The sequence below is a fragment of the Numida meleagris genome, chromosome Z (genome assembly GCF_002078875.1).
Source record: "Numida meleagris isolate 19003 breed g44 Domestic line chromosome Z, NumMel1.0, whole genome shotgun sequence".
Lineage (NCBI taxonomy): Eukaryota > Metazoa > Chordata > Aves > Galliformes > Numididae > Numida > Numida meleagris.
Window position 1 is genome coordinate 16,280,628 of NC_034438.1, and position 144,179 is coordinate 16,424,806.

The 144,179-nt window shown below is 38.8% G+C and overlaps 2 protein-coding genes and 3 long non-coding RNA genes across 7 annotated transcripts in view; 3 read left to right on the forward strand and 2 right to left on the reverse strand.

The window, feature by feature from the left end:
- The window catches only part of LOC110389934, a 10,412-nt gene extending 9,386 nt beyond the window's left edge, over positions 1-1,026 (forward strand). For both annotated transcript variants that reach the window (XR_002433465.1, XR_002433466.1), the window contains exon 3: positions 1-1,026. This exon is cut by the window's left edge and continues 1,483 nt beyond it. This is a non-coding gene — a long non-coding RNA (uncharacterized LOC110389934).
- FST (follistatin) lies at positions 29,814-36,496 on the forward strand. Of its 2 annotated transcripts, none has more exons than XM_021380735.1 (6): positions 29,814-30,099; positions 31,966-32,157; positions 32,510-32,728; positions 33,067-33,291; positions 34,426-34,656; positions 35,136-36,496. In XM_021380735.1, coding segments are annotated over exons 1-6 (951 nt in total). In that variant the 5' UTR covers positions 29,814-30,017; the 3' UTR covers positions 35,138-36,496. The 2 variants fall into 2 exon arrangements, with proteins under 2 accessions (XP_021236410.1, XP_021236409.1); XM_021380734.1 differs by having other exon boundaries at positions 29,816-30,099; positions 35,379-36,496.
- Positions 36,611-50,661, reverse strand: LOC110389797. The gene is made up of 3 exons (XR_002433386.1): positions 48,576-50,661; positions 46,497-46,554; positions 36,611-38,406 (listed from the first exon to the last, which is right to left on the reverse strand). It is a non-coding gene; the product is annotated as an uncharacterized LOC110389797 (long non-coding RNA).
- Positions 59,226-59,686, reverse strand: LOC110389798. Its single transcript, XR_002433387.1, has 2 exons — positions 59,553-59,686; positions 59,226-59,293 (listed from the first exon to the last, which is right to left on the reverse strand). It is a non-coding gene; the product is annotated as an uncharacterized LOC110389798 (long non-coding RNA).
- NDUFS4 (NADH:ubiquinone oxidoreductase subunit S4) lies at positions 59,616-106,310 on the forward strand. Its single transcript, XM_021380736.1, has 5 exons — positions 59,616-60,097; positions 80,650-80,728; positions 99,245-99,417; positions 103,458-103,531; positions 106,098-106,310. The coding sequence occupies exons 1-5, from the start codon at positions 59,631-59,633 to the stop codon at positions 106,199-106,201; spliced, it is 897 nt and encodes a 298-aa protein (XP_021236411.1). The 5' UTR covers positions 59,616-59,630; the 3' UTR covers positions 106,202-106,310.

Below are 144,179 nucleotides of genomic sequence, written 5' to 3' on the forward strand. Positions count from 1 at the left end.
ACATTGTTAGTAGAATTTCCAAAATAGTACCAGATCTGAGTGTTTAAAAGCATATTACTCAGAAATCCAAGGAGGGTTCTTTTTTTTTTTGTTACTTGAAGAAGAGATAAGGCATCTATAAAATTCCCCAAGCCCAAATCTGAATCTGATGGAACAGTGGATAGGCTCAACAGCTGGCTACCCTTTTAAAACATCAGCAGTGGGACAAGTCCCAGCACATACCATCCTTTGGTCGTTTGTTAGCACCACATTCCATCACAGCACAAAACATGCCCTAACCCTCCCAGATCTTTGGTATAAGCTAAGGAACAGCTGAAGTGGTAACTGCTGGAGAGGAAACATGGCATTTGGACCACTTGCATTGTACTGACATTTGCAATCGCCAATTTTGAAAAGTTTACAGCATTTGCTAAATAAAAAGTAGAGACAGACTAATGAAAAAGAAGAGAGCAAGACATAATGTTGCGTACAGGAGCTTTAAAACCAGGCTACCTGGTCTGTTTCCTGAGGGGGAAGGGAGCGGGGGACGTGGAGTGTTATACAGCTTTAGGTTCTAAGCATTACGTTTGTGTAATCCTGCCCAGCGGAGCACTAACAAGCAGATAGCCAGACCCCTCTGGTCTTTCAGGTATTTCATATCCAGACAGTATAAGTGCTTAGAGGTCCATAAGCAAAATGGGTGCCAGGTTGATGGGGAGTTAACTGGTGGCTGACCAGGCAGCTGGCACTGTTCTAGACCTCAAACCACATCTTAACAATTCAGTCCCAGTACAGAACACATTACCCCCAGAACTATCTGAGAAAGGAGCAGGAAGGTAATAACTCACCAGGACTACATTCTAAAACCAGACATGAATACAAAACACCAACTTCAGCATTCTATATTTGCAGTCTCAGGGTAGGCATATCCATTCTCAAAAATAAGTAAACAAAAGAGAGTACTGAAGAAACTAGTATTTTGTAGAACGACTGGTAATCACTGGAAACAAATAGCGCTATTCTTTTGATGCTTATCCCTGTAAAAGTCTTAAACTGTGTTCACATGGAGGTAAGATATGTATGAATGCAACAAGGACATTAAGTCCAGAATGCGCAACATCCATGTAACTTTCAGTGCAGGAGCTCCTTAACTTCTATAAATGGTTGAAAAAAAAAAACCATGGTAAATGAAAAATAAACTCTCAGTGAAGCAGTATTTCATTTTTCAGGAGATAAGGTTGTTTTTTTTAGGGCAAAGTTCTTTCTAGGTCACAGTATTTCTTAATAATTAATTCCCGGATTGCTCCAGTGTTGTCCTTTTTATGTTCCTATTTTGGAACTGCCCACAAGGACAATTTGCTGAAAGGGTCATTGTTTGGATCCAGTTTTGGTAACACACTGTTCATGAAAATTGGGTAGAAGCATGGAACTACAGTTGCCATGATCTGCCCTTGTAACACAGTATTTGAAACCCCCCCTTAGAAAGATAAAATATAGGATAAATCAGTTATGGATCACCCTAAATATTTATCTACTTCATAAAATACTGTATTAAGTACAACAGCTCAGCAACAGTAAAGGATGCATGAAGCCGAAACCTCAGAACCATATACTTCCTATGATATGTGTTTATTCTGGCTTACCAGAACAACGCATGTAAACCACTGCAAAAAGAAAGGGAGAAAGGAAGAATTCATTTGAGAAGAGAAAGAAATCAAAACAGATTTGTATGTCATAGAAACACAGAATAATAGAATGGCTTGGCTTGGAAGGGTAAAAAATGCTAGTGAGGTTATTAATTAAAGGGTTATTTTTTTTAAGCATTTAAAAATTCAAACAAGAGCATAATGAGATTTTCAAAAGCATTGAGGTCTGTAAGCCCAACACATATTTAGATCTTGGTGCCACATAATTTTTGGATATTTAGAACAGAATAGAATAGAATATATTGTCATCATGTTTTGTACTTACATCTAGTATTAACCACAATTTATACTGGCCCAACATTATATCAAAACAACTAGGTGTGGACTGTATGGTTCTAAAGATAAATATTTTAAGTGCAAGAAATAACAAAATTCTAATTTTGTGAGCAGAAATAGTATGTATTAAAACATGAATGAGGTCCTGGATCAGCATGAGCTCCTGCTGACTATTAATCAGGGCTGCAGTCAGGATTGTGGTCTTTATTAAACAGAGGAATTTTTTCCTATCTCACATGATCTGCTTTTATTGGTTAAAAAAAACCACACTTAATTCCTTATGTCTGCCTCCTCATAATGGAAGTTACATGGCAGCACAAATAAGAATGATGGCCAGGTTTCTAGATGAGCTGTGTTCACAATCCTTTCAAGTTAGACAGTTTGCAAAGTCTAGACTTCCTGCACCTTTGAAATCAAGGACTAAAGGCCAAGGTAAACAAAGAAGCTGTCTTTTTCTTCTTCACTCCTTGATGAGCTGGATACACCCTTTTGAATGCAGCAAACCAGTCAATCCACTGCCTGGTATTCTCTCCACCTCCTGTCTTCTTCCACTACATAATCCAAATACGTAGTTAGCAAAAGGTATCAGATGTTCCCTAGATAGTTTGTAAACAAAGTTGTCCAATATTTATTAAATAATTTATTAAAATTCCAAGCTACTTGCCTGAAGAAATAGCAAGCACAACAACCATGGTAAATGTTTTCAAATATCCAAAGGATGTAAACAACAAATATGCAGTAATTAGGTTGAATTATGTCCTGATATTGTGACATATTAGGTTTTGGAATAGTTCCCCTGGGGAAGTGGTTAGACTCCATGGAGAGTTTCAGAGCTGGAATGGACTAACTCTACTAAACTCTACTTGTTTTAAAGTAAGAAGCAATCTGACAAAGGCAGGAAGTTAAGTAGTTTAAGGTAAAAATAGGCTTCTCTCATACCTAAATTGTACCGTTTTGTTAAAATACATTTTTAGATGTGTTATTTGTATGTCAAAGTGTTGTACTGAAGTGAGTGGAAAAAAAATTGCAGGTGATATGACAATAGTATTTCAATCAGCAAACAAGTGGGTCACTAAAAAATTCAGTTACAGAGTTCATGGGTTTTGAAAAGGAAGCCTGCCTAGTTTTTGAAAAAAAAATCTCCTTTCTACACATTGACTTTTAAAATATGGGCTACATCTGCATTAATGAGTGACAAGGAATTTGAGAAATCTGGTGCACATGTGGCTTGGCAGGTGCTTTATATTGAAAGGCACATGAGGTTTTGTCAAATTGTGTAGAGCTGCTCTAATCATAACCTCTGAGCATCAGTCATTGTTTACCTTAATTCTATCATAAGCACATCTGGGTAACTCCTTAAAATAATGGTAAAGGTAATTAGTAATGAATTGAGTTGGAAATCTGATAAAGTACTTATGACATCCATATTGGTACCAAATGAATTCATCATGCTTAACATTGTTACAAAAACATCAGAGGAATTAATAATAATTTGTGCCAGCATTTTAGTGTGTTGCTAACATGAGATCGAGTATAATGAATGCTTTAAAAAAAAAAAAAAAGTATTTCAATAGCCCTGAAAAATTTTACGTCTGCATTTTGTTATTGCTAAAACACATAACTCTTTTTCATATATTACCATCCTTGGTAGAAAGGACAGGCACGTTAATTTTATGCATCTTGTCCAGTAAGTTTTCAGGATAACATTTTGTTGCTGCATTAGAAGAACAGACCACTGTCTGAACACATGCATTTCTCACTGTAAGAGCTTCTTGTTGGAGGCAGCGTACACAGAGTCTCAACACAGAAATTCATAAATGAATAGTTAAAGTAGAGATGACTCTTTACTGTTACGACTTGGTGCAGATGTAGTTGAAACTGGTGAACCAGTAAGTAGCTCATAGAATCACAGAATCATCTAGACTGGAAAAAACCTTCAACATCATTAAGTCCAACCATCATCTTGACCTACTGAATCCCACCACTAAACTATGTCCCTCAGTGCCATATCCACATGTCTCTTAAAAACTTCCAGGGATAGTGACTCTACCACTTACCTGACTGCCAATTCCAATGGTGTAAAAAAAATTCTTCCTAATATCCAGTCTGAACCTCCACTTCACAGGAGCTAGAAAGCTAGCCACATGGTGCTGTGGCAGTACCACTGTCACATGAAGTTTGTAAAAGCTCAGCACTGTAAAGTGGAATGTATGCTCTGAAACAAGACAAAGGCTTTAAGCAGTTTATTAACACTAAATGGAGAAAGCTTTCTATGTTGCTTGACTAAAAAGCATTAGCCAAACCTTCAGTACATTTATGACACTTATTCTCCTTACACCTGCATGAAAAATTTCCCATTCTCTGTCTCTACCTGACTTCTCAATGTAGGGAAAAACTGATACAATTTCCTATTGTTTTTCCCTCATGTTCTTACAGCATTTGTCCTTTTCTCATTTCTGCCACTAAAAGCCTTCCTTATACCTTAGTCACTCCTCATACCAACCTCCACAATCTTTATCTCTTATCCTCTTTGTTCTCATTTGTCCAGACTCATTTCCTGTTCTCACTATTCAAGAACTCAGCACTTGCCCTTTTGAATTCCTCACTAGCTTTTCTTTGCCAGGATGCAGGCAGCCCTTCAAATTCTGCGCAACAGAGACATGGTTCACCTCTGCCCGAGTATCCACCAGCTCTCCCTTTGTGTGTTTCTCTGCCCAGACTCCTCTGACTGCTCACCACCGTCTCTGACTCTCTGCAAATGCAATCCATGCTCTATTTCCTTGCTCACGCTGATGGAGTAACTTCAACTTTGAATATAATTCACCCTCCTTCCTCTTAGCTCTTCTTGCTTCTGAACTGCATCTCTAACCAGTGGCTCTCTAAACTTTCTCATGTTTTTTATTATTTTACCAGCCCCTTCCTGCAACCCGACTGTAACAACAGTCATTCTCGTAACTGCTTCATGTCTATATTCCTGCCAGGCATTCTGCAAGACTCCGCTGTAATGCATCTGTCTACATCAGCTTGTGAGCTCCATGAAGTTAAAAAATGCCTCATTCCATGTCTGTATAGCATCAGGCTGGTGCTCAGCACTTAAAAAGAGTGATTTATTTCTCCTGCTCATATTTTCTTAACTTCAAGACGTGTTTTCTCACTGGGAAAGTATTTTATCCTCTGATTTGAAGCTGTCATGTAATCACAACAGTGTGTTTGTAATAGCATAGTAAATTCCATGGCAACAAACTGTGATGTCATAAATGCGGGATTTATATCTTTTTCTGCAAAATCAAGTAGAAGAAGCAGATGGACAAGAAAAAAAAGAAAACTCATTAAAATACCAACAGTTTTTAAAAATTGCAGTAAAAATATCAATGTGAACCCAGACAAATGTTTTTTAATAGATTTCTTTTTATATATGCTTCCTGATTTTTAAAAGCCTGCTTGCCTGAATAAGGCCCTTTTTTGGGGGTGGAAATATATTTTAAAATAACTGCAAAAAATAAGTGTTTGGAATCAAGGCTCTAAAATTCAAAACAATTGCCTCAGACAAGTTAAATAGAACGGAAATAAAAGGTCCACAATGATGAGAAAATACTTATAAAAATTTCTGGGCTACATTTCTCACAGCTAAACTGCCAATTATTCATTAGCGTGCATATGACGTATTAAGAATGTACTTGCGTGGATTATTTACAAGAACTAAGAAGTGATTAATAAGAGGATGGACTTGAAAACATCCTCTGTGATGTTCTTGCTAACAAGTGGGCCCAGCTTGGTAATCAGACGTCGTCAGAGAAAGCAGCACATCCCAAGATAGTATGATTCATTTCTGACTTCCTGCCCTCCCTTATTGGAAACATGGAAGATATATAGCAGTTAAAGAAATCTGTTCAACAAAATCATATCTTCTACTTGAAACTGCGAGACAAAAAGTATTTCTAAACTTACGTTCTACACACCTGAGATATTTCCAGTACAGTAATAATGTAACAACATGCCTTCCACTTCAAATGATTTGGAATAGTATTATTTATTTTTTTCTAAAGATCTCAAAGGATGTTGTAAATGTAAGTTAAATAGTAGAAAAAATTGTTTCCTGTAGAGGTCTGTAAGTTTTGCCTCCAAACTGATTTTAACAACATTGTGGAGTGAAATGTAAACTATGTCCTTCCAGCTTGTGAGTTCTTTCAACCCACACTCAAATTTATTATATAAATGAAGAAGTTGCCCTTTCCCCATGTTTAACTACGTATAAGGTTATTTAACATATGCCATTAGATGCATTTAGGTTTAGGGGGAAAAAAGCTTAGAAGGGAGAAGGTACAAATATCTGGACAAAGCAAGATCTGAGGCATATTTAGCATCACTAAAAAGCATTTGTCACAGTCCTTGACCTCGTTTGGATGGCCCTCCTGCTCTCAGTGTGTGCAACCTGCATAATCAACAGCAGTCCTCCTGGGCTGACATACACTTGTTGGAGAGCCTTTCTGCCAGTGATCACCATCAGAGACTCTGAAGTCAGTCAAGGCTGCAGTTAGAAGGTTCTTTCTATAGTGTTCATTAAGCAGTTCACATGTACTCTTGCCTTACCTGGTTTAGCTTCTCCTATCTAATTACATGGGTTGTTTTTTTGTTGGTGGTTTTTTTTTGTTTGTTTGTTTGTTTTGGTCATCTGGAGTTCCTCATCTGCTGTGATATCTTGCAAGGTGAAGAATCATTGACTCAGAACAGTGGCTGGGGTTTAGACAATAAATTTTTATGATCTTAATCTTAGTATTCATTGTAGGCATGTAAGGATAATCAAGACAATCCAAACTGACAAGATTGTAGGGCCATATTTTGGGAGAGCACTGTTGAGCCTTGTATATGTTCAGGGAATGGATGACAAGTAGAATATAGCTGTATTTCTAAATAAATAAATAAATAAAAACTATTCTAGCTATTCATTTGGCAGATTCATCAAGTCTGACCTCTTCCAGAAAGTCAGATACATGAGTTAATATACAAAAATGAAGTTTGAACTCAGAAGGAAGTCTTCTTTTTGAAACATTGCTCAGGATGCCAAGCACAGGTTTTAGTGTGAATTCACATGCAAGCCTGTGATACAATCGTGTCAACCACAGGAGACAATTCAAAGGCCATATAAAATGCTGTGTAGGTGGTGACACAGTTCTCTCCAACCAGCTCTACAACACTTGTATTTGCCCTATAAATAGTGCCATGCCATTCAGTGGAACTACTTTAAGACAATGTTCAGTGGGATGAATTAATTAAATTAATTTTCAAAACAATTTTTCCCTGTGACTTGAGAGATTTCAAAGACATTTTGGAGTTGTACAAAATTTTTGCCTAGTACATTTTTACCTTTTTGATGTTCCCTTCAACACAAATCTTTATTTGCTTACCAGTTACTCCCTCTCACAATCTTCCTCTGGATTAACAATGGATGCTATGTAATCAGCTAAAGGCCAAACCTCAGAAAAGGTTGCCTATTCTTGTGACAACACAATAAACGATCGCAGCAAGCTGATGACAAGCAGTCCAGATGTGATCCAACTGGTCTGATGACAAAGTAGTCCTTGATGGCTTTCAAAAGATGGCCGTTTGTAACTCTCCAATGACTCTACAAAGAAATCAACACCACAGTCAGTCAGACTGAGGTATAATGTGCCTAACATATTGCTGGCATGCAACCCATTCAGTAATGTAAAAAATGGCCATACCATACATCTTTATGTTACAAACATTTCCTACCTACATTTATACAGATATAAAACTGTTAGTAAAATGGAAGCTATTTGAAGCTTGTAAAAGAAAGCAGAGCATATTATCTGGATTATTTCCATTTTGTACATATTTTTTTACTTAGCCCAGTATGAATGGTTTACATTAAAACATTTAAATATTGAAAGAGGTTTTGGGTTACAGACTGATAGTAGTTCCATAAAAACAAATTATTTTTCCATTTCTACAAAATCTAATTAAACATGTGAAAACAAATGTGTTGTGTAATATTAGGGATATTCTTCCTTGCCTTCAATAATAATGCAGGATCCTGGTAATTCATTATGGACAGATTTTTTTCTGAGGTGATTATGTGGCTGATGGTTGGTTTCTTAGCACTCTGTGAAAGATTCATCCATATTTTCTTTCCATTTCCTCCCCACTCCTTTTCTGCTGATTTCAATATAAAATAATTTCCAGCCTTTATGGACTTAGGAAGTGACATATTGTCTTTGGGTCATTTCTAAATAATTATAAATGGAAAATCTGTGACAGTAAAGCACATAACTAACTCAGTTATTATAGTGAAACTACACTACAAGATGCAGTTAAACATCCAGATCTCACTTAAATAAAGTGTGACAAGCAGATCCCACATCTTGTCCATAAATGGAACCATGCCCTTTCCATGCAGTACTGAGTCTTTGGATCTATTCCATTTCCATTGCCATTAATGGTAATCTCTTGTGTAATTTGACTGAAAAAAAGACGAAACATGAAGTGATAGGAACGCTGACTTACGAGCCTCAGTTTGGCATTGTCACAAATACTTCCTACTGATGTTTAGGCAGAATGAATCTGGATCTCAAAGTGTAATTCAAGACTCAAATGCTTGGAATCAAGGTGAATACATGCATGGAAGGAAATCTGCAGCCTCACAGATAGTATACCTACTCAGGCCCCAGGCTGTATTATAAATCTTTACGTCAATTTATGGGCAAACCATCAAATTCATTCCTTCTTCAACCCTGTTTTAGAAGTATTGTCTTCAGCCATGCTTTTGACCTTCTGAGTTTTCCCCCACTTTTGTTCTTTGTTGGCTCCATAAAATATTTGTAAAATAAGTTACTTGCCCTCCAATCACTTATCTTTAAAAAGGATGAAGATATCATCTTCAACTCCTCTTTCTCCAGCCTTCTCAAGTCAACAATTACTGTTTGAATGTCTTGATATTTTGTCAGTAATGCACTTGAAAACAAATAATTCTTTCCTTACTCTAAAATGCCACTGATAGCAGAATCACCTCAGTTTTGTCTTTCTTCATTTTATCCTGTTTTAAAAAAAAAAAAAAAACACCTGCCAACAACTCCCACCACTGCTGTAATTGCTAGGACTCCAAATATCCAGGATCTGCTCCATGTATGACTCAGAGTTCACAACTTATTTTGAATATCTTGCACACAACATCAAGATTTTTTATCCCTTCCATTCCCCATAGCTGTAGCTCCTCTTCTCCCTTCTCTCCCACTTCAGTGTCAATGCTGACAACATTTCTTCCTAATTGTCTTCTCTCTATTCTCTTTTCAGTTTTGCCTGCAGCCTTCCTTCCATGAAACACTTGACATCTGAGCTTTGCCTGCTTCTCTGTCTTTCTATCAAAGCGTTTGTAGCATGCTTATCATCTCAGAGGTCAGGTTTCTGCTCTGGCTTTATTATCGTTCACTTCATTGATTCTTCTAGGATATTTCTTATATGTCAGATCACACAGAAGGAGACAGGAAGGTCAGCCACATTTATATCTCTTTTAAATGTCCACGGGCAAATATCTTTGTGTTATTGTAACTGTTAAGCAGATTATGATCTTACAACATAGATTTCTGTATTGTCACAAACTCACTTACAGAGCAGTTAGCTTTGCTTTCACTGAATGATAAGATATTAAGTCCCAGTTCCAAAACTTTTTCTTCAGAAAAAGATCATTATAGGCATAGTGAGACATAACCTCACTGGACTAAATAAAAGGTTAATTTATGTACCATATTTTTCTGCATGTAAAGCATCTCGGGATATTTTTATTATGGAGTGCCCTAAGAATATTTGATGTTAAATCACAACTTTGAATGAATATAAGTAATCCAATAAGTATAGAAGATAGATATAGAAGATGAGAAAAACTGAAATAGAGAAATAAGTTGGTTTTTTCAGGACTGATTTGACTTTAGCGTAATGCCCTGAAGACAGATGTAGAACAACAGTACAATACAGCTAAATGAACAGATGTGTGCACCAACCATACGATCATAAAATAAGAGGTAGCCTTTTTATATGCATGTCTGCTAAAGGAATAAAAATAGAAAATAACATATTTCCAGACCAGGAAAGGGTAGAATTTTCAACCCATACAGAACGGCTGGTCTTTAACTCTCCTTCTTTATTAATGTAGAGGTAGAAATGGAAAAGTTCAATTTATCATCAGCAGTAAGATTACCAGTCTGCTGTGGTTTTTACAGGCTTAATAAGTGATATGCTATTATTAGTAACTTTTGTTGCTAGTGTAAGTAAAAGCAAGTTACAGTTTTATTTGATTATTCATATGACCCTTTAAGACAAAACATGGGAGATTTTATAGAAGAAATGTCCATTAGATAAACATAATACCATTCTATCCCATTTAAATAAATAGGACACACTACCGTTTTAGAAAAAGGAGAAATGCATATCTGTCGACCTGTAACCACACTGAAACAGCAAATACAAATGTTATGAATCATGAGACAAACGGAAGATGGATGTTATCTTCTGTGTGTGATGATAAGATATTATCTTCTATAAGAAGATCGATGGAGCAATCTAATGAGAAACATTGTTTAAAGGAGAGACAATACCCTGACAAAAACCAGTTTCTCAAAGTTTCCCCACTTCAGAACTGTTCTCTGTGAAAAATAATAAATGGTCATTCATATCCATAATGTGATAGAAGCCTAGAAGCCTTCGGATAACAGGAAGACCTTGTAAAGGGTGATCACTCAATTTACCAGCTATACACATGAGAACTATAACTTCAGCAACATGAATAGGAATTCTTCCTTCATCAGCATTTTGCAAATCTTTGAAAAGGAATAAAATGTCCAAGCACATGCTAGCAGTTAGATTCTTCCAAAATAGTAAGAAGTTTCAAGCTACATTAAGTGTGGTAATCTCTGGATAAGCCCTTTTCAACATAGACCGCATGTATCTGCAGAGGCTCTAGGTAATATTTGCCTTCCCTCACCTTAGCAATCCAAGTACAATATATCAAGTAGTAATCTAGGCTATCTATCAAGGTACCTCCAAAAGGCAATTTCTTCCATTCCAAAATCATCACAAAAATGCCTACCCACTTACTCTTTCTCTTTCTCGGGAGAATAGCCAACTAACCTATACGAAGCATCTAATTTTTTTCCAGAAGAGGTGTTATTAATTCCACCCATTGTATAAAGTCTGTCAAGTGTCTCTTGAAATATAATAAACAAGTTGAGTGAGTACTAGAGGCATCAGGAAGTCAAAAATCTTCAGTTGCTTGGTGTCTGGCATGAATTGGCATCGCTCCACTGAAGTTCCTGCAAAAGGCTTGGCCTCCAAAATGATGATAGATTTTATATTAAAACTGTCCAAATATGTACCCTTCCTGTATGCCTCACTGCTGATTGTAACAGCAGAATGCCTTACCAAAAGACATTCTGCTCATTCCACTGTGTCTGATTCACCGTTCACTTACACCAGTGTGAATAAGACAATGAATGACACCAAAATTTTTATATCAAGATTCATGAAAAAATGTATCAAGATTCATGGAAAAAAAAGAACCAGAAGGATCAGAAGAATCAGATCTAACTGAAGCTTCGATTTCTTGTTTACACCACAGAATTTGCCCCATTAGTTTCACCATATTACTCATTCTTTTTACCTTTTGATCCTCTTTTTCCAGCAAAATTAAGCTTATTAGCCTAATTACAGTGTCCTGTGTGTGTGTGTGCATCCGTATATGCATTTGTGTGTCTCTTTCACTGACTGGCCATCCGTCAAAGTTGCCTAAGCCATTACCCAATCTCATTAGCCAATGTGATGGAGTGGAGTCACTCTCAGAGATGCTAAGTTTCAAGCTTCACAAAAGCAGATAGCTGGAATGAGAAAATAGCCCCTATCAATATGTCTGATCAGGCTGTGGTGTGACTCAGTCTTATTAGACAGTAGGGAATCTAACCACAAAATAGCTCTGTATAAGAGAGTATACTTCAGTAGCTTTGCTGTTTTGGAGACCTAGTAGGAATAAGCTGCACCACACACTTTTACATTTCTCTTGAACAACTATGAAAATGCCTAATGGCTACAGATGCAGGATTTCTTGCTAGGATTATTCCAGTGCAGAATAGCATCACTATCACCCAGAGAAGCCATCCAAGTGGAGGATAAGTCAAGTTTTCCTGAGCCAGCAGCCATCGCAGTAGCAGCAGGCTGCAAGCTCTAAGGATAGACCGCATAGATGCCTTTTCCAGCACAAACTGGACTTTCCGGTGGGCAATAACCATAGACACATTTTCTGTATGAAGTAAACCTGCTGACATATAGAGAAATGTGAGATAGTAGCAGCAATGATAATGCTGGTGGCAGTTTTGAAATGAATTTGGATCACCAGATGCATGCAGTACAGCCCTGCTAGATTTGAACTAGTTCTGTGCAATACAATCACCTTGGAGTTCAAGACCCATTTTCCTTTAAAAGCACTGAAGCAAGCATCAAATCAAGAGAGCAAAAGAATTGCCTATACTACCATACCTCTGTATGAGGGGAAAAAAACCCAAAATATCCCATTCCTAAGCCTCTTCCTCTGCATTTGTGCTTCAAGTTTCCTATCACAGGGAAACCAAGTGGCTTGTGAAGATGAACAGCTGGGACAACCAGAGGTCATGGGAGATATCTGGCCATCCCCCAGCCCAGCCACCTTGTAATGACACAGCTTTTGCCAGTGACATTTCTGTGAGAGGGGATAAGAAATACAACAACAACAACAACAAAGGAAGAGCACCACCTTGATCTAATATTCACTTTCCTAGTTGTTTTATATTACACAACCAAGCATGCTAACACTAAAACACCACATCGTCCGTGCAGGAGTTAGAACAGCTGTAGCCACAGCATAAGTGCCGTTGAACATGCTGAATTTTTCCAGTGTATCACAATTACAGAAACACCTGTGCCAAACAGCTTTCTTCTGATCCTCTATAAAAATTCACAAAGCCCTCAAACATTCTCATTTCGTACAGGTCTGCACTGCCTTGCAGCCAGCTCCATACGTCTCACTATGGGATTCCAAAGAATTTTTTTTCATGCCTCAAAACATAAAATAAAGGGTATGTGCAGGTGCACCCGTGCTATATTACTTGGGAAACTGTATTCTAGATCTCTGCAGATACAGCTATTCCACAAGTGTATGTCAGCTAGTGTTTTGTTATACGCTGTTTTTGGTGGGCAGGAGGGGCTTTTGAATCATATGTGTGTGTGTCACAGCAAAAACCACAGGACTGAATGCATTTGGCTGGGTTGTTATTCTACAGACAAAACACTATGGTTGCACTAGCCTTAGGAACTGCTGGCTGAAGCCTATTGTATTATTTACATGGAAAGCTACCCAAAGTGCCTTTATAGAAAGGGTTGGAAGAAAGTCACCCTTAGCAGTCAGCACAGAAAGTGTGACTGACTGTCCTTCAGGCAGAGCTCCAGAAAAGGGGATGGGAAGAAGCCAGCTACCAAGCCTGTGTGTCTGACACATGCAGGATCACAGCCTAGAAATAAACCTGCCTTAAGAAAGACTAAAAGTGTAGTCATTACACAGCTGCCCATGTCCTGGCTCTCTGCAGCCATTCCTCATGATTGGAAACTTCTCCACATCCAAAAATCCAGCAAAGAATAGTTTTATAAATCTATTTGTCAAAAAGGCACAATTTCTGTAATGTTACTGAGGACAAAGCTTTCCGCCATTCCTGTTTACATAGACCCCTGTGAAAAAACATGTCTTTCTGCAGAGCATAAGCAGATAATAAATAATATTACTACACTCATTCAAGAAGCAATCTACTATGGAAAGCACAATTTGAACCATTTCTGTACTGCTTATGTACTGATGAAAAACGTCTAGATGTCATTGTGTACAGCTCAGGGAAAACATTGGTTTCAACTGCTTTGGTCAGCAATAATAAGGAATAATAATGAAAATATCTGAATGCTGTCAGTGGTATGCCCTCATGCTGAATATTGTGCTCTGTTCTGATTACTCCACCTAAGCAAGGATTTAACAGAAATAGAAAGTGACTGGAGACAGCTGATAGGCGTGTTGCAGCCATGAGAAGGATTCCATAGTCTTAAAATGTTAATTAAATAATAAATAATATATTTATTAATTAAATAATAAATAATAAATAATTAAAATGACTATTTATCTTAGAAATAAATAAGAAAGAGGCGGCCACAGTGAAGCCTACATCATGAAATAAAATGGTATGAAGGACGTAAATTGAACACTCTTATTTTCTTGCATTTTCTGCCACTTTTCCTACCCTTCATCAGTCTGGTCTATTTCAACGTTAAGACATTAGAATTGGGGCTGCCCTACTACTCTAAATTTGAGTACAAATTTGGCTACCACAGTGAGGCCTGGAAGATGATCTCTAGGCAATCCGACAACAATAATAATCTTATTTACCTTTTGTCTTCTTAAAACAATGAGACAATTAAACTTGAAAGGCAACACTTTTTAAATGTTACAAAAGATGCCCGTCCATAGCCCAAGTGAGGAATTGCAAAAGCTTATGCAGCCCTGGGAAGCATCCTCTGCTCACCCAGGAGTGCAACAGACCCAGGAGTGAGGTGCTGGGAAGGAGGATAACACATGTGTTGAATGACCTTTTTCACATGCTATGTCAACCTCCCCAGCTACTGTGCTATGTGCCACCATTGGGACACAACAGCAGTACTGAAGGAAGGAGCTCGAACTTGCACACCAAGACTTTTGTGCTGAATCTCACATATTTCCTCATGCTTCTTTCTGGAAAATTCACTACTGGAAATGACTGGAGATAAGAATCTAGACAGCTGCAAACTGGAGTGATATACTTCTATTTCTTATTGCCATCAGAACAGGAGTTACGTTTAGCGGTGATGAAAAGACCTGCTCTACTTATGTGCTAAGCTCACTGCAACACAATAAAACCCAAGGCAAAGAATTTAGTAGGATTCAAAAGACCTAAGCACTGTGACAGGTCAAAACTCCTGCTGTTACATAAGACAGACAGGCCCCTTCTCTGTAGCAGCGAGCATTCAGATGCACATTTCAGATGCAAACTAACTGAATACTGCAATGAAGAATCTTCCCTCTGGTCATGTTATTCCGTATTTGTCCATTGTAGGGTTTCTTGGACCTCCCCAGAGGTTTCTGGTGGAGATGATCTCTTTCAGAGATATTTTACTGCATGAACTGGCACAAACCAACCCGCTATAGTCATTCTGTGTCCCAGATAAAGCACCAAAATTGCTATCTTCCCTTTTATCCTGTGTGTGTGTGTGTGTGTGTGTGTGTGCGCGCGTGTGTGTGTGACAGAAAGAGGAACAAATAGAAGAGAAAAAAGAAAATCACTTTCATGTTTTTACATTTTGAAACAGAACTATTACAAGCAAAACATTTGAGATGGGAATCTTAATGGTGGCAGAGATCAAAAGCAATCTTCCAGCTGTAGTATTTATGATTCCAGTTCTAGTTTCAGTAGGTGGGAAATTTGTTCCAGTATCACAAGCTTACTTCCATTTGCTGTCTATTGCAAGCACTGGCACATACTTTTAGAATGGATATTGTGGATACAGTCTGTGAATACATGTTGGCACTAGTTCCCTTACAGCCACGGAAACACCTGCCTCCAAGCTAATTTATAATCTGCACCTATGGCCATGGGCCACTTACAAGTTTATTGAATAAGGTCTTGACAAACCATATAGGAAAGACTCTGTTCTTTCTCTTCCTGTTCCACATGACATAAGTTTGGCATTAACAAGTCACATTTTTATGTCCAGCTTTATAGATTGTTAATAATATGTAAAGATATTTGATATGTAAGATCATGGGTCAAATATTTCTCACTTTACTCATGTGAGTAGTCCCACAAATTTTATTTATACAACTAGTCTGAGGAAGACAGTCACAGTTTACCTTCTCTGTAAAATTACTCTGCAGCGTTTCGAAGCGGCCTTTACCATACCTCACAGCAATCTTATTAAGTCTGAAGCACAATGCATGTCCTACTCTCAAATAAATCCCGTAAGAGGAAGAACAATTATCCACGTGAAAAAAGAAATCTGATAATGCAATAGGATGCCCTACTTCTTCTTACATATGTTTCATTATATAAAATATCACATCCCCTGTACATTTTCTGGTTTAATGTAGCCGTTTTTGTTCTACACAGAATGGATTATGAAAATCCATTCAACCACTATTTCCTTGACAATGTTTTTTTCTTTTGTTTATAAATGTAGAGAACAGGTCTGTAAATGAGTCATTGCTTTTGATTCTAGTGTATTCAGCTGGCATACTGTATCTTGGCCGTGTACTAGACATAGGTGGTTTGTTTTTGTATAATTATCATGTAAGTAATCAGGAAGTGGAATCTCCTAGAATGTTTATAAATATCATGAAGAGTCATTATTAAAAGTACCAGGAACAACCCTGTAGAAGATACGTCACATGGTCTGGAAAGCGCAGAGGAGAAGTTCAGGTTGTAGTAGTTTTTCTCCACTAACTTGCATAGGAAATAAAAGCATTCCATAAACTACAGAGCAAGATAAACAGTTCACTACGATTCAAGTCTGGATCCAAGCTGGAAGCACCTTGGGTTCAGCGTTTAGCACGGAGCCCATTTCATCATAGAACAAACAGCATAAAGTTTCCACAGTATTTGCAGTTTTATTGGAAATCAGCAGATGGTGCTTCTACAAGGCTCTTTACAAGTTCTGCTTAATGAAATATATAGGTGACCAGGTCCTGGTGAAATGTTAATTTTAACTGTCATGCATTGCTGCGAATTGCACCTGTAAATTCTGTTCATTGATGAAGTGTCTTGCATTTTTTTATTTGCTGACCTACTAATAAAAAGGGGTGGATTGTGTCAGAAAATTCACTGTTAAGCCTCAGTGTACAGTTGACAGAGTAGGTCCTGGGAATCTGTCATTCTACATCCCCTGCAGCTTGAAGAACAAGCTGCATGGCTACTTTGCAAGGTGTTGAGGAAACCTAAAAACATGGACTTAAGGTAGGTTGAGAGATGAGGCTCTCAAACTTAGAATAGGACTGAAGAGTAAAAGAGTGCAGCATTGAACAGCAGGCTGGAGACAGACAGCAACTGGGCTAGAGCAATAACCCATTTGGGATTAGAAGTATCAATAGTGCAGCCACAGTCTATCTAGATTTCAGGGCCAGGAAGTTATTCCTTTTCTCCACTTGTTTTGGTGGTAGCCTCACCTGCACAGGTATCCCAGCCTCTTCACATATCCGCTCTGCTCTGTGCTTGGCAAGTAATGGAGGGAAACAGACAGGAGGCCTTTTGTGTTCTGTTCCAGCATGTGCTAGCAAACTTGCAAGGATGTGCCGAAGAGGTCGTCACTGCTGTGGGAAACACATTCCTCCCTCCCCAGAGGCAGGCTGCCCTCCCACCTCCTGTGCAGAGCATGAGTGTCCCTCACTCAGGTTATCAGGCAGGCAATATAAGCTCTGGAAACCACAGCTACCTTGTGTGCACTCTGCTTTTGACAGCAGAGCTTCATAATAGCCCAGGACCGTGTATTTCATTCATAATTACAGTCAGATTACAACATGCAGTTTGATTATCATTGCCCTAAGTTTACAGTGACCTAGGGAAAAAAAAACTGATTTCTCAGAATGACACAAGAAAGACCATTTACGATTCTCCAATCACTGTATTCTATTTTGACCCCCAATTTATCTTTTTCCTTTCCAGATTAACCTTACCAGTGCACTTGTCAGTCCATTTATATCCAATACCTTTTTCCTTAGCAGTGAATTCCTGAAGGTATTCTTGTGAAATGCTTAACAGTCTAAACTCTAGGAGATGTAAAAACCATTTCTTTGGTTCACAACTATTTCTGATGGGATGAATAAACCCTTTAAATTTGGCAGCAGCTACCATACCCAGTTGGGGGTAACAATTATTTCTTGAAAGAAACTGATGTCTGTGCCTCAAATTTCATTTTTCCTTAGTGCAGATATTTGGGAAAGGGAAGCCACTCCAGGAAGAAAATAAGATATCATCAGAATTTGAAAAAGTCCTCTGGTGAAATACACTGGTGAGGGAAATCATGAAAGTAGCTAGTGACAATCTCACTTTAAAAGGAATTCATCCGCCTGCAGATGTCCCTCCACCCATCTCCCTAACACATAAATAAATAAATAAATAAAAATTCCATTTTCCTTTCCTCTTCAGATCTCTGCAGCTGATTTTTATTTGCTTTCTTCACAAGGAATCCATATTAATAGAAGTTTGTTATTTTCTATTTTCTCCACAAAAGTGGAATGGCCAGTAAAGCTCAGAAACCAGCAGCAGAAAAGGTGAGGCTGCAGGGGGGAAGCTAGAGCAGCCACACATAATCCTCAATGTGGTGTGAATGAACAGCACAGAGGCATGACACTGGGAGTGGAGCACACCTCACTGACTTCAGACTCTGGGGTTCCCATGGACGTAGTGGGAATACTCCTTGAGGAACACAGAAGAAATGTTCTCCTGGGTGGGCGCGTGCTAAACATCTGTCTTTCTTTATGGCCTTTCAGAGCAGCAAAGTTCAGGGGCAGTCAGAGGGGTCTGAAGGGAAGCATCCCTCGGGACATGCCGTGTGAAGACACTGAAGACGTTTCCCAAATGCGACTGAAATCCCACCCTGTTCCACTAGAGGGTTGTGGCTGCAGGACAAGCCTGAGCAGCAGCACTAACTGACAAAAAACATTAAGATAAAAAAGACATTAAATGTCATCTCTTTTCTCTTCCACCATGCAGAATAACTACTTTTTTTTTAATAATAAAGAAAATTCATACCATAGAAAAGGAATTATTGCAGAATACTTTGGCTAAAATAACAGGCTGTTCCTTGTAATGGAGAGAAAGATGGGTCTTGGTCTGGTAGTAGACATCACCTGTGCTTGTACATCTTGTCTGAATAGGAATGCTCAGAAAAAGAGATCAGATAATATTAATTCTGCCCCTAAAAAAAGGATATTGCTGAAACTGAATCACAAACACCTTGCTTCTTTAAACAATTAAAATATTTAAAAATATAAGAATGACAAAACAAACACAATTATCTACCATCCCTTTCAACAAGCAGACATGCTTTTATCTGTGAGCATTAATCTTTGTGTCGAGTTGTTTCTTTTTTTAACTTGGGGTTGGATCCTGCCCCAGGATTTGACCTCCCTTTTCCATGAAAAGAATATGATTTTATTTCTGAGAAGTACCAAGTACATTTTGGAATTTTTCTCTCTCTTTTTTTTTCTTTTCACTGGAATGAATAGAATCAACACCCTCATATGTATTCTTCATTGAATATCATGACAAGAATTACCTGCCTCTGTCCTGTTGTAGGATGAAGATAACATATATACAAATGAAGCCTTTAGGAGGCCTTAAGAAAATATTAAAAATTATGTACATCTTTCAACAAGACAACAGTAAACAAGGGTAAAAATACTACTTTCCTTTCATTTCAGATTAGTTCCAGATATTGCAAGTCATATTTCTTATACGCTATTTTTCTCAGAACTCTTACTTCACCTGCGATATTGAAGCTGGGAATATGGTGGTTTGAGCTAAGCAGCACACAAAGCCTGATGCTTAAATACCTCTCTTATTGTCTATATTTGTTGCATTTTCATCTCTGAGATACATCAGAATTAATTATATTAAGGATTTGTGTTTTACTAGTAGCAGGTTACTAAACCTTTTTTCAGAATATTACAGATAAAGCGTTCACTTGGCTGTAGATACTCATGCATTTTCTCTCCAGATTATGCATATCACATCAGTTTTTACTTAGATCTTCTCAAGAATGCTTTCCATTGTTCTCTTTTCATTTGTTTTACCAATAGGTGAACACATTACACAGACATCAAAGATATCTAAGATCAGAGCTACGGGAATTCATCCTTAGTCCTCAAGAGGTCTCTCTTATTTTATGAATTCCTTGTTGATATAAGTCAGTTTGTGGTAGTTATTTTAAACAAATATATTTTCATATTTTCAAGTTCTTTCTTAAAACCTCCCTGCAAAGATCCCTTTTAAATATTATTTTCTTAATTATTTATTATTTTCTTAAAAAAAAATCTTAAATTATGAACACCAAAAGCTAAAGGAAAGCTAAAGGAACAAGCTTGTTTAGATTCTCTGCTTTACAGTTTTCTCTGGAGGTTTACATTTTCCTTTCCCCTTCCTTCTACCCTGTACCTCCACAAATAGCTCTCAAGTTTCTGTAAGTGAAGAAAAGTCTCCTTCTCTGACAAGAGTATTTCTATTAATTAAGTTACTTCTGCTATTCTGCTTTCCTGTCTTTCGAGGCCATCACAGTTCCACTCCTTTCAGGCCTAAATCTTCTAGATGGAAATTCTACTGTTTCTATCAAAAATATATTTGATGATGCTCTTAAAATGCCAGCTACTGGAATCCAGACATCATACATAATCTCAGCATCCATTTTTCAAAGATTATTTACCAGTGTTACTGTTTTGCCAACAGATCTGAAAATGTGATTGCCATCTATGAAGCCAGAAAGTACGAAAGAAAAAAACACAATCCAAAGCATCCTATTTAAGCCCACTTTTTTTGAGTAAAACTTCACCATACTTATATGTGCAGGACACACGACCTTGGCAATACCGTAGCTCACTGTGGCAAGAAGCCATTAAAAGCAAAGGCTCAGAAAAATCTCTGGTGAGAGGAGTGACGCAAGACATACTTCACTTAACCTTTACTGCTATCATTAGAGAGAATCATAAAATGCTTGGGTTGGAAGGGACCTTAAAGATCATCTAGTTCCAGTGCCCCTGCTAGGAGCAGGGTTGCCAACCACTAAGTCAAATACTAGCTCAGGCTGCCCAGGGCCCCATTCATGCCAGCTTTGCACCTCCAGGGATGAGGCATCCACAGCTTCTCCGAGCAGCCTGTGCCAGTGACTCACTACCCTCTGATTAAAGAATTTCACCCTAACATCTAAGTATAAACCTCCCTTTTAGTTTAAAACAATTCCACCTTGTCCTTTTGTGTAAAAAGTTAGTCCCCCTCCTACTCATAAGCTCTCTTCAAGTACTGGAAGGCCACAATCAGGTCTCCCCAGAGCCTTCTCCTCTCCAAGCTAAACAAGCCCCTCAGCATGTCTTCACAGGAGAAGAGCTCCAACCCTCTGAGCATCTTTGTGGCCTCCTCTGGACCTGCTCCATCAGTTCCACAACTTTATTGTGCTGGGACCCCCAGATCTGGACATACTAACGAGGCCTCAAGAGGGCAGAGAAGAGGAGCACAATCATCTCCCTTCCCCTGCTAGTCACCCACCCCTCTTTTGATGCAGCCCAGGATACAGTTGGCCTTCCAGGCTGCAAGAGCACACTGCTGGCTCATGTCAAGTTTTTTACCAGAACCCCCAAGTTCTCCACTGGACTGCTCTCAATGAGCTCCTCTCCCAGCCTGGACACGTATCTGGGATTGCCTCAACCAAAGTGCAGCACCTTGCAGTTGGCCTTGTTGAACCTCATTAGGTTAATGTGGGCCCATTTTCAAGTTTTCCAAGTCCCTGTGGATGACAATCCCTTACTTCTGTCTTGTCAGCTGCACCACCCAGCTTGGTGTCTGCAAGCCTGCTGAGAGTGCATTCAATCCTACTGTCTATGTAACTGATAAATATGTTAAAGAGCACTGTTCTCTACATGGACCCTGGCTAACACTACTTGTCACCAAACTTCACCTGGACATAGAGCAACTGACCACAACCCTCTGACCGTGACCATCTAACCAATTCCTTATCCACTGAATAGTCTACCTTTCAAATACAAATCTCCCCAACTTAGAGATAAGGATGTGATGTAGGACTATGTAAAAAGCCCTGCAGAAGTCAAGGTAGATGACATCATTTGCCCTTCTGATGTTGTCAGTCAATCATAGAAGGCCACCAAATTGGTCAAGCATTATCTGCCCTTGGTGAAGCCACACTGGCTGTCTCAGATCATCACCTCATACTGCATGCTTCTTAGCACATAAACAGACACAGACTCCTGTGAAAGCTCGTCACACTTGCTGGTTTTGCTCACATGCAGTGTGTAGTATGATTACAGCATTCTGCCAGCTCATTCAGATTCCATCATCTGAATGAGCTGATGGATCGATTTTCGACTATTTTGTGAGTTTCTCATTTGAAGAGATGGCCTTCTTTACATACAAAGCTCTCTTATAACAGCTGGAAATGAAATTACACTGTCTTCTCACCATTACTACCAAAGCATTTCACCTTCCTTTGGATATTATAAATGATGCTCAAAAAGCTCAACAAGGTTAGCAGGGTATGGTCAGTGAGACTGATAAGAGTTTAGAAACAGACAGAACTTGGACTTGAAAACAGAGATTTTATGAGTTTGTGCAATAAAGATGGAACTATGAGGCTAGAAATAAGGAGCACATGGAGCATGGGCCGAAACCCTGTTTTCTTCCACTGTCCATTGTGAAAGCGAATGGAACAAACTTAATGTGCAAATCTCAGATAATTCTCCTGGGTCTTCAGGGTTACTTGAGCATCTGCATGAAAGTCTTCAAAAACAAGAGACTCAATAGTAAATGTATTAGATGTAGATAAAAACCAGCCACCTGAATGTAAGATCTTTACGTTGTATTTCTGATACAATTTCTCTTTCAATAATTAACTCTTCTTTATCATTTCACACTTTAAAGCATGGAACCAATCCTTTGCCTTTGGGCATATCACTTCACACTTGATTCAGTTGCCTAAATATAGATGTTTAATGTTATTTGTCACCTGGGTACACTAGACCATACAAAACAGGAAGATGTGATAGCACATCTGTTCCAGACATGAGCTTCTGGAGGACCAGCTGGAGTCCAAGCAAGACAAGCACCTTGTGTGGGAAAATGGCTAAAGTCCTTCTCTTGCCTGTACCTCAGTCTCTCACCCAAGAAACAAATCATCTCCATGCTTACCTTCCCTGCTCTCACAGCAGTGCTGAACAATGAAACTGCTAAGAACTAGCAGCTACTGAGAACTAGAGCCCCCAGTTATCAGCCCCATCCTCAGGACTGGGGAGAACGAAGGATTTGGCTGATCCTTATATGAGGTAAGGGCCAGAGCAGAGACAAGAAAGCAGAAGTGCAAATCTATGCATTTGGGCCAATCCTGCAAACTCATGACAGAGTTACCTGTCCTGTGCACAGCTGTCCTGTCTACTCTTCTTCTGGTCATCTAAGGAATTAAGAGAGCTTATTGTATCCTAAGCATTGGCAGTCTGGATACCAGTTCTCCTACCCAGAACTGGTGGCTCCACAAATCACCTCTTGATCAAGGGTAGAAGAAAGCAAGTATGAACTGGTAAAATCGATCAACAGAACGCTCCTCTTGGACCCCATTCTTGGACATTAGCAAGACAGAAACCAGTTTTTGTGCTACTGGAGGGTGACAATTTTCACAGCACATCATGTGAAGCCAACAAATCTCCAGCAGTCCATGCATGGCCTGCAAAAAAAAGAAAAAAGAAAAAAGTAAGCAGTAGCCCAAGAGAAAGCGTAAATTACCATGAGCTCTTCTTTGTTCTCATACAGTTAGCTAATACTTTCATTCTTACTTATCATATAAAGCATTCACTCCAAAATAACACTTTATGAGATCTACAGACACCAGTGTTTTGCGCTGTGGTAAGTGTACAGAGTTACTTGTAGTTCTACTTAATATAATAATTTTCACTTGTACTTAAAAGTAATTTTGAGTGCATTTTGGAAAGTCATTGCTGTTTATGTTACAGCAGAAATGTTCTTTAATGGACTGAAAAGAAAATTTTGATGACCGAGGAAGCGTTGTCTGAAGTTGAGATAGATACTGAAATAAAAACGTTTTACCAGTAAGTGATTTTATGCATATATTTTATTACATAAGAAAAGTTTGAAAGAATCTGGATAATCATGAGGTACTCCTTTTCTCCTCATAAAAATAAAGCAGTTGGCAAAAAAGATTTTCTTAGCTTCCACCATAGCCATGACCTTAACTTTTAAATTCTTTGCCACAATTAGTCTAGTTTACATCACTATTTTTGCTGAGGGCTCTTTCTAATATGCTTCTTCTCTGACATGCTACAGATTCTCCAGTATGCCCAGCAGTTCTAGAAGGTGACATTTGGAATTTAACACCAGCACTTTGTAGGACAGCTTTGATAATAGCCCAGTAAGCTGCAACTGACTGAACAGCATTCTAAAATCCATTTGGTTCCATTAATCTCTGAAAATAAACCATTAAAACTGATCCTCTTCCTTGATGGGCAATAAAGTAAATACAAACCTCACAATGAGAAGTTAATGATCTGTCCCTAACAAGGCTTTAGCTTTGAGTACTCAAGCACCTACTCTCTCAGTGTAGAAACCAGATCCAGTATGTCACTACTTACAGACTCTGAAACGGAAATTGTCCATTTGTTAACCTTTTTGCCATGCTATATTAAGCTTGTCACAATTGGCTATTGGTAGTAGTCTCAACGTGTTTTATTCCATTTAAGCTCCATGCAAGGATCTACAGTCAAATGATGCCTTTTTTGGAGAAGAAAATTACGTGATTCCACATATCCTGTGAATCAGATATGCCTTCTGCATTATCTTTAATAGAATCAAAATAACAAGAAGAAAAATAATGTAATAGCAAAAATTAATTAAATTTTCACAGTAGTTATTTACAAATATGTCTGTCCTCACTTTAATCTTGAGTTCAGTCTCCAATCCTGTTCCAGCTGCAACTGATTGCCAACTGACATTTTGAAGTCTGCCATACAAAATGTTCCAGACCTTAATAGTACAATAGCCACATATAACTCTACCATTTCTAAAGTACTGTGTTCCTCTTCTATAATTTTAACTTAAAAAAAAAATAATGATGTTATATCACCAGTTGACTTAGCTCCTTTTTGGCATTGTTGTGGAAGTAGGAAAGGCGATTTTCCAGTCAAGAAGATGAGCAAGAGCCCTTCTGCACTTAGTACATGACTTAGGATCACCAAAGATTCCTTTAATGCTGCCCAAGGTGAAATGGTCTTTCAGGGGGCTATTCTAAATTACAGCTTTGCTCTTTCCATGCTCCATCTCTCTACGGCAATTCTTGACCCTTTCTGTGGAAATGGGCTGCACAGAGTTGGTGGTGATGCCTTTCTGGCATTTAGTCAGACTCTAAAACAACCGTGTCTTAAACGGATGTTTAGAGCAGGTTTCAAGCAATTAATAAATTTTCTTTTCTTTTTCCTAAGTTCTCAAAATCTCATTTAGAAACAATGTTGGAATTTCTGCTACTGAGAGCATTGCAATCTCAGAAATTGGAAGGTCTGTTTCTACCTAGAAATTCCATGGTCTATGCTTTTATTTGTTTTTCCATTCTTTGCAATTATACAGAAAAGTATTTGATCAATAGATCAAATCAGTGTAGCAATAGACCATTATACTTCATAATGTATCCTCATTCAGTCAATGGTTTTAATGCTTCCCTTACAATTTTTCCACTCCCATTTTCTACTGAAACTTTGCACATTTGTCCATCTTTTCAATATCCTGGAAAGCTTTGTAACTTGCTTAACAACCTGTCATAGTTTTCATTCCACTTAAGCATTAAACCTTGCCTTACCACATCACATCCTATTTGCAATGGGTACTGAGAAATCAGGCCTTCTGCACTTCCTCCGCACTGGTTCATGGTGCTGACAACACAAGAGAAGAAAAATGTGTCTGGAGTGCCTAACACAGCTAGACCCACTCTGGCCTTAAACACACAATCCAGTTGCTATCTCCAAGTCACCAATGAGTGGTAGAAAAGGGTCAGCTTGGCTAATACCACACATTTATCTATTTTATCTGAACTAAAATGTGAAGGCCACAGGTACACGTGCAGTTTCTATGGTCTGAACAAAGCCACAAACATAGGTAGCGAAATCTTCATAGCTACCAGAAACTTCCATCTGTAAGATCAGAGTTCTGCCACTCACACCATCCTGATCTTCCCATAAACCATGGTGAATCAAACTAGACCTTTAGGGTGCCTTAGCCTGAACGCCTACCATAGTGTGGATTATCAAAACTGGAGATTCCACACCTGTGTGGGGAATGGTTTACCTTCAACTCAACCACAGGAAGAAGTTCCAAATAGCATACCTGTTTCCATCAGTCCTGGTTAAAGACGATGGCAGCTTTTCAGATGTTAACTGCCAGCTATCTACTGATAATCAAACTTACATTTCCTTTGCAATTTTTTTTTTCCAGTGGAATTTATTCGGTAAAATCTGTACCATGTCTTAGTTCAGTCCATCATCCACTACCTGAAAACAGACAACTTCAAAGTCAAAAAGAAAATAAAAAAAAAATTATTCAATGTATTTGTATACACCCCATTAGTACAACTTTTACCAATAACATACAACATAAGTTCTGTGTTTAAGAATCCCATTCAAGTGTAGAAATAATTTCACTGTAATAGCCCACATACCTACTACCTGAAGAACACAGAATTTAGTTAATACATTTGAGAGGATTTGTTTTATCAACGAACTACTGCATTCCAAATTTTTGTGCTCCTCTGAGAAACAGCATGTAAAAATTATGCAGCAGGAAAGGATGTTAAAGGACTGAATTGCCCCACACTGAAAAGAAAGGCTTACAGAATGAAATGATGCAATGGTGCTCAGAAATGCCCTTAAATCTGATATTGCAGATGTGAAATAGGACAACCTTTGTAGAAATGCACTTTTCCAGAAACAGGCCCCTCTTTTTGCAACAATCCAGACAATTAGGTAAGGCTAGCAAGTTTTCCCTGCTACCAGAAGAGGACGTTCTGCCTTTATTGGAGCTGCTTCTCTGTGGGAGAAGCCTGTTGTGTGAGAAACCTGCTCAGATGACAAATGCATTCAGGACAACAGGAGGGTGCTAGAGGCTTCTTTGTCTCCCTTGAGTTTTAGGCAGGGAAGTGTCAGGACAGGCTTCCAAATTTTCTCACTCCAAATCCAGAACCCTTCCAAATAATCAGGTTTTCTTTCCAGTCCTATCCACACCCACGAAAACTTTATACAGACATGTTCTTTGTCAAAGAGAGGGTCCTGAGGTGACCCATTCTTGACACAGGCAACAATTCTTCTGCTGAGAGAGTGTACTTTGAGGGAGGCAGAGTACAAAAAATACCTTATATCGATACAGTGAATATTGACTTATCATAAAGCAAATGCTCCACGTATATATGGATGTGTGCTAACAGTGCGTTACACAAGGTTACGCTTGGGGATTATTTTTCCTCCTACTCAGTATTTTACAGCAATTTCCTCAGAGATCAGCCTCTTAATATTTTGGATTATGGAGTCTGTTGCTGATACAGCTATATTAGTGATAGGACAAAGCCACACCTTTTACACAAATTGAGAGCTACGTCTGAACTTTCCAAACGTTTGAGATGTCAGCAAATGCGGGTGTTTCAAAAAGCTTTATTATTCTGAGTTTGGGGCCAGCTGCAGAGATTGGAGTCACGTCCAAACACATATATTAAAATGCATACACTTCTTGGTCGAAAGAAGTTTCAGAACCTGGCAGGCTGAGAACAACACTCTTTTTGTGTGCTGCCTGACAATTCATTTACAGATCAACCCTATTTTTTTGGTAATTTAAATGTGATCGTTGGCAAAGGAGAAAGAGGTGGGGGAGCTCTAGAGGGAGGGACACGGTAAAAAAGAAGAAAGCGTTTCTGGTTATACAATATATCCCTGACACATCATTACACAGAAACTCAAAATTCAGCATTTAAAAAAGAAAGGGGGAAAAAGAACAACAAAACAAAACAATAAAAGAAACAGCAGCTGTTTCTACGTGATGTCAGAGAACAGGTGTGTTACAATTCTCCATACCAGTGCAATCATATTGATCTCCCGATGATGCACGCATGAAGCACATGTGCAAACGTTATTGACCCATCCGGCATCTCATTTCCAGGAATACGGCCTGAAAATGCCTCTCTAATAGATGAAAACATTTTCAGGATAAACACACCGTATTGGCCAATTTTGGGGAAAAAAAAAAAAAAAAAAAAAAAAAAAAAAAAAAACAACTTTGGGGTGGGGGGGGCAGAGAGGGAAGCAGAAGGAAGGTGAGCCTGCGTGCGTCCCGGCGGCTCCGTGCTCGGGGCGGGGAGCGGATCGCGGCGCAGCGCCGCCCGCGCGGAGCCCAGGGCTGGGCCGGGCCGCCCGATGCGCTGCGCTGCCGCCGCCGGGCGCTGCGCGGGGCTCGGTCCGTCTGCTCCTGGAGGAGAGGCGGGTTCGGAACGCTTCCTCGCGGCTCCGGGGCGCTGTGGTGTTAAGTCTTAATGACATCTGCCATTAGAGGGCACTACTCCACCCTGCATTCAGCGCTCCGTGCGCGGAGGGAGAGGCAGGGACAGGGAGGGAGCGGCACCAATTTGGGAGAAAGATTTAAAAGGATGTGGAGCTGCCGAAGGGCTGGAAATGTCCGGGCGCCAGGCGCGACGGTGGTCGTAATGATAACAAACAACAACAACCACTGAAAAAGAAAAAGAAAAAAAAAGAAAGAAAGAAAGAAAGAAGGAATGAAATGCGACGAGGTCAATCATTTACCAGTCCGCCGCTTAATGCGTGTGACTGCAGGTGGCACCGGGGACATTGTGATTCATGCCCACTTTCAAAGCGGGACCCGGGCCCGGGCTGAGGCACCCAAACAACTGTCTTCTAATATTAGCACGGCTGTATTTCTGGATCTATTATAGTCTGTCCAGACAGATCCCATTGTAATGGGATCTTTTATTAAAAGATTAGCACTATCTCCTGCAGTTGGTGGAAAAAAATCTGTTATCGCTGAGTTATTTGCAGTTGTGGGGAGGGGGCGGGCGGCGGGGGCGGCACGGAGGAGGGGTCGGGGAGGGCCGGGGGAGGCGCGGGCGGCCGCGCGCACCGGGCCCTGACCCGGCAGTGTCCGGGCATTCCTGTCTGCATACTTTGCAGTCTGTTGTGCTTTGATGGCTCAGAAAAGCGAAAGAATCGAAATTAAAAAGGCAGCTTTTGAATAAACAATACCATTTTCCGTTAAGTAATCGTTTTGTATAAAAGGAAATATCGCCTACTCAGTTTCATTCAGCGGTGCCAAAAATGTTATAAATGAGCGATCGCCAACTTTTCTAAGAGGAGAATAATGCCAGACTGTGCTTAATAAACTAGTGCCCTAGAAGTTCATTATCGATGTTGCAATCTTTTCTGATTCTGAAAGGAGACCGCCTACGTCGCCCCCAGTCCCGTCTCGTCTTCCCGGGCTCCCAGTGAAAAGGCCGTCACTTGGGCAGAGCCCTACGCAGTAAACTTTTATTTGGTTCTTTCTTATTTTTTTTGGTGCGCGGCTGGTCGCTCTCCCTCTCGGGTTTCTGGGGGCCGAGTCCCGCCGCGCCACGGCCAGCCGCCTCCCGCCCGCGGCGGCCCCGCTCCGCTCCGCGCGGGGATGGCAGCCGCGGAGCTGCCGCGAGGCGAACCCCGGCCGGGAGCTGCTTCCGCGCCGTGCCGCTCCCCGTGCCCCGCGCCGCCCCCCGCGCCGGGACCCCGCTCTGCGCTCGCGGAGGCCGCGCGATCCCCGGCCGTGCCGTGCCGCGCCGCTCGCTCCGTGCCGTGTTGTGCCGCGCCGTGCCGCCGCCGCGCGGGGCTACGCGGGTGCGCGCCCGGGGGAGCGCGCCCGCGTGTGTGCGTGCACCTCCGGCGGATAATTGGAGAGGGTTTCCAGAAGGTGGAAAATGTCACCTGATTCACACTGAACTTTTTAAATCTCCCCACCCCCGAGTAGACACACACACATTAGGAGACCGCCCACCGCAGACAGCTAAGACCCCCGTATAGATTTAAAGAGAGACTGCATTCAGAGCCTGACGTTCATTCAATAGAGCGATCATAAGCAGGCTGGCTGGTGCTCGCTCCGTCTCCCTACTCCACTTCACGCTGTTCCTGTGTCTCTCTCACTCCCTGCTACGCTGAGGATGTTAGATCAGAGGATCCACCCGGGCATGCTCGTACTCCTGATGTTCCTCTACCACTTCATGGAAGATCACACAGCGCAGGGTAAGACCGCAGCGTTTATTCGGAAGTGTATTTTATCATTAGTGTTGTTATTATTACTCTTATTTTCCGTCTTTCGGGCGCTACTTAGTTCGCTGCGGTGTTACACGCCTCTCTCCAAGGTCCAACCGGACACAAGTTAGTTGCGGGCGCGGGACTGCTCGGGACGGGGCGCAGAGGTGTCACGTAGGTTCCTTTCGGATCGGACCCTCCCTGCTCCGCATGGGCACGGAGGGCACAGGAGGATATTTCTTGGCACTCCTGGTGATTATGCGGCGTGAATGAGGAGCAGCATCGCGGGGAACTTTCCTGCGCTCACGTCCCGAACGAGCGCTCAAAGTTTGTCGGTAATTCAGCTCAGATTTTTATCTCGCCTTCTGACAGAAGGGGAGGTGATGGGGAGCCCCGCGCTCACAGCTGACGCTTCCAGAATGCGGTGCTGGTCACTTTCCGGGCATTCCTTCAATATTGGGATTTCCTTCCCTCCCCCAACCCCCTTTGTGTGTGTGTGTGTTTGAATAAGTGTAAATTCTCCTGCTCTGAGGAGTGCGCCTAAATAAGTTTGCTTGCTGCTTGCTTTTTTTTTTTTTTTTTTTTCCCATGGGAACAAAACAAACCTGAACCTGATACTGACAACTCTTAAGAGCCCCCTTTCGACACTAGGTAACACTGATTTTGAGTTTTGGGTGGTTTGGTTTTTTTTCACCTGATACTGACTGCGTCTCAACCTGCATGTTTTACCGCTGCTGGGTTTTCATTTTTTTTTCCCATTTCTTTGCCCCCTCCCGAGCTAGAGCAAAAGTTAATGTAGGCAACTGTAAGACGCAAAACTTTTTTTTTTTTTTTTTAATTTAAGGGCGTTGTTTGTTCCATGTTTTGTAGCCGGGGGGTTGGGGGGGGGGGATGTTCCCCGCTGCCAGCGGCGCCCCGGCGGGCCGAGCCCGGCCCTGGTACGGTGCGCTCCGTCGGAGGAAGGAGCAGGATCGAGCCTTCGCTGGATGGGCACCAGAATCAATTGGTATCGAGTCGCTGGAGAAGTCACATTGGTTATTCACGAGAGGCTCATCCCAGCCCAAACTCTCCAGCTAAAATAGGGGGAGTTGCTTGGACTCATGTTCTTGGCTTGACTCCACGAATAACAGGGATACCAGTAAAAAAAAAAAAAAAAAAAAAAACAGTCTATCCGGTTTGAGGACAGTGTGCGTTCCTCTGAAGCTCGCGATTGAGACAGCACCTCCCAACTTTTCAAGTTTGATTGATTCTGAAAAACTCCGCAGGGAGCTCTCTCTCGGGGTGCCCTCCCGTTTCGTGTACTTCGCTCACTTTTTTTTCTTTTTTTTTGTCTTTGTTGTCGGGCCTTTGCTGAGTTATTTTAGCGAAGGGAATACGTTTGTTAATAGAAGCAGCGAAATGTGGAGATTTCTAAAGAGTTCGCTCACAGCGAATGTTCCCAGTCGGTGCGGATTGCAAAACGTGCTGGGGCTGGGGTGCGCGCGGCACTAACACAATGCTGCCGGGCGGCCGCGTCGGAAAGGGCAGGGGGAGGAGGGTGGAACTGCAAGCACGATTTTCTTTTTATTCCCTTTTAAATGCACATCCTTTTCAAGCCTCTGTCACGTGCCGGCAGTGCTCCTTCTGCTCTACATATGGAGTAAATACCTCGGAAAACTGCCTCGTGCTTTTCTGATCCGGTCTTTTTCTTTCTAATTTATTTATTATTATCTCACCCAAGCGGGCCGGGCCAGCTGCGGGTTGTGAAACGGGACAAATAAAGCCAACAGTCCTGAAAAAGTCAGTGCGAAGCGCGCGCGGTGCCCGTGCCGCGGGTCGTGGCTCTGACCCGGCCCGGTGCGCCCCTGTCCCCCGCAGCTGGGAACTGCTGGCTCCGGCAGGCGCGGAACGGCCGCTGCCAGGTCCTCTACAAGACCGACCTCAGCAAAGAGGAGTGCTGCAAGAGCGGCCGCCTGACGACCTCGTGGACGGAGGAGGACGTCAACGACAACACGCTCTTTAAGTGGATGATTTTTAATGGCGGAGCCCCCAACTGCATCCCGTGTAAAGGTGAGGGGGTCGGGAGCTGCGGGTGGCTCAGGGTTGGGGTGGGAGATGAGGGCTTGGGGTTGGCAGCGCTGCCCTCCTCCTGCCTGCCTCACGTCCCAAAGCAGCACCAGGGGCAGAGGGACTGCTTCTCCTCCTCCGCACAGGTCAGCAGAAGATGAGGAGAGGGCTCTTCACGCATGGCCCTCCTGGCTCTGGGATTTCCCTCCAGTTCTGTTTCCTGCATGGTAGCAGTGTGAGGGGTGCTGTCTTTTTATGCCCCAGGGTCACGGTGTCTTTTTTTCTTTGAGTATTTTTGACATAAAGTCTCTTCTGCACACTTGGTACTAAAGTGGTGCCTCTTTCCTTCCATCAGAAACATGTGAGAACGTGGACTGTGGACCGGGGAAGAAATGTAAAATGAACAAGAAGAACAAACCTCGGTGTGTTTGTGCTCCGGATTGCTCTAATATCACTTGGAAGGGCCCCGTGTGTGGCTTAGATGGGAAAACCTACAGGAACGAGTGTGCCCTTCTCAAAGCCAGATGTAAAGAACAGCCCGAACTTGAAGTCCAGTATCAGGGCAAGTGCAAAAGTAGGTTTGCAAATCTCATCCAATCTCCATCAAATGGCATAGGGTGTCTGTCTTTGTAGGGAGGAGGAGCTGACATACTTCTCCACAGTAACGAGAGCTATGTTCCAACCACGCTCACAGACCAGGACATAGCTGGATTGATTGAGAGTTCCCCACAGTTTAGCAGCGCTTGTGTCCCTCATGCTACCCTGAGATGGAAAGGTCTCCAGCTGCCCTTAAACGAGGACTGCTGCTGAAGGCTTTTGTCTGATTGTTTGCATCATTTTGTCACCCATTCACTCCTCACTGGAGTGCTTACATCTCCTGTTAATCATTTTTTGTTTCTGTCTTTATTTCAGAGACCTGTAGGGATGTTTTATGCCCAGGCAGCTCCACGTGTGTGGTGGATCAAACTAATAATGCCTACTGTGTGACATGTAACCGAATTTGCCCTGAGCCTACCTCCCCTGAACAGTATCTCTGCGGGAATGATGGCATAACTTACGCCAGTGCCTGCCACCTGAGAAAAGCAACCTGCCTGCTGGGCAGATCCATTGGATTAGCCTACGAGGGAAAATGCATCAGTAGGTATCTCAGCTGGAGGGCTAAGTGCAGGGGGAGCTTGCAGGCTCATCTGTTGTGTGGATAGGTGGATGGATGGATGGATGGATGGATGGATGGATGGATGGATGGTTGGTTGGTTGGAAGGGGGAGGGTGGCAGGAAGGGAGGGAAAGACAGAGTAAGTTTGTGCTTTGGAGCAGGTAAGATTCCCAGCAGTCTTGGTTTGTTTTCTCCTCCAGGAGAAAGCAGAGACAGAGTGAGCTTTGCTCCAGAAAAAAAATAAAACAAAATTAAAATAAAACAGCTGCAAAAGGGGTGAGGGAGAAGAGGGCTTGATCCTGCTCCTCTTGCTGTCACTGTGGGTGCTGACATTAGTGTCCAAGAGAGAAGTACCCCCCATTAAGTAGATGATGACATGGTTACAGAATAACAAGGTCTTGATATTCAGTGGATCTGGATTCCTGGAAACAATTGTCTTCAAGTGGTCTTGGCAAACCTTGCATTAACTTAATTGGAAACATCTGATTACTTTTTCCTCTTTAAAAATATTGCAGAGTTTGGAGACAGTTAGTGGGTGAAGATAGGAAAATAACCTCTGTGTATGCTGACATTTTGCTCTGTGATTTTGAGAAAGAAGAAACAGTGAAGTATGTTGTGAGGAAGCAACTCTAGGGCAGCCTCTGCCCCTCCAAATTGCTGGCGAGATGCTGGGGAATCTCAGGCTGCTTTTGGTTGGCACAGCCTGAGGTGAATTCCCTTTCCAGTCTTTGTAGACAAGGGCTTTATGTGGGTTAGTTTAAAAATAATTGATTTAGAAAAGCTGAATGTGTTGACAAATTCTCCACTTACCACTAATTTGGGGAGCTGAATTTCCACTGACAGCAAATGGAGCAAGAAGGTCATGTGCAATAGGCAAATGTGCTCCTAGGGCGAAGCTCCGTTGGCACAGCTGTCTTTCCTCCCCGATGTATAGACAGGCAATGGTGTCCAAGGGTCTACATGATTAAACCAGCAAGAATAATCTCAGCTACTGCATTTTTGCTTTGTCTATTCATTATTCATTGGGCGAAAAAGGAGTTTGGTGTTGTTAGGTGTTGCTTTTCTTTGTTTCCTTTGTCTGTTCACTTACCTCTAGTATCCCGTGTGTATTTTTAGAAGCGAAGTCCTGTGAAGATATTCAGTGCAGTGCTGGGAAGAAATGCTTGTGGGATTTTAAGGTTGGCAGAGGTCGGTGTGCCCTCTGTGATGAGCTCTGCCCTGAAAGCAAGTCAGACGAGGCAGTCTGTGCCAGTGATAACACGACTTATCCCAGCGAGTGTGCCATGAAGGAGGCAGCCTGCTCCATGGGCGTGCTTCTAGAAGTAAAGCACTCCGGATCTTGCAACTGTAAGTGAGATTTTTATCTCTGCAGACACTTAAGGCTTCTGAAGGCAATCCCTAGTTAATAAAGACTTACATCGTTAAACCTAAGAAAGCTTGATTTAGAGATTCAAGATATGGCGCATGTGCCATGTGAGTACGGATGTATCATGCACACACTTTGGTTACTGATAAAAAACAGTAGATCTCCAACAACCAGTTGGCTTTCAAGTTGGGGTGTTGGGTCTTTTCTGAGGACAATTCATTTTATCAGAAAGGGGTTGCCCTAGGAGCATAATTCTAGATATTTTCTCCTAATTTGTCTGCTCTCGTGTGCTTTGCTGATTGCTTTATTAACACTTGGATAAACTCTTAACTGTCCAAAAGAATGAGCCTGATGGTAGCACATGGGCACCTGGTTTAGCACAGTTGCCTCTACTAACTCTGAATGAAGGACACAAAGTAGTTAAACCTAGAACACAAGAGCGCTTTTTATTTGATTTCAGGAATCTGCCAATAAAACCTGAGCCATTGATTCTTCAGAACTTTCTGCAGTTATGACTTCATAGATTATGTATAAAAACCCTTATTGCATAACAGCAGATGCCAAAAAGCATCTCACTACAAGTCTCATAAAATGCAACGCTGTATTATGGCTGTTCAGAGGGCTTTGAAAACATGCACTGAGCTGCTTCTGCGCTGTTGTTGTCCTTATTTAAACAACAGCTCCCCTGTATTCCCCCATCTAGCCATTAATGAAGACCCAGAGGAAGAAGAGGAAGATGATGACCAGGACTACAGCTTTCCTATATCTTCCATTCTAGAGTGGTAAAATCTCCATCACTATTGGGACAGCCATTGGGCACGAAATCAATGTCCATACTGTAAATAAGTGTATGCTTATTTATTTTGGGGAGAAAAAAAAGTATACATATAGTTGAGTCTCGTAGACATTTATTTATACTGTGTCATGTTTTATAATTTATACATAAAATGTCTGGTTGATTGTACACCTTGTTTTTTGAAGAAGTTTATTCGTTACGGGAAGAGCAGTGTTATTTATTGTGAGGTCTCTTGCTTGTAAAGTAAAGCTTTTCTTTTTTCTTGTGAACTATGAAAGTCCATTCCTTAAAACTTACCTAAAAAGATGGTTTCATCTTTTTGTTTTATTGGGGTTATCTTTTTTCCACTTTAACAATCTTGCATGTTGGTTTCTGTTATGTTTATTTATTGGATTTTTTTCTTGCCAGTTCTGTACATAAAAGATCCCTCGGGTTTTTGTTTACAAGGAATCTTGACTGACCAAAAGGTGTTGTAACTGACTTAAATACACTTCCAGGGTGCAGTGAGGCGATCTTTAAGGAAACTTCTTCCACTTCACTTTTCTCTGCTTCTGATCATATCATTTCCTGATGTGATCTCAATGTGCTCAGCATATATACTGTACTTTAAGAATTCCAGACCCAAAGAAAAACGGATTATGAAGGTTGTTAATAGGTGCAGGGCTAACTGTAATAAGAATAAAGGTTTTATTTTATTTTTATTCTTTTTTTTGGTAACATGCATAGATGTTTATCAGGTGTTTCCTTTAAGATGGTCTTGCGGTACCACCTTCAAAGTTTTGTTTTCCCAACCAGTGTGTCACTAAAAGTTATCAAAGCTTTATCAGTTCAAGTTTCTTGCTTTTCATAATACTTTTTTTTCTGATGCAATTTTATATTTTCAAACATGGCGAGTTAAATATAAATTCATTTAAATATATAGTTTTGTACTTTTCTACCATGTAAATGTGCAATGTATATAAAAGTTATAATGTGTATTTGTAAATAAATGATGAGTGAAAAAATAAAAAATGGAATTTTCCCTAGATGCAGTCCTCAGCTTTTGCTTGTAAAGGGTTCTGGTGCAAAGAAGACTTACTGGTAGTCAGGGGAATGGAAGCTGATGCCTAATGTAGCACTAAAGCACACTGGCTAAGGCCAGAGCTTTCTGCTAACTTAGATTCATGAAACTCCATTTTTCAGACAGACGCAACGTCTCCCATCTGTTGGTACTACTTCATTTTAAATCCAAGTACTCTGATGGATAGGAAGAGATTCAGCATTTTTGTTTCCCTCCCCATCCTGAGAGTGAAATGTCTCATGCTTCTTGGACATCTTCAAATTGCATGTCTCTAGGAGGTTTTGAACACACATTTGAAATTTTGCTAAGATTCATATCAATGTTAGGGGGCTTGAAGTTGTATAATCATTTTAGATGACTAGTAGAAAGGGCAAATGATGGCCTAGTTGCCCAAATTCAAAATGTTTAACAACTACCACAACAGACAAAGAAAAAAATGGTACATCACAGAGCACATTATCACTTGGAAATTCATTGCTCTTGAGAGTAAGGTTAATTCAGAAATTTCTGTTTAGCAAACCAATATTCAGATTGGATACCCTTTTATAAGTCGATACCAATCCAGTGAACTCAGAGGAAAGGTAACAGACATGAGCACAGCAGGGATCAAAATCTTTTTGTATGTTCCCAGGGTTAGAGTTTTCTCTCAAATAAGGCTCCACTTGACAAAATTTCTCTTATCATGCTGCACAGAACTTAAGAAGGTACTTAAGCACCTTAGTAAGTAGTGTTTAAGCACTTTGCTGAGTTGGGGTTTGAGAGCAGAAATTAACTTGCTCATTTTGTTTGAATATAAATCATGTTCCTGCTGTAGTCTTCTGTGTGTTTTTTACTACACAGTAAACTGTAATTTGTTAGGGATTGTTTAGCATTACCCAAAGCAAATATAATTTATTCATCTGTGAAGACTAGAGGCATGCATTCATAATATTATATTCAAAATGATAGCAAAGAAATTCTGCCCTTCCTCTTCCTGTTGCTTCGTTTAGACAAGTAGTCTCTGGAAGGAAGAGCATGATGAGAGGAGCAAAGAGAGCAGGATTTTAGTCTCCTGAGGGCAACAGAACCCAGAATAAAAGAGAACGGGGGCTAGAAGAACATAGGGATAGAAACAGACCCTATCAGCAAATCTCTTGGGGAACTAATAAACACATGACAATGAAATAGAGATGAAATGTTTAATAGATGTAGTGAGTATCAGAGGAGATTTTTCTCAAATTCAAATAGGTGCCAGCTACTTCATTGCCAAAAAAATGGCAACATTATAAGACTGCTTATAATTGTAAATAAATTTACATGTCTTTAAGAAAGACTGCAGCAGAGCAGGATTTCTTTATAACTTTATGCCTTGCTTCACAAAATAACTTGGAGAAAGTCACTGATAGCAGAATTCGAAAAAGCATCAAAAATGCTAGGAAGCTATATTTACACATGTATATGTATATGAAACGACACAAAAAATCTGTGTAAGGATTATCCTGATAAAATTATCTAAAAGTTCTGCTGCGGCATTTTCCATTGCTGCTGCTGTTTTTTTACAGCTGAAATCTCAACACCTACTGGCAGCAAGCCTGCCTGCAATATACTGGTGAGGTACCTCTTAAGAGGCTTCATCAGGCAAACATCTTCGAAGTGCGCCTAACAGGCACCAACCTCAGCACAACAGCCCAGAGACTTCTAGAAATATATCCAGAGGTTGTGGCAGCACGACTGCCAGCGCTTTGCGTAACATCATTCTTGGAGATAAGGTGCTTGCTGGTGAAGCGGGAGATGCAGGTTCATCGCTTGTCTTCCTGAGGAGATCATTCCCACATCCACCATCAGCTCAGGAAGAAGCTCAGAACTGTCTGTCATGTCTCCTGAAGCCATACTTCTCTATCAGAGAGGAAGCAAGATTCATTGAGAGAGGATAATTTGCAACCTTAATGGGTGCTCCTTTTGAAGAGGAAGTCTTGGGTTCTGGCCCCAGGGGTTGCCTACACATTTTGCATTTGTAATTGAGTAACATACATAAATAATGCTTGAAGCAGAAGCCAGAATCCAGGTTGCCTCCCCTTTTCCTTCCCCCAGTACGTAAGCGCCTCCATCCTTGAGCTATGAAATCATGCTTAACCCTCTGCTTAAATCAAGATTACAAATCTCACATCTCTTTCTACACTGAGTCATAGTTACAACAGGAGAGGCTTTACTTTTTTCTTCCCTCTCTTCCAGAGTTGTGTGTAGGGAACTTCCTGGGTGTAGAAATCTGATCTTAATTCCCTCAGTCCTAGTAAGATGCTGAATCTGTTTATTTCCAGTCCCAGTCCTTTCTTTTCTTTTTTCTTTTCTTTTTTCTTTTCTTTTTTCATTTTTCTTTTCTTTTCTTTTCTTTTCTTTTCTTTTCTTTTCTTTTCTTTTCTTTTCTTTTCTTTTCTTTTCTTTTCTTTTCTTTTCTTTTCTTTCCTTTCCTTTCCTTTCCTTTCCTTTCCTTTCCTTTCCTTTCCTTTTCTTTCCTTTCCTTTCCTTTCCTTTCCTTTCCTTTCCTTTCCTTTTCTTTTCTTTTCTTTTCTTTCTTTTAATAGGTGCATGAATGTGATTTCTAGCTCTGAAGCCATCTTGCATAAGCTTCTAAATCCAGAAGACAACTAGATTTTCAGAAATATCAGAAATTTCTCTTCAGTGTTTTCTATCAGCTTGCATATGTATTCTCCTTACTGTAAATCACATTTCTGAAAACCCTCATTCACCATGGCATGTACCTGGATACCGAAAACCAGGCCTGAGAACTCCGTTCATAAATGCAGGCACTTAAACATCAGGCCCAGTAACATAGACTGAAGCTTGTATGTTTGAAAACAGAAACCAATACTCTGGTACTTCAGTAAAATCAGCTCAATTCAAAGAGACTCAGCTTGAGACGTTTGAATGATAAGAATATTGCTTCTTAATCCTTGAGTCCCAGATGCATTTGTCCATGCAATACATACAAGTGAGCACTGACAATTCTGATCATACTCAAAAGCATTCCTGATAGCTTTGTCCACATGATAGACTTAAGAGCAATATAATGAAACTCTTTTGCACCTTTTACCTCTTTTCTTGCTTTCTGCCTGCTAATGCACCTCACTAAAACTACATTCCAAGCCCCACAGCAAATTTCAAACAGCTGCCTTTTTTTTTTTCTTTTTTTATGACATAAAAATGTTTCCTTCTTTCCCTCCAAATGGGAATCAGGTGAAATTAAATTTCAGTATGCAGCACTGTTCTCTAGGCAGTGACATTTTACTATACAATGAATCACCGGCGCAGAAACATCTGTATCTTATCCCTTTGAAGAATGAGGATTCCATGCTTTCTGGTGAAGCAAAGCATTTGTACATAGATAAGAGGTTCACAAAGTATCAGATTTTAAATTTGTAAGTCCCTAAAGATAAGGCCATTACATTTTTTTGTTTGATATTTCTACAATTTCAAGGCATGTGAGACTCATTTGGCAGGGGTATAAAAAATTGTTAGCTCACAGTTTAACACTTTAATTTTACTTGCTTGCTTTTCTGATAGACTTAAACAAGTAATGGCCATTAATGGATGGATTTTGCTGATGCTTATTTACGATTACCTGTATAATTCAGCTTCATTACAACTAAGTAATGTGGCCAGTGAAATTATTATACAGTGAAGAAATATGGTGTGAAAGCAAGGTGAGAACCATCATGTTCAGAGGCTGATTTGGAGTTAAAACTAGATGGATGGCTCATTTTCTGCTCATTTGTAGATACTTTATTTTGATCTCTTAAATTTTAAATGCATTTGTTCAACTTTGCCATGGGATTGAAGAGCACTGGTGTATCAGAAAACTAAGAAGGAGCTTCACACTTACTTTGATAACTACTCATCAGGTTTACTAAATGCGGTTACTGGATAATGAGTTTATAAAGGTGGTTCAGTGTAGAAGGGCCCCTGAATTTCCACATGTGCCAATCCATAACTGCATGAGAGCCTCCCAGTGCTTCCATAGAGGTCTATGGATACTCAGAACTCCCCCAAACTGAAACCATTGCATTCACATTCAAGAGCTAAATTCTACTCACCTGGATCTAAAGATTGCTTTATTTTTAAATTAATCTTGGAAGTATTCTTTATGGCATGCTAGTGGTTCACAGCAAATGCAGCTTTTTTTTTTTTTTTAAAGCAATATTATCCTTATTATCTTATTTTAAGTTTCAAGCACTTTTAAGAAACACTTGAACTACAAGGATGATGTTGATGTGTGGCCATTGTTAGAAATTCATATGTGATATGGGTATGTTCTACTATTTGATTTTTGAATTAGAAGCATTGCTATGAAATCATAGGGCAACTAATATAAATAAAGCACAGAGTTATGCAAGTCCTTAAACAACACAGAAAAAAGTAACACATGACAAGATAACCCAGCAGATGTCCACTGGAATGCTCAGGGTCTGGAGCACTTGCCACACAGTCTGAACAGGGCTGCTTCTTCCCAGAGAGGGGAAGACTTGGGGGCAGTCTTCTATCTACAAGAAGGTCATTGAGACAGTGGAGCCAAGACTGAGCAGTGTGTGGTGGCAGGACAAGAGACAGCAGGCATAAGATTAGACAAGAGAAGTTAATACTAGTTATAAAGGAAGCCTCTTTCTCTATGAGGAGAATCCAGAAGATGACCTCCTGACATCCCTTCCAACCTGAATGATATTGTGAAGAGGTAAGTCCACTTATTTTTAAGAATTACAGGCTCCAAAATCAGAATGGAATGTTCAGTTTAAAAAAAAAAAAAATTCCCTGAGGAAATATTCATGGAACCATATCACCACAGCTGTTGGAAGCAACTGTCAGGAGGAAAACAGACTATTCCTTCTTTAATATGTCTTTCCTTTACATGGTCCTTAAGTGATCCTAAAATTCCTCATAAATGCTATTTTCCCATTGATTTTAGTGAAACTGTTTTGCTGTGCAGTGAGGGCTGTACCTATTCAGTAGAATATTTATTTCATGTGGAGTAGAATGCAGAAACAAAAGTGTCTGCCTGTATTTTTAGGTGAAAACAAGTAAATAAGATGAAAGAGTGAAGTAGTTAAAATGCAACTTTAAACTATTGTATTGTTCAGATCTGCAACATTTTTTTTAGGACTAACAACAATTTTTGAGAAGACACAATAACAAGTACAAGCTAGATTGGTCAAGACAGCAAGGAAAGCAAAAAGAACCCCAAGGCAAGACACTTGGAAAAATAATGGATAATGCCCACTGGAGCAACTAAAAAGAGCCCTGCAGGGATTGTTCCCATAATCTTTTCCCACATACAGATGGTTTAGTTAGAGCAATTCAAATCTTTTTTTCAAATAGTGACTCCACCAAAACTGCAAAAAGCTTAGAATGCTTGGCATAAAAGATATACAAATATTGAGTATTTCCACATTTGGACTCAAACTTCAGAGAAATTAATTTTCATTCACTTTAGGGGAAAGGACAAATGACTTTGTCTGTCTCTATAAAGATACAGACACAGAGCTCCAAATTTAAGTAGCCCACAAACTTGAGAGTTGTACTTCCCAACCCAGCATGCCTGGAAGCTGTGACAATTCATTTATTAATCTCCCCAGCATTCTCCACTTGCGGGCTCTGATGGAACTTTAGTCTTAAATTGAAAGGCACTTGCCACTGTCAGCAACCTAGCAAGCAGCACCACGTGTGCTGGTGGAGTGTAATCTAGCCAGGGCCCACAGCAGAACTCGATCAAAAACCTAATTTCCTATCCGGTGGAAAGTACTGGCCATGAACTGAAGGGTTAAACTGCAGCCAGTTTGTGGCAAAGGTAGCACAACATCTAGGCTTGAGGTATTACAGTGTCTTCATTTGGATGCATTTCACAAATATGCTGCAAATTAGTATGTAAATGCTTATCTTATACTGCAAAAAATATGTGCAGAGGCTCATTAAAGTGCATTTTTAGAGCCACAGATTCAGATGTGTACGTAGGACCTTACAGATGCTTGCTTGGGAGCAGAACTCACCGTGGCATCTCAAGTCTCCTCATTAACTAATGAACCGGATCTAGACAATTCTTTTCTGGGAAACAAAAAAAAGTGAGGAAGTTACAGTTTATAAGATTTTCTCTTCTTTCTTTTTTTTTTTTTTTTTTCCTAACAATGAGACATCCCATATGGAGGGAGAGGGAGAAGCAATGGAAAAGCATCATAGCAAGAAAAATGAAAAAAAAGAGAGAGAAGGACAGAATAAAGGCTCCAGGAAAAGAGTGCAAGAATGTAGAGAAACAAAACCATACTAAAAGTTGTAGTTGAAGAATCACACACAAAAAACCCATTACTATCAACCCCTCCGATGCAAAGGCAGTGCTATGAACTCTGAAGTGCCCTCTACTGGTATGTCTTGTATTAACTTCCCGTGCTCCTTGGAGTCCGCCATGGGACATACGAAACTCAAGTTATATCTTTTCATCTGCCTCTGATTTTTTTGAGACTTCGAGTAACACCTTAACAGAACAATATGCTAGTCTCCTCACCGTAAAATGAAGATACTAAGATTTCATAATCTCTATGATTTCATGACTTGTGCAAAGCTCCTTGAGATCTAATGGTAGAAAGTTCTGCAAGAGCATTAAGAACATTCAGAGCTTCATCTCCATGTCCAAACACGGCACTCCAGTAGAAAAGTTTAAAAAATGAAGTTGGAGGCACAGAAGAAAAGGAGAACAGAGAAGAGCAGAGAAAGAAGAAGGCAGGGTAAAGACCAGTAGGAGTTAAACAGGAGGAGAGTTGATAGAATGTACTGCAAGTGATTAATTGCTAAGAACAATACAATTTACACTGCAGTTTTAGCAGATGTGTGTGTTGCTCCAGCTGTGGGAACAGCACACTCTCCAGATCTTGTTTCTGACACACAGTAACTGTGAACTCTATTATGTGCAAATAATAAATTTAAGCAGCACCTCCGACATATGAATGAGCAAGGAAAAGAGGGTCATATTTTCATAAGTGTTAGCACATATTTGTCAACACCCAACTTAGCTAAATAGCACAAAGGAAGGCTAGAAGACAATGCTAATGCATATCCAAAGCAGTGTGTGAGCTTGCAAGTAGATACATGTTTTTGAAACTCTGACCCACGTTTAATAGGTAAGGCCTCTAGGGACAGCAGACTGCACATGGTCTTGGGTAGCCTGGATGGGTTTGTTTTGCTGATGTATTTACTGGCTGGTATGTTAATTTTTTCAATGTGTTATAGAGCAGTTCCCAAGTTAGGGTTATGACCCCACTTGGGGCCCACAAGCCTGGAAGTGAAAATGAAAGTGGGGTTGTGACCCTGGAAGTAGGGTTGCTGAGGGAAAACTTCGGGAAGCACTGATGTTGTGCTACTAGGTGAGACCCCTGTGTGGATGGTGAGTTTAATCACTGCTGAGGGATAAGGTTTTAACAGTGCCTGTATTTCTTGGAGACTTAAGTCCTATTTCTGGCTGATTTACTGCCAGATTCAAGTACAGGTCTCAGGTACATGAAGAGAGATTTGAGAATTAAATTCTGAATTGCACGTACTACACCTTGAAATGATCAGGCCCGTAAGGACAGATCCATCATCTTCTTTAGAACATGCATTGGTTCCACTAGTCTATTGATTAGAGCTCTTCCCTGACAACTCATGTCTTGAAAACGCCACACCCAGCTCTGTTATTTTCTCAAGAGAGTACTCTAACCGGCAGAGCGTCACTGTGGGATGTAGTCACGCTTAGGGTTGTCTGCCCAATTCCACAGCGTGACCAGAGGAGGTAGGGGTTGTCTCTCACTACCTGCATCATCCTTGGGCATGAGTGTGTTTCATTAAGGAAAGAGTCCACATGTTGAATGAGCATACTGAATGGAAAGGAGTATCCATTCTGAAAAAGACTGAGTCTTACTCTGTTCTGTAGAAGAAATAGCACATATATTATCTTCAAGAACAGATTGTAAGCTTGAATTCAGTGTGGACTTCAAAAGGTTTAAAGTTCAGTTCCCAGTATACATTCATGTACTGCCACTTCAGGCACCCTAAGACATCCTGGTTGGTTTCCAGCTGCTGTTCCCAAAGGACACAGTTTCTCAGCAGTCCTTGTGCTGTATTTCACAGCTTCATGACGAAGCCTGGGATACTCTAATGAAGTTTAAATGGCAGAAAATCATTGTGTGTGGAGAAGTGAATTGAGCCATTAGGTGTCAAAATCATGTACTTCTCAGTGCAGTCACTTAATGTAGAATCACGGAATCGTTATCTCCTTATTTCTCAGGCACTATGTACATTTATTCCAATCTCAAGTTATAGTGGATATGAATGCAAAATTCATGGTAGAACTGGACTGTATTCCTAACTTACACCTAATGAAATATTCTGTAGTTACTAACAGAACGGTTGTGATATGTAGTATGCCATTTCAGTAAGCGAAGAGACATTAATGGCTAATTTTTGGGAGTGACATGTGTCTGTTTCTCATTTATTAGTAACTTGTATTGATTTTATACTGGCATTATTTATCGATGCAAATATATCATCCACATTTTTTCTCTCACAAGCAGGGAAAAAACATGCATGGCTGTGAAGAATCCATACAATGGTTTATGAAGCCCAAATTCCTCTGAGAGTATCAGATATCCACCCGGTGTCCCTGAGTGCTGGATTTCACATTCAGATCTCTGAATTAACAGATGTGTACAGTCACATATAGGCAGAAAGCTCCTTCTTGGTACAACACCTGAAGAGGTTCGTGGGCACTATTTATTTTAACAAAATCATGGGATATCTTGTGCCCCTCATTTCAGAATGTTAATAACCAGTATTCTACAGCGAGCTCAGCTTCAAAGTTTTAGTTCATAAAGCGTATCTTAAAAAGCTAAATATACCTATAGTTCCAAAAACAAAATAGCAAACAACAACAACAAAATTGAACAGAAGCTCCTGAATCTCCAAAACATACTTTTATAACATATACAATTATTTTAAAAAATAAAGCAAATTTTTACCTGAACATTTGAGTACAAGATATCCAACACACTTCAAATCGGCTCAGGTAAATAAAATTCATATAAGTCAATATTATCACAACTGTAGTATTAAAAGGAGGATGTCTGAGAAATAATTAATTGAATTGAAAACTTAGAAAATTGTAAAATGCTGCAAATTTGAGATACTTCTATTTGTTAAGAGTATTTTCAATCTTTTTCTCCACAACCACTAAGGTTAGAAAGGCATTCTAATACAAAGCACAGACTTCTGTGCATGCATGTTATGCAAGAACTTGGGGATTTCAAGAAACGAACAAAAAAAAAATACCGAAAAATGTGATAAAGTCCTAAGAATCAGCAGAGCTGATCGCCCTGCCAAGCAGAGTGGATTTTATTTATTCATAACTATTCCATATCTATTAAACTGAAGTCTTGCCTGCACTTAAGAATATCTCTTCTTATAAATCCTTTAGTGGGCAATCATTCTTCAAATCTATAAATGGTAATTCTGGTTTAAACTTGTTCTTAGAAGAATATCCCACTTCTGAACAGTGAAGCAACAGTCCTATGTTCAGCGGGAGTAACAGCAAACTTATATCTGCGTTAGGGCATTGTGAAACACAGTTATGAAGATGACAAAAATTGCACTGCTAGCAAATATTATCATGCTAGTAAAACTTATTAAGTATAGACCAGACTTGAATACACTATTTTCTGAAGAACCACAGAAACCAACCTGACAAATTTGGAATTTGTTTTTTCACAGGAGCAAGTAGCCACAGCTGCATATAAAGTTTTAATAGATATGTTTTTTCACTACAGTAGCAAATCATACAGGAACGTATCAAATAAGCTTTAGTTGCAGTCTTGTAAAATAGTTAACAGCATGTATCAAGTCCAGAACCTATGTTCTCACTCTTTGTTGTGATTATGTTAACAAATAAAAAAAACCTCAAACACAGTATTTTGACATACCTGGTCCAGAGAAAACGAAGAGTTGAATATGCCTGTCACTGTGAAATCTTTTTCTTCTCTAATGAAAAGCAAAATATTTAAGGTCAGGTTTTCAACAACTCATGGAAAAAAAACTTGCACATATTATTTGCATATTCAGACCAAATACATGTCATTTCCCTGCATATACAATCACTTGATGTGCTGTCTGTCTCAAGCAAACTGACTGCACTATCCTGTTCATGGCATTCTTAAAGCTTCCTTGGGTTTCACAGAAACTGCAAATTGTAGATGACATCTTTGTTTAAAGCCTCCAAGGGAGGACAGTGGTTCAACCAACTATTGCTTATTTTCATGAGGGAGGTTAGAAACACTCACTGCTTTGTGCAGACTTTCTTTACTCTCCCCATGTTAAGGGGAACCACTGCCAATAAGTAAAACTTGTGTAAGGAAGGAAGTTGCATTTTTTGCCCTTCCACACCTTCTGCGAAGGCAAACAGCCCTACACTACTGGGCTCAGTATAGACAACTCTGCTGGGGCTTAGATAACTGAGCTGGAAGGGGATCCTGTGTGGTATCCTGAAGCAGGCAAGGATGCAATGAAATCTTCTCGTAACACTGTATCAATAAGATAAACAGGATTAGAGCAAGGATGAAAAAGCGTAGCGTGAACTTGTTACCAATGTTCCTGGCACACTTTTGACTCAGGCTAGCTACTGCTATGCCACAATCCAAAGTCACATTCCAGGGATTCACATGGGCCAAGGCTTATCCCCAACAACAGGTTCAGATACAGCTCATATAGTTAGATGAGCAAACATGCTCAACACACAGACAGAGGCCTTGCCATTCCTACCAGTTTTTGCAACAAAGAACAGTCCTTAGTCCATTTTAATCACTGAGCCAGAGCCTTCAAGTCAGATTTATATGATGAATATGAGAAACCTCTCACTTAGATGGACTAGAAGTTGCTAGTATAACTTGCAAATGATGGAATGACATAAAGTCACAAATGAGTTGTGCATCACACTCATCTTAATTTTCTAGTGAAGACATACATGTATCAACCTGTCTATGTTCCTTATTCCTTTAACAGCACTGCTGAGATTTTTCTTGGAGAATCAAGAAAAGGAGATAGCAGGTAGGCAAATATACTCAATTAGTATCCTAATATGCAAATAATGCACAAGTAGTATACCAATAACAGAAAATGTTCCCGTTATTAATATATACAGGAAAAAAAACTTTGATTGATTTGAATAACTCCAGTGAACTTCACAGTCTGTGTTTCTGAAGAGGAAAAATGCCAGATTTGGAATAACTAGTTGCCTTATGGAGTCTTGGCGTTTTCTCCTGTTCAGAAATGCAAACTGTGAAACTCAACCGAGCTATGCAAATCATCCTGTCTTTTGCTTCTCTTATTAGGCAACTCTGTCTTGATACTCTGAGTAATGAACTACAAAACAGTCTCAATGGTACGTGGAATCAACATGTTACTTCAAGAGTGGAGACACTCTTAGTAAATAATTGTTTAGAATTATTTCTTTCATGCTGAAATTTAAGAACTGCACAAACATAGCTAGGGGGACTGAAGTAAGGAATGAGAAGGAATTAAGCACTACTGGACACACCTCATGGTTCCTGGTATCACTAGGAATACCCCAGGTGCATAGCTCAATCTGAGATGCTATCTAAACTATGGGATGTGGGCAGATAATTCACATTTCCTTTTTTGTGTGTGTCACTGCTCTATCCGCATGAGAACCATTTATCTGACCTACTAAACATAAATACACCACAAAGCTCTGCTTTAGAAAGGATCACAGCAGCTTTTAACAAGATTAAGAAAAACACCAAAATATATCAGTAAAAGAATGAAACAAGGAAGAAAATCTGAAAATAAATAATATTAAAATAGCCAGATGGACAACTAGTCCTAGAAAGCAAGTAAGAGGAATTAAAACAAAGATGCTTATGTGGCTTTGTTTTTATTCCAGAAAGTTGGTTTTACAGCCAGTAATTTAAAAGTACCATCTTGTAACACCCTGTGCAGAGAAAACTAGCTTTCCAGAAGTAAGTATGCAGAGTCTATGTTATTACCTTCACAGTTCAAAACAGGCAGAGAATTGCCTTGTCTCCAGCAGGATTTTCACAGATGTGGTTAGCAGATACTAGCTGACTTGAAGAAAAAAAAGGAACATAAGGGAAAGAAGTGAAAACAGCTTCTGAACCTCCACTGTAATGCTAGCTGGAGAAACCTGCTGCTGATTTTGACTATGCAAATTAGCCCAAGCCCAGTGTGCCACAGTGCAGTATGAATCCTCCATTCATAAGAGCTTTGTGTGTGAGCAGTTTGGCGTTCTTAGGAAGATCCCGTTCTATATTTTCTGCAATAAGATGAGTTGTTCTCTAATTTTCTTCAGTAGAAAAATTTTCTGTCTTGGGTAGAATTGCTTGAAGGTATTAGCTACAAAAACATTGATGATCCTGGCTTGGATTTTCACTGCAAAGGACAGAGGTGACCACCTTGCTAAGAATGGCATCCAATCTGTAGCAACATAAATGTAAAAGCGAAAAAGACAAGAGGAAACTCCCCTGGACTAGTGACTGCTGCATTTCTAAGGGAAACGTTATCAGTGTGATTTGCTGGGATTCATTAATTATTCCAGACCTAGCTGCAAATAAAGACATCTGTCAAAATATTCTCTTGGTATCTTTTGAAAATAAAGTCTTCACCTCTTTTACTTGGTCCACATATTATGGAAGAAAAGACTGTTCTAATTTTCTATTGACATATGGATTTGTGGGACAGATGCCTTGTCTGACATCATCTCTACTTTAGTCAAGTTATCTACTGCTTATACATAGTTAAAAGATGCAGTCAAGTCCTTTACCAGGGAAGTTTCATTAGCCCTTAAAAATTACACTCTTTAAATTAAAAAAAAAAAAGTGCCACTCATATTTTCAAAAAACTGTTAATTTACTTTCCATAAGAAGAAGAAGAAAAAGAAGGGAACATTGAAAAATGACTAAAACTATCCTCTGAAACAACAGGTATCTTTTTTGTAGTATTTTACAATCAAAATCCACAAAACTATGGGGTCTTGGTGGCTGGAAAACAAGTCATTAAACTTCTAGGTTTTTGAGTTTTATTTACAAAAAAAGCCCTCTCATATAGAAATCACTGTAAATAAACAGAAATATAGTTTCTTCACATATTTCGCTGAAAATAAACTGCATTTTCAGTCATCTTGAGACACTTCTGTGAGAGTTCTTCAAGACATCTTTTGACAGGCTACATAGTCATTGTATTCCAATGGCAATTCTATTGCCAGAAACTGGTAATAGGGAATTCTGGGCTCAGGATGCTACAAGGAAATACAACTTCCCTCCAAATATTTAGGTAGAATGATAAGAAAATCTTTTATTATTTCTTTTCCATAAAAAAGGAGGATGGCATATGCCAGAAAAAAAGCAGGACTTTATGATTTGTCAAAAAGGGAATAAATAATACAACATGAATAAAATTGGACTTGGCTAGAATCAACTTCCAGTAAAAGCATTCAATAGGATGTCTAAGTTTGGAGCTTATTCTTATATGAAAGTATTTATTTTTTAACTGATATTTACAGTTTCAGACATCCCACCATGGTCTTTTTCTATTACTAAGCAAAGTTTAACTGCTGTCTTATGTTTCAGCTGGTTGCCATAACAAGCGGCAGAAGAAAATGATATACTGGGAAATGTATAACTCATAATTCTTGCTTCTTATAGACCTGGCAATAAAAGCTTCAGGTTCCATGAGGCTGCCCTATAGATAAAATCACTATCTGTAATGATGCTCTTTGATCAGAGAATACATATAATTGCATTTATTTTTGAGAAGGACTTAATACTGACACAAGCAAATATGAGCTTGCTAGAATGAAAATAAAAATGTGCAAAACTTCACAGCAGAAGGTAAGAATTAATTCATTAATTAACTAATTAATTAAAAAGGAAGCCAAGAGAAGTAAAATGTTAGATATAAATTTTGTCCTACTGGCATTATGTGGTCAGATATTGACATTCTTCAATCAGACAATGTATTTTCAGGCAAAGGAAGTGCAATAGTGATAATCCAGTTGGCCATCAGAAAAAAAATGTGTTACAATACCATAAAGGAAATTCTTAGCTATGCTGGAAGGTGAGGATTACTGGAATAATGGTAATACAAGTAGAAAAAAATGCAAAAAAAAAAAAAAAAAAAAAAGGAAAAAATAGACGATCACAAGTCATTTTGAGAAAGGAAGTGCTCCTGAGACTAGAGTGCTCCTCAAATATAAAGCTTAAATTATTTGTTAAAATGTAACAAAAGTTTAACCATACACATGTTGTTAAAAAAAGTTAAGTCATACGACCACTACAGATGAAGCCACAGAGAAGCATGCAGAAAGAACTGGATCTGTAAAGTTACAGGAGAAAGAAAGAATGAGACTCTAGACTGAGGAAATACTAACAATTATATAATACAGTTAGGTAATCTGGACGTCCTACACAGGTCATACACAATCTCAAAACAGGACAGAAAGAACAATGAAGTTCTTCAACAGTCTTCCAGAAGGAGCAGTAGGGCAAGTCCAGATGCCCTTAAGGGAGAATTTCACCAATTTATTACAAAGATTACAGGATGCAGCTTGCTGAGATAGGAGAAGACTGGATGAGCTAGAAGTTCCCTTTCCTTACATATGTTTAAAAAGACCACAACAATTTGTCACTATTTCTAGAAATGATTTATAAGCCAATAATGGAGTGAACCAAAAATCTGGAGGTAATCCAGATTTTTATTTTTAAAAACAAATAAATAAATGAATGACATGCTGAGTCCACTGTCTCACTTCTTAACAGATTCCATGTGCAATGACAGGTTTGTGGCAGATGAATCAATCCTCACATAATGAACATTACTGTCAGTCTTCTGACCAGATGGAGAGCTGGTGATTTCCATGGGAGGGAAATCCCAAAACTGTGCAGAGCTGAACAAACATGGCCCTTTCCCAGAAGAAGCTGACCACGAGAGCTGCTGGGATACGTTGACAGTATGAGAGCCTGCCTACTCTGAGCAAAACACCAACGCTCAACGGCAAAGTGAGAAAGAAGCAAGGTTTTCTTCAGTTCGATCAAGAAAATGGGAGCACAATGGCAAGGAGTGCATGGATTGTCACATCAAGAGAAAAAAAAAAGCAACAAACCTCTTGCAAATTTTACAGCACAGCAGTTAGATTCTTTGTCTTCTATGGTTCTGAACAGCAGAAATAGAAGATCCAGCCCCTGCTTCATATGAGATCATATGAGGCGTAAAAAAACCACAGGGCTTGAAAGCCCGGTTTATATGAAATGGCACTAATGAAAAACTTAGGAAAATAATTTTAAGAAAGCCACAGAACTTACAACTGTCTTGTGGTGTATAGACAGAATATCATCAAACTCATAAAACTTCATCTTTAAAAGAACATTTATAAGTTGAAAAAAAAACCCAGCTTTTCATGATTATTTAGGATGACAATTTCAGTGTGGAAGACTCAATGTCATCCTTTTCATCATTGTTCTCTGAAGCACCCGGTAGAAGTAATTTTTAGAGGTTACTTTCATGATAACTTGAAAGGACCTCAATCTGACCTGGTGTTGTACTGTTTCACAGAATCACAGAATCATAGGGGCTGGAAGGGATCTCTGGAGATCATCTAGTCCAACCTCTCTGCTAAAGCAGGTTCCCTAGAGTTGGTTACACAGGAAAGTGTCCATAGAATCATAGAATTGTGAAGGTTGGAAAAGACCTCCAAGATTATCTACTCCAACTATCCACCTACCACCAGTATCTCCCCAGTAAACCATGTCCCTTAGTACCATATCTAAACATTTCTTGAACACCTCCAGGGACAGTGACTCAATCACCTTTCTGGGCAGCACGTTCCAGCACCTGACTGCTCTTTTGGAGAAGAAATTTCTCCTAATAGCCAATCTGAATCTATCCTGGTGGAACTTGAGGCCATTCCTCTAGTCCCATTGCTAGTTACACTGGAGACGAGGCTGACTCCCACCTCGCCACAACTTCTTTTGAATCTCCAGCCTGCCCAGATCCCTCTGAAGGGCCTTCCTACCTTCAGGCAGATTGACACTTCCTCCCAACTTGGTGTCACCTGCAAACTTACTGAAGGTGCTCTCAATCCTCTTGTCATCAGGTCATCAATAAGCAGGCAAGTTTTGACTGTCTCCAGAGAAGGAGACTACACAACCTCTCTGGGCAGTCTGTTCCAGCGCTCTGTCACCCTCAAAGTAAAGTTTTCCCTCATGTTCAGATGGAACTTCCTGTGTTCCAGTTTGTGCCTGTTGCCTCTTGTTCTTTCACTGGGCACCATCAAAAAGAGCCTGGCCCCATCCACTTGACTCCCACCCTTTTGATATTTATAAGCATTGATTAGGCTCCCTCTCAGTCTTCCACAGGCTGAACTGTCCCAGGTCTGTCAGCATTTCTTCATATGGGAGATGCTCCAGGCCCCTAATCATCTTTGTAGCTTTCTACTGTACTCTCTCTAGAAGTTCCCTGTCTTTCTTGAACTGAGAAGCCCAGAACTGGATACAGTACTCCAGATGTGGCCTTTCCAAGGCATAGTTGAGGAGGACAATCAACTCCCTTGACTTGATGACCACGCTCTTTTTAATGCATCCCAGGATACCACTGGCACGCTGATTGCTCATGGTCAGCCTCCACCAGGACACCCAGGTCCTTCTCCACAGAGCTTCTCTCCAGCAGGTCATCCCCTAACCTGTACTGATACGTGTTATGGAGGTTATTCCTCCTGAAGTGTAGGACTCTACACTTGCCCTTGCTGAACCTCACAAGGTTCCTCTCTGCCCAGCTCTCCAACCTGTCCAGATCTCACTGAATGGTAGCACAGCTTTCTGGTCTGTTTGACATTCCTCCCAGCTTTGTATTATCAGCAAACTTGCTGAGGGTGCACTCTATCTCTTTACCCAGGTCACTGATGAAGAGGTTAAACGAGACCAGATCAGGTCCAACCTCTAGAGAACACCACTAGCTATAGGCATCCAACTAGACTCTGTGCCGCTGACTAAACTCTCTAAGCTCTGCCAGTCAGCCATTTCTCAATGCACGTCACTGTGCAACTGTCCCCACTGTTTCTGTACTTATGTTCCATATCTCAGTTTCCATAACGCTAAAGCAAATTCTTACCATATGTTTCTTACTGGACAGCCTAGTTGCTTCATCAAAACCCATTTTTACTACACATTTTAATAATTTTCTGCTAATCTCTCAAAAACAGTAAAAAGTCTCTTCCTTCAGTGAAATTGGTGCCTTTTATTACCTGCTGTTAATGCCATTCAAAAAAAAAGGTAAGCTGAAGAAAAGAGAGAATACTTTAAAATTATATAAAAAATACATTTCTCTTTCTTGTGAAATATGACTCCAAAAAGGGTTTAAGCAACCAAGAGTGGATCAGATCCCTGAAAGACTGAGCTCCAAATGGCACACAGTAGAGAAAATAAAAGAAAATCACAAAACAGACAAAAATGTTAGTTTCAATGTAAGTATATTCTATACCTTTAAACAAATTAACAATTAAACAAGTAATCTTTCTCAGACGTTCTTTATCTAAATTCTCAAATGCATGTATTTATTTTAGCTTACTCCATTGCTGCTTTCATAAAGAATTAGAAACTTTAAACTAGAAATATTTTCAGTAGTTCATTAAGAAATATTTACTAATTTTGAATGAAAAGGAAATAGAGTCAGGGAAAAAACGGTTTTTGCAACGCACTACATATTATTCTATGATATAGAGCGTTCAGCAGTATTATGTAATTACAGTTTTTAATCTTTTTTCTTTCACATTAGCCAGTTTAGGGTTTTTTATCTGAAATCCTATACATCACTTCACAAAGCCCCTAAAATCTCATCACCTGAACTTAGGGCTGATAATACACTACCAGAAACATCAAGTATAGATTCCTTTGATGGTTGGTTATAGAGGAGCTTTTTAATTTTTGCAGCATGAAAGGAAGACCAAGCAACAGCTAAAATAATACTCTGTCAAGACTGGAGGAAAACGTTTCCTGAAGTTCATGAACCTCCAGAAAAGATCAGGTTGAAGTATGATTAATATTAACCTTATTGATCGAGGATTGCTAAAAGGACTAGAATCTCTAAGAATTGCTCTCCTTTTATTATGCTAAGACACTCTCACTAACAACTACTCTGACACACCCAGGATCTTTCAAAAATCATATGAGAAAGCAGATGGCTATAAAAATTCAAAGACTAAAATCTGCTTCACCTTCAGTTAAAAAATAAAATAAAATAAAATAAAGTAGAAATTACTCTACAGATGTTAATAATTGTCTGGGGTGGGAGTTGGGAAAGGGGGAGGCTGGCTTCTAAGTAAACAATACAAAGAAAGACAAAGAGGTCCCTGCTGATGTAAAACAATAAAAGCAGTTTTCTCAGCAGTGTCAGCTTAGCAAGCCTGAGGGTCTGTATTTTAAACCCCAGCGGCCTGACGTCACTCACCCTGATGGTGTGTGTGAAGGAAGCTATCTCTCTTCGATGAGCGACCTGAAAAGTGTTTTCAAAGCCCAGTGGGCTAATGTCACTCACACCGAGGGTGGATGGTGGGATCTCTCAGGGTGGCAGCCCGAGGGAAGTGAGCTGCAACACCAGCAGCCTACCATCACTCACTCTGATGGCAGGGGGTCAGCTGGGATTCTTTGGTGGCCTCCCGGGCAATAGTTAAAAAGAAGATTTTGGTTCACATGTCAATGTCTAGCTTGAAAGCAGGGAGTATAAAAAGTGATTTTTTTTTTAATTGTAGTTCACAAGTGGCAGCAGTGCACTCAGGAAGGGGAGTTTCCCTGCGAGGCTGTTTGATTGCATGTGAAGCTTACAATGGAGCTGGTGTTGCCTGGTTTTAATTTTTTTCTCCTGTATGAGCTGAGATGTTTTATTCCCCCATACGAAACAGGGGGGAAAATTAAATCCAGACAGTTCCAACTGCACTTTAAATTTCATATGCAACCAAACAGACTTTGAGAATATTGTCGTCTTCCTTACCAACCTGGCTGCTATATAGAGAATGTAAACAAATACTAAAATTCCCAAACACTGTGTTCTTACAGTCATACGGTCACTCATTTTTTGATGCAGAAATTGACATTTGGGACAAAATCTGTTGAATTTATCCTGGGTCTGAAAGCACAGTGAGGTTTGAAAACGGATATGTAAGAGAAATAGTCTTTGACCCAGTGCAAATACTCAAAAAAACCTGTAAGCATAACTGCATCTGATATTTCATCAGAGTGAGCCCTCATGTTGCCAAAATATGTTTTTCAAACTAAAAATTAATGCTCAAAAAAACTAAGTTCCAGTTATTCAATGTGAATAACTTAGTGCATTTTAAGCTACTGTCACGCTTAGTTATATGAAGGGTCAGAATTTGAGTCCAAAACTAAATTGATTGTTTCTGAACATAAAGGCAATAAAACCAACACACAACATGGAACTGAGAACACATGTAGCTGTAACCAGTATGATTAGTTTGCCTGTGTGTTGTACCCCCTTTCTACCACTTTTTTGCCACATAAAGCTTTCAAAATCCTTAAGAATGATGCTATTGTTTCCTCTATAGTTCCTCCAAACCACCCAGAATAAAACACAACAATTCGAAACAACAATTCATTAAGCAATATCTCTAGATTCTCACTTCTAGCTGCAGTTTATTTGAGACCATAATAGTCTATGAATTTATTTCCTTTGGCATGGAATAAAGCTGTACAACCTTACTTTTACAGAGAAAAGTAAAAGGTTTTCTTCTCAGATTCTCACAATGTGTGCTGCTCACATATGTCAAGAGAAAATATGACTCTAACCCTGCATAGTTAAGCTAATAAGTTTTCTCATAGAGTGAGACAATAGGAACTGTGAGCATACTGTACAGCACAATAAGTGCTGGCACATAAACTGTTTCAGTCTTGAGGGACAGTGTTTCACAGTATATCAGTGACAGAAGACCAGCTTGCAGCCAGAATTATGAATGAAAAGTTTAAGCCTTCATGAAAGTATGGACTTCGAATGGTTCTTTTGTGGTCACCTCAAAAATTGACTTATTGTATTATTTAGGACAATAGGGCATTTAATGTTTTATTTTCTAGGACTGTGCATATGCACACAAATTGATTAGTTTAACGTAAGATGCAACAATTCAGTAGGTCTTACATATACGAATATATTATATATATGAATACATAACACAAAGCCAATCAAATAAAACAGTATACATCCAACTTAAAACTATGAAGGAGTATCTTAGAGGTCTATTTGTAAGTCTATTAAAAGTGGGGAAAACTCCTATCTCTCACCCTTTCTCAGGGACCAGACTGCAAGGGGACTGTTGGTGCATATTAATTTCACAGTAAACTGTGTACTTGGAATTGCCACACATGCTGTCTCCAGAGAGCTATGGATATTTGTCCAGAAATAGTCTCTCATGTTTGTGACTACTATACAATAATACTTCAGCAACAAATGCTATGGTTACATTTATAGTAGTAAATAAACAGTCAAAGGACCCTTTTGTACCCCTGATGCAGCTCAGCTTACGTGGCACAGCTCACACCCACAGAACTAAACTCTTTCTACTTTTCTCCCCTGCTCCAGAAACACAATCCAAAACCCAGACTGGCCTCATCCACACAGCTTATTAGGAACAATCCCTGGTCCACGCTGGTTCCCAGACTTGCTCAGAAGTTGTTTGGGACGGTGCTAACTGGCCTGGGCAGAAACCTTTCCAAGGACTGTGCTAGCAATTAGCAGCACGTTCAACTTGTGCACATGCTCAAGCCCATCAGGCACTGTGATCTAGCACAAGACAGTCCTGTTTCTGCAGCTGCCAAAGGCAGCTCCTGATTTTGGCACCTTCCTCTAACGTATTCAGTTAATAGAGTGACAGCTCCAAGCTCCAGCTGCCCTGTACTACCCTGTTCTTTACCCATCACCAACAGGAGAGGTAGCAGGAAAAGCAGGAGTTCAAAGAAGTGAGCCGTAAGAAGCATTCATATGAGGACCAAACTGCTGCTTCCATCTCTGACAGTGAAAGAAGACAGCAGATGCAAAACCCCTGAAACCTGAATCTACCCCAAAGGTATTCAGATGAGCTCTGGTTATCTGAAAACTGACAGAGAATAGACAGACTCAAACAGCTTGCCTCAGTTTACATTTGGACCCTCAAGAACAACTGGCCTCACCAAACCACTCTTTAGCAGCTGATGTCTTTGAACAGCCTAAATCTCCCTCTGCTTCTAGGATAAGAAAGATTTCTCCCAGCTGAGCCATCACAAAAGGTACAAGTTTAGATTAGCTGAAGTGAATCTGAGTTGGTATGTTTGCCCCCTATAACCTGCCATCATTCAGGCCTTCAAGTGAGGGATAAAAATTATTGGGTTTCTGAGGTGCAGATGTTCTTGCTCTGTATGCACACGAATGAAGATTCAGTCTGAGAGAGAACATACATTACTAGATACGTAACTGATACAGATGAAAAAAACAACAAACACAAAAACTTTGGGGAACAGAGTTTTTGAAAGCCACCTCCCAAAACACTTGAAGAAAAACTAACAAATGCAAAGGCTCATCATATTTTCCCTTCTATACACTTCTGTATAGGCCATGTTCAGTTCATCACTGCTACAAGATTACTCCTGCTGTCTCAATACATCTAACTTTGACCATGTCCACTAATGATGGAAAAATTCCATTTAAATACTTCTGTCCATAAAACCACCCAAATGGTAAACTACTTTCCTTACTTTGTTTGTACTATGCTGCCCAGAACAATTTTTCACTTTTCTTCTTTTTCTGCATGACTGCTGTTGTTTCGAAAGAGAAAAATATTATACTTTTTCATTTCCCCATAATTCAGTAATATTTGACGGGAAGAAAGTGTAGAAAATTACATATTTGAGTGGGAAGTACTAACAGAATGATTTACAACAGAAAATGTTTTGCAACCTTTGCCTAATACAAAGACTATGAAATAATGGCTCCAGGTCTGACATTTAATTAGGATTATATAATACAAGCATGTGGCTTGTTTGTTCTCATTGGAAATTAACATTCTGTTGATTTGATAACTGCAGAAGAAATTTGTTAAAAGTTTGTTTAACTTTTCACTAAAACTATCATTCTTCTGTCTTACTTTATTTGAGACAGGGAAATGCTGAGTTCACTTGCTTGTAGAATTTTTGTATCTGACTGTGTGCTGTCAAAATAGAGAACAAGGCTGGCTTCTCCCATAGCAGCTCACATACTATCAGTTAAAACCAACATCTCCTTCTGCAGAAATTTCACAACTTTTTGTCTACCACTTCTACATATTTTTCGAGTGTTTCAGTAAGTTCGAAGCTGAAACATTTGATAAGCTTTTTATTTCTTTCCCCCAAATTGTAGCAGATTTCAATATTAAAAATAATAATAAGAATGCAGGCTTCTCTTCCTCAAAACCAAAAACTTTTCAGTCCCTCACAGTATTACAAATCCCATTCTAGCACTGTGTATTTGCACCACACGTTTCCAAAAACTCTAGGTCATTTGAGGTTTTGGCACTGAACACAACAGTATCTGACTCTTCCCTTATATCAATCTGTCTTCTTCAACTACAAATACAGCATCATATTCCAGGACGTAAGTACTGTTATCAACTTGCCTCTTAATACATTAGAAGCATGTCTTTAAGAGAATAAGGGTCTTGCTGGTCTTCCTTGTTCACCTGCACGAGATAGAACTAGTTTAAAATCAGAACAGAGCTTCTATAAGAACAGCATATGTTAAATGCTTGTTTACCCTAGTGAACCAAGAACACGAATGTAGTTTAGACAACAAAGCTAAAACATGTTCCAAAACGTGCTAGAAGATAGACCAAAACTTAGCTTTGGTTATAGGGCGCGTGCTGCTTTGACTGGGAAATGGAATGAGACAGAGCAGGGCCAAAACTATCAGAGCCACAGCTGCAGCAAATTCACACGCACTTGTGCAGGATGCAGGACCCCAGCCACTGGGGCACCATGGCAGTAGGAGGCCACTGTGGCTCCAGGCCTTGATGGGCAATGTGCCGTATGCACTGCGACGCCGCTGGGCCTGGCACGACGCCTCAGAGCAGCCCCCAGGGGCCCAGCACCCTGCGGCACACCCTGCACCCTAAGCTCTGGGAGCACTCCATGCACAGCAAGGCTGCTCGGAGGGGGCTGACTGTCTCAGGCCCAGAGGTGCTCGCTGCAGACGCCAGGAGAGCAGCGGTCGCCCAGCTTCTCCTCGTCTGCCCGTCCCGGCAGCCCGCGCCAACGCCTCCCGGCACCAGCCGTCGCACGCAGCCTTCCCACACGCACCCTGCCCCCTCCTCTCCCACTTGCCTTCGCGTTTCCTGTCTGAGCGGAGGAGGTTTGGCCCAGCAACGACGCCGTCCCCCAGTGGCTGCGGCGAGCGTCATGGCGGCAGTTCTCTCAATGTCAGCAGCTCTGAGGCACCTTGTGGTGGGGAGCGGTGCCGCCGCCGCGGTTCGCCTGTCATTGACCAGGTAATGAGCGTTACGGGCGCTCGCCGAAAGGCAGCACGGCCGCCCCGCACCGACGGGCTCGCGAGCAGGCCGCGCCGCCCCGCTCGAGGAGCCTGAGCCGGGCCTAGCGCTTCGCCGCGGCTGCCTCGGGCGCTGGGCTGGCGGCGCGGTGCGGGGCCCCTCCGCGAGCGGGGTGCGGCCGGGCTGCGAGCGGGCGGCCGGCACAGGGCTTCCCGCGGAGCCGGGCCTGTCGGCCTGCGCCTGTCCTTCCGCGCCGTGACCGCTCACCCCGCGTCCTTGCGGCGCCCGGAGGCCACAGCTCCTGGAAACCGTCGTGGCTGGCCTCCCGCAGACTTCCCCTCCCCTCTCCCCTGTTACTCTGAGGCTTCTCCTCCTCCCCAACGCAAGGCCTTTGGCTTTTTCTCAGGGGATGCGTAGCTGATCTTTCGATGACGCTTCACTGTCATCCTTGAAATAATGCTGGAAACCACAATAATTTTTGTTGGCACTTCCTTGTTTTGTTTTGTTTTGTTTTGTTTTGTTTTTTCTTTGAAGCTGAGACTTTATCAAGGACTTAATGCATTGCGCAGCTTGCAGTTGAAGAGTTGTGTGTGTGTTCTATGCGTGTCCCAAGGTTTTGTAAGATCTTTTCTGTTCAGGAAAATAAATGAAGTTCACTGCCGTTTACTGTGAAGGGTTTGCTTTCCTGGGTTAGGGAAAGTTACAGTAATTATTTTAAATATCTGTGTGTGTTGTCCACATATTTATTTAAATCTACACCCAGAAAACTGCATACACACATTCAGAGATAAAAGGGCTATAGCCATACTATTTTATTTTTACCTTTTTTATTATGCCATGACTGTTCCATTGGTTACTGCTCCCCTTTAAAATGACACCTGTTTTACAGTGCAGAAAATTAAGCCTCAGTCTCATAAAAATGCTCTGGAATCCATTAATATGAATTTAGGAACTCATCTCTGCTAATGCAGAAACTTGCTGTTTGTGTTTGAGTGCTTGTTTCTGCCCTGAAACAAGCCCTGACTCTGAAGTTGTCATTTCTTCTGGAATAGGATCTGCCTCAGGTTTCTGCCCTGCCACAGAAGGAGATTTACAGTATTAGGGTACCTTAATTTTTTTTTTACTAAGGGGGATCTTGGAGATATTTGCCTCAGGGGGAGTTGAATATATGTTGCATGTTCCTTGGGTAAGTAGCCTGATTGTAAATCTTCAAGGTTCTTGGAGAAGAGGCAGGGAGAAGCACTGCAAGTCTCTTTGTGCTTAAACTTTAACACATTTTTGCAATCATCATGTGCTAGAAGACTGAGAATAATATTTTCCTTGGAACCTGGAGACCTGGAGTATTGTGTCCAGTTCTGGGCTCCCAGAAGTACAAAGAGTAGCAGTAGTACAAGAGAGACATGAAGCTACCAGAAGCAGTTCAGCAAAATGTCAAGAAGATGAGGAGAGAACTGAAGTGTCACTTGTCTCCTAAACTGAAAGGCTGAGAGAACTGAGACTATTCAGCATGGAGAATTCAGCTTGGGGGAGGTTCTCATCAATATACAGAACTATCTGGAGGGTGGATAAGAAGAAGATCGAGCGAGGCTCTCCAGAGATGTCCAGTGCCAGGAGAAGAGGCAGTGAGCACAAACAAGAACACCATAAGTTCCCCCTGAACACCAAGCAGCACTCTGTTCTTTGTGGGTGATGGAGTGCTGGCACAGGTTGCCTGGAAAGACTGTGGAGTCTCCTCCTTGGAGATCTTCAAAAGCCACGTGGATGTGGTTTGGGCACCCTGCTCTGGGTGTCTCTGCTGGAGCTGGGGTTGGACTGGGTGGACCAGAGGTCCCTGCCAACCTTAGCCATTCTAGGATTCTTTGAAATTTTGAAATTACAGGTTCATGTTGTTTGCTGAAATTGTGGGAATAATATAGTTTATTGTTTGTTCACAGTAGGATTAAAGTTTAAAACTTAAAGCAACAGTTTTACTTGAAGTGTTTTTTGGGTTTGTTTTTTTTTTTTCTTTTTGCTTGCATAAATTCTGATAGTTCTACATTTTTTGGAACTGCAGTTACAGAGTAAGACAGCTGCCTTCTGATTTTGAAAACAGTTCCCAAGAGAATCTTTCAATATTGCCAAGAGATTCTGTTCTAACTTCCATGAGTTATATTTGTTTCTTATAAATACATAGTACGTCTTCCTCTGACACCTAGTTTAAATTTATCAGTTTGATGTTTAAGCGTTCAGAATACGCATGTCCTACTGGCTTGGTGATTCTGAACTCGTGACTGGTAACACAGCTGGGAAATAGTTGTTCAGCGCTAAATTAAGAGTACATAGAGCATTTCTGATATGTTTAGGAAATCATGCATGTCTAGCTAAAATCACTGAAGCAGCAGTTGATGAGTCTGTCCTTCTTCTGTCTAATGGCAATCCTGATAGACCATTAGCAGCTGGGATTGCAATTTTGAAGCTTTCGCAATGTAAGATCTATTGTTTCATGATCTTAAAATTATGTTGAATGTGTTCATCTGAATTGGATCTCAGTGGGAAGGATGTACCTCATGTGTCTGCCTTTCAAAATTACATAAAATTTGACCGCTCAGATACCATCAACCAGAATTTGATTTAAGAGTATAATTTAAATAGTACAGCTTCATGTGAATAGGAGGAAAACAAAGGAGGGACTCTCTTAAATGGCATTGTCTTGGGAAAGATCACAGTTTTGCCTTGAATTGGAGAATGTGGGTAGGTTGAGCTGGCAAAAGAGAACTTTAAATGCTCTGTATTAGAAGAACAAACAAATTTATTCTAAATTGAGAATCAGCTATTCATTCCAAAATCACTTAGCATTTCAGAGTCCCTTTGTCTCACAAGGTATTGCAGTCACGATACAAAGAGAATCATTTCTGTTGCAGAAACAGAACATTTTGTATATGCAGGTGTAATATCTGGCTATACAGTTCATGCATTTTATAATAATGGATTGTTCTTACCACTTTTCAGTGGTAGATAATGGATCTATTACTTGTTTCTTGTAATTATGTTGTAAAGATGGTAAGGATGATCAGAATGTTCTGCTAATTCATCATAATAGACACCTGAAGTTAGGAGAGTGAGGACTTAAGGACATTTGTGTAGTAGAAAGCTTGTTACTCAGTTCATGCCATATGCTCAAGAGAATGAGGAAATCTGGGATGCCATTTAAATATTACTCTTCCATTTGCATATGCATAGTTGGCAAGAGGTTTGCTCAAAACAGAAAAAGAAGGGGAAGCCATTTTTGTCGAAAAATAAAGAACTTCTAAATGCAGAAGAAGCTTATCTCATTGTTCAGTTGCTACCTTGCTTTTTCATCAGTAACACAGAAAATGTTTTGTCTTTTGTTTACATTTATTTTCTCTGAGAATTGCTAACTTTTCATACAATTTTTTTTCCTCTTAATTACTTGTTTTCCTCAAATTAGTATTGTTTTTTGTTGAGTATTTTGTTGCATATGGCTTAGTAGACTTCCCAGTGATAGGTCCATTTTGATCAGATAGCTGCACAAAGATTCACAAACCTTTGGCTGTACCTAGGTAATAGAAACACTGCTTAGCCGGTGTTAGTGCTAGCCAAAGTGCCTTTTTAAAATTTTAATTTATTTTTTTTTAAGATTTGGAATAGTAACATATTACAAAAGTTGTCTTATTTATTGTTTCATCCACCTGTTGTGCATGCTAGCCACATTCTCGCAAATGCCATATGCAATAATGTAGGTGTTATGTTCTCAGGTTGAAAGACATCAGAAGCTCTGATTTTTTTTCTAATAAAAAAAAGTAGTTCCGCACCATTTAAATTTGTCAAAATTGATTCCATTGGATGACTGCATCTACAGACACTACCTGAGTTAAAATTTCAGGATAAGATAAGGATAAAAAGTTGGTAGGGATCTTGCCCTTACTGTATAAGTTGTACTTAGACATAGCCTTTTGGTTTTTTAGAGGGGAAAAAAAGCCTTTTAAAAGTTCAAGTTTAACTTGAATTTTACAATAATATTTTGAATTTCTCTTTTGTTTTTAATGCATATCAGAGAAAGTATGGTGAATCAAACTGTACTACTACACAGTAGTACAGCTCTAAACTGAAATGCCGAATGAAGCTCCAGGGAGTTTCTCAGTCAGATTTTAGTGACGTGGAAGTTTGGAGCAGACTTGAGGTGCAATATGTGGAGAGACAAATATATAAGGGGGGCAAAAGATGAAAAACACTGCAATTTGTACAGTTAATGAATATCAGTTTAAAAACAAAACTGTAGGCAGCAGCAAGTCTTTGTCTGATCTTGCAGACAGCCTACAGCAGTAGTGCAGGAGAAGTAAATGTTGCATATAGCTGTTTACTTTTTTTAAAACCCAGCCTTTTTGACTCTGTCCACACTATTCAAACAATAACTGTGCATGGATACAAGAGATTGTAGCAGCCAAATCTTAAACATTCACCATGATTGAAAGCATTGCCAGTGATTATTTTTCATAGCAACTTCTCTCTTGAATGATCTCTGTTTCTTGTGAAAGAGGAACTCCTGCCCCATCAGTTTTGCATGCTTTAAAAGGCAGAGATTTCTTGATAACTTGAGTTCTGTTATAGTGCTTTCTGTAGGATATTGAAATTAATAATTCTTACTTCTGTCCTGCAAGAGCCAACAAGCCAGCATGACTGGTACATCATTAATGGATATGCATATCCATATCCATGCTAGGTTACAGCAACTCCGGTGAACCAGAGTTGTGCTTTTTAATTCCTACCTTAAGCAGTATGAGGAGCAAGGTAAAGGACTGTTCCTTGTTTCCTTTTGCATGGAAGGAGGAAGCTTTGGAAAGGCCCAGTTGAGAACAGTAAAGTTTGGATGTAGTGAAACATTCAGGGTATTAGAATGTTGCTATCAAGATGAATTCTTTCACAGATGAAACACAGAAGTGGAAAATAGTATGTTTCATACCCTTTAACCTCCTAATTCTTGTCCTTAATACTCTTTAGGTTTCCAGTAACATTTCATAAAGTTCAGATAGTTTCATGGTTGTTCTGGGTGAGGATCAGTAGAAAGGTAAGGATGTAAGAGGATCAGACTGGGAAAAGAGATGTGGAGGGCCAAAGTTTGAGAATGGGGGAAAAGGAGAGAAGGTTTGGTGTTTTTTTTTTTTTTTTCTGGGAATAGCTGTATGTCTAATGTAATTGGAGTAAAGTAAATAGAGCAGGAGGTGATGACAGCAGAACATTCCTGACGAGACTTCTTAAATTGCTGCTTATAGCTGAGAGTATAACTTAGAGTGACTTACTTTAATTATATTTGTTTCCTTCACTTTTGGAATTAGAATCCCAAAGGAGGAGTGGCAGCCTTTCTAGAAATATAAGGTTTAATAGAGGGAAAAAAGGAAGACTTTTACTGTATGTTTGTATTGGCAGATGAATACTAAATAAGCTGGAGGCTTGCCTCTACTCTAAAATATCTGAAAGCCTTTGCTATCAGCCCAGTGGCAACTACCCAGTTCGGCCTTAGAACTACAGATCACTTACCTAAAGTCTGGCATATTAAAAAAAAAAAAAAGTTACTTCCTGCTAAAATAACGTTTTCCTAATCTACTGACCTGAGAACATTGTGATCTTCCCCCTACTTTGGAGATTTGAAGAGGAGTGGAGATTGAGAGATGAAAAAACTAAAATGCAAGGTCAGATTAAGTTTGTTATCACTAATATCCTAAGGCAGAAGACTATAATATTTTTCTTAGAGAGTAGGCAGTTTAAAATAGGCTCTGATCTTGAGTTTGAAAAGGACTCTTATTTTGGAATAAAACAAAACAAGCAAAAAAACCCAACAGCATAAACTCTTTTATAAAGAAGGATTTTATGGTGATATTTCCTGGTATCAAATAGTTGGTATCTCTCAGTTTGAGAGATTTTTTGTTCAGTGTGCTAGAATGACTTAAATCATTTTTGTCAAATCAAGAAATTTATAGATTAAAAAATGCTAGATGGATATTTGGAGTAGGGGAATTTGAATGCTATCTGTCAATAGTTAGCATTTCAAATCTGTCAGCAAAATAATAAAATGTGCTTTAGTTGTAGTGGTTTAGCGTATACTGTTCTGCATGTTTAACTTAGTCTGGGAAAATACTTTTTGGTGAAAATGACTGTGAAGTTCCCTTAATGTATGTTTGAGTATTATGATTTAACTGACCATATTTTCCCAGTATAAATCTGAACTCTGTGCAATATTTGCAGAATTTACATGTGGTTGCCCAGAGGATGGTTATTTTGGGCTCATATTTCTGACTAGTAGGAACTGTGGGGACTTGTAGGAACCTTCAAAGCTATTCTTCACAAAAGCAGGCACTAGCAAAATGCACAAATGAGATTCAGAATAATTTAGAATCCAAAAAAGAAGTAACTCGTTAATTTAGTTGATATTCATTGATCAGCTTTGATCTTTCACTCTAAGGAAGCTACAGCCAAAATAAATATCTGACATTCCTTTTTCTGGGAGGAAGTGTTAGACCAATGTACTAAGTCTCCCTTGTAGCACTGTGGGTAATCGTGCCTGTTTTTAAGCCCATGCTAATGAGTGGTGAGGATTGAAACTCTAATTACAATTGACATGACTGGTATTTTAAACTTAAAGCTACGTTCACAATTTTGGATGTTGCTTTTGCTGACATTTTATTCAATGAACAAATGATCTACTTTGTCTAGTAATAATTTCTAGTCATCCCTGACATGTGACAGGTTGTCTGTTGATTTCGTTCTTTTAAGGAATTTGTGAACATTAAGCATGCTTTAAAATAGTGTTAGGCGTAAGATAAATTTCTGGAGATACAAAAGCAAAATCACTACTTGATTCTGTCTGGGAGTAACAGGAACTCTTGTTCATAGTTATTGTGCTTTATGCTGATCTTAGTGATGCAAGAAAGAATCTGTTCTTAAGAACAGAACTTGTACGTTTTTGAACCATGTTTGTGTGCTTTTTTTTTTTCTTCTTTTGTTTGTTTGTTAACATAAGGCCTGAAATTAAACTTGTAGTATTCTGAGGAAAACTAGATACTCCAGCACCCACAGCGGCTATTGATTTTTCTGTTGTTGACCAAATTGGCTGTTGTATACAAAATCAGCTGTTATAAGAGAAAAGTTACGTGCACTGACATGCTGAGCAGGGAAGCTCAAAGCTACTATAAGTAGTTTTTCTAAAAATGAGAACAAATTCACAAACATCTTTTATACTAGAAGTCTCAGTAAATTTGTATAACCCTTCAGAGCTTATTTTTGTAGTTTTATCCGCTTATTTTTTTTCATTTGTCCACAATAATAGAGTGGATTTTGATAGAATTTTTAAATTTTTTGTAAGAATTTGATTCTAAATGTGTCACAAAATTTCCATACTGTGTTAGGATCATGTCCATTATTGTTTATAACAAAAAATACCATTAAGTTAGCAGGAGGCAAGCTGAAAATTTAACCATTGTTATCTTTATAATGTATATTTCCTAAGAAATTAGTGGCATACTTTTATCTGAACTTTTAGGTGCAGTTGCTCTCTCCTAGCCCATGTAAAAGTATGTTTAGGTACTATTTTATTAACAGGCTGTGTCTAGCTGCAGTAATTTGTGTACGTCGTAATGTTCTCTTGACCTGTGACTGATGCTGAGGGAGTAAATTAACTTCTGACTAGACTAGACAGTCTGGGGGCAGCTCCAGAATGTGTGTGGGCAAACACTTCTTGCAGCTGGTTAGTCTTGCAGTGTTTGCAAGAAGGGTTTCATGGACAGTTTCTACTAATTTTTTTAAAACTCACATATAATGCATTTTATGTAAAATATTTGAAGACTGATCTTCTATTAATGTTACTACTTATATGCTTCTGATGATTGTCATTTGCTATCAATCCTACAAGATAATGTCCTACTAGTGTTAGTGATGCCATTTATATTGAAATATATTAAAAATTTATTGCATAGAATAATTGTTTAATTCTCCATCTCTTTTGAGTACTTCAGTAGTTTTAATTAGATTTAGTGGATATTTTGATGTGAATTCAATGATTTTACGAAGTAGCATTTTTCGTTAAGAAACTAGAGTTGTATTTAATGATCCAACAGTGAAGAAGTGGCTTACTCCCTTCAGTAGAATATTTTGAACTAAGAAAAGAAACAGCTCCTAATACAGCAGTTTTGACTGTTGTATCATGTGTTCAAGGTGTATTTATATGTACCACATAAGTTATCTAAAGTGAAATTCAGCAGCAGTAATGCTTTGTCATACACTGAAGTTGATTGTGCCTACCAGAAAAAGAGACAAGTAATCTGTATGTTGCTGTCTGAACTGGAATTCAAGAATAAGGTAGGTTTCACTTTGAAGCACCAGTTGTGTCACTTCAGAAAAAAGCAAGCAGTAGTCTCCTTCCAGAGAGCTAATAGCTACTCAGATAGTAGGACAGTGAAAGAAGGCTAGCAAAAGGCTTTCCTTTTGTAGTACCAGTGGAGTAGGAGAGAGTCAATGTATAAATAAAAGTACAGGAGAGCACACAAATATATGAACAGTAGCTGATAAGGTTGCTTTTATCTCAAAGGTGAGTTCTCAAAAAATGATTAGGATGTGTTTACATTAACATTAAAGAAAATTAATTAAGATAACTATGGAATGACAGTGCAGTCAACTATTCTTTCAAAGTACATGTCATTTAAGTAACTTAACAGTTATTCTTGTGCCACACAGTAACTTATCTCTCATGAGTAGTTGTCTCAAGACTGCAGATATTTGTATGGTATGCCATGTAACTGCTACACTCACTTGCATGTAAACTGAAGTTTGAAGTTTTGATGTGATAACTTTGTAAAACTTCAGCTGGAGATACTTCCATAGGCCCTGTAGGTTACAGCTACCTACACAAGAAAAGTCTGTGTGGTTAGTCTATTTTAGAAAGTGATAAAATATAAATTAGGTCTTGATAGAGAAACTAGGTAAAAATTAAGTCTTTTGGTTTGTTTTCAAAGTAATGATGCTGAAAAACAGATGCAAATATATTACATGAAATGGTTGACACTGCAATTAATAGGAGGTCATGATTATCAAGTTGTAAGGGAGCATTAAAGTCCAGCTGAAAAGAAGGTAAGCTGGAAGCTGAAGGTGATCCAAGCAACGACAGTGCCCTCACTGACCAGGGCAACTGACCAGGGCAGTCATCTCAACATGAACAGAATTGAGTACTGATAATAGGATCTGCTAATAGTCCCAGATATAGCTAAGAGATAAGCCAGGTCCAGGCTCCACCTGGGGAGTCCAGTCAGGAGATAAGAGCCAGAGACAGGTTTGAAGACAAGCTGCAATGTATCTAAGTCCATCCGGGCAACAAGGTCAAAAAGTGTCTGGAGAAGTGCTGTAAGTTGAGTGACTGGATTGAGACAAGAGCCAGAGCCAGGACTGTAGAAAGGTACACTTAATCATGTCACTCAGGCAAGGTCTGAAGATCCAGAGCTGAGCTTAAGTGGATCTCCTGGTGTGTTTGGAGACCCATGGTGAGGCTGGTTGGATTTGCTAAGGCCTGTTAGTGCCCTCAGGGCCCTGACATGTAGTCTGGCAGCCTGTGCCTTCAGGCTGTCGTATTACAGCTCAGGCTGACTTGAAAACTCAAATTACAGTTATTCTTGCATGTAAGATGGCATCACTGGTGTATCTTCATGTCACTCAGTGGGCAAAGAATTATTGAAATACCATGTTGTTTGTTCGACTCAGAGGTGTGTACAATGGGGAAGTTGGAATGTTTCAGCGAAGGAATAACGTGGACAGTCAGGTTGATTAAGTTGTGTGGTATTACGAAGAGTAGCTAAGGCAGATGATAATAGAATAGCAACAGTTCAAAGAGGATTTGAGCTCAAAAGCTTGATTTCAGGACAGAAACTGAAGAGTAAGGTTGCTGATATAAAGTGGACAAAGAAGGAGTGAAATCATCCTCAGTGTTAGCTAGATTATCTCATTCTCATCTAAAACAACTGCTGAGAACGTGTGATTCAGGAAAGTGACCTTCTGTCTGTCACGTTCCATTTGTGAGCCATTTGCTTGTGATGTTTATGAAGTAATACAAACAAAAAATTGGTAACTCTTGAGTAAATTTTTCTTCATAGCTGCCCAACAGCAAAGGCTTACTAACTACATAGATTAATTGACTTTTATGAACAATTATAAACCATAGTTTTGCTGTAATTCTTCAAGGGATTCATTCTTTATACAGCGTCTGCTCTGAAAGTGATGCCTCCTATTTTATTCTCTTGGCCCACAAATCAAAGGCCAGCATTGATGATATGGCAGTAGAGGCTAGCCTTCCCAACAATATTACATTATGTATTGTTGTTGTGTGACAGATGGCAGCAGAGGGGCAGTCTGAAATAGTAGCATCTGACATGGAAGCGCGGGTGAATTTCTTCCTGTTCCCGATGCAAGAAAGGACTCCTTCAGCAATGTTTTTCCCCTTGTCTGGTCAATGGACTCCCCTATCCATTAATATCCAGTGTAGTAAATAGCTTTGATTTTCACTGTCTTTTGAAGTCTTGCAAGGTAGAATCAGAGCTTCGCTTTCTGATTCTGGAAATCTAGTCCAATAGAAAGGATCCTGTAAGTTGTATGACAATTTTGAGACTGTCTGCGTAAAACTTGTTTATTCTTCAGGATTTTTCACCCCATGTCTGTGGCAGACCACTATCTTTATTTGGTGCTCAGGGCTGGCAGCTGCCCCTTCAGTGCTGGGCTGAAACTCCAAGGAATTGAAAACTTGATAATCTTCTGTCTAAAGTCAGACAGAAGAATTAGAAAAAAAATTCTCAGAATGAGTGGTAATACATTAGAACAGGCTTCCCAGGGAAGTGTTGGATTCACCATCCATGGAAGTATTCAAGAAACATGTAGATGTGGCACTGAGGAACATGGTTTAGTGAGCATGGTGGCAATGGGCTGATGGTTGGACTTGATGATCTTAGTGGTCTTTTCCAACCTCAGTGATTCTTTGATTCTGTGAAGCAAAGGTGTGCTACTGAATTCCTTCACGTGTAAAAAATGGCACCCACTGACATTCATTAATGGTTGCTGAAAGTTTATGGAGACCAAACAGTGGGTGTGAGCACAGTGAAGTGGTGAGTGGTGCGTTTCATTACTGGCAACAGTGACATGAAATGCAAGCCACTTTCTGGATGGCTAGGCACATCTGTTACACCACAAAATGAAGAGCTCTTATTCACTGCTGGTGAAAATGCATAGGTAACACTGATGACGGTGTTGAAAAATGGTGTTTTGTAGTTGAGAATTTGCTTTGTCAAGTAGTGTTATTGTGCTCTTTGTGTCTGTTGTAGTTTCTACAAAAATAAATAGGAGATATTACTTTCAGAGCAACCTACATACAGTTGAGTAGTTTACGCTAGAAGTGTTTGAGGACATTAAAATAAGAACGAACTTGCCTTAATTTATCAGCTATGTTTTGTAGACCTTGAGATTTGGTTGAGATTATTCAAATAAGTGTTGCTTAAACCTCTACACTCAGTCAAATAGGAAGGCAAAATCAAGAGAATAGGATGGGGACAAAAAGCAAGACCATGCTTTGCCATAAAACAATTTGAGTACATTTCCTGTATCTTTGCATTTCTTGTCTAGTTTTACATAATTCAAAGGCTCTTGTTCAAAATGCATAGGCTTCCCTAACACAGGGGTGGGCTGTGGAACATTAGTTTCATTCCTCACAGTTTTGGAATTAAACCCTTTGACTTTTGTTGTTCTTGCTATAAAGAGAGCATAGTTTTTCTTAATGTCTAGTTATATGAATGTATGTGTGGGGAGAAATTTGACATTTACTGAGCACAAACAGCAAATATGTCACCTGTATATTTTGTCTTTACTCCCCACATTGTTTTCCCCAATTCCTTGTTAGCTTTATTAGGCTTTCTAACTAAACAGCACTGAGCTTTTGGGATTAGAAGCAGACAAAGAATAAATCAAACTCTGTATACTATGCTCTCAGATTAAAAAGGAACAAAAAGTTGAAACAGGAGGAGGAGTGAAGTGGCTTCATAGTTATGAAAAATGAAGAAGTCACCTACATTTTCATTTGAATCACTGTAAATGAGAGGAACATAACTCCATTTAGTTAAATAATATAATATTCAGTTGATAGTTGATACATGCTATGCAGCGTTTTTGGTATTACTTGTCTTTCAGCTGACTTGCCTACAAGAGGTTTCCATTGGTCCACAGGCAGCCTGCCTTCTCAACTGTATGATCTGAGATGAATTTCTAAGATTAGGTTTTCTGCTTAAGAGTAGTGTGTAATGAAAAGTTGCTGATTGGCAGCTGCACAGGTGGCAGTTATTCATTGGTCCTCTGCCACCTGACAGTCCATGAACATCTTATGAATTATAGATCATATTGCTGAAAGATGATACATCAAATCTAGTGAGTTTTATGATTACCACAAATATTGCTTAAAAACTTTGGGGTAATTCATAATGTCCTAAGCCCCATTCTCTAAAGTATTTCTAGTCTATACACTACTGTCTGGGGTAGGCTAGAATAATTAGAATTATTTGCATGAAGGGATCTAGAAGCACTTACATGACATTAGATCCAAATAGTTACTGAGCTTATATATACCAGAGGGTTGAGAAACAGTCTGGTGTCATCCTGGGGCTTGCTCAAAGTTCTTTTGGGATGTGAAGCCTGTGTTTGCCTGGGTACTGGTGTGAACCTGTGCTACCTCTGTGAATTTTTGCCTCAAATGTTCCTCAGCTCAAGTAGTTTTCATCGTGTATACACTTGTGGCATGCATGCAGCCACCTAGCTAATTCTCCTGTAATGCAGGATCTCAAAGAGCATGATAAGAGACACTTACATAGCTCTGCAGGAGTGTGTTATCCCTGCCTGTGTTTGCTGTCTGACCACAGCTGAGCTGTGGGAAGGGCTGCAATGCCTGAAGGCGGTGGCAGCTAATGGAGCTAGATTTTGTCCTGGGGACTTCACTGGAGTGATACAGGTGGCTGCAGTGATCTGCTCTGCAGTGATCTGCTGCAGTGATCTGCTCTGATCCTAGGGCAGTGCTGGGATCTGGAGCTGTGCTTGCGTAGTGCTGTGGTTCAGCTGATGCCACGGCTGTTGTGAGCATTTCCTTCTCTGTGGAATAATTATAGCAGAACCCAAAAGAACTAAAGTACTTAGTACTTAGAAATATTAAACAAGTTGTATTTCCAAAGGCAAACCAGTTTAGCATTTAGCTTTGAAAATGTACACTAAGCCATGGGTCAAATGCTAGAAGTTATCGTCATGTTTATTCAGTGTATTTAGATGACTAGTGCTTCTTTTTGTAAATAGATTTGCCTGATAATAAAGCACAAAAAGTTCCTGCCCTAGCTATTAAATGCACACCTGGAATATATATATTTTTTGCATATGAACTTTTATGTTCTTATGCAGTATTCATACATTTCTATTTCAGTGTAGGTCTTTCTTTGCTGCTTAATACAGAAATGACAGTACTGTAGATTAAACAAGTCAGTATTTCTCTCATCCATCCAGAAACCAACTTTGCAGTGTTTATAATTAGCACTAGTTTGCAAGCAAATAATGCCGTTAATGTTTGAGAGTGTAGTTGTGTGTAAGTGGGAAATTTGCTTTGCTTCCAAACCCAGAAGCTATTTGTGCAGGTTATACTACACAACAGAGCCACATGGTTTCCACATGGACTGTTTGGCATTATAAACTATCCCATATTTTATTTATGTTGTAAGAATAATAAATATATCCTGATAAAAATAAAATATCGTAAATGACTGATAAGTCATTGTCACTTTAGTTACAGTATTACAGTAGTAAATCTACTACCAATAAATCATCCCACTGTATTTACCTTCCAGAAGTTCAGCTTTATGAGCCTTCTATATAACAGTGCATTATATTAGACCTGAATGCTGTGATCTGAACTGTAACTGAAATGATTTAAAAATGTCATTGATGTCTGCATTATACATGAAAGAACATTTTACTAACTTGTTTTTAGTTTATTAAATTGCAGCACTAGATGAGGCTGGGTGCTATAGAGAGTTCTGACCTGGCAGATTTTTCATTTTCTTCCTGTTCAGAATTTCAGTTTTTATGGTGACTGTAAACTGTGATGCTTCTGTTATTCCTGATAAATGCCATAATAATCATAAATAACCATTCTTAGAAAACCAATTTATTATTATCTATTTTGTGTGTCAGAGGGCTCAGTCCAGCATTTGCACGTGCACGCTTGCTGGTTATCTGATCATTCAGTCTCAGAATACTTAAAACTCCATTCAGACTTCCTTCTTAATGAGTACCTCCACCCTTCATGAGGTTTCCTCTTGGACTTCTTTTCATCTCTGTGCTGTGATCTGATGTGTGCCATAGTATCTACTTTTGTTGAATATAACTCCAACAGTTGACCAAAAGGGGGTGCTAATAGATCAAACAGTCAGATGCGTTTCATGAAGAGGTTAAGGAGTCTTTTTTTTTTCCTGCCATTAATTCAATCTCAACTCCTAGATTAGATCAGGTAAATACAAGTTTTTGTATCTAGGTGTTGTATAAAATGCCAGTAAGTGTTGCTCTTTGTGGAAGGCAAATTCATGCCTTGTGAATATGGCTGCTTGTCATCTTCTGCTAGGCTTGCGGGCACTTTTTTTTGATATTTCCTGAGCCTCTGTGTCTGCTGTCCTCTTCCTCAAGACTTAACGCATGTGTGGTTAAATAAACAGATCATATAAGTGTTAAATACTGGTTGTTAGCAGACTTTTAAGAACTTCATGTTTGATAATTTTAAAAAGTTGACTACAGATATCCAGAGTTACAAATGTAAATGTTTAAGCCAAATGCCTTAATTTCTTTTATCCAAATATCACAGAAAACATATGTGTTTGAGTGTTTGGTTTCTCCAGTTCAACAGAACTGGTTAACGGCATCAGCAGAGCTAGGGCCTCTACTGTCAGAAAGGGAAGAAGAGACATATGTCTGCAGAATCAAGGAGCTCAGCTGTCTCCTTGTTATACAGTGGGATAAGATAGTCAAGAGACTAGAGACTGGTGTATGTGCTGTGCAGAGAATTTCAAATGCCATCTTAATGGGCCCCTCCATTTGTATAGCAGAGTTACAGAATCTGTTTGTGAATTTGCTGACTGTGGAAGGGGAGCAACCTCTTCCCATAGAAGACATCCATGTGGTTAGCTGGTCATGGAATTTGTTTTTCCAAAATAAGGAAAACTTACTCAATTTTTTGAACTCTACAAATGCAGGGTTTCAGTTGTATTCATCATTCATTCATTGTTACTGAGCTAATGGGAGAGTATTTTTTTACAAATATTTACCAAGAAGGCCATGTAGTGTACCCTTTGCCAACTTTCTACTCCTCTCTCTGTTCAGTATAAAAGAACTTCAAATTTACTGTGAGATCCTACAATAACAAGTTGTAACCACAACCCAGTCTGGATGTAATGTTCAAGTCTATAATGCTTCTCTAAAGGACTGTACATTAGGGAAGAAAAAGTGACCTTAGCTTTTCAAAAATTCTTAACAGTGAAACCCGTATGTGTCACTGAAGTGTGTTGTTTTATAGCAGATCTTAAAGCAAAGTTCATGCTGCGCTAGGCCATGATTAGACTCATGCTAAAGACAAAATTGTATTATGACTAGTTATATTTTAAGTGAAATGCAGCCATTAGTATTATGAAATCATCATAAATGGTGGAAATGATAAAATGATGATAGCGTGAAACAATTATACATCAAATGTATATATATACATACAATTATAGATCAAATTTAAGGAATTTAAATGACCACACATTTGGGAAGGGAAGGAAAGGGAGAAAATATCACTTTTGTAATTGTAAACCAAATGACATTTTGAGTGGTGGTGTTCTCTCTGGGCAAAAGGACCTGCTCCAGGTTGATGCCAAGTTAGCTGTGTTTGTGGAAAGACAAAGATACCTCTATGTTTGTGTTAATGTTCAAAGAATGAAACAGGTATCTTCCATTAATACAGTGACTATATTTTAGAGAGGAAGTATCCTTGAGGAGAAAGGAGTTGGTGCCAGATGCATCTCCAGCAGCCATAGCCAGGCCTCCTTGTTGGCAGAAATAAAGACTTCTTAGAGACTAGAAGAACTTGCGTAAGGTTTCCTACAGTCCAAGAAGCTGCAGAGTTGATTAGCCTCATACTGAGCGTGTGGGAAAGTACCAGGAAGATCAGAGAGGACATGAGTGACTTTTTAATAAACCTTAATTTTACTTTTGTCTAAGTCACTTTGAGTTTTTTGTTTGTTTGTTTTAAAGGGCTAACTATTCTAATAACCGCTGGCTTTTACATTTAAAGCTTGTTTGTTCATCAGTAGGGAACTCACTGTAAGAAAAATGCTTGCGCAAATCTGCAGCAGAGCTTTGGCCAGCTTGAAGTCTCATCACACTTAGTTTGATAGATAGTAAGTGTGAAGGAAGTTTGTCTGATCTGTATTTTGAATGGGAGGTTAACGAACCTAGAAGATAGCAAGGTTTAATGTTGCTAGCTGTTATCTCTAAAACTCTCTGTAGAGTTTCTAAACTTTAAAATTAAAATACTCATATATTTATTTAAAATATTCTGTGTACAGTATTTTTAAATCAGAGCTTGGTTCATTGTGGAACAGGATGAGAAATGGGACTTTCTCCTCTTATGACATCAACCTGAGATTTTTGGCCTGGGGAAAAAAGACTAAGTAGTTGAAAAACGCAAAATGTGATAATGTGTATCCATGTTGCTTAGAAGGAAAAAAAAGAGGAAAGCAGATTACAGTTCCAGAGGTGAGAAGAAAGGAGAATCATAGGAGGATGGAATAGTAAAAAGTATGTTTTATACTTAAGCAATTCAGTCTGTAAGAGAAGTTTTCTAAAGGTTTGGGATATATGTAGGCAGAGTCAAGTATTAATTGGGAATCTTGTGAGAATTGCTTTATTGTTGCGGACAGAATAAAAGGTTGAGATGGAGTAGTCACTTCAGTTATTTAGATCATATGTTCATTAAATTTAAAGATTAAGTAAGCGTTGACAAGACTGTATGACTGATTTGTGAGGGTAAATGTGTGTGTTGATATGATACTTCCGGTTGTAGGAGTTTGAAAAGAGAGTGTTATGGGAAAGAGGTTTCCTTCCTCAGTTTAGTGTCTGGCATAAGGGAAACTGTGCAAGGAAACTTGGTGAAAATTAAGTAAGTTTTCTGGGAAACAGTAACTTTTTAAATTTTTAAATACTAATATTTCAGATTGCACAGTATTTTCAAGTTGCTGATGTTTCTAGGCTCCAGCATACTTTCCAATGAGATGAAACAAATGGTAGTACCAAGAGTCTGTCATCTTTGAAGCAAAGCTGGTGTTTTATATATCCTATACAGAGTCCTCCATGAACTTATGCCTCAAATTCCTAGTCTAGTCCAAATACCTGTTTTCAAACAATTTTCAGTTAAAAAGTTCTTAAAGAAAATTCCACCTCCCTTTAATCACGACCTGGGCAGAAGGCTGCATATTGAAGGGAAGAAGGTTGCTAATTCCAGGGGCAGAGAGCTTTTTCTAAAGTGGTGAAAAGGAGGAGAAATTGACTTAGCAAAAACTGTCTGTCTGCCTTTGAAGAAGCGAGCTAAAACATCATGAAGAGCTGTAAGGTGGGATGCCTTCCAATTTATCCCATCTGACTGATATCTTGTGCAAAAAACTTAACTCATCCTGTGTGCAGTGTAGAGACATCTCAGAGAAAGATTCTGTCCACTTTTAATCTGGTGGGATTTTTACGAATACGTACGTGTTCTTCTCTCTCAGCTTTAATGGTAGGAAATTTTTATTTTTTCTGCAAAGGCAGAAATTTCCAAAATGAGCAATCACCTGAGTAAAAAGTATGTCAGATGGCATAATGCTGAGTGGAAATAATTTTGGAAGGGCATGGCATTTATGCTTTTTAGAACTGCTAAATGCTTTTTCATATTAAAAAGCTGGCTCAAACTCAATTTGAAATTTTGTTCAAATTGCATTTATATTACAAAGAAAATGTGTTCTTCTCATCAGCATAATTACTCCAATCCTGGCACACTCAAACACATTACGTCTTCCTCAGACCTTTTCATAGAGCAAGTTTCTGAAAGCTTCCTGATATATATCAAATTTTTTTCATTTGAGTTCTCTACAATTTGATTGTGTGGTTTGATATCTTTCTTTGGCCACATATTAAGTGATATAGTGAATACCACATCATATAGTGTTCTAGAATAATTATGAAAGCTATTTTGATACTAAAATTCCTGAGGAGATAAGGAGATAAACTTTTTTTTTCCTTTTTTTTTTTGTACTTCTCAGCTACTTCCTTCTGGAAGTTAAGTGTTGAGCTCCTGTTTTAGGATAACTTCTTGCTTGCATCTAAAAGCATCTTTACAGCATATTGCAGTATTATTGTATCCTTTTTTATGACTTACTTGCTTGATATGTGCAAACTAAAAAATGAAAGCTATGTTTAGCCAGAAGTTCTCTGGAACAGAGATTTTGAGGTAACAGAATAGTTATCATCTGGATGTGACATTCTTGCATTCCTTGGCTTCCTCAGAAACTTTGCTTTGTTCTTCTAAATACCCTTAGAAGCAGTTTTTGTCATTTCAAATACATGTGTTGGTCCATGTCGCAAAGTTGTGTGATTCTATACACTTTATTTGTTGAGTTCAGTTTTCATGACATAGAGACTTTTTTTTGTCATTACTGGAAAATTAGAGGTAATTTAGTAGCATGTATTCTACTTTAGGCATATATATTGGTGGGAATCTGCATTTGAATTATCACTGAACTGAACTTGTTTTATAATATTATTGTGACTTACTTTATAGTCACTAATTTCAAATTCCTTTCTAGTGTAGGTTTTGCCTCCTCAAAACTTTGCCAAGCCAATATTGTCTGAAATTTGAATGCTCATTTAGTTAACATGCTACATCCAATGCAGCTATTCTCTTCTACATAGCATTGTAGTTGTTGTTTCCAGTTGATTGTGTTCGTATTTTCAAATGTGGCACTGAAGGACATGGTTCAGTGATGGGACTTGGTATGCCAGGTTGCTGGTTGGACTTCATGATCTTGAAGGTCTTTTCCATCCTGGGTTGTTCTACGAATCTGTGAAATGTGTAGTCACCAGAATCCACAAGAATTGGAGAAAGATTTAAAAATGGAAGACATGGGTAGTTGCGTGCATCACAGGGACTCTAACCTTGGCTATACCTTCCATGTTCTCATGTCTTAGTAATATTCTTTGTAAGGTATGCTGTTGTAATTCTACAGGTTTTCAGTGACTGCATGCTATTTATCCCTCTATCCTTTTAAAGTATTATCTGTTCAACAATTACAGTATACTTGGAGGTGGAGATTATGTTTGTTAGTGTTGCAGATTTTCTGAGAGTCTTGGAATTCTGATTTAAAAGCTGTTCAATTTTTTAAGACAGTTGTGGATGATTTCCTGAAAAGATAGTAGTGTTAAATCACTGGAAGTAAATTTGTAAGCATCCCAGAGGCAAAATCTAAAAGTTCTCTTGCATCTGCAAGTATGTCTGGCTTCCCAAGTTGAGTAATCTTCTGAAGAACAGTTGAAACTTAAGTGGCTTAGCCCCTGGTTAGTTGTTTGTATTCCTGCACTTTTGTGCCTCATCTGTTTAAAATGACCTTAATTAAACATGAAGCACACTACTAGCTCGGAGAATTGTGCTTTCTGGCTTGCTTCACATGCTGTTACATTGTTTTGCCAAAAGATGATTTGCACTCAAAAGGCCCAATCCTGACATCAGTGACATAATGCAAATTAACAGCAAATTCTGTTTCTTAATTCAGTGATGTGGGATTGGATTCCATGTTTCCATCTGTACCTTGCAGGTTTAGCAGTTATGCAGAAAGATTGATCATATTTCCTGGAAGCTAATAAATTGGCCTGTACTGATTTAGGAATGTGGCAAAATGGTTATTAACTTTGCCCACTCAAAGACAGAAAATTTTGTTTGAATTATCAGCTTAGAGTCTTTGTTCTGCATGTTGATTTTTCTTTTTGCTTTAAAAAAAAAGTTAATGTTCTGGTTTGAAGTATAGAACTGGAGCTTTCCCATTACAAATAGATTTAGGATTTTTTTCCTCTGATGCCATCATTTTAAGGATCAGAGTTCCAGAATACTTGCAGCAGCCTTGTATTTTTCTGTCTATTCGTGACAAACCAGCTACTGTACATTCATATAGAGCAGTACAGTCCTTGCCACTGGCAGTCTCTCTGTGACAGAGAGCCTGTAGGCTGACATAAAGTGCAGCCTGTTGTGAACTGCTAAGTGGGAGTCTGCCAAAAACTCAGCAGACAGAACTAATTGGGGAGAAAAAGGATTTTTGTGCCCTCATCTCTCGCTCTTCAATTTTTTTTACAAGACGGATATTGTTAAAGTAACTTGTTTATGTAAGATTTGTCTGCCTCTATTTTCTCATTGCATGAATCATTTTTTAACTTCAAGTCTTGCACCGCAGGTCACTGAGCACTTCCACATGGCGGCTGGCACAGGACCAAACTCGAGACACGCAACTCATCACAGTTGATGAAAAATTGGTAAGGGTTTTCTACTGCATACTGCTATGATACAGCCTTCAGGGTTATTTCTACACAATAGGCATTCAGTGTGGTATTCTGTGCTCTTCTAGGAAAGCCATACAAATGCTAGCTACAAAGCAAAAATCCTTCATACATTTTTTAAAAGGCAGCATGAGTAAAACAAGTATGTGAAGGAAATATGGCATTCCAAGTATTAAGCAATATAAAGTGATGAGTACCTTGTTTATTATTACATTGTGGTCAAGGATCAGTATGAGCTGTAATTTATATCAAGTTTTCTGTTTTGGAAATCTGAGTATTCTTCTGTGTAGTAGAATCATACAGAATTTGCCAGCTTCCTAAAATTATCTTAATTGCGGCCCATATTACAAAATAGTGTGCATAAAGAAGCGTGCAAGGTTATTGTTACTATGTACATATATTCTAGCTTTTGAATATGCATGAAGGTTGGATTACAACTAGGAACAAACGCATAACATTCTTCTGCTAATCAGTAGCAGATCAGAAATTTGGCAATCTTTTCTTGTAAGTTCTTCCATAATGTGTGGTCTGTTACTCTAGATGCAACCTGACACTTATGTTTACATTATTCAATAGTATAATTTTTGTAAGACTTCTGGAGGGAATGCGTCACAGCAGAAGCATGCTTTTCATTGGTTTTCATATCACTTTTGAATCTTCAGGAAAAAAAAAAAATTCCCATCATATATACCAGACAGTTCATATTGTATCTGCTAGCTTGTAACCCTGAAGCTATGTTAACTACTTACAAACAAAAGAAATATTTGGGATTTGTATTTATAAATGGAATATTTGTACTGATAACTACAAGTTGAGACAGCTGAAGGTTAACAGATTATTAGAAAAAATGCACCTAGTTTGACAACTACACAGGACTTTTATTTCTCATAGTTTGTAATATAGATTTAGCAATAATAAATTTTTACCTGTCTGTAGATACTGTTTTTTGGTAATTTTTTTTCTGAATTTAAAAATTTATAACATCATTCTGGGTTCAAAAATAAGGGAAAAAATAATACTGTGTTTTAGCAGGGATGGTTATCTTGCTAATCTAATTGCATAACGTGGAATTCAGGAAGTTTCATTTAACGTACAGAAGTTCATGAGTCACTGCGTAAATAAGATGCACCAAGTCAGTAGACCTGCATTTCCCTAGACATTTTATAAATTCAGTTTGATTATTGTAACACTGTTCTTTAATGTATAAAAAAATATAAATAGAATATTTATAATACCTGAATTTACAGCATCAGATTTCCCTGTTGTGACCTCCAGTGATGAATACGTAGATCTGAAAGAGGCTGCAGTGCAAAGACAGACCCACAAAATAGATACTCTTTTATCTTTCATTTTATAGTTATGTGTACATTATCCTAAGTTAGGGTTTTGCATTACCCTGTCTGTCTAGCTATTAAAGTTTATCCTTACCGTTGAGTTAAAATGATACTACTTTGAAATGCAACTGTTCTGTTCTCTCAGTATGAGTGTAAATGAATTGTAAATGCCATGGTTGTTTCTAACATCTCTGTATGTTCTTATCAAGTTGAATGCACTCATAGTCGTTGGGATGTTTTTGAGATCTGATGTTAGTAGCCATTGGATCATTTTATTCAAGTCCACTGTTTGCTTCTCAGCTGTAGAAACATGTAAACTAAATGATCATTTTATCCTCAGCTATTTTGAATATTAGATTAAATGTCAGATTAAAGAGTATTTTCCTATAATAATGTGCACATAGGTACACATTCTAGATGCGAAAATATTTTCCCCCATATTCTTGTTGGGTCTGAAACAAAACGATATCAAATTAGAGTAAAATTTCTAAAGTTTCGTTTGTATATTTATATATGTTTTCGAAGAATTATTCCTACTGCCATAAAAAGTCCAGTAATTGATAATAGAGCTATATATCCCATTAGAAAGAAGGGCCTTCTTTGTGAAGTTTAATGTGGTTTTCACCTTTTTCAGGGTTTTCAGAATTTCTCTAGACATGCATTAAACCTTGTGAATAAATCGAGTGCTGTATTAATACATTCGAGATTTTTGCGGTATATTTCCTAATTTTAGGTAGGATTACTTCCAACATATTACAAGTAATTTAATTGGTAATTTTTCAAATGATGTTACAAGGCATAATAAAACTTCTATTTCTCTGCAAGTTGTGATTAAACAATATTCCAGAAGTCAATACTTAATATTTAATTTAAAAAAAAAAAACCCTCATTTTTCTTACTGCCAGATATAGGCATCTATATTTGGAAGTCATTAAGTTATATTTCGATGAATTTGTTGGCCTTTTCATATAGATATGTGTACATATTTTAAGTCTGACATCACCTTACAGGTAGTTTTTATGTATCAGAAAGAAGATGCAGGAATGGGAAGAAAATGCAATATGGTTCTCCATTTGCTGTATTCCTTTTGTCACTCATATTTTGAAACTGATCTCTGTGAGTTGATGATTTCAAGGCTAATTCAGAGAAACATTGTGGCTATTAAAAACTTCTAATTGGTTATTGTAATTGAGTCTATTTTCAGTACCTCTGTGGACTTCATATTCCTACGTGAGCGTACACTTAACTAGAACCTGATCGACAGGAATTCCTTTGAATTACCTGGAATCATGTTTGAATCCAAAAGAAACAAAATATTCCTTGTCTTGGAGAACACAAATGACATAGAAGGGGGAAAAGTATCATAACGTTGAGTTACTAAGCAGTAGTCATTTGTCTTCGTACTGCAGCACAGCATGTGTTGAATACGATAGAAAAATTAGTTCCATCGAAATAGTGAAAAATGAATGTGATACAAATATAGGATTACTGATATTGGAAAAAAGTGGGATTTCTAAATACTATATGCTTGGCTTATATGGAACACGTTCAAAAACTAATGTTTTTGTCTCCATTACTAGTCATTTTCTGCAAGCGTTGAATAAAATAAATTTAACAAGCAGTTAAATCCAAATAGCGTAATACAAATTGAACAAAGGTAAACAAAAATACAGGTCTTGCATCATATTTTGAATCTCTGGCCACCAATTAGGTCATATTCCAAGAGTCTGGACAAATAGCTGGGTGAAAAGTAGTCTCTCAAGACTCTACTTGCATTAGGAAATTTAGGCTATGGAGGACAAAGGCTGTCAGCAGCAAATTTCCCTCAGGTAGTGTTCCAAACAGTTTAACTGTTTGCATGAATTAAGTAACATGATTTCCGTGTTGATTATATCAGGCTGTGGTAGTTTTGCTTAAAATCGAGTTCAAGATTGAAAAAAAAAAAAAAAAAAAAATTAATTTTTTGGTTTATTTGTGACTCTGTTATTAGTCAACATAAATAAATTACCTGTGAATTTTCAAATAAAATGTATAGAGTTGCAATAAAAAACTTGATCATGACTCTCTACTAGACCTTTACAAGACCTCTCTTAGTAGAGAGAAGTACCCCTCATTTCACAGTCGTGTCTTATTCTTGTCATCGGTTTTTGGCAGTATGTACATTTGTGAACAACTGTTGTCAAGAGTGAAGTACAAGTAGAACTCACAAAGAATTGCATCCACTGCCATCAAACCAGTCTGATCGATTAGTTTCACAACAAGGTCAAATACCTAGTTTTATGGTTTTGTTGCTCTCTTTTATGTTTTAATAAAAAACATCAAAAATTAAAATAAATTTTGTATCTTTATATACTTTATTATGTGTTTTATGTGGACTACTCTGAAAGTAATGCCTCCTATTTTACGATGTTGGCCTGCAATGTAAGAGGCAGATGTTGGTGGTATGGCAGTAGAGGCTGAACCTTCCTGCCAGTATTCCATTACATTTTGCTGCTGTGGAGCAGATGGCAGCAGGGGGGCAGTCTGACAAAATGGTGTCTGACATGGAAGTGCACATGAAGCAAAGGTGTGTCATTGAACTCCTCCATGTGGAAAAAATGGCACCCACTAACATTCATTGACACTTGCTGAACATTGATGGAGGCCTAACAGTGGATGTGAGCACAGTGAGGTGGTGGGTGGTGTGTTTCAGCAGTGGTGACAGTGGGTCACCTCTGCTGCTGCAGATTTTTATGAGCGTGGCATGTAGGCTCTTGTTCTTTGCTGGCAAAAATGCACAGCTAACGATGGTGACAGTGTTGAAAAATAGTGTTTTGTAGCTGAGAATTTGCTCTATCGAATAGTGTTATTGTGCTCTTTGTATCTTTTGTTTCCATGGAAGTAAATAGAAGGCATTACTTTTGGAATAATCTACATATATGTGGCCCAGGACAATTCCTCTTCACTCATTGTTGCCCACGCAACCCAAAAGATTGGTCACCTGTGGCCTAGACACTTCTGTGAAACCTGGTGTCTGCAGTTGTAGGTGCCGTATCAAATTACCCCCGAGTATTTACCACTAAACTTTTCTATAGTGGTTAAATGATACCAATATTAGAATAATATTTCAAAATTAGAACTTGCAGAAAATAACCATTGCATCTCAATAGCAGAATGTTTCACCAGTAACATACAGTCTGTGGCTCAGAACAAAAATGAATGCAAAGAGCAGTTGAAGAGTTCGGTCACTTGGGAAATTCTAGAATTGTTGTGGAACAGTGGTTAAGGATCAGCTGTTAGTTGCGGCTGTGTTAGATGTTTATATTTTGTATAAGGCCAAGATGAGATAGAATGGATTGCTGCACAGAGTTAAGCATTCAAAAAAGAATGCTATCAAGTGCAATAGAAATGGTACAAAAGTGTTTGTGAAGCATGGCAGGTATGTATAGGGACAGGCTGTGTTACAGGCATGACAGGCTAACTGAGGTAATGCAATTGACACTTCAGCTGCTGTCCTAAAATTGTTTTTTTTTCTATACTGTGGTTTTTTTCAGCCTTCCAATACTTGAAGGGAGCTTATTAACAGGAGGTGGTATGACTGTTTACATGGGTGGATGATGATAGGACAAGTGGGAATGGTTTTAAACTACGACAGGGGAGATTTAGGTTAAATATTAGGAGGGAGTTTTTCACACAGAGGGTGGTGACACTTGGGAACAGGTTGCCCAAGGAGGCTGTAGATGCCCCATCCTTGGAGGCATTCAAAGCCAGGCTGGATGTGGCTCTGGGCAGCCTATCTAGTGGTTGGTGACCCTGCACACAGCACAGAGGGGCTGAAACTAGATGATCGTTATGGTCCTTTTCAACCCAGGCCATTCTATGATTCTGTGTCTTATTATTGAAGATCAGTAGAGGGCCAATTTCCTTCTGGTTGTAGACAGACTTCTACGTAACAGTCGTTGAAGATACCATGTGTGTCACAGTATACATTAAATTTGGTGCGGAAAATATGACCACTTTTTCAGAGCTCAGGAATTCATACTTTTCAGACTGTGTTCAAGAGGATTGTCAGTGCTGCATACTACAGCAGCCTGGGCCAAAGCAGATTAATAACTGCTGTGAAATGTGGATCAGGAGTCTTAGTGGCTTCCTCTTGGCTGTCCATAGGTAACAGTTAGTGTCTGTTGTGTTTACTATGGGATAATCCAGGAGTAGCAGTGTATCAGTAGGATTCTCGGAATGCAAACTCTTTGGGAAAAAAAGCATGCACGGACATTCAGTAGCCAGTTACAGAAATACTTAGGTTCATTTTTGTGCAAGTCTGCATTATTAGCAATCGTCACACAGTGTTTTCTGGATAAAACCATGTTGTACAACTTCATCCAAATCCCAGTGTTGGATGAAGATTGGAAAATAGTGAAATTTTACATTCTTAATTTGAACAGAGATGTGTGGACTTACGTATATATTATAATAAACAGAGATAATACTGCAGCTTAAAATAAAATATACAAACAAGTGAAAAATAGCCTGGAATGATGAAACTTCTTCATGTATCAGTCTGATTGTCTACAGTGCTATGAAACAGGACATAGCAAATAAAACTTCAGCATGCTTTGCAAAGTGTGATCATTCCCAGCAGCGTTTCCCAAGAACCAAGAGTATATGCTATGCTTTACTCTGAAAAACAATACAGTAATGTGTCGTAAAATTAAGTGTGAAACAGTGTGACATTCCATTTGAAGACTGCTTATAGGAGCTGTTTTTGCAACTCAGTGAAGAGGAATACTTGGCAAAGTATGCATTTATTAAAGACAGGCTTACTATATTTTCTTTTCTTGAAACTACTGTTCAGCCAAGAATTCTCCAAGCATTACAACTGTGTTAGTTAATAAGGATATAGTGGATGTTCTGGTTTTTTTGTGTTTTTTTTTTTTTTTTACATATTGTTAACCCCTTACAGGTTATTCCTTAAGAGAGAGTTCAAGCTGTTCCTAAAGCGTTTTAATAGGATAAACAATTTAGAATAATCTTTTCTTCATTTAGTCTGCTCTAACTGCAGTATTTATTCAACTGGTTACAGTAACGAATTCAGTTTAGGACAGCGTTCCTCTTTAGGTGAGGAATGTAGCAAAGAGAATTTTATGTGCCTTGTACTTATGGCTCTGTGATGTGGGTGGCAAAGTTTGATTCAAAGAATAGGTACCTTAACAGCAATCTCTATGGGTTTCAGATGGAGATACCACTATTATCACCCTTTTCCTGTTTTCTTCTTCCCTCAAACTTCTTTCTTGTAGGCTGTATTCCTTCTGTTTGTTTTTTTCCTCGATTAGATCAACAGCTTCCATTAAGTTGTATTCTGGGAGTATTTCAGAAGTAATGCATTCTTTCAGTACAAGTGAAATATTCAAGAGAAAGCTAAATGTTCACAGATAATAATACAGATGCATCTGCTTGAATTACAAATATTTAATTTAAGTGTGGACTTGCATTGAATTAAATACTCAAGCACTTTTATTATAGTCACTGCTAGTTTGTGTGCCTGAGATCTTTATTGCAAAACATAATCTTTAAAAACATTGCAATTTTTTTTTTCTTCCCTGGGAAGATTAACAATGCTACTCTGGGCAGAAAAAAAAAAAAACCTTGGATGTCAAGCTGTTGATATGACATTTAATATTTAAAGGTTTTAATAGTTCTGAAGAGGGTAATAATTTTCATTTCATGTACACCATAGTGGTGTACCAGAGTAATGTATTTATTTCTAAACATTGATAGTCAGTTTAAATAACATGGCAGTTTCTTTTGTAGTTTTGACTGGCAGTTGGATTTGGTCTTGAGTACAGTACAAGCTCAGGTGTGTGTAGCTATGGATAATGTAGCTTTTTACATGTTTTCAGCACTGCTAATTCACTATGTTTTGCTGTTTGGCAATTAAATCCTTCTTCCATTAGAATATTCTAGCTCAGTTCAGTCTATAGTGCTTGCCACAACTCCTTTTTTAAGCAGTTATAGTTTGATGAAGATTGCAGTGGTTTAGAAAACCTGGTTGGCTAGATACCAATAGACAGCTTTCTGTAAGAATGTCTGCAGGCAACAATTTACTTCCTTAGATGAAGAAAGCTCCTGTGCCTTTAAACAGAGAAGCTAAGGAAATTCTAATCAAATTTGCTGTCTTTTAAGAGCAGTGAGTACTGCTATATGAGTAAACTGCAGCTTGATTTGTTTATTTTTTCATTTTAGATAACTATATTTTGCAGATAGCCCAGAACTCAGGGTAATCCATAGTGACCCAAGTGATCCCTAGTTATATCAGTGTGCTGCAATTACATCCTCATCACTATATAGGTATACTTCTTTTTAGGATAGGGTAAATGATTTGGATTTCATCCTGAGTGCCTTTTCTTTGGGTGCATGGTAGTGCTATCTCTGTTGAGTATTGAAAGGAGTGTCTGAGATTGAAGTTACACAACCTCCTAACATCTCGAGTGTCTGTTTTGTCTGGACTTCCTTCGTGCAGCATTCTTGTGCAGAAATTTCAAGGCTTTAGTCTGGGAGCACTGTGTCAAAGAATATTGCTCTTTGAAGGGTATGCAGAAAGTTTTTTTTGTTTCATTACATAGTATTTTATTTTCTATCAAAGAATACTCATTCTGAAGAGCTTGCTACAATGGCTGTTCAGAACAAATTAAGGGAGTATTGTGCCATGTTTAGTTTGTGTGGTTTCCAACAGGTTATTCAAGTTGCAAATGCTTGTTTGGTTTTCTAAGACCAAATATGTAAGCAGTGTTTCTAATCTGCTTGTAAGAACAAAAGTAAGCTGTTGATATAGTCTAGTAATCAAGAGGAGGAAAGCAGTAACTTCATTTTTGGACCTGTTTTGTTAAGTAGTTTTGCTTTTCAAAGACTAGGTCATCTTTTCATGTTCTCACAAACAGTGCCGTTATTCCCAGCTTGTCTAGAATACTTAAATAGTAGCCCGTTATGAAATATTTGGTAAATAACATGAATTCTTTTTGTCTTGCGAGGAATAGCAATTTGGTAAAGAATTCTGAAATCTTGTGCCTCTAAGCACACCAATTTACTGAAGAGCTAATAATTCTAAATGGAAAAAAAAAAGTAAGATTTCCACCCTAAAATTTTGAGGTTTTATTACTAACAGCATTAAAAAGGAAAGAAGGACAGAAAGACAGAAACAAGCCCTCCCAGAGCCATTGTTTTTCTGTTCGCTAAAATGTCTCTTTCTGCATTTGTGTAGTAGATCCAAGTTTAGGTAGATAAGACACAAGTCCTGCTTACTATCTGAGGAAGTCCTACTTGCAGACTTGAAAGCTGTTTCTAGTTGTGAAGTTCTAGCTGAATTGCTTTTAAGTCAGAAGGAAAAAGTTTTCCATGTCTGGAAGGGAAAGCTGCATCCCTGTAATCCTGTGGGAATCCTAGAGCATCTTGAGCATGCTGCAGGAGAGGTTGGTGCTTCTTCAGTACTTATTTCTACTCAGATGATCAATGATGAAATAGAAGGAGATGGTCTCCAATTGTAGACAGCTTGTTAGGTGCTTTTGAACTGCTTTAGGGCTGCTTTCTCAAATCGGGAATGTTAAACTGTTGAGTGAGAACATGAACCATAGAGAAATGATCTAATGTTCAGACTACAGAGTTTTTTAATTTCATGTCTTGTGAAGCACTGTAGGGAAGTTTCTTGGTTTTCACATACTCAGTTCTATCCATTCCATAAAGCACATCTGTTTGCTTTTTGTGCAAAGGAACACCTCTGCTTGATAAGTAAATAACTTTTATCCTATTATTTAATAGCCTGAAGATTGGATTAAGAAATGAGAAGAACATGAATTACGAGGAATATCTACCAAGTGCTGACTAACAAAGCACTGACGAAGACGCGCAGAATTAATAGTGTATCTTTTTCTTGAGATGCAGTGATTATGTTGCAAATGTTAAAAATAAAAATTAAGAATATGATGAATGATTTGCGTTACCAGCTCATGAAGAAGCAGACAGTTTTTCTTTACAGACTTGTTCTGTATGTGTAGTCATGTAAAAAAACAAGTAACACTTTTTCTATGCAAGCCAGCATCATTATTATCCATCATGTATTTGAAAGTTTTCATAAAGTAATGTGTTAGCTAGACAGAGCCTTTTTAAAGATAAAATGTAGTCAGCACTCATATTTTATTCTTTATTGTTCTGGTTTTTATTTTTTCTTAGGGGAACACATTTTTGCCAGTTAAAGGAAAGCTGTAGTGCATCAAAATGAACCACTGAATTTGAATACCATGCTTTTTATCTTAATGACCGGTTTCTGTATTATATTAGAAGGTAGAAGACCATGATTTTCTGCCCTGTAAGTAACCTTAAAGGCTAAGACTTACATGCCTATGCACAAATTACAACAAACTTCTAGATAAAGCAACCTGAAAAAAGAGCTTGTAAAATAACAGTAACACATACTATTTACGATTCTGCTTTTTACACAGAGATTGTAGAAAGCTTCCATTTTAACCATACAGGTAGATTTAAAGAAACAGCTTTTGTCCAGTGGTATTCAGCCTCTTATTTATGGATTATGATTAAACAGTGGAAGCCCTATGAGCCCACCAGGAAATAATGAATCTGTTGCTGTTCGAAAAGATCGTTCTAAAACACATAGAAGGCTTAAGAGCTGTGTGCACTAATTAACAAAATATAGCGAACGTTTAAGCTGTTAATAGCCGCAGCATCCCTGATGCATAGACCTTCTTATGCGAACACTGCATAACAGTTCTCTATTGTGCATCTCTTTAACGAGGGTTGCTGTGTCCCTTCTTTTCGTGCTTCACTACCTGCTGTGTATGGAAATTGTGTACACTATTTAGCACCCCTTTCAACTTTTGAAGTCCATGCATATTACACAGAAGTATTACATCTTGCATTAGGGTAAGGAACAGCTTTTAACAGGTCTGGCTTCCTTCTAACTTCTTAAATGCAGCTTCTCAAAGCATGCACAAACAAGAGATCTCCTCTAAATTTGCATTTCTTGATTGGAGATTTGCTTTCTGTTTTTCTCCCCTGTGTCTCAAACCACTAGTTACTTTGTGACAAAGATCACAGAAATCACTTTAATTGTAAAGAAGGTGTAAAGAAAAGAGAACTTGCATCACAATGGAAGCAGGCATTGGCTTACATGAACTCAGGATTTCTGGATATTGTTCTTAGTAGCAGACTGTGCACTACTGTGACAGTATTGTCAGATTAAATTTTAAAACAGTAATTTTTGCTTCCTCCACGCAAACCTTTGATGAATAACTTTTTAAATAAAACCTGCGTAGTTTCTAAAATTTTAACCCTTCAAGTTAAATCCCCAGTAAGTGTTCCAAAACTACCTTTAAGGAGGGAGTAAATATGTAGTAGGAAGTGAAACAGAAGGAACACTGGAATGCACAATAACGGAATTCTTTTAAAATTTTTAGGTATTCTGTGCCCTAGCTACCAGCCCAGGCAGACGGCTGGCTAATTAAATTAAATCACCATAGCTGTTTCATACACTGTAGTGATGTTGTTTACAGCTTCACTGTAAGGAATTTCACTGGAGTTATCAAGTCTTAAAATTTTGACATGCATCTGAATTTGAACTCAGCAGCTCAAGTCTTAAGGTATTTGCTGTCCAGATTATGAATTGGCTCAGTAAAAGCCCAGGTTCACAACAGCAATTGCAGTGCTTACTTGTAAGTAGTGCCCCAGTTCACTGTCAGCCTTTGAATGCTGTGCTCTCTTGAATCTTTTGTGTCTTGAACAGATAAGGGAGCTTTTCCACAAAATTGTGAGAATGTATGCCAACCATACATCTTGCACAAATCAGACCACTTCCCCTCCACACAGAAGTGCAGATAACTTTTAGTGAATGTTAAAAGTAAGGACTTCACTGAAACAGCTTTGGAAGCACACAAATAATACAGAAAATATTCCCAGTGTCCCTGGATTGCTGGCTGGGGCTTTTAATGTCTGTGATTTAAACTACTTTTTATATACTGGAAGGCATTCTAAATGCAAGTAAACTAAGACAGCCTCTCCTTTAATTTGAAAGCTTATGGTCTAAAAATGCTGTTGTTCTCTTATTCTGAACTACTTGGTATTTTGCCCTGTTCTTAATTTGAGGATTGTGAAGCTTTAAAAAATTGTTGACCATGGAAGCAAGGTATTTTTAAATACCTTACAGACAATGACAAAAAGCAAGCCAATCACTTGTGTGTTTATCTGCTGAAGATTTACTTACATACGCTTTGAATGAATTCTAGATAGTATGTGCTATGTGAAACTTACTGTGTTGTAAGAAAAAGTAGTTTACAGTGTCTGCTATAAATAATTGAGAGGCTTTTCTTCCCTGTTGTTCCAGATAAGCACTTTGTTTATAATTTTTTCAATCTGAAGAATGTCGTGACCACTTTGAAGTCTCAGATCACTACTAGACGCAACATCTATTTTTATAAAATACATTATTTTTCCCGTTTTCTTCTCCTGACCAACCCTGCTTCCTTCCATTTAATAGTGATTTTCTTAATTTTTATCAAACTGTGAAATCATACACTTTGTTTCTTTTTTCTTTAATTTCACGACATTTATGCAGACAGTATTCCCAAAACTAAGAGGTACAGTTACAGGAAAAAATACAGTAAGTAGGATTTTTCTTGTCTTGCTCTTTGACTCTTCCTTGACAGAAGAAAACTATACTGAGCATGCAATACCTGTCTGTGCAGAAAGTGGGACTTACGTGTTTTGAATGCTTTATTTTAAAGTTTCAAAATGTTGTTTGCCTGTCCATCAAAAGTACAGACTGAATGGTAGGCATTTTTTGCATGTTTGTCATGCATTATGGTTTGCCAAGAAACTACCTCTCTGTGTTGAGGTTTGTTGGAGAATCAGGAAGATGGAAAATCTTATAGTTTAGTTTTTATTTTAGGCATTTTGGTTTAAACTCACAAAAACACAACTCAGCTTCTTTTGCTGTAAATTTTAGCATTAATCACTTTTATAAATACAATTTTTCTGTGACTTGCTGGGGACAAATGCATACGGGCAATTTGGGAGTACAAATGCATACGGGCAATTCAGAGTACAAATAGTGTTTCAAGAATTGAAAGATTGGTTGGGGAGGGGGAAGTTTTCTGCTTACTATAGTGAAGTAACATTTGTACAAAGCAGCTGTGATTTTTGGATCTCCAACTGTCTATGCCTGCTTTCTCTTTCATCTTGTTCTCTGAGCAATTCCAAGTGACAGTGACTTAATGGTGGTGTATGGGATGTGGTACGCCATGATTTTCAACCAGCATGAAGTAATACTGGGCACATAAAATACTGAGCAATATGAGTGAGCTTTTGTGCGATGGAACGACAGGGACTTTCTCAAGGAGGTTGTGTGACAGCAGCAAAATTTGGCCATCAAGTCTGTTAAAGTAGCAGCTCCTTGGTTGTGAAGTGCAAGCTGATGAGCAGTTTGCTGAAGCTGACAGTACTTGCAGATGGACTGTTCTGGGTGCTGACACCTCCTTTCCACTTATGGTGATTCCATTAATGTGATAATATCTGTTTCCATTAGTACCAGTTTCATATCTTTTTCTCTATACCCAATTTCTCTTTAGGGTTTTCTGCACAACTGCCTATGGAAAGAGATGTTCTTCAAATAGAAGCTTTCTTGCTGGCATCATTATTGTTATTGAATCCTGTCTCATGTTTACAGTGGTTGGTTTTCTGTTTTTTAAATATGTTTCTTTCACTCCTTTTCTGAGATCTTTTATTGATCTGCAGCACAATTAGATGGGGGAACACATTTTAGGTACCACATGTCGTTCACAGATTACTGTGATAATGCAAAAAGGTTATGAAGCCTGAAAGAAAACAGTATTCTGTGTGATACAGACTTTCTCAAGGGCAAAGACACTTTTTTTCCCCTTCTTATGTCTGTAGCTGTTAGATAAATGTTGTCTGACAGTGTTGAGTTCATTCTGCTCCATTTTTCCATTCACAATTTCCATAGTAGACTTTGTACTCTTGTACTTACTTCAGAAATACTGTAGTGGAGTGCAGAAATGTGTTGTCATCCTGACTTCCAGCTGAAGCAGATGAGCCCACTAAATAAAAAGCTTCATTCACAGCAGCTATTTGGTGGCTTTTATGCAAGCCAATCTGTGCTTTGGTATCGCAGATCCTACAGAAAGTATACTGCAACATGAATTTGTAGCCAGACCATACACTCAGGCCAGTAAAACAGGTTGGGGATGGAAAAGCAAGCAAGCTGCTGTGGACTCTCATAAAGTACAGAAAATTTCTCCTTTCCCTCTTTTCTAACAAGTGTAAACTCCTGAGGTTAAGTAGGTGGGGCAACCGGAAGTAATTACTAAGGCCAGTGGCATTTTTGCGGTTTAATAAAGGCAGAAGCTAATTATTCAGTTTTTATTTAAGTGAAATGATGCCAAAAAGGAGGTTCCTGCAGAGCAGCTGCACTCCTTCAGTGTTACCCTAATTTACCACAGACACAACTGTCACAAACAGAACTTTTAAATTTGATATATAGCCACGAAAGTAAGGAGCCTTTTGTCTGGAGTGCATGCAGAAGAAGTCCTTTATACAAATCAACCAGCAGATGACGGACAATGATGAAAATTTGATTCTTTGAAGTCATAATGGTCATTGAAATGTGTGAAATTCTGGTATTGAAAAGGGAGCGCCTAGCAAGTCTCTAAATCCTGGGTGGTTGCGGGAAGCTTGCTGGGAGGTTTTTCTGTGTTTTGACACCAACTTCCCATTGCTTGTTCCCTGTTTCCTTTATTAAAAAAAAAAAAAGAAAAAAAAAAAGAGGGATGCTAAACAGTAGATAGTTGATAGTGGTTATGAACACTTTCTGCCAATGCACGGAGAGAAATGTCAGAGTTGGAATATGACACCTTTCTGGACACCTGACTCACCCATTCAAAAATACTTCATTTTAGAAATATTTTCAATGATTTTATCTTTTTCCTTGAACTAGAGAGTTCAGTTTCTTTTTTTTTCTTTTTTTTTTATGGTGGTGTTACCAGTGTCGAACTTGTTAAGGAAGTACTCCTTTCCTTTGAATGTCAGATTTATGCTGAATCCCATTTTCATTGATGCTACACCTGTGTACCAATTTTTCTTCCTCCTGCATAGCACTTCCACCATTTCTTTTTACTCCTTCCAGAGCAGTTCTTCCATCATGACCAGAGTTTTTAAATAGCATAATTTTTAATAAAGACACAAAGTCCTCATGGTTTGTTGGTAGTTGGATGCTAGATGCAATTTGTTCTGCTTAAAAAAGTGTTTGATTTTCCCAACTTATTTGAAGAACTGAAATGTCATTCATGGATATTAAGAATTTACTATTAAAAAAAAAAGTATGGAAGTATATTACCAAAAACAGAATGGTCATAATCAGTCTTTTTGATGATAGCCCAGATTAAAAATGTGAAATGGGGTTGTTAATTTTTAGTAAAAGAAAAGCTATACAGTTCAAATCTCATCTTTTATGTTGTCAACTTATTATTTAGAATTTGTAATGCTGAACACCTCACTAATATTTTAATATGCTAATAGAGCAAAATTCAGTAAGGAACACTTTGAAAAAAAGATAGTAGTGTGAAACTAGCTGTCAAAAACATCTTTGTTTTGGAAAGTTGGTTCACAGGTAGTTTCAGTGAGAACTTGAACTCAGAACAAAGCTCTGAAGACACAGTAGAGAGTTCAACCCAGTGCAGCACAGTTCTTTTCAAGTATTATATTGTTTTAATAGAATCTTGGAGCGGGAGCTTTAGCCCATTGAAATGTCGCTTAAAGGACAGGTTCTTCTGTCACTAGCTAGAGCTGTGTGGATGAAATGATCACAATAGAGTGTTGTAATGCATTTTAAAAGTGTGAGAAATCAGTTTGTCTAGACTAAGAGCGCGCCTACAGGGAATAGGAATTTTAGAGCTTCTGTGCTCTTTAGGTGTCAAGTATGTGATAGATGCCAAGCCTTTTTATTCCATATCTTTGGCAACAGCTCAGCTATGCTACAGTACCTTACATGTCTACAGCAAGCAAAAACAGTGATTTTATGTCAGGACAACTTGGGCTTCAGAAACCAGAAACTCATTGTCCTAACAACTGTCTGTTCAATTGCCAGCTTTAATATGGGGAATATATCAATAAACAATTGCTAGATTCCCAGAAGGCATGGAAACTTCAGCTACAATGAATCAAAGTGTGAAGAGCCAGCATCGCTATGTAGATATTTTAGTTTCTCAAAGTAGACAGGTTTAGTTTCCACCTTGAAAATAATTTTTATGGGACGAATCTGATATTATTGGTAAAATAACTGATTTGGAGCCAGACAAGTGCCCAAAAGACATGTCTTGTAGGGATTTGGGATTTATTTGGGTTTGGGCTTTGTTCTCATACGGATGAACAAGGCATTTTTTTACAGCATTTACCTCATACATATTGTACTTGCTGGTTTTTCGTAAACAGTTTTTAAAGTGTTCTGTATGTACTAATATGTAGGTTTTTTATGGTTTTGTAGCTTGAAAGCTTCAAAAGATGAAATGAAATACATCCGTAATGCTAGTTAATACAGTATTTTATTTTAATCCCAGAGAATTCTAGGCCTCCAAATCTGAAACATAAAATTCATAATAGACATAAAAGTTGCTGAGAACTATGAGAGGAAAAAATATGTTTATTTTGTGCTATTTCCAAGCTTGAAAATTTGGGTGTATTTGGGGATAACAAGAAAACAGTTTTGCACGTAGCAAAATCCAGATTACTTCAAAGGGGAAAATAAAATTACACGAGAATAACGTAAAATGTTCTCAACTGAGACATGTTTGTTAAAATATGGATTTCAAGAGTAATACAGCAGTCCAGGCTTATAAACACATTGAAGTCCCACAAAACTTTTACTGCATTAAAAAAAATAATAAAGCACTTTGCCAATTCAAATAAGAAAACTTGAAGCTATTTCCTTCTTAAACTCTGGTTCAAGCTTCAGCAGTTAGAAATGCCAGCCTGTCTGTCAGGAGGTGTTCTGTGTGTGTTGCAACATTTCAGTAAGTGGTAGTTTTTCATATCATTGCTAGACTCCTGTTAAAAATAAAAATGACTTGATCCTAATGAAAGCATTTGTTATAGAATTGTTAAGATATTTGGACAGTTGGCTTTTGGTAGCCTGTGTAGAAGATTTAGAATTTGAAAAATTAGTGTACGTGTTTGTTTTGCCTTCTTTTCTAATTGCAAATACAAATGAAATGCTTTAGGCATGCTCCCTGCTGTAGTTTTGAGGGACTGAGCTCTCAAGGTCTATTTTCTGAAGAACAGAAAAATATGAGTCTTGCCTCATTTCAAAGGATGATGCGGAATCATCACCAAGAGCTTTTAAGTTTGCCACAAAACAAAATCTCATAAATATAGTAGCTACAGACATGAAAAGCCGCAGTGTTTCCTTTAAACTTGTTAGCCTTTTCATGCAAGTCATGCCACTGCTGGTGAGATGAGTTCAATGTGCCCAACATTCTGTTAGGGTTTATTTGGAGTAACTACTTTACTACTTGTTTCTGGAGAGAGGGGGGGGAGGGAGGGAGACCAAGGAGCTCCCACTGGCCTTTTAAGTATGTAAGGAACAGGAGTAGTTTAGCATCCTTAGAGATTGATTTGATGTTTGATTTCACACTCTACTGCACAAGGATGAACTGACAGGTTAATTTTATGTAATTACTGTTTAGTTTTTAAAGAGAAAGTTCACTTTAATTATATCAGATGCTGCTGAGAGTAATTTTTCGTAGCAGTTCTTACAAGATTTTTCCCTATCTTATTCCTTGTTAAAGTCAGCTAATACTTTTAGGCTGCTTTTTGTGGTCCTTTAGTTTTTATCTTCTTTATGTTTATTTGTAGAGAGCTCAGAAACCAAACTTGAAGAGAGGAGGGCAAACTACTTCTGACTTTATAAAACATGGTTTTTGTTTTGCAGGCTGGAATCTTCCAAATCCTTTTGTCTTCCAGAAGTATAGCAAAGAGTGTTACCAGTGGCAAATGGTGCAAAGTAATGGGAAAACTTCCCTATCAAAAATGTCAAATTAGCGTACAATACCTGCTTAAGAAATGTATACTCAGACAACAGGTTGTTGAGAGTGAGCCCCTACCCCTGTTGATGAGGAACTAACGATACTAAATTAGGTAGCCGGCAATAGTCTATGTATCTTGAATTTGAGTGGGGGTTGAGTGTCGGGAGAGGGGGCGGGGAAGAAAGGCCTGCAATCTGAGAAAGGGTTAGTAAAGTCAGCTGAGGATTTGACATCTGAAATTTTGTTTTGCTCTTAAACTATTCAACAATTTCAACTAGTAGTCTTGAGAAAAAGCTACTCTCAAAAGCAGTTGCTCACAGCCTGAAACATGGTTGGCCTTACTGTTTAAAGAAGAGGGATCAATTTTATGTAATAACTAATGGTTAGAGAAATAAGAGAGCTGAGTTCTAGTACCTGCTCTGCCATGTCAGTCGGTGGATTATTGCAGAACAGATAACTTGTGCCTCCTCCTTCATGCTAAGCATAGCTTTACCATTAAGTCTGGATGTTTGTTCCTCTTAATTATCTGCACCATTAAGCCCAAGTGAAAGCATTTACATTGTAGCATCCAGATGGCTGGCAAGGATCTTGGTGGAAAGACCTGCTCATATTTGTTTTCGGCTCCTGATGTTTATGTGAAACTTCAGAATTTGTCCATGCTTCAGTGTATTCTCTACTTTTTCTTATAAGGGTAAAAAAAGAGCTTGTGATATATTTCCATGGTGGCTTTAGCTGGAGCAAATTGGGTCAGTCCTGGCTTCGCAGCTGCAGATGGAGGGTTGGAGGGGATGTTCTGCTCCTCCTCAGGCTCTTCTAGTTGTATAGATGGGAGGTGAGCAGGTTCAGGTGGCTGATCCATATGAAATCTTGTTGAGCCAGGGGAAGCAGGATGACAGCAGCCCCAGTGTGAAAATGCTTCAGCTTTATAAAACTGGACTCATAACATGCATTTCTGCAAAACTCTCATATTGTAATTTTTTTAAAAAAATCAAGCATGACATTGTGTAAAAAACAGAAGCAGTATTAGTTTACAAGCCTTTCACGTGAACCCTTCTTAACAAATTCCATTGTATTTTTCATAGGATATCTCTACTTTAACCGGTGTTCCAGATGAGCACATCAAAACCAGAAGAGTTCACATTTTTGTTCCAGCACGTAATGCGATGCAGGCGGGAGTTAACAATACGAAGAAATGGAAGATGGAATTTGATAACAGAGAGCGCTGGGAGAACCCTCTGATGGGTTGGGCATCTACGTGAGTAGTTACTGAATTTGCAGATACTTTTCTTCTATATTTGACTTTTACTGGTCATATTAATTTTGAATTTGTCCTTCTATTTGTAAATCTACTTATATTTTAACAGCACTTACAGCAAGTAAGTGATCAAGTTTGTTTGTCATATGATTAATGATCATGTAAATACAGATGTTAGTTTACAAAATCTTCTCAAAGTGTTTGAAAAATGTTACCCAGAAATTTCAACTACTGTGTTTATGGGTAATGTTACTGTATAACAGCATCGGGGAACAAAGGTTATTAGATACCTAAAGCAGTAAATCTTTCTCAGCTGTCAGTTCCATATATTAAATTTGATTATACATAAAATAATGATATCTAGCATTTGGAATTTCTTTTTGCAAAGTTTTAAAAAAATCCTAAAAATCTGAAATGAGGAACTACAGTCAATTTTTAACAAGCAAACTGTTTAAAAAATCAGTTTGTTTCAGCATTGCTCTTATGACTGGTAAATACCTTAAATATGCCAAAATCCAGAAAAGTAGGAATTTTATTCTAACTGTGCAAAAATTTAGAGATGTAACTTTGATGCAGCTAATTTTTTTTCTAAATAAGCATACAACGTACATTTTATAGAATTCCTTTTAATTCTTCTGATGATGTTGTAATTTTGATTGGAAGCTGTTTTATTAGAAGGTTGTTCAGAAAATTTAATTATTCTCCATAAGCAAATATCAAACAATAGAAATTAATCTTCAGACTTCAGAAAGGATACAGTGTGTACTGGAAATTTCTGGCTACAATGATACAGGCATTTATGATTAAAGAACACAAACTGCTGATGAAAAATAATCTGAATCTTTAAATACGAAATATTTAGAATTTTTTTCCTCAAAGATTTATTAATATTGTAAATTTACCATAGATCAGTTTTCAAAGTCACTCTGAAATCAAGTTATGTTGGTTTCCCATTGAAAAAATGATACTTACAGCCTGTAACATCTTGGTTGTACTAGCATTGCAAAGAAATTAGGAAAGCTGAGGTAATACATCATTAGATGAGGAAAAATCTTAACTAGGAATTAAAGTAATTGTATTAGAATACTCCATTAAAACACCTGTTTTAAAACTTTGTCTGTATATAATGATCTTCATCTTAAGCTTTAGGGTTTTTCACCATTTCATCTTAAGCATATTTAAATTACTGTTTCAGTTTGAGACTTCAATGATCTAACGCATTTATGGCTTGTGTGATTCCACTACTGCAAGTAGCCACTACATTTAGCGAGTCGTAATTGAGTTGTTTCACAGTGGCCTAAATTAGATAATAGACTGTTGACCAACAATACACCTTTCCACCTGTCTTATGTTCCCCACAAAGTGTCTAGCCACCACCATATGGTTTATTTATACCCCTGCACAGATTACAGTACTGTAACAGGTGCCAGTAACACCAGCTTTATGGTTCAGGTTTAATTTAACTTTTCCTCTAATTCCCCTTTGCTGGGAATGTATCCTCTCCAGACAACTTATTTTCTGGGTGGGATTCGGCACATTCTCAGCCAAAATAATGGCTTTTAAATTTTCTAACCATCTAGAGAAATGTGCCATGGTATTAAGGGCTTACCTGAATGCTAAATTGTCCTGGAGCGAGTTTAGCATAGGTATATGAAATGGAATGGCTGTTTTGTATTCATCCATCCCTGCATACATTTTCTGGGGGAAAGGAAGGAATATTTCTTGCATAAACAAGCTCCAGATCAGCCAAAAGTGAGGGCTGTGTTGTGAATTGACACCGCTAGGTCTAGGGTTTTGTAAACTAGTTTGTATCTATTCATTCTTTAAAGAACTCTCACAAGAAATATTAGTGGACATCCTGGCAATTTCAAATTACTGTTCAACCTCCAGAAAAAACTAACAGAAGTTTCTTCTCTTCAGATTTAATTTCTGCTGAAGTTGTTCTTCAGCGAACAATTTTGCCATTTAATTTTGAATAATGTAATGCAATTAGTGATGAGCCCTTTTTGCTCTGGACTCAATATACTTACTTAATCTGTAGGTCTTCACTGTATTTCTGTCATTTTACAGTCTAATTTTTTTTTTTAAGTATTTAGTATTGTCATCTCTTCATACTGTAGTTTTTTGGCTTTTTTTTTTCAGTGCGAATAGCAGTTGTAGATCTAAATAAAATAGATCCATGGCGTTTTGTGTTAACTGAGAGCTTTCATTACTGGAAAGCAAATGAATAGTTCTCAAGTACATCCTAACATAAAGCTGTAAACTAAGAAACACAAAAATCATATGGTTTCCATTGTATGGGATCTTATAAAAGGAACAAAATGTGGAATTCCTATTTGCCGTCATTGATAGACAGCCTAGAGCACAGGAAATCCTGTAGCGCCGTTACTACTGTCAAGGCATCGTGTTGGCCTTTCTGAACTCTGCTGTTCACTCACAGATTATCAGAAATGTAAATAGATGGGTAGCTCATTCAGAGAAAGAAATCAAAAAGCTGTATTTAAATTGGATGAAGGATGAACGTAAAGGAAAACAGAACACATGATTTCTTCATTTTGTCATTTCCAAATTGGTTCTGTTTGGGAAGGTTTTCACTAGATGTGCAGTGCTGACCAGGTACAAGTTCCTCACTACGCATCAAACTTAAATTTCTTCGTTTACTGCTTATTGGTACTGACTAGATTTTTCCAGACTCAATCACAGAAGAGATGACCAGTAAGCATTAGCTGTCCAAATATTGTGGTATGTTGGGTTCCTTGATTGTCTTTTGGTCACGCTATGAGCTAATTCATAGTTCCTAATTCTCTATACTGCCTTAGTAAGATATTTACATATTTTTACAAAAACTCATCATAGTGGTAAGTCAAAGTGTAATTTCTGCCTTTATCCAGTGTGTGTTTTGTTTTTTTTCTTGGGGAATATATTGGATTTATACGTACATCAGATAAAATTACATTGTTGTCTTTGCTGGGAGCTAGGTTCCCCCTCTTCCCCTCCCCCTCTGCCAGTCACAGTCTTTGTCCTTTATTGTATAGAGTTCAATGTATCTTTGGTTGCTTTTTCTCTTCATTTACCGTTACAGCTTCAAAGAGAGAACAGTCAGAGACAGCTCCTTCAATAGTTGATTGCAATTTGGTCTTGTCTTGCAGTTGTCTCCCAGGCTAACATGCTGGCTCAGGGAAGCATTATGTAATCCTTGTGCTCCTACAGCCGAGACCTTGTATCTTTGAAATTTCTGTAGATTCATTTTTAGAGTCCTACTTCTTCACCTTTTGTCACTGCTTTTAAATTAAGCTTTTAAGCAAAATGTAAGTATTGGTTTTTACTGAGATTTTAATTAGTTTCCAAAAGCATTTTGCTTGTTTGGTTCCTTTCATGAAATGTAATTGAGAATAGCTGATCATCAAAAAATAACCACTGTGTAATTGGTTAGCTGGCAATTTGAGGTTCTGAACTTTGTTTTCAGTGATGGCTTAGGATCTCATTGCTGTACTGGAGTAAACTGTGGAGGTCTTGTGACTTGTTCACATCCTTTTCAATCTCTCATTAATTCCTGCTCTGCTCACTTTGATATTCTGCTCTCTTCTGCATACAGCTATTCTTCCACAAACTGCTCCTCAGCCTTTTTTCCTCCTTAAATTGTTCTAAACTGCCTTAATCCTCCTATTCTCCCAAAAAGAGAGGGACTGCACAGCTTTCAAAATAAAAAAAAAAAAAAAATTGTTGCAAAGCATTTGTTACAACCTCAGCAAGTAGTTAGACAAATTTGTTGAGTAAAAAACTTAAAGCATTAATTTTTGCATTGAGTTGGGAGGGAATTTCAGCAAACTGAAAGATGGAAACAATACTCTGCACAATGTAAAAGTTAATCCTAGAGCTAATTAAAAATGTAGGAATTTTGAATGGCTAAAATTTAGTCCGCTTTTGAATGATGTTCTACAAAATATTGTGCAATGTAGCTTTTGGCTGACACTTGAAATGCAGATGCAATTATTTTGTATTTCAAGTGTTGTTAAAATCTGTCATTTGATTTCTTACAGAGCTGATCCTTTATCCAACATGTTTCTTACTTTCTCCACTAAGGAAGATGCCATTGCCTTTGCTGAAAAAAATGGTGCGTATTATATATATGAGGTATGACAGATTCAGCTTGCTGCTTAGTCCTCATGGATGTACGGAGCTGGTATAACTGAGTTAAAACCAGGAATAATATACATGGAGCTTAAGTTTTTTCAGCAGTCTACAGCTTTCATCAGTATGTGGTTCAGGTTAATTAGAGAATAACATTTCTTGATCAGACCAAGTTGTTAGATGATTCTGCTGTGCACCCATAAAAATAGGAAAAGTTGATTAACTTTTGCTGTTAAAAAGCTGAACTGTGTGATTTTTTTTTTTTTTAACTTCTTAAAATTTGGTGTAATTTTTAATTTTTGCTCTTTAAGTAACAGATTCAATACCGGATGCAGCTGGAAAAAAGAAATTCTACAAAATTTGGATGTGCTTTTAGAATGAAATGAGGACTGTAGGCATGCATTTAGAATGGCACCTGGCTTCTAAACTGAGATATTATTGAAATCTGTAAGTCCACGAACACAGTTCTCCGTCCTTTCAGTGAGAACTGCCCAAGTTTTACATAACAAAATTCTTTAAAACCTCAAGTTTATCTTCCACAAATCCTAGATATTGCAGGTATTCTGATAAGAGTGGGATTCAATTTTAATACAGTTTTCACTTAAGAACTTTGGAACTATAGGCAAGCTATCTCTTCGCCTATCCCTTCTGAAGCATCTTCTGTAGTTAGATTAAGAGCACTGTGTATACAGTAGCAGGAGAGATCTGTGTCCAAAGTGTGACTGCTGAAGATGGTCTGAAATTGTAACAAGGAGGAAATACTTGTAACTGGATGAAATTAAAAGTTTAGACTGTAGACCTAAATTCTTTTTTGTCCAATATGACATGACTGCTGAAAAACATACACCTTTTGTAACAAGGATGGAGAGTTTTTCTGCACCACAGTAACCTTCAGTCATGTGATAATAATGCTCTTACAGAGAAAGTGCAGTCTGCTTTCTGTCCCCTTGGCTTGTATGACAGAGTTCTAGGCAAGAATCATCTCCCCCATTTTTATGAAAGTGAGCTCTGCTGTTTGTCATGAAAAACTGAAGGTGCCTAACTGGGGGAAGCCTGTTCTAGTGTGTGAAGCCTTATCACATATGGCAGCCTCTTGCAATCCAATGTTAGATGTAACTAACTGTGGATTTTTGATAGCTATGGCAGCCCAAGTCATTGTGCTGGCAGTTGCAAATCTCGTGGAGGAACTCAGCGCCTCTCTGTCTGGTGGACTGTAGAGTCCATTCCAGCAGCCACGTGCCTCAAAGTTAGGTGTTATAATGTTGAATGTTGCGATACCACAGTCTGTCTCTGGCTGTAGTTCTGGCTGTTTACTCAAGCTTATATTGTTAATCAGAACAGTGGGAAAAAGTCAGTGCTCTCACAAACGGAAAGAATATGTTTTCAAAACTTCAGGTGTGTTCCAGTATTTCTTATGGAGAAATCAATGTTATTTCAGCCTTATAATCAGAGGTAACTTTTCTGTCTCATTGGTGAATGCATAAAATTGAGGCACATTGACAGGACGACCTGTCTCTTAAAAACATGTTTTGATGTCTGCACGTGTACATTGAGTATTTTCTGTGAAAAACATATGTAAAAAATCAGATATATGTTAAACCTTCTCAGACTTAATGAGGTTTCGTTTTAAAGCAAAGGAAGAAATGTATTGGTGTATCAATATCAGTTAAAACTACACTCTACACTACATTTTTAGCTTCCACTCAAGTATTTCAACTTAGAGTGAAATGTTGCAGCTAAAGAGACCAAACTTTGGAATACTGAGTGCTGCCCTGGCAACTTTCCAGGCACCTGGAGGCTGCAGTCGATTTGCATTTTGATTTACATAAACACTGATGTCTCCACCTCCTCTTTTCTGACATTTTTTAGCATTTCTCTTGTTTAACTATCACATAATTTACTTGTCTTCTATCACTCCATTCCCTTCTCTTTTACTCATCTTTCATGTTCTTATAAAAAGTTAAGCATTATACTCCCTTCTGATGTTAAATTCTTTTCTTTGCTCTTCCTTACCTTGGTCCTCCCACCTTTCCTTTTTCTTTGCCTTTCCAAGGTCTCCATTCTTTTCCAAATTTTTAGGTCTGGACTTCCCTATGCTACCATTTCCTTGTGACCTTACCTTTCTTTCTTTCCTAGCTTTTTTCATTTTTTGTCCCAGCTTGCACAGAGCCTTAGTACCTTTGTGATGCTCTAGAGTTTCAATGCCATGAACTTGCAGGACTGCATACAGAAATGATCAGTGTTCCTTGTTGAGCTTTTTTGCTGATGACTGTCAAGTTTTCTGCAGGGGTACTGAAAGTTGAGGTATGCAAAGTCTCTCAATTGTGAGAACAGGCATGTGTCAAGGGCATGACATTTCTGTATTCCCTGCTGCCAGCTGCAAAGGAGGAACATAGGAGATGCCTATCTGGAGAAAAAGATACTAAAGTTAAAAGCTTTAAGATGCATTTGCTCTATACTGTATGCTATGAATATTTAAAATTCTTTTTTTTTTTTTTTTTTTTTTTGTCTCCCCCAACTGCCCCTCACCATTTCCCCTCAACCCCTAGGTTGGAGTTATGACGTGGAAGAAAAGAAGATTCCAAAACCTAAATCCAAGTCTTACGGTGCAAACTTTTCCTGGAACAAAAGAACAAGGGTGTCTACAAAATAAGTTGGCATTGGCTGTCTCTGACTGTGAATAAAGTCAGCTGTGCTGTATTTATAGTCCACGTATAATACATCTCTTAATCTCCTAATAAATTTGACCTTTAAACTACAAATGCATCTTGTGATGTCTATTTAAAATGTTTTTGATGTCTCCAATTGAACCTGTTAAAAATTCCCTATATATAGAGGAGATTTGGGGTGTTCATACTTGTAAAAAATTGCTGCATTAGGAATCTATCAAAAGGAATGCTTGCAATCAGCTGCAACTTTAAAGAAAGGTTGTGGTTTATCTTTCATAGTAATTTTATATTCAATATCTTGTTTAAATTTTCAGCATGTGCAAACTCTCAGTAGAAGTGCGTTTTTTTTCTCAAACATAAGACAAATTTGTCAGTTGAATATGAGATGCAGAATTTAACATTTGAACATAGTTTATACCATTCTGTGTAAACGTATGCTATATATAAGCTCCTTCTTGCTCAATTAATATTGTGATAGTTCCTGAATAACAGGATAGAATAACGTGAATAGAAACCACTGTTTTTGTTTTAGATATACAGGAGACTTAGTCAAATACTGAGATTCTAATTATTTCTCTGTGGTGCTCTTCCATCATGAAACAAAACCACTTAAATATTCACAGATTAAGTCAAAAGAGTGTCCAGATGCCTCACACAACATCACCATATTCTAATTATGTAATTATACTTCTCTGATTTTTATTGCTAGTTACATGTTTATCTGCATTGAAGTTTCCTGTTGCCTAACAAGAGATGTAATGGTCGCATCTCAGCGTTAGTATTGAATATATAGCCTAAATTTAGTCTGTGTTACAAGAAAATAAAACATTAATTGCAATAATGTACAATATCATGTTTTGAATCCTTTGTCTTACATATCTGTGACTTTTGAGTTATTTATTTTTCTTTTAAACTGTGTTTAAATTGAGATACCAGCACAAGATCAGAGAAACTTATTACAAATTGAGGGAAGGATGTGTCTTTTGATATGCAATTTAGAATTTTATCTCAACCAATTCTCACAAAAAAAAACTGTCGAAACATTTCACAGTGTTCATGAATAGTGTAAGTAAGTGCGATCCACTGAATTTTAGCAAAAAGAAGGCATAAAACTACCGTACGTTGCCCAAATTTGATTATATTCTTGTTGCAGTTTTAACCAGCTGCCCTGCTAACATTTCTTTAAAGCATTGTTTATGCCCAGTTTCAGTGTAATCAACCAGTTGGCTGATGTAGTTATTTTCCTACCACAGACAAGAGCTGTTACTCCATTTCATCTTCCTATTGAATTTTGAAAGCTGCATTGTGCAATAGAGCCTAAATTCCTCCTGGTACTCCACACCAAACAAATCTTAACAGTCCAGAATCTACTGCATCTCTGTATTTCAGCTAAGGTAAATGCGCTGTTCTTACTAAGGAAACAGTAAAAAGAAGGGCCATAAGGGCCATTTAGTGATTTTTTTTTTCTTTTTCCTTTTGCATTTTGATAGTGAAGATCAGAAATATCTTTCTTAAATGGTCTTAAAGCTTTGTAAGAGAGCTATCTAAATTAAAATCAAAAAGTGCTTGGGTAAAATTATGTAATTATGTAGTCCACAGTAATGACTGATAAACAGGAAGTACTTAACATGATTATTGTAAACCTAACCTATGGAGATGGTGTATGTTAATTTATGCAGTTTATAACTAGAGCTAGTTCCACATCGAGCAGTTTCTTTGTTTCTTCAACTAGTTGAATTATTCAAAAGAGCATTCATTACATCAAATTTCAAATTTTGTTTTTTTTTCTTGGAAGAGGCTAGAGGAAGGAAATTTTTGTTTGTTTTCTATATATGTATATGAAACCAAATTGTAACAAGTATATATATATGATTCTCTAAAATGCACTCTGCTTTGAAGTTGTTTACTGAGGCTTGGGCCAAGAACTTCTTTTCGTCCAACCACTTTCTCAGGACATGGATGGTTTTCTGCAGTCGGGTGTAGAGCTTCTTGATAAGGAGCATGCTGACAGTGGTAGAATTGGTTACTCCTACAATAGTCTTCAAATCCTAGGAGTGAAATCAAGTTCAGGAGATTGCAGAAATCAAAACACTGCGGCCAATAGGAATATATTTTAGAGATCAAAAAAAATCTATTAGTTACTAAACCTCATTACCTCTTCACTAACTTATCAAGTGCTGCAGCACTAGGCTTAGGCAGAAGTTGTACAAAAATCGTACCTGACCAGCTTTAGAAGTGGATGTTTCATTGGTGAACACCAGCTTTTATCTACACTGTGTTATGATAGGTAAAATTTTCCACAAATCTAGAATATATCAAAACAAAAGATGCAACAATTAACCTACCATAATTAATTTTTTGAGTATCCTCAACTGCTAACTATTCAACAGTAGAAATCTGTAGGGCTTTTTGGGACTCTTAACGTAAATGTTGCATGAGGTTAGGGATATGTCTTAGTCTTGGAGGTAACTGTTCATCATCAAGTTCTTCCTGGCTATAATGTTTCAAAATTCTGGAAGTTCTTCATGGAAGAAAAACAATTTTGAAGCTCCTGACAAATAAAACATGTCATTTACATGTGAGATTTACAGACATCTGAGGTATCTAATGATCTTATACAGAAATAGTGAACTAAATTTTAAAGAATCACAAGACAATTGCATACCAATACTGTAGAGAAGCCTTACACAGATTTTGGATCTGCCAGGTATGTGGTACATATCTTCCATTTTATACCTCTTGACCATTTGAAAATTTTGATGCATGGGATTTTGGAAGATTGACCACTCCAGTACTATAATTTCTGTTTAAAAACAGGAACGTTTTTGCTGAATTTTAGCTACTTTTTTAAAAATTTTACCCTGCATTAGCATATCCCTCTTCTGTCATTTTTTCTCCAAGTTCCTTTCACGGAAATCTGTTCTGTTAAGTGTATGCCTGTTTATGTCAATTAAGTGGTGAGCCAGAGTTGAAAAAGAAAGAAACAAACGACACACAACCTTGTTTAGCCATCTTGGAAGTGCTTGGAACTACATTAATCTCTATGGTCCTTCTCTAACTTAAGCCAAAGTAAAATGCTGCAAGTTAGAGTTCTCATGCTGTTTCTGGATACACATACGAATATCTAATATACTATGTACAGTATTAGGCTCACTACAAAATGTGAGCACATACCTGCTTTGCTTTGATATATTTTGTATAGTTCTGCTGTGGGGAAAAATAATTAAAAAAAAGACGTAAAAGTTTTTGTAGGGTACCAGGTTATTTTGAAGTTTAGAAGCATTCATAATTTCAACAAGCAATTTTTAGTAAAACAAAGGCCCTACAACTCTTAAAATTCTGATGTTATAAAGGAACCTAAGGAGTGTCAGGGAACTCAGAGCACAGTTTCAGTTTTCTAGCACTTAACTGTGCAGTTCAATGGATAATTTAAAACAAATCAGGCTATTAAGTTATACGATGAAATGGAAAATTTAATTACCCTTATCTGCAAAGTTTTGTCATATAGTAGAAAAAGAAAAGATAATATGGACTAACTTGACTATAATTTTACACCAGCAACTTAATGTAAGATTTTTTGTTTTGTTTTGAGGTTTTCTTGTTTGTTTGTTGTTGTTGTTGTTGGTTGTTTGTTTTTTGCCAGACATATAGTTATCTCACTTCATGTTTGATTACTGGGCATATCAGCATATTTTGCTACTTAGTACAAAAAGAACAGAACTGGAAATAAAGTAACTCAAAATAACATAGAATAAAAAATTAATTAGGCAGTTGTATAGTAAACTATTGTATATCTGGTAATGCAGGTTTTTTGTAAGTCCTAGTCATTATCTTACTCTTACATCCTGAGAAAGATCTATCTTTTTTAGCATTTGATTAATGCTAGGTAGTATCAGCAACATCGGAAGGTTTCTGAAATAAATGTGCCTACAGGAGCTTAGCACAGCAACAACAAAAAATGGTAAATTATTAAAAAATTGTATTGCAATGTAGATTTCAATTGGATCTAAAATAAGGATTCTTCACATTCGTATTTATCACGGTGATCACAGAAAAGTCCTTATTTTGAAACCTTCCTGCGCAGAAAATGTGAATGAAAACTTCTTGGAGAAGTTCACTGTAATAAGTACAAAAGCCAGACAGTAATTTTGAAAGAGTCCTAAAGGAATTCAAATGAGAAGTTACAGAACTATTTTCTGTAGTTTGAGCAGTTTGCTTAAAACCATTAATCCACTTGAACAACAGAAGGGGACAAATGTGATGTCAGGTTGGTTGGCTGATTATTTGTTTTTTATTCCCCCCAAAAGGTCTCACTCTATACTGCTGTGCACAGATATGGTATAAAAGGATGAGTCAGCTTGGCAATATAGGAAATAATTCACTTTACGTAACTCATCCACATTCTTCAGGGCAGTCGGTGAACAAAGTGATCCAGGTAGTCCATCTGGATTTGTAGAGGGCTTTCAAAAGCCTCTTCAAGGTAGAGAGGCAACATTGTTCTCCCAAGTATGAGTATCTTTCCAATGAAGCAAGTCTGTAGAGTGGAATTAGCTCTTCAGTCTATATAGGAGAGAACTCAGGATGGATACGGTAGTGGACTCCATCAGTCATACACAGAATAGTGCACTGTTCTTTACTGCTTTTCTTACAGAAGCAGAGCAACGAAGTATTGAGAATGCAGATTCAAAATAAACAAAGCATCATTCCACACAGGAAGTTTTGGAATTTGTCAGCTAAGAGCCTTCTGGCTACCAAAACTAATTTAACTAGCATCTGTTTAGTGGTGTGTTACTTGGGGTGCTGCAACTGTTGAACTGCGTGTGGAGATTTTTCTTCAGGTGAGGCTTCCATGTGGTACTGCTGATAGGACTGAGAGAGTTATACACACTCCTGGCACATCACAGGGTACATCACTACTACATGTTATGTGTGGAATTGAATTCATGCTGCATGTAATAAGAACAAAAGGCAAGAAAAGGTAACAACAGGCAATAAGAAAGTTGGCCTATCTGAACCATTAAGTGGAGAGTTAAATATAAATTTATGCATGTGTGGGTACTCTGGTTATGAACTACGACAAGTTCCTGCTTGGATTTGGGGATGTAATTTACACCTAGAATTTTGCTAGTGACTGCAAACTACAGGATCAATAATGTATGTATGTCAGTTTGCAAGAAAGAGATCTGTTGGGTATTTGGGGGCAAAGAAAGAATAAGTAGATGGGCTTTTTTACAGGAGTAATCATAAGATTTTTTAAAACTGATTATCATACTCAGATGTGTACATGTGGCTAGATTGCACAGATTCAAAATTATTTCCTAATATTGCAGAAATGTTTAAACAAAGTTTAAGTCTCTTTGAATAATATGTACTGTTTACCCTCCTAAAATATCCCCATGAAACAGTGGCTTCACAGGACTTGATACAATAAGGACAATTATTCTTAACGCTGCATCAGAAGTGGTTAGGCAAACTTCAAGATACTGTTTACTCGGCACCTAGAAATACTGGAAGATACTTAAATTTTCCTGCATTATGTAGGGAAGACAAGAAAAACGTTAGCATGTCTATCAAGTAAAGCAGTTGTCTATTAGCCTGCCTTGGTTGTCTGTTACAGGAATATGTATGCAAAGTTGTAGTCAGTCTGTTGAGACGATTTTTTCTAATCAGATGCAAGCTTGTCATTGCTGCCTTCTGCTTTAACCACCAAAGGGAAGTAAAACATCAAACTGAGAAATACTGTGAATTCAAAGCTGAAGATAATTGCTTATTACAAGCAGTCCCTGATATATTCTTTCCTTATTTCAGTATATTTTCTGGTCAGTGCTTTGATTTTTCAGCATTTTAGTTTACAGACAATCTGGTAAGTTGTTGCCAAATTGGTATTTTGTCAACATTACATAGAGAGCTGCTCAGAAATGAAATTTGCTTTTACTTTTTTCCCTCTCACCCCCTATCTGACCACTTTTATTGCCTCATTTGGGATGTCTGCTCAGTGCTTGAGGAAATCTGAGTGTTAGACATGGCTGGGGAAATGTTGCAGTTGCAGTGCCCTTTGCGTTGCAGACTGTCTCATTCATTAATGTATTGCATGGGTCATGAGGTTTTTGGCTTTTGACAGTGTGTTTTTCACAGGACACATTTTCAGCTTATTGGAGCACTGATGGCAAAGTTCCTTCACCAGCCAGCATCCTAAAGGGTAGCTTTAAAATATGTAAAATATTCCATAATTACAATTGGCATAAAATCTCACTTAAAGAAAAGAACATCACTGAAACACCGTAAAACAAGCTATTAAATATTTTACCACTACAAATGAATGCTTCAACTTCCAGCATTCATGGTCCCTCATTCGCAACCACTCTTTGCAGCTATACATACAGCAAACTCGAGGGAGAGAAAGAAATGTTTGGCTCAACGGGGAGTACTGAAAGACATCAGAGAAAATGTGCAGTAGCGGGTTTCCATGCTTTGCACTTAGGCAAATGTAATAACTATGTAAATTAAATGATTTAAATGAAAGTACTTTAAATGACTAAGCAGTGAAAAAGCAGATCATGCCACTGTGAATATAATCCAAATTTTAAAACAGCAGTAAATTGGAAACAACTTTGCTGCAGCCCATCACAATAATTTGTTTTATACTGCAAATGCCAGCATCTTACAGTACCTGCTTCTAAGTGAGGTGACGTGTATCCATCTGTCTACAGTGTGGATATCCCCACTTACACTGGATTCCTTTAGTAGCTGGCAGGTTTTGATCCGTTTAGCTAGTGTAAAAATCAGAAGAGCTGAGATGCGCTGAGCTTCAGAAGTACTTTCTGTCTACTGCCATGGGTGTGATGTGAATGCTAAACGTTTGTGAGTCTCAAAAGAGAGACTAAACAAGCTGGGGGAGGGTGGGGAGGAATCATTAAAGGTTATTAAACACACAGAAGCCACCTCCAGCTTAGAAATCCCTAAAGCGTAAATGGCTGGAGGCTGTGAGAATAGTCAAAGGTACGCAGCTCAGCAGGCATCCCTGCAGACCTAGGCAGCTGCCTGCATTCGTTCCCCATCACAAACAGGACGTGGTCTAGATAGAACCATAGCAACCACCTTTTTGTTCTAGCCACTTGTGTGACTGTAAACAGACCAGTAAAGCTGCTGCCATCTCCACTGTAAGCATCTGCAGTTCAGTCGCCAGCACCATTCTTTATGTCTGAGAGATGATTAATTTCTGATTAGTACAATATTATGTAATGGAGGGATGTTAGAACTGTTGAAATGACATCTCTAGATCTGACTTGCCATACTTTGCACAGTGTAAATTTGAATTACCACCTATGTCCACCAGGATTCCTCATGGTTTCTGAAGGAGGCATAGATGTTACCAGTGAGTGCAATGGAAGAGTGGAGGGAGTTAGGTATACTCACTTCTCTTGATGTGACCTCAAAAACAGCATCCTCAATTTCCATCAGTGCCTGCCTTCAGATTTCAGACTGATTAAGAAACACAGGGGAGAGAAACTGCAGAGCCCATGTTTGAACTTAAGCCTTTATCTTCTTGAAGCGCTCCAGGAGAAGTCCACTGAAGGAAATAAAGGAATCCGAAGAGGGGATGACTGACTACCTGAAATATTTTTTTCAAAGAAAGAGCTGAGATCATTTTCAGTTTCTCCTCTGTCTGCTTTCTATCCACAGGAAGGAAGGTTATGAGGAAAAGCAGGTACAAATGCAATTAGCACTTCTTCTGCTGACTTTTACATGTTAGAACAGAGTACAAAATAATCAGCACCTGGCTCCCCCACTCACCAATCACAGAGTGCACCTTAGGAAATTGTCTCAAAACCAGATTTCACTTCTTGCCTCCTTTTCCCACAGTGTGTGATGGCTTATCTTCAAAGCATTCCCATTTCACTATCTTCAGACAATTCTGTTTTGCAGGTGGAAGGCAGCTTTTTGTTTTTCCTCAACTTTGATCATTACCATATGGTCTTTCATATGTGCTCAGGGTCTCTTTCTAGGATCACGATCCATTTTTCTCTTCCTGGCAATTTTTCTGACCGGACCTCTATTTAAAAAAAAAAAGAGACAAAAAGATAAAGTCATGCGGTTCTTGGGAGTACTTTGGATTTCAGACAGAAACAGTTGCATGGTGCCAGGGACATAGATCTGTGGCCTGGCCTGGGGATGAATGTTATCAGGTATGAGGTCTTATCTCAGAGGAATATTAACCTAAGACGCAAATATCCATAACAGAAAACAAATGGTGTCACAGAAACAAAAATCCAGTTCTTACTGGCGCCTGTTGGGCCTTTTATTCTTTTCCATAGGCATTGCCTTAAAGACTCACAGTCATTCTTCGAGTGATGTGGTTATATGTATTCCAACCTGGTGCTACATTTTCTGGAGTTTGGAATTTCTTTTTGGCCAGTATGCTGAACATCCCACATCTGTGTACTTGAATGACCTTTGCTGTCTCCTGAGGGCATAAAATGGCAGAGTGTAGCCAACCGTCTCATCTGTGATTAGAATTGCTATGAGCGTCTAGGTACTTAAATCTCTTATCTGTGGCATATCATTAATCTAGTACTAGGGTGGCTCAAAAAGGGTTTATTTTTAGGTTTCATTTTGAATTATTTTTAACCTCTTAGAACCCTGTTGTTTGAGTTGTCAGCAACATAAACAGCTCTCAGTCTTGGCAGCTTGCAAAATATTCTGTGAAAAATGAAATAGTGTTTGGAAATGTTGATGTATTGAAACCATTGTGATTTGTGGGGAAATTCTGGCATAAGTGAACATGAGTTTTGAAATAATTTGCAGTTCAGGCACTTCAGATCAAAACCACTGAACTTGCGTGAGATGAGCCAATAGCTGGAAAGCGTACTATCTGGGAAGGCACAGTCGAGGGACTTGCACCTGCTGCTGCTACATCCCAGGCGAATTCCCTAACTGTTAAACTGAGGAATTCCACTCCATTTTGCTGGCCCAACTAATTCCTAGTTCTCTGCACAGAAAAAGACTGCTCCAAAGAAGGGACAAAAGCTGGCAATAACTAGGGTATGGATAGGTGGTTTCTTTCTCATGTGAATGATGATGTAGGTCTGATTTGGATCCAGGACTTCAGTCGGTATTTTATGTCACCTAGGAAGCTGGTGTGACTGTTAGCTGCTCTAGCTCTTGGCTGATTTTTCCTTTTTTTTTTTTTTTCTTTGCAAGGAACTTCAAAAGCTCCATGTTTTATTTCCAGGCAAGATCTTCAGGGATAATATTTCCCCACCCACTTCTAGTTAATTTAGAGTGTGTCTGCCAGATGACAGCCAGAATATGCTGCCTCTCAAATCTCTGCAAAATTTTGGCCTAGAATGGAAAAGAAATGTAATTTCTAATGCCATCCTGCACAATAGAATTTGCAAACTCTGGATTTCTGAGCATCAACAAGAATCAATAAAACTAGCTTTATTTTAAAGAACTCCTTGGGGAGTAATAAGCCTGAATCTAAGATGACTTAGCCATGTGCCATTGGGCATGTTCATTTCTCTTGAAGCCAAGTTTTGCCTTTGTTATATGTTCTAGCCTGACATCCTGGTTCAGAGGCTGAAACACTCTGTCATGTCTGATGGAAGGATCTTGTTAGAGTATGTAACTGTTCTCATAGCTTTCACCTGCAGAGATACTGATGATAAAACTTGCAATTTTATGTTCATCCAAATAAGTGCACCTCCTGCTTCCCTGAGACCTGGGGAGTCTAATCAAGTGTTGGCTTTTCTTTATATTTAATAGTAATCCATCCAACTTCTTACAGTCTCAAAAAAACTGCTGTATGTGTACTTTGCGGTTATTGAGCTTTACCTTTCTAACATCAGACGTAAGATTTATGGGGGCTGCTTTTTGACTCAATAGTTCTGTTTCTTAAATTCTCTCTGTGTGATTATAGGATCTTTTCTGAGTATTTTAATTCTGCTACTTAAGAATCAATATCATTCCATCCTACCTTAATCTTCAAGCAAAATTTCTCCTTCAAATAGTTCTAGCCTTCCATGTCAATCATATACTGCACATGACTGAACACTTTTTAATGACTTGCATCATACCAACACATTTACAACCTGATTGAGAGGACTGGCTTTGCTGAAAAAGTAAAAAGCAAGACATTTTGCAAGCAGTGCTGCACATTTTTCCCAAAACTAATCCATATGGATTGCTAACTCAAATACGCTACATTTACAGATAGATAGCTAAATGAGAATTTTCTCCCCAGTCAGATAAAGATTTACTCCATAAAAGCTTGTGTAGCTTCTTTTGGAAATAGTCCCATCTTTGGAGTTTGCACTATGCCACCTGCTTATGCATTTGTGAAACACTGCTCCCTGCGGGACAAGTCTGGGACGTATGCTTATTTTGATGAAGTGGTACTTTAATCTTCAGTCAGACTCTACGCAATTACCTTCTGCCACTGAAGTCATGTCCAAGAGTAAAATACATGATGCTTCTTTCTCCTTACTTTGAATTACTTCCACAAATTAACTGTTCTTTGTATTCTGTGTTTGCTTGTGTATGTGTACACACATATGTATTCAATGCCTTGCTATTGTAAAGCTTTTAACATATTTATAAGGGAAAGAACTGAAAGGCCTTTGGCTTTGATTTGACCTGCTGCATGCCCCTGAGGAAGAGATATGGGGGGTACCTAAGACTCAAGTGAGGACCATGTAACAGCTCTAGATTAAGTATTCTGATGTACAGCAGGTAAAGATTTGTTGCAGAAATAGATTTTATAGAACAGCAACTGTAGGAAGAACAACCGTTTGGTCTCCTTTGAGTCCATGTTTGTGTATTTCTCTGTTGGTGCCTTGCAGATGCTAATCCAGTGATAGGAAAGAGATGCTTACAATCTAGCTAAATAAAGATTGAAATGCTGCTTAATCAAATAAGCTTATGTTCAAATGTTTCCCTGAGGGCACCCAACTGGTTTGATGTCTGCATACTGTTAACCAGGGCTGGGTACTCTGCATCCCATACCATCTTATCCACAACAGAGCTGTAATTCCAAATTACTCACTCAATAACAAATAAGGATCATCACAGTTCTGCTCAGCGAGTGGATATCATATTAGCTGCAGCAGGCTTGATCAGGGTGGTTTTACAAGACTGATCCTTTTTTGAATAACAAATCCGTTCTGTCCAACCAGTGTGTTCTTTGCTGAGGAATTCATAATACGCATGATCCGCACTTTTATTTTAGCCCTATCCAGTATTTCTTATATCTTAGGAAGAACAGGGTTTCCTATTGCTCTGTGCACCACTGTGCCATCAAGGTACAGATGAACATAAAAGGCTGAGGTAGTTTAGTAGGAGTTAGTGTTGTTCTCAGAAAAAAAGAAATTCACTATTACTCTTCTTGTAGACCTAGCGTGCTTTTGATATCTGGAAGCAACAAATGAAGTGGCCTGTAGATTCCAAGAGGCAGGCCTGAGGATAACAGGGGGTCAGTGACATCTGATAAAGCTGAACAAGGGCCCTGCTGTACTCTGTCCAATATTCTACACTGATTTCAGAAATCAACTATAAAAAATAGTGATGGATAAGTTGCAGTGATGCTTTTTATGCCATCTGGCATAAAAGAGTGTAAATCTTAACATCATTATCTTCAGCAATGTTGTACAAACACCAAGTCCTACTATATGGCCAGTGTGCCCATGTGATTAAGTTAGAGTGGAAACCTAGATGAAGTGATTATTTTATTCCTGCATCCCCAGAAGCTAGAATTTACTCTTCCAGCCAATGAACAAGAGAAATAGACATGGGCATAGAGGACATTAAAAAAAAAAATTGTGTCTACTGTAAATGGCATTTTCCCAGTATGTTCAAATAAAGGACGTGGTGCAGCTGCCTATATTTAATGTTCTTCAGGACAGCAAACCTTTTCTAAATACTGATGGTGTACTCACAGAGCACATAGAACTTCAGTCCTCTTTCCACAGGAATAGCTCCAGTCCATCAGAGCAGGCCTCTTCATGACTAATAAAATTAATTATTTCTTGAACTGAAGTGCTTTCTTGGAGATTTGGGACTGCTTTGGGAATTCAGACACATTTCTTATTTCAGTCTTTCCCGAAGAAAGTTAAAAATCTTAGATGTGAAATTAAAGGAGCAATCACAGGCAACCCCAAACAAATATTCTACAGCTGCCTAAAAAACTATCTGCTCTGACTGCGTTGTCTGTAATCATGCACTTACATATGCAACTTCAAAATTCTATATAAAAATTTCTGACACTCTGTAACAAACTGAAAACATTCTTCACTTAAAAAAAAATAAATAATAATAATCAGGGAGGATAATAGGCAAGTGTAAAATGGGAGAAAAAAGATGTCACGCATGTCCCAAACATGGCCTTTAGCAATAGTGGTGCATTTGTTAAGAGAAAATGCCTAGGGCATCCTAGAAAACACGCACTGTCTGACACCACATAGAAAGGCAGAAAACAGAAAAGGCTCTGTCAACAAAGTCTGTTAACACATGCTGAATTTGAACACATGCTGTACTTAATGATTTTTCTTAATGTTGCATCATTCTTTATAGTGCACTTAGCTTGATATACTCTGACAGTCAGGATCTTCCTAAACCATTGAGCAGGGCTAAGAATGGTTTTCTACAATATAAAAAAAATGCCAGGAAATTCTGCCCAAAATACCCTCACATTCTGCAGCCATTGTCTGATGCTTCAAAAGAAAGGAACCTTGCCTACCCTTGTTGCCCAAAAACTAAATTATGCACTGAGCCAAAATGTAAATCTCTCTAGCCCCTGCAGGTAAACAGCTGGCAGAATTAAAGTATTTAAAATACAGTGCAAAATACATATATGGAAATGCCGTCTCGTTTCAAGACTGTTACAGATACAAGAAGTTAACTACCCCAAGACACAAATTACAAGTTTTAATTTTCAGCAGCAGAATGACTTCAATTTTGCCATCAAATCCCACTTACACACTTGTGAGTTGCCTGACTGAAACATTACATTCCTTGTAATCCTTACTGCATTTCAAACACCAGAAAGGCTCATCTCTGAAATGTTCATTCTTCTATTCTAATTTCCTTACTAATTTTATCTTAAAGCCTTCGACACTGTCTCCCACAGTATTCTCCTGGAGAAGCTGGCAGCCCATGGCTTGGACAGGTACATTCTTTGCTGGGTAAAGAACGGGCTGGAGGGCAGGGCCCAGACAGTGGTGGTGAATGGAGTTAAATCCAGCTGGCGACCGGTCACGAGTTGTATTCCCCAGGGGTCGGTGCTGGGACCTGTCCTCTTCAATATCTTTATCAATGACCTGGATGAGGGCATTGAGAGCACCCTCAGTAAGTTTGCAGATGACACCAAGGAAGTGTTGATCTGCCTGAGGGTAGGAAGGCCCTACAGAGAGATCTGGACTGCTGGGCTGAGGACAGTTGTATGAGGTTCAACAGTCTTGTTCTTCATTGGCATCTGATTACTAAACATTTTGAATTCTTTCTGTGGAATTGGTTTGCCATTTTGCAAATTTTTTACAGTAGCCATTGCAGTCTTAAATTATTCTTTTGTAACGTAAGTGGTAATGACTGAACATGTTCTTAACAAAGCCTTATCTTGCTTTGGATGCTGTCCATCTTCAGAACACTAGTAATCTTGTGGCAGACCATAGTTGTCTTCAATATTGTTAAGATCAGCTAGTCTACTAGGCAGTTACAAGGTAAGTGCTGCCAGGTTGAGCATACCTAATTTTAGCCACAGGTACTACTTTCTTATGATAAGAACATTCTCTAGAGCTTTGTCTCCAGGTGTTTTTAGAAGATAAATGTATCTATAAAACAAATTTTGTTTTGCTAGGGCCATACATAAAAAATTAGACTTAACTGAAGGTTTCTCTTTAGCCAGTTTGCTTTCATCTGTAAATATTGTCCAATGCAAAGCCAAAATGATTCTTCAAATTGAGAGTAGAATAGGTTTGTTGTCATTAGAGTTGGTGATGCTCTGGAGGTGGAGGAAATATGTTAACTGCAGTTAACTCACACTGGCATTTCATAATGTGATCATGGAGATCATGGAACATCACAGTCAAAGAATTTTCTCAGAAGTAGGAAATGTCTAAAAGTTGGCAGTGACTTACCAGTCAGACTCTGAACTTGAGTTGTAAGGAATCTGAAATGTCACTCAGATCACACTATTGAATGGGGACGCTGAAATATTTCATATAACACTGGGTAAAAAAAACTTCTGCTCTAAATTTTGCTGTTGTTTTCAAGAAAATAACTTCTAATTCACTAATAAGTAATTTGTAATCAAACATGAAATAGATTTATTCAGTAGTTTGTAACTGCCTTCTGATGGAACTGAAACTCTTTCAATTCATTGTAATACATGAGATATTGACATAGACCTAGACTGGATTAATAGAAGCTTAGCTTAAAACAGAAAAACATAGGGCATTAAAATTACTAAGGATAGATCTCGGTTTTCAGTTTCTTTGTTGTTTTCATGTTTTTTCAAAGAAAAATCTATCAGCAGTTTGTGTAAAAAACATTATCATCTCTTCCTACAAACTTTGTCTTGCTTTAACTTTAAAACAACAAGGAAAAAGTCATCTGAATACAGTCAACAAATAACAAATGGCAGTTGTTTTCTTACTAGTATGGCACTGCCTGTCGTGGTGATTGTGCTACTAGTATTTACCTTCCATTTCCAACACAGCTTGCTAATCTGATGATTATTTGTGTGTAGTCACAAGCAAGATAGATGAAGGAGAAAGGAAAATTATTTATCAAGATTGCAGACTGCAATGTGACAGTGGTCAATGTATATCAGAATTGCAATTGCTGAAACAAATGCTGATTTGCTAAGCCTGAATTGTTTAGGAAAGGCAACATGTTAGTATACTCTTTTGAAAGCTTACTGTTCTACTCATTTTTAAACTGGAAAAAGAAGTGTTTCTATTAAAAATTGTAAATTTTCCTTAAAAGATATTTCTTTACTCATTAAGCTAAATAAAACATAACAAGTTTTACAGCTACAAAAGAATACCATGAATAAATTTCTATATTTGGATGAAATTAATATTAACAATTCAGTTAAATCACCAGACTAGCTTTTTCCAGTGGGTCTAGACTTTAGCTTCCTCCACAATTAGTAACAACAACATCAGAGTTAATTTTCATCAAATTTTCAACAGAATTCCAGCAAAGTTATCTTTTTTTTGTGTGTGTGTGTGTGTCCACATGTCAAAAAGAATTTGAGCTTCAATGTGAAACTCAAAATCCTATGGAAAAATTTATCCCTTGAAAGTGCTGGTTCTTAAAAACTGGCAACAGGGATGTGCTGAATAGATTATTACGTAGCACGCAGCTATTTTAATTAGACAGTTGCTTTACTGAAACAGCTTTAAGGAACAAGAACTTAAAAACGTTGCACTGCAAATACGTTGCAGTCTACTAGATGAGAGGTAGTTCTGTTCAGGAGATGCTAGATGATATGTATAGTAGGGAAGGGGAGAAGGAAGTGTGTGAAGAGATGAAGCTTGGCTGTGGACACAAGAAGTTCCACTCTGTTCTGGCACTTATGTAGTTTTGGAAACTACTCATTTATCAGATGGTATTAGCAATATGTGAGAGAGAAAAAAAAGAATGGTATCAAAGAATTAAGTGTTTGCTTACCATGGATGTAAGGTAGTAAACTTTATCTAATAATAATGATACTGGACATGCATGAAGAAATATATGCACCCAAATCTAACATCTTTTTAAGCAGAAATATAATGATTATTTTTTGCCACAATATGCTGTATCTTGGGGTGTTTCCAGTGAAAAAGTGGGCCCAAGTGAACCTAAATAGATTCAACAAGGCCAAGTGCAAGTTGTTGCACCTGTGCCAGAGCAATCCCAAATATGTGTACAGACTGGGTGAAGAACTCATTGAGAGCAGCCCTGTAGAGAAGGTCTTCAGGGCTCTGGTGGACAAAAAGCCATTCAGGAGCCAGCAGTGTGCACTTGAAGAACCAAAGAACAACAGTATCCTGGGTTGCACGAAAAGAGAAGTGGCCAGCAGGGCAAGGGAGGGAATTGTCCTCTGCTCTGCCTTTGTCAGGCCCCATCTGGAGTACTGTGTCCAGACCTGAGGCCCAGCACAAGAAAGACATGGAGAAATTGGAGAGGGTAGAGAAGAAGCCATGAAGATTATCAGAAGGCTGGAGCATCTCTCCTACAAAGAAAGGCTGGAGAAGAGAAAGCTCTGGGGGACTTCATTGCAGCCTTCCAATACTTGAGGGGAGCTTATAAAAAGGAGGTAGACTGGCTTTTTATATGGTCTGATAGTGATAGGACAAGGGGAAAATGGTTTTAAACTAAAAGGGCAGATTTAAGTTAGATGTTAAGAAATTCTTTACTCATATGGTGGTGAGCCACTGGCACAGCCTGCCCAGAGAAATTGTGGGTGCCTCCCCCCTAGAGGTATTCATGCCAGGTTGGATGGGGCTGTGAGCAGTCTGATCTGCTGGGTGGCAACCTTGCTCATGGAGTGGGGTTAGAACTAGATGGTCTTTAAGACCTTTCCAACTCAAGCTATTTTATGATTCTATGGCTCTATGTCTCTTTGGCTTCAGAGATGAGACAACATTATTATAGATGAAATCACCAAAAAAATGAATCATAGAATCAGAATCATAGTATCCTTAGAGTTGGAAGGGACCATTAAAGGCTATCTAGTCCAACTCCCCTGCAACGAATAGGGACACAACAGCTAGATCAGGTTGTCCAGGGCCTGATCCAGCATTGCCTTCAAAGTCTCCAGGGTCAGGGCGTCAACCACAACACTGGGCAACCTGTTCCAGTGTGTCACCACCCTCAATTTAAAAGACTTTTTCCTTATAGCTAACTTAAATCTACCCTCTTTGAGCTTGAAGCCATTTCCCCTTGTTCTATCACAACAGACACTGATAAAGAGTCTGTCCCCTTCTTTCCTGTAGCTCCCTGTGCTACTGTGTTTTTTTGAATATACATTTTGAAGAGCATCCACAACTTGTGAACTAGAAGTAGCATGCACAGTCATCCAAGTAAATCCTGTTGCTCTTACATAATCTTCCCCAAAAGCATCTGGCCTGAACTACAAGATAGCATCATGTTTCAAAACACAGCACTGGCAAGTGTCTCTTTTGAGAATCATAGAATCATAGAATTGCTCAAGTTGGAAAAGACCTTCAAGGTCACTAAGTCCAACCGCAACCTAACCATACTACCCTAACACTAACAACCCACCGCTGAGCACCACATCCAAATGTTTTTAAACACATTCAGAGATGGTGACTCAACCACCTCCCTGGGGAGCCTGTTCCAGTGCTTAACAACTCTTTCTGTAAATAAATTTTTCCTGATATCCAACCTAAACCTCCCCTGGCACACCTTGAGGCCATTTCCCCTTGTCCTGTCACCTATCACCAGGGAGAAAAGACCAGCCCTGCTCTCACTGCAATCACCTTTCAGGTATTTGAAGAGAGCAATGAGGTCTCCCCTCAGCCTCCTCTTCCCCAGACTAAACAGCCCCAGTTCCTTTAGTCGCTCCTCATAGGGCATATTCTCCAAGCCCTTCACAAGCCTTGTTGCACTTCTTTGGATCTGCTCCAGCACCTCCATGTCCTTTCTGTACTGAGGTGCCCAAAACTGAACACAGTACTCGAGGCGGGGTCTCACCAACGCCGAGTACAGGGGCAGGATGACTTCCCTAGTCCTGCTCACCACACCATTCCTGATACAACCCGGGATGCCGTTGGCCTTCTTGGCCACCTGGGCACACTGCTGGCTCATATTCAGCCGACTCTCCATCAGCACACCAAGGTCCCTTTCTGTCAGGCAGCTTTCCAGCCTCTCCTCCCCAAGCCTGTAGGGTTGCCTGGGGTTGTTGTGACCAAAGTGCAGGACCCAACATTTGGCCCTATTGAAACTCATACAGCTTACCTTGGCCCATCATTCCAGTCTATCCAGGTCGCTCTGTAGTGCCTTTCTAACCTCTGGCAGATCAACACTCCCTCCCACCTTAGTGTCATCTGCAAACTTACTGAGGGTGCACTGAATCACCTCATCAAGATCATCAACAAAGATGTTGAATAGATGCGGCCCCAGCACTGAGTCCTGGGGGACACTGCTCATGACTGGTGGCCATCTGGATTTAACTCCACTGACCACAGCTCTCTGGGCCCAGCCATCCAGCCAGTGTTTCACCCACCAGAGCATATGCCCATCCAAACCATGGGCAGCCAGCTTCTCCACAAGGATGCTGTGGGGGACAGTGTCAAAGGCTCTAGGGGTTAAAAATATTGATGGTGGTTCTGTGAGCCAGTATTGACCTGCCAGGAAGTCACAGACCAGAAAAAGTGTAATGCTCTACTAAAGAACACAACCTGTGTGCGCCTTTTCCACTTTAAGGAACAGTCACATCCTTCCAACCCAGTGTGTTAAGACAGGAAGGCTCTCACTCCATGATGTAGTTGCCTGAATTCTCCTATCAGAGTGGATATTGTTTTTCAAATGAGACCTAGAAGACCTAGATTTTGGCTAATGTAGAAAACTAAACCAGTCCCCAATCGGCAGATCTTATCTTGAGGGGGAAAAGAAGGATGTTAGCTCAGCTGAGTACTTTTCCACTTTGCTCAGCACTAACTGCACATAGTCCTGAATTCCTTACTGAATTCTGTTGAGGTGTAGCAGAACCTCAGAATGGATGAGGTGATCATAAACTGATCAGGTAATAATTAATTTGAATCTGTTTAGTTCTTAATGTGAAATAATCCAGCTGTGCTATAGCCCGCCCTCTGTGGGGTTATCAGTGGCTGTCCCTCAGCTTGTCGAGATGAGTTTGCAGCAACTTGCCCTGCACTTGGGAAGGGGTATGTAGGAAATCTAATGGAAACTTTTCCATATTCCAATTTATAATAAAGAATTACACATACTTTTTTACTCTTATCTTGATAATGTTAAATCTGCACAATTCTTGTTTTGTGCAGTATTGGTCTTTAAAACCTCCACTGCCTCACATACACACACATGTACTATTTCTCAACAAAGTCAGCTATGAAGCTTTCTATTGATCACCCTGCCACTGCACAGCACCATCCCAATGAAAGATCTGTGACAGTTTCCAGTATTAAAATTTATTTTCTCAGAAATAGTAAACCTGCTGCTAAAAACTTCTCTGCACATGCTCTTATTCTCTGGTCTGACTGTATGTATGTAACAATAAAAGCAGGTGTGTGTACCAATGAGGAAGAAGGACAATGCTCAGAACACAAAATGCCTTTGGCAGAGGATACCGGGGCATTTACTTGTCACCTTCTGAAAAAAAAAGATGACATATATTTCAGGTCTATCATTTTAGCTACTCTTATTCTCTTATACTCATACTACTACTTTACTGTAGGTAACTTACGATTTTGAAGTCAGACATCAAAAATTTTGTGCTTAGAATATGAATCCTGTGCAGATTTTTGAACACATCACTTGTCCCCAGATACAGAGTTACATGGAGAATTCCACTTTACCAAGAGAAAAGTGTCAATATACTCTTCTATTTGAAAGCACGTCCAACATAAAAATTGAGGTTTTGTCATGGCTCCAGGCTTCTGGAATGTAATATACAGCAGTTGCACCAGAACACCAGAGGCTGTATCTTTGAGTTGTCTTTCTTTTATTACTTTGCACGAGCTCTCGTTTAAAACTGGGAGGGGAGGAGGGGTTAGAAATGTAAACATAAAACAAATGATCAATAATACCTATACAGAAGTATCACTTTTCAAAACCAGTCTTCAGTTTTGCCTCCCAGCACGACACAGCAGCCTGACTCTGCTGGTTTTTGCACATTCTGTGGTTCACAGCTCCTGTTTGCATCAGCTACAGTGGAATAACAGAAAGTGTAACTATTTCTATATAAGCTGATGGATTATATTTTAAAAGCTCCAAAATACAAATATATATGTATGTATGTATGCATATTAGCAGCAATAGCTGCAACGGAGCTAAGAATTCCTGCATAATAAAACTGTTTATGAAAAATCACAAATATTTTTGAAATCTGATAATAAGAGTACATTAAAATTCTGCAGAGTTGGAGAGATTTAAAAGTTTGCTAGACATTCTAGTACACTTTCTTACCTCTTTTGGCTGCTAGAGCTAGATTTTTTTCAGTAAAATTACAAACATTTTTTCAGAGTTCATTCCTGACTTACTACCCAAGAAGAGATAAAAGCTCTTACAGAGCAGTTCTTCATTATGCTATTTTATGCCACGCAGACCAAAAAGCATCCTATTTTCTTACAGCCTTCAGGCATTACAGGTGAATCTTTCAGAGGAACAGACTGCACTTGAATAATTTTATTACTTGCTTAGGCAGACTTTGTTTGATTTTGAGGTTGCAAAATATGCTCAGTTTCCCTTCCTTTACACTGTATAAATACAAAAGTCAGGGATTAAACTTCCTTTGAGCTTTTCTACAAGAAAAGAAATGCTCTTGGAACATGTTTCTCTAAGTTTCATTGTGAGTACATGACAATTTATTTCCATCTAGAAATAGATACTGACAGTGTCTCAGTGTTCCTACATATTTTCCTCTGCCAAAAGTTTACTTATGTTTTCCCAATAATGACAAGGGAGCTATAGGTGAATTTAATAAACAACTAGATAAGGTGTTAAATCATTTACACTACTTATATTAATTCATGGCTCAGTCTGGTCTAAGGTACTATTACTGGCAATCATTCAGAACATCATTTATTCTAGTCATACACATTAGATAATAACGTCATGTTATCAGAAAAGCACATTTCTGCAACCATGTATCCAGTGAAGGCTGATTATTTTAGGAAACATTAGAAGAGGACAGAAAATAAAGTAGTAAACTCGTTCTTTCTTGGCCAATTATGTGCTTCTGAAAAAACACAGCAAGTTTCAAAAGACCATTTTGATAAAATTGACATCTTTTTCAGTTCACAGATTATAGCTTTAGTATATATAAATATATATATTTAACCTACACATGTCTGAACTGTGCTGTAAATTAAAATATTAAAGAAGGAAGAAGTGAAAGGCAGGCGGAAGAAAATTAAACAGAGGCAAGAATGTAAAAAGCTTTTCTTTCATGACCTTTGGAATTTTTGGTTGTTTTTCATTATACAACACTGAGCCCTATCCTGGAAGATAAACTGGTGGAAACAGAACATATTACACTTGATGGAAAGGAGCTTTTTCAAAGACATCAACCACATCTGAGCGCTCATACTTATGTGAAGGTGATGTCAAAGCCTCCCCTCCACTTTTTCTTTTCTAAGAGGGGATTTTGAATGGAATTTGGGGGGAAACCTGGCTCTAAAGTATACTGCTATCTCATAGGATTACCAAGAAGTACCATTGAGGTTACCAAGCCAGAAAGATCTTGTGGCCATAGTTAGCATGGCCCAGCAGGCATGAACAAAATGTCCCAGTCGTTGTGTTTAACTTATACCTATGAAAATGAAGCTGAAAAAGTAGTGAAATGTAACTCCACTGGCTGAAAGAATGGCACCAAAGCTCAAAGATCATGGCACATGATAAAATATCTGAATGGAAATGAGAGTAGACTGAGCAAATAACAGTACAAGAGCACTTGTGACTACAGAAAGATGTGCAGGATAAAGGGATAAAGTGAGTATAGATGGTATAAGGGCTACAGAACAGATTGGTTTTCTTAAATGGGCATTCAGAACCAGGCAGACAAAATAAGAAATAAGTAGAATCATAGAATCATAGAATTAGCTAGGTTGGAAAAGACCTACAGGATCACCTAGTCCAACCATCCACCTACCACCAATAACCCCACTAAACCATGTCTCTCAACGCTACATCTAAACGTTTCTTGAACACCTCCAGGGACGGTGACTCAACCACCTCCCTGGGCAGCCCATTCCAGCGCCTGACCACTCTTTCAGAAAAGTAGTATTTCCTAATGTCCAGCCTAAATCTCCCCTGGAGCAACTTGAAGCCATTCCCCCTCGTCCTGTCACTAGTTACAAGAGAGAAGAGGCCGACCCCCAGCTCACTACAACCTCCCTTCAGGTAGTTATAGGGAGCGATAAGGTCTCCCCTGAGCCTCCTCTTCTCCAGACTGAACAATCCCAGCTCCCTCAGCCGCTCCTCTTAGGCCTGTGCTCCAGACCCCTCACCAGCTTCGTTGCCCTCCTCTGAACACACTCCAGGGCCTCAATGTCTTTTTTGCAGTGAGGGGCCCAGAACTGGACACAGTACTTGAGGTGGGGCCTCACTAGGGCTGAGTACAGAGGGAGAATGACTTCCCTACTCCTACTGGCAACTCTATTTCTGATACAAGCCAAGATGCCATTGGCCTTCTTGGCCACCTGGGCACACTGCTGGCTCATGCTCAGCCAAGCATTGACTAATACCCCCAGGTCTGTTTCCTCCACACAACTTTCCAGCCACTCTGCCCCAAGCCTGTAACTTTGGCTGGGGTTGTTGCGGCCGAAGTGCAGGACCCGGCACTTGGTCTCGTTGAACCTCATCCCATTGGCTTCAGCCCAGAGATCCAACCTGTCCAGATCTCTCTGTAGGGCCTTCCTACCCTCAGGCAGATCAACACTTCCTTGGTGTCATCTGCAAACTTACTGAGGGTGCTCTCAATGCCCTCATCCAGGTCATTGATAAAGATATTGAAGAGGACAGGTCCCAGCACCGACCCCTGGGGAATACAACTCGTGACCGGTCGCCGGCTGGATTTAACTCCATTCACCACCACTCTTGATACTTGTACCAAGTACAACAGGTTGAATAAAGAGCGAGAAAAGGGTGTGGGCTACGGAGGCGGAAAATGGAAGGAAAGAGGAAGGCGGGATAATGATTTTGTTTTAGAAGGAGGAAAATGGTAATAGTTTATTTTTTGGTATTGGGTGGGTAGACAGTTTGGAAAGGAAGAGTATGTGGAAACTGTGCATTGGAAAAGAAACTGCAGAGAGATATTTAGGGAGACATTTTAAGGTCATTCAATTCTGTGTATTGGCAGTAATCCATTGTGGAGAACAGACAGCTACTGTAGTTGTTAGTAAAGATAAATGTCATTGAATTATAGATGAACATAATGGAAAAACTTCATGTCTAGCCATTGTGTAAAATTAGGAGTGGGACATACTGACTGTGTGGGCCTGGTGAATGCCAGGTGCGTGGGTGAGTAGTGAGCATTGGAAAAGAGTGTCCTACTGAAGTGGGCTATTCAGCTCTTATACCAGCACTGTAATGTCATTATTTTTTCCTGCTCTGACTTCTGAGTACTAACCAAAGAATAGTAAACACTAAGTACATTGGTGACTGTCTCAGCATATCCATATGTTTCTGCCTTCATGTTCAACACAACAGCATGGGGAAAAATACTTGTCTTTAATTTGTTGATGGTCAGTAAAGACCTCTGTTATCACACCTACTAGTGAAATCACATCATGCCAGTTAACAATGAACAACAGGCTTCCATGACTTTAAACAGTCAGTCAGGTATTAAATTCTCTCTGTTTTCTGACATACAGAAATTTTCATTACCTAAAATTCAATATTCAGTAGATGAAAGTAAACTTCACAAATCCAGGAGTCTTCAGAATTCAAGATGGAAATCTTACGTCTTTGAACTTGTTTGGGCTCTTAAATGTACAAAATCCATCATATCTTCTTCCTTCAAAGAGTAACAGCTCCCTTTTGCTGTCATACTGATCTGTGGCATTTGGCTCTTGCAGCTCGTATGGTAGCTATGGAATGTTTTCTTGTTTTGTGAAGCATCTTTTCACTCTACCAGTGCAGTCTGAATAAAGTCATGGTGATGATACTGCTACCACTACTCCTGTGCTAACAGCTACTGCTTTCTATATGTTCATTTTGTCTTTTCTCAACTTTGGCCATATTTTTTACCACTATTCTGCATTCATATTTGATAATGACACCACTGTTTTTCCAATAAACGTACTTCCTCTGTCACAGTCATGGAAGGTGTTAATAGCACATTTGCAGGAGATTGTGCTGTATGCATACAAAATTAACCAATTTTACACAGACTGCCATGTAGGCACTGTTGTACAGTATTGTGAAACTGACAAAATTATTTATACTAGTATAACTTCACTGGCAATACTCTGCCAGGATACTAGTAAAGAGGTGGAGCAGAAAGAACTGTAATTCTTTCTAGTGCATCTAGTACACCTAGCCACCAAAACAGCCATCTAGAAAAATGATAAAGGTCTGTTATCTGTAATTCTAACCTAAAAAAAACTATACACTTTAAAACTACGTGTTAAGGAGTTAGGATAAACGATGTACTTTATAATGCAATTTCTGCATGTTCAAATAAAATGTCTGGTATGACAGCAGCTAGTAAGGAAAAACTAGAAGTGATCTAAATCAAATTAATAAGGAACTCTCCATAAAAACAAATAAAATAAAAACAGCTCGCAGGTGAATAACTAAACATTTTTTTCTCTTTAACCTTCAAGTTGAGATCTGGTGGAAACTATCAGAACACATCTCTAGGTAAGAAAACCTTCCTGGAGATCTACCACTGCCATAATTTCTGGTAATCATTCACTCTGGAGTTCATCAGCTCAGGTCTTGGAGAAATTAGATCATAGTTTGTAGCCTCTGACCATTTCTATTTTGCTTTGATCCTGCTTGAAAATGAGGAATGGAATAACAATAATAACCAAAATACATGAATTGTATCAAGGCACACTTTGTACTTCCTTCATGTTCTGTCCTGTCACAACAGATCCTGCTATGAAGTCTGTCCCTCTCTTTCATACAGCCTCACTTCAGATACTGAAAGGCTGCTCTTAGGTCACCCTGGAGCCTTCTCTTCTTCAGGCTGAACAGCCCCAGCTCTCTCAGCCTGTCCTCATAGGGGAGGTGTTCCATGGCTTGGAGAATTTTTGTGGCTCTCCTCTAGATGTGCTCCGGCAGGTCCATGTGTCTCTGTACTTACAGAAAGAGGGACTAAGAGATCTCTTGAGCAAAAAGAATGGAGAAAAGTAAACACTGCAACTACATCATTATTACTGGGACATATTGGTGGTGGAGAGAGTGAGGCCACCTCAGTCTAGGAAAATTCCTTACCTACAATTTATTGTAAGACTGAATACTATCCAAGGAGCTATCACTATGTGATGCCTTATTCACATGACTTTCTCAAGACATTTGCTTTTAGAGACACACTAAATGGATCACTGACTTTACAACTCCAACTCTTTTGCTCATGGGTGTAGTTTCTTAGAGCTGTATTTCACCTCCACCACAGTTTCCTCCTTTTCAACACCACACCCTCTCCAGTATCATCCTCAGGCTGCAGTCCCTAGAAACTGAAGGAAAGAAGCAAAAGAGGCCAAAGAGGCCTCTTTCCTTTCAGCCAGACCAATCCCCTCATATCAGAGGAACATAGTCACTTGGCTCCAGTTCCAACAAGTATTATCACTTATCCCTGCCATGTGCACTTCACAATCTGTGCCACTTTCCGGCCACTCAGCCACCCTCTGCTTCTATGATTCAACTTTTGAAGGCTGCCGCCAGCCTGAACGCCTCCTCCATGACAACTACACAACATGTTCTACACACTGTTGGAACCACCCAGGGCGAGAATGAATTATGCCTCTGTGTCATGGTCATATTCTGGATCTTGCCTGGTGCAACCAACTCATCAGTAATAGGCAAAAAATTAGCCCTAAATGAAGGAAAGGTAAACTACTTTCCCTAAGATTATAAAAAACACCACTCACTCCCAAACCAGACCAACCTGGGAGAGAATAGCTGATTATATGGTCTGTCTATAGAAGACAAACACACCTTCTGTTCTCCTCCTTTTGTAAAAGTGCTCAAAATAGTTTCATCTTGGAAGAAAACCTTGTCTGCCTCTTCTCTAGCCACCCAAATACAAGCCATCAGCTAAGACAAGGCTCACGTTGGTCTCCATCCAGCTCTAAGTGCTGCCCCACCTACTGGGGATAACAGAAGAGCTTCTCCCAAACTCAAACCTGGCAGTGCAGGGGTTAATGGGGGCGATGGGAAGGGGAGGGGGTGAGCCAAAAGAAAATAGCCCGACACTCTTCTCAGCTTGTTTGATGGAGATGCGACCTGGCAGCATTGAAAAGCTTCAAGATTAATGGAGAAAAGGCGGAATCTGACAGCTTTTCCGCTGGTTTCACTCCTCCTGGGTGGGCCGATTGCTCTTGAATGTCACTTGCTACTTAATCTTGTGTATCTGAAACAGACTGACGTGTTTGGGGAGCCCTGCTTGCTCTGTATAGACATCAATTGGGAAGGCAGATAAAAGGAAACTGCTTTGAATTACTCTCTTATGCCTTTTATAAAGCACTTTCTGACTACAAAATAATTAGTAGCCTCATCCAACAAAACTCGTTGTGGTTAAGGTACACTTTAAACACTAAAAGTGAGGAGGAGCAAGTATCCCTTACTCTCTTCCAGCTGTTTCCCAGAGCTACCATGAAACAGAGTCATGTTTATACTCAAATAGAAACATCACTAGATAATATTGTCATTCAATATCACCTCACTGTCTGTAGGATGCTTGCGCTGATTTTTTTTCTGAATTGATTGATTTCTGTTTGCGAGATGAAGATTTTTTGGAGAGGTAACAAATTATGTGCTATACACTTTCCCTGCTGCAAAGAAAAAAACCTTATGTACTCTTTAAAAATGCATTACATCTCCCACTCAGTGAACATGATGCATTCTCCCATGTAGCATATAAGGAGGGCATGGGAGACTTAAAACATAAGTTTTTTTCCCCATCTTCAGTGCAATCAGATGGTGACTGTCTTGCAAAAGACATCTGATTCTTTTTTTAATCCCAGCATTTCATGTCAAGTTCTTCATTATCTTTCATCCATGTCATACCATTTATAGCAGCCTAGAGATAGTAGCAAATTAAAACAGCAGTCCAACTTAGTTTGTGAAATTTACTTCATACCCTGAAGTGAGAGCAAGAAATCTTACCTTCCCCTTGATATAACACAGCTGATCAGCCTACAATCAGCAACCCAAGCAAAACTCCAGAAGTCTTTCTACTGGAAGTTAATAGATGAAATTTTGAAATATCTGAAAAATTAGACATGAATCTGAAAAATTAGCCTCTACCTTATGTTACCAAATTGTCTATAACAGGTAACACTGAGCCCATTTAGCACAGTATGTATCTATCATATGGTCTTCTATATTTTTCTTTTTGAAATAAAGAAATCTCAAGTTTGAAAAGCTTAAGCCATGTCACACCAACTTCTAGCGGGGAGAAGCATCCCAGATTAAACACCAACATCACTATTGTGTTTCAGCTGTCACCTAAAAACTGGATACTATGAGATGACTGTGCCTTCACCAATTATGTAGACCTATTGAGTTTGAAAAAAAAAATGCTCTGTGCAGTTTTTTTATGGCATTTTTCCTCAGATCTAAGAAGCGCTTTATGGGAAGAAAATGTGATTTTACACAAAGACTTGTAACAAGCTATGGGAATAGCAACCCCTTCACTGCGTTTTTTTTTTCAGCCGACTAATTTCTATGCCCTCTGGAGGAAAACAGAAGATATAAACTGAATGATGAATCACTTCAGTGAGAGTGTCACGGAGCTCTGTTACTTTATTTATTTATTACTACTTTTAACAAGGAAATTCTCAGACGTGTTACTGATTTAAAACGGGTAACTGTTATTTTCTGATTGTTTCAGTAAAGATGCAGGTTAACAATCTCACTGTGATTGTACAATTTATACTAATGCTTTTGAAACCATCATTTAAATAAGTTTTTAAAATTTGCTTTACATAATAAAGTAATAAATGTCACAAACTCCAATTGTTTAACATTTTTTTGTCTTGGAATCATCACTGTTCTAATAAATGAAGTGTAATTAAATGTTTAGGTATCAGCACAGATCCATCTGAGATCTCTTACATTTCAGATTGTTAATTCCCCATTTGATCTTTAAGATAGTTTGGCATATTTCTCAGCATTACTCCCTTAGGAAAATGCATAGAAAGCTAAGGAGAGTAAGCAATCTTGGGTGAGATGATTGGTAGGAAATGGGTTCCTGTATTAGTATATGGTCAGTTGAAATGAATTCAGAAATGAGCAAGGGAATACTAGTGGGAAAAAAAAGAGGCTACCAGGACATTTTTACAATATTAGGCATTATGAAAAACCACCCTGGAAATTAGAGGGTCTTCACATCACTCCCTCCTCCTTGCCCAAAAGGATGAGATTTACACTATTAAAAAACACAGAAGGCTTTAAAGATATTTGCTCAATTTTGTTGAAGCCACATAAATCAAATTGTTTCTGTAGATGCAGCCCAGCCACATATATTATGTACTTATCAGAATAAATCCGTAATGCTTCTGTTTTGGCTTTGTCTACTGAACTTGTTTGAGATTGTTAAGAACAGTGGTCAAATTCTACACACACGTTTAACTTCATCTATTAAGTTCCAGAGAGTTAGCAAAAATGGAGGTAAGCATGTACACAAATGTTCTGGGGAGCCAGATCTTACAAGTAAAATGTCCTGAATTATACTAGAGTTTCCGCTCTTTTTAAGGATTAGGAACAGGCAATCTCTGTTAATTAAATGCATATAGTTTTTCCTGGAGACATTATTGTTCATTGACATTAAAACAAGGTTCTATCCAAGAGTAGGAAATGCAAGCAAGCCTTAAATAATTTATACAAAACAACAGTCTGCCATCATGTTAGGACCTCAAAAGGGATGCTTCATGCAACATACAGCAACAACTGATTTTCAGCCTAGTTCAAAGTGCTTGAAAACATAGCTTGCTGACACAGCACAGTCCCACTTTCTCTGCACGTTCTCTTTCCTGCTATTTAGGTGCAATATCTGTGCTTATTTACTGTGTCTGGATCATTCTAGGGTCTTGTTAGGAGTCAACATCCCACTCACAGCCGTTCATTACGCACAAGCATCCACAACTCATCTACAAAACAAAAACCTGAGAGTTTTCTTTTCCTTCTACAGGCAGGAAATGCTGCTATTCCATATGAAAATGCAATCACAAACCAGAACTCCTTAGATGAGCAATACTAGTGGTGAACAGTAGGGACAGACAGAACAAAGTCTGAACAATTTAGTCTTTTATATAACTACAGAAAAACAATAGACTTCCAAGGCTGAGTTAGACTTCACAACTGCACAGACACAGAAAACAGAGCACAGCTCACAGCCTCTATGCATCCTCAGCCCAGTGCCCAGGACAGACATGCCATCCTGACAGTAGGGGCTTAGTTACCATAATATAGATATAGATATATAGAAATATATATGTAGGTTTGGGGTTTTTCCTGGCCCAGTAATTCTGTTACGAAATTTATTTTGAAACTTATCTGTTAAAAGCTGATTTCAAACTCCTAGTGGCTGAAAAATCTAAAGGTGAATGTTGTACCGCTGTTGCAAACGCCTTCTGTCACTTAACCTGAGCTTGAAGGACCAAAACTGAGATGACCCTTAGGATGCCATCCTGTTCTTTCAATTGCAATTTTATTAGGTCATTGTGAAACAAGAAGGAGAGAAAATGAGCATGGTGCAAGAGCTATTTTTTTGTCTGAGATGAATGTACAGTCATGAGCATAAAGAGTCTATTCATAGCATGGCACTTCACAAAGATAAGACAATGCAGTAGTTAATAATAATTTCTTTCTCAGAATGGCTTCATTGCAAGAATTCCACAAGAAAAAGCCTTCCTTCGGCAAAATGGAATAAAATGCCACTTTATCAATCACTAGACATTTCTCATGTCTGAAAATGTATTCTTTTTCCTTGTGCTCTATCCTCACACAAACTCACTAATATTTGTATCAACTAAATAGTTTAAAATGCGCTAGCTGTTCTCAGGAGTTCCAAAGCAGAGTGCTGTTCCCTAACGTAAAAGTGAATGTTAATGTTACAAGACCAGAAAGAATGGTGGAGCCCCATGCTCCCATGTTGGAGCAAAGACAGGGCACTACATGGAGCCAGGGGGGCAGCACTTGAGGTGCTGGGGTCAGGGGAGAAGAACTGCTATGGTTAATTTGTTTAATTATTAAGATGGAGGACGGGCAAGTGTGGGCCTTTTGGAGGGAAAAATGAGAATCTGGAGAGGAGGACTGTCAGGAAGAACTGGAGGCTTTTCATCACCAGATAGCCCTTAAGTTTTTTGCAGCATAAGCCAAAAAATGACTTGACGCCATACACACAGGAGAGCTCTCTGACAGCTAATGGGTTGCCACATACACAAATACGCGCAAGGATATTTTAAAGATAAAGAAATGTGAAAAAGAAAAACAACAAGGTAATTGTCCTACAACATCATATTCTGAGTCAAGATTTGGGAGGAGGGTGAGGATGACTACTGGCCAGGTTTAGGACTTGGCAACACTTGATTTTTTGGAAAATCCCCTCCCTCCTCACCCACAGTATTCCCAAGGGTGGGATCTTTTTCCATTGTGCTTTTGATAGCCCCAACCTGTACTCCAGGTCTCAGCTCCCATGACATTGTCTTGGAAACCTAACTTGAACCTCCTTTCACATGTTTGCCAGGGAAGCAGGGATCTGCAGCCAGTTTCAGGAGCCCTTCCCCAGCTCTTCATGGCTGCTCAGCTTCCCGTGAGGCCTGTCATCCTATATGCTTGGCTCTCCGCTCTGTGGCTGCAGGCTGGACTCTGATGGTTGCTTTCCAACCCCCTGCTGCCTGGCTCCATGGAAGAGCAGAGGGAGCATGCATTGTAATCCTATTACCTCCTCCCTATGGGGAAAGGAGAGAAGGCAATAGGCAGGTCAGGAGACAGAAAACAAAAGGTTGAGCAACCGCCTGCAGCAAAATAGGGAATTCCACGAGGGAATGCTGAATTTGGTGGCACCCTGACAAAATGCCAAATTACATAGCCACTTGTAATGCTACTTGCTGAGCACGGGGGCCCTGAGTCTGGGGAACCAAGACTAAGATTAATTGGATCAGTTTTCACAAGGCAGAGGTACTGTTTCTGATTCTCACTGGAGTCAGCACGTGACAGTGCGCTGGATTACACCACATATTTTTTTAAGTTTTTCTTCAGAACTAAAAGGCTTGTTTGCTTGTTTTCCTCTCTGAACATAATCACAAATTCCATTGCTATGAAATACATGGAGATCTTTTAGCAAACTGTTGCTGCATATAAACTATTGCCACTCTCCTAATGGATTATTGATGATACAGAATAACACACTTAATTAGGCTGGCCACTTTACTGAGACCATCTGCCAGTGATTCACATCTTGACTAATTTTAAAATCCTTAACTCATTAACCTCTTTTTTTCTCTCTCTCTGTATATATATTATACATATATATATTTATTATGCCAGTGTATTTCAACATTAGATTAGTTATGCTGATAGATCAGGCAATGGTCCAGCTGGATCCAGCTGCACTGCTCCTCGTCTGGACCAGAAATGCCTCACACTGAAAAGCTGTGATGCAGTGGAAACTCACGCTGCTGGGTCCAGTTTGTCTAAAGAGTGCTACTATGCTAATGCTGTAACCACAGACTCTGTGGCATGAGGTGTAGTCTTCTGCAGTCAGCATTAAACCAGCATGAATTTTATGTAGTGTGGTATGACAAATATGTCAGCAGTGTTCTGATCGACAACAAATTATGAGGAGGATCCAGGGACTACCCTGCTCTTATTTCAGCAGCCCCTGAGACAAACTGCTGCAACTGTTGCACATTAGTAGGTTCTCAGACGCACCTTGAAAAGAATTCAAATTTCTGTCTCATACAGCAGAAAAAGAGTCTCCTGCTACTCAAGAGTACCTTCCCCAAAGTAGAAGGCAGTGTTATGTTGGACATTATGCAGATTTGCAACCACAGAGTATGCTTTTTAATGTGACTCTTTTCAGTTGAGTGAAAGCAGGTGAGCTCCAGCCCTGCTTGAGAGGGTATGTAGGGCAGAGTGAAGGTTATGAGTTTCATATTTAGTACCCGATATTCCACAAACCTGGAATGATAACTTCCCTGCTCTCACTTGGAAACCTTGATTTTTAAGAACCTTCCTTAACCTGAAGCAGCAGGAAACCCATTGCTGAGCCCTTAGCTATCATATTTTTGCGGTACAATATAAGGTGTTGATTATTCATTTCTCAATCACTGAGCAATATTCGAGGCACCTACCTCATGAAAGTTCTCCTTTCTTATATCTCACTGCAGAGCTTCCACAATTTGCTGCATTCATTTTTCTTCAAGATTCACAGTGTTCATCTTCCCGGAGCAGAAGTAAGGCAGTTCTAGGGTTCCCACAGATAGGATTGCTTCTTGCGTTAATCTGCAGAAGCCTATGGTTATCAGGTTTCAGAAGACAGTGAAAATCATGGTTGTTTGAAGCAGTCATTAATTAAGTCTTATGGTTGCCCCTAGAATTTATTAATTTAAGGTAGTTCCCTAAGTCCTACTTTTTATTGCTCTTTTACTTCCTAGTCAATATCTCAAAGCTGTTCTGAGAAGGAATTATTCCTGTTCTCATATCTTCCCATCTTCCTGCTCTGAAGTCTCACACTTTATCCCTCCCAACTTCCACTGTTTTGACATCGCTCCTTTTTATTTTCTAACTAGAAAAAATTTGTTACTCCCAGAACAAATTATTACAGCTAAGTTCTATACATCTGAAAAGGTGGTCTGTAATAGCTTTGCTGACTAAAGCATGACTTAATTAGTGTTGACAAGATATTATATCCCTATTACATTTACCTGTTTTCTGGCTCAAGTACTTGGAACAACATTATACCTTGAAGAATGCAATTTCATTTTTTCCCCCCTTTCCTAAATTTCCAGCACAGCCTGGAAGAGTAGCTGCAGTTGTCTTGATACAACATGAGCCCAGCGCACGCTCAAATTTGCAGTTTTGCAGCATTTGCTGGGTGAAGGGACTGTCCTGTTACATGTCACAGAAAGAAAAGATGAGCACTGTGACAAAATAAGGTAGAGACAGAATACCTCGTATGCCTGAATTGTGTTGTTGGCATAAAATATTCCTCCCTTTGTCCACCCTTCTCCCTTTTCACTTACTGATACACTTCCATTGCTCTCAATTACCCCCATCTTTCCTTCACTCTTTCCTCCTCTTCTCTCTGTTCCCTTTTTCTGTATCCCACACCCTGTGTGCCCACCTGCATCCACAGGAGACGTCTGAGTCCCTACATCCCTTTTCAACATCTCTTACAATTACCACATGTAGAGACCTGCAACTGTTTGGATTTCACAGGCAGCCCTTCAACCCAGTGTTTGGTACTGTCACCATCCTGGTGCCCAGGGAATCAAGAGCCAAAGAAAATGGCTTATTAAAGACCTGTGCTGACTTTCGAGTGGTGAGTGCTAATACTAACAGACAGCTTTATGGGTTAAGAGCTCCTTTGTGTATGATGGAGGGTTCTCGGGCGCACCTAGGATACCTCTGACCACTTCAGTTCACCACACCTTCCCTGTTTTTTACTTCTGTAACATGGGAAGGGCCCATTCTCATCTTCCAGGCTGGGGTCAGGGAGAGCTGCCCATTTCATTTCCTGTGGCCTGGACTCTTATAGGATGCCTTTAGTTAACTGTTTGATAAAAGGCTATTTTGTCCAGATATTGTAGTAAATGTTTTCCTGATTTTTTTTTTTCTGATTAGTACAAAAACATATAAGAAGGGAAAGTGCCAATTTACAAACATTCTGCACTCTATTACCAGACATACTCTATTTTTCAGATCCCCTTTATTATCAAGATTATTACAGAACATAGACAAATTATCTGATAATCACAGCAGGGTTTCCAGGATTTTTAACTATACAAAACATCTCTCAATTTCCCCCAATAGGACTATTTCACAGGCTGATTGGAAAGCAGGGTCTGCTCTTCAGACATTTTTCTCTTAATTAGCCAGAGATTCAGACAAATAAAATCAATGAGCTGAAGTCTGGCACCCTGATTTATTTTCAGGAGCAAGGTCTCACTTTGCAATATCATTTGAGGAGATTGTGTATTCCTCCCTGGTTTTGTTTGCTGCGTTCCACACAGAGGTTGTATAAAAATAGTAACATATGAAAAAGATGTCATCTTTCTTCAACCTATTATTCTTAACTACACGCATCCTTGAACCATCCTTTTTCTCCCTAGTCTTTACACCAGTCCAATGTTTGTGCATTGTTATCTCTCTTAACAGTCTCCCAGCCCAGCTTCACATGACTAACTCCCTTAATCTTTGCGGCAGGGAGGAGCGGTGGAAATTGCAATTGTTGTGTATCCACTGGCAGCCTGACAGATGAAACAATCCCCGCACAACGCTCTGCTATCTGCCCGTTCCCCACATTACCTGGCAACAAACCAGCCAGCTCCAAGACGTTGCTCAGAGCATGAGACACCCTTCCACAGCAGCCCCAGAAAGTCTTAGTATCAACTGTTCTGCCCCAGCCTTCCCTCCTGCTCTCCACTGAGGAATTTTAACAGATAACTATAATTTTACAGCCACCTTGAACTGACTGTACTCAAGCAATTGCATAACAGTATACATCAGAGAACTTATCTGTCTGAAAACTGGCTTGGAATAAAGGCAGTTGTAGAAAGGTGGTGAGGGAAGGTGATGTGCACAGCAGCATGCATTGGGGAGGAATGCGTACTGATAGCTTCTGCTTAAAGCCATCTGACCACAGGACTGCTCTCCTGCTCCTGCAAGAGCGGCTCCCCAGGGCCACCTGTGAGGGGTGATGACCCCTGAGTGCTACAGCAGGAGAACAGTGGCTCTGGCAAATACTGACAGCTCACTGTACAGGAACAGTTCTTTGAGGCAAGATCCACACAGAGGCCAGTTACACAAGACCTTGGTTCATAAACATCTGGCAGGACTGATTTCTTTTCCATTGATCCATCCTTGCCAGGCTCCCAAGTCTACTCATACATGAGTAAAGAAATGTCCAGCTGTCCTTAGGTCAGAAGCAGCTCTTTTTTCATGGAGCAACCAGCCCGTGTGGATCCCGATCTACAGTAAAAAGCTATCCACTTGCTTAGAGAGGGGATATTTAGGAGTTTCCAAACTTAAAAATCTGGGAGTTGCAGGACAGCCCTAGCAACACAGAACTTGACCTGGATGTTCCTATCAAAAAGATTGTATTGGACAAACTACAGCATCACTGCTTTCCACATCTGAAGAGGAGGGGGGCTTTCTTCAAAAAGGGAGTGAGATTTGTCTCAGTTTTGCCAGAATGGTCAGGTGCGGCTGATAAGTAAGGAGGTCAGGTCCCCAAATGATGATAATTCCATTCTATGATAAATGTCCCCCTTTCTCCAGCTTATATAATTACTACCAAAAACACTAACTTAATTCCTAATGACTCAAAGTGAGCACATATCAAGCCCATTAATAATACAAGGATGTCCAAGAAAAACTGGGAGAAAGGCATTAGGAAAAACACCCCTACAACCTCCCAAGGCATCTAATCATGATAGGGTGAGAAAAGAATGTGGCCGTGGATTGATGGATGATGTGCAGATATTTTTTGTTAGAGACTTATGAAACAAGTAGAAAGTCCAGATGTTCCAGAGGCACTAAATAGTTCAATATTTCTGAAATGGGTGTTGTCAAGGGAGCTAGTTAACACCAAGATGCCCAAATAGGAAATGTCTTTCACTTGGCTTTATTAGTTGGTCTAGCTGAGGTTTTCTTATATAAAGAAAAGCATTTTGAGCTTGAGCAGAACGTTTGTCAGTTCATTTCAACAAACCACATTAGGTTACCAGTTTTAACAAAACTAGATCTGAGTTTGGACCTGTTTGCTCTTCCACATGACTAGGAGAAGGTCACAAACAAGATGATCGTGGGCTGGAGTAACTTTCAGTTCAGTTATAGCCATAGTTACAGCCATATTGCAAAAAGCAGAGACTGGATATTTCAGTCAAAGACATTGTAACTGCTTTATGCTCAGGCATTTCTAACTTAAAAGATCACTTATTCTCCAGCTCTTTAAATATTTGCACCTCGTCAGTTTAGCTTGGAAACTACAGACATTGTTCCACACTGTTATCATTGCTATCATTTGTTTTCCACTGTCAATAACTACTATACATCTCCAGTGTGAAACTGGAAGGAGTTCCAAAAGTTTATTCATCTGTGTCTACATTTTAAGTACATTAGCAAGATGTTTAAAAGACTAACATAAGAAAAGTATACATTTTTCCTATGATTTCTAGTCTGCTTTGCTGAAACTTAGTAACTTAAACACTGTGACAACAACTGTGTGAATCACAGCTTTGTAGTAGATATGTCTTGATATTTTATTTTGGTGAATTTTCAAAGGAAGATCAAATCTTGCTTCCAGGCTTTGTTCCAGTCAATCCAGTGGCTTCCCTAGTAGCAGCACACCTGGCAACATTCTGTAGTCTGCAGAAAGTTTTCTCTATCACTGCTGGGGCTTGGCTTTGGGTTCGCTGTTGCTCTCGGCAGGTTCTCTCTGAACGTCAGTCTCACCATTTGGTGCCAGGATTTTCATCTGCAGTCTCTGGGCTGTCCTTCCACCAGCTCCCCAGGGATGAAGGAACTCCTCTGTCTTCCAGAAAGTACTCGGTGTCCTTCACAGATGTTCATAAAGATATTTTTAAAACTTTCTACCACTTGTGGTAGAATCTCTTGTGATTTCTTTTATTCTTGACCTGATGAGCATTGGATATTTCTACCTTTTGTCCTTTCTGGAAGAAAGATTTTATGACCCAGCAAAGAATAGTTGCAGAATGTAATATTCAACCATAATTGCACTAGTGATAGCTCTCCTAGTGGCTTGGAAGATGTACATAGCTTTGTAGTTGTTTCTTGCCTAGACTACACTCCTTCCACCAAAAAAAGTGAGAAATTCTCATTCCTCCCTAAATCTCTTTGCAGTCTTTGTACCTGGTCTGGGGGCTGCTCCCCCTAGTTTACTACAGCATTTTCTTTGCCGATGTTGACACCTCGATTGATCAATCACAATAGCTTTGGATAAAGACTTTGTATGCTGCATGTCTAATAAGATAACACTTTTCACTTGTTAACTACCTCTATTCTAAGAATTTTAAGGTATTTATGAACATGAAACAACAAGTTTTCTCACAGCTAAAGCAGACTTGTGTGTTTTGTTACAGTTTCTTCTTGTCCTCTTTACAGGAAAAATAGATGCATAGATAATTTCAGGATTTCTACCTATCATGAAATCTGATAATATTTCCTGATAATAATTAGTGGATCTGAGATGTGGTGTGTATATATGTATAGGTGTATATGCATAAAGACAGACACACAGTTCTCTTTTCCTCAGCACCTGAAAGCACCCAATGCGTTAGTGATATAGAGGGTAGAAAAAAAGAAAAATAAGTGGTTTCTAAGTGTGATCAGTGTACACAAGATGTAATCATTGTTGGGACCACTAAAAGTTGCATGACCAGCAATGATTTATTAGTAGTAGAGAATCCAGGGAAATACTCCCCTCTAAATTATTTTTTCTCTGGCTGAGCATGCAATAAATTCCCAGCTTGAGCCAGGGAATGTATTTTCTCCTCTTCTCTATATTTTCCTGTGGTTTGCATTATCATTCACTAAATATATTTGGACATAATATTATTTTTCTTGATCTGCAGATTTGAAAGTTTTGTGGCTCCCCTCCTCTCTTTTAGGAATTTCTCAAATAAATTATTAACTAGCATTCATATAATGAACTGCTGTCTTTTAAGTTATATACATAACAGTTATTTAATCTTTAAAACAAGAAGAGCAGAGTAACACAAATAATTTAACTCACCAAGTTGAAATGTTTTCATTTTCATGTTTATACTGCACAACTTCTCCATTTCTTTTAGAAAATATATAAAAGTACTATAAATAATTTGCCATCCTAAGACCTCAGCAGCAGATCAGGAAAACATC

Bases quoted from the DNA above. Each gene is read 5' to 3' on its own strand.
- FST (XM_021380734.1), top strand. From the start codon at position 30,018: ATGTTAGATCAGAGGATCCACCCGGGCATGCTCGTACTCCTGATGTTC. The intron at 30,100-31,965 runs GTAAGACCGCAG...TGTCCCCCGCAG, and splicing joins GGAAGATCACACAGCGCAGG to CTGGGAACTGCTGGCTCCGG. The intron at 34,657-35,378 runs GTAAGTGAGATT...TCCCCCATCTAG, and splicing joins GCACTCCGGATCTTGCAACT to CCATTAATGAAGACCCAGAG.
- NDUFS4 (XM_021380736.1), top strand. From the start codon at position 59,631: ATGTGCCGTATGCACTGCGACGCCGCTGGGCCTGGCACGACGCCTCAG. The intron at 60,098-80,649 runs GTAATGAGCGTT...CTTGCACCGCAG, and splicing joins GTTCGCCTGTCATTGACCAG to GTCACTGAGCACTTCCACAT. The intron at 103,532-106,097 runs GTGCGTATTATA...CTCAACCCCTAG, and splicing joins TGCCTTTGCTGAAAAAAATG to GTTGGAGTTATGACGTGGAA.